At 62.7% G+C, this 133,767-nt stretch overlaps 10 protein-coding genes and 1 long non-coding RNA gene across 17 annotated transcripts in view; 6 read left to right on the top strand and 5 right to left on the bottom strand.

Annotated features, from left to right (window-relative positions):
- The window catches only part of MPP2 (MAGUK p55 scaffold protein 2), a 7,483-nt gene extending 384 nt beyond the window's left edge, over nt 1–7,099 (top strand). Inside the window, 12 exon segments of the mRNA XM_055790122.1 lie at nt 802–920; nt 1,829–1,981; nt 2,066–2,122; nt 2,124–2,216; nt 2,547–2,774; nt 3,820–3,951; nt 4,295–4,400; nt 4,753–4,821; nt 4,984–5,145; nt 5,460–5,662; nt 5,750–5,878; nt 5,957–7,099. Of these exon segments, the coding sequence (XP_055646097.1) occupies nt 802–920; nt 1,829–1,981; nt 2,066–2,122; nt 2,124–2,216; nt 2,547–2,774; nt 3,820–3,951; nt 4,295–4,400; nt 4,753–4,821; nt 4,984–5,145; nt 5,460–5,662; nt 5,750–5,878; nt 5,957–6,133 (1,628 nt within the window). The 3' untranslated portion in view covers nt 6,134–7,099.
- An 823-nt stretch (nt 7,100–7,922) lies between these two features.
- Nucleotides 7,923–13,848, top strand: LOC101915211 (all-trans-retinol 13,14-reductase-like). Its single transcript, XM_005235874.3, is given in 13 exon segments — nt 7,923–7,944; nt 8,062–8,304; nt 8,419–8,601; nt 9,485–9,714; nt 10,438–10,633; nt 11,110–11,189; nt 11,191–11,308; nt 11,410–11,535; nt 11,946–12,084; nt 12,184–12,293; nt 12,413–12,579; nt 13,236–13,395; nt 13,600–13,848. Coding segments are annotated over 13 exon segments (1,920 nt in total). The 3' UTR covers nt 13,746–13,848.
- A 17,369-nt stretch (nt 13,849–31,217) lies between these two features.
- Nucleotides 31,218–46,511, top strand: COL1A1 (collagen type I alpha 1 chain). The gene is given in 59 exon segments (XM_055789844.1): nt 31,218–31,418; nt 33,023–33,217; nt 33,403–33,437; nt 33,533–33,568; nt 33,653–33,745; nt 33,831–33,899; nt 34,293–34,337; nt 34,621–34,674; nt 34,893–34,946; nt 35,074–35,127; nt 35,310–35,363; nt 35,466–35,519; nt 35,621–35,665; nt 35,948–36,001; nt 36,115–36,159; nt 36,359–36,412; nt 36,745–36,843; nt 36,928–36,972; nt 37,052–37,126; nt 37,128–37,151; nt 37,415–37,468; nt 37,561–37,581; nt 37,583–37,669; nt 37,971–38,024; nt 38,237–38,257; nt 38,259–38,336; nt 38,554–38,592; nt 38,594–38,608; nt 38,692–38,790; nt 39,072–39,125; nt 39,483–39,536; nt 39,640–39,693; nt 39,818–39,871; nt 40,158–40,202; nt 40,303–40,401; nt 40,618–40,725; nt 41,079–41,186; nt 41,302–41,355; nt 41,464–41,517; nt 41,622–41,729; nt 41,819–41,872; nt 42,277–42,330; nt 42,523–42,597; nt 42,600–42,635; nt 42,637–42,675; nt 42,677–42,688; nt 42,835–42,916; nt 42,919–42,941; nt 43,071–43,178; nt 43,399–43,452; nt 43,542–43,649; nt 43,912–43,965; nt 44,078–44,185; nt 44,282–44,335; nt 44,498–44,605; nt 44,692–44,974; nt 45,538–45,728; nt 45,805–46,047; nt 46,127–46,511. Coding segments are annotated over 59 exon segments (4,359 nt in total). The 5' UTR covers nt 31,218–31,336; the 3' UTR covers nt 46,274–46,511.
- On the bottom strand, nt 33,048–42,292 carry LOC114011697 (uncharacterized). Its single transcript, XR_003553740.2, has 3 exons — nt 41,789–42,292; nt 37,951–39,860; nt 33,048–36,952 (listed from the first exon to the last, which is right to left on the bottom strand). It is a non-coding gene; the product is annotated as an uncharacterized LOC114011697 (long non-coding RNA).
- Nucleotides 46,512–49,460: 2,949 nt separating the features above from the next.
- SGCA (sarcoglycan alpha) lies at nt 49,461–54,036 on the bottom strand. Of its 2 annotated transcripts, none has more exons than XR_008744664.1 (10): nt 53,098–54,034; nt 52,456–52,608; nt 51,926–52,068; nt 51,766–51,838; nt 51,484–51,682; nt 51,214–51,376; nt 50,927–51,132; nt 50,728–50,754; nt 49,559–50,239; nt 49,461–49,521 (listed from the first exon to the last, which is right to left on the bottom strand). XR_008744664.1 is itself a non-coding variant. In XM_055789848.1 (10 exons), exons 1-10 carry the CDS (start codon nt 53,363–53,365, stop codon nt 49,610–49,612), a joined length of 1,428 nt encoding a protein of 475 aa, XP_055645823.1. In that variant the 5' UTR covers nt 53,366–54,036; the 3' UTR covers nt 49,559–49,609. The 2 variants fall into 2 exon arrangements, 1 of the variants encoding a protein (XP_055645823.1); XM_055789848.1 differs by lacking the exon at nt 49,461–49,521 and having other exon boundaries at nt 49,559–49,613; nt 50,048–50,239; nt 53,098–54,036.
- Nucleotides 54,037–55,035: 999 nt separating this feature from the next.
- PPP1R9B (protein phosphatase 1 regulatory subunit 9B) lies at nt 55,036–65,289 on the top strand. Of its 2 annotated transcripts, XM_055789846.1 has the most exons (10): nt 55,043–56,645; nt 59,900–60,032; nt 60,157–60,277; nt 60,458–60,562; nt 60,988–61,123; nt 61,272–61,424; nt 61,515–61,568; nt 61,865–62,094; nt 62,602–62,698; nt 64,016–65,288. In XM_055789846.1, exons 1-10 carry the CDS (start codon nt 55,356–55,358, stop codon nt 64,067–64,069), a joined length of 2,373 nt encoding a protein of 790 aa, XP_055645821.1. In that variant the 5' UTR covers nt 55,043–55,355; the 3' UTR covers nt 64,070–65,288. The 2 variants fall into 2 exon arrangements, with proteins under 2 accessions (XP_055645822.1, XP_055645821.1); XM_055789847.1 differs by lacking the exons at nt 61,865–62,094; nt 62,602–62,698 and having other exon boundaries at nt 55,036–56,645; nt 64,016–65,289.
- A 1,079-nt stretch (nt 65,290–66,368) lies between these two features.
- SAMD14 (sterile alpha motif domain containing 14) lies at nt 66,369–71,931 on the top strand. Of its 2 annotated transcripts, none has more exons than XM_055789849.1 (10): nt 66,369–66,528; nt 67,521–67,572; nt 68,752–68,909; nt 69,182–69,281; nt 69,377–69,464; nt 69,758–69,832; nt 69,908–70,064; nt 70,508–70,621; nt 70,709–70,864; nt 71,320–71,931. In XM_055789849.1, the coding sequence occupies exons 2-10, from the start codon at nt 67,533–67,535 to the stop codon at nt 71,473–71,475; spliced, it is 1,044 nt and encodes a 347-aa protein (XP_055645824.1). In that variant the 5' UTR covers nt 66,369–66,528; nt 67,521–67,532; the 3' UTR covers nt 71,476–71,931. The 2 variants fall into 2 exon arrangements, with proteins under 2 accessions (XP_055645824.1, XP_055645825.1); XM_055789850.1 differs by having other exon boundaries at nt 68,773–68,909.
- A 312-nt stretch (nt 71,932–72,243) lies between these two features.
- On the bottom strand, nt 72,244–78,644 carry PDK2 (pyruvate dehydrogenase kinase 2). Of its 3 annotated transcripts, XM_055789852.1 has the most exons (12): nt 78,454–78,569; nt 78,131–78,187; nt 76,848–76,989; nt 75,651–75,722; nt 75,178–75,362; nt 74,622–74,711; nt 74,249–74,326; nt 74,070–74,146; nt 73,892–73,990; nt 73,671–73,778; nt 73,080–73,193; nt 72,244–72,996 (listed from the first exon to the last, which is right to left on the bottom strand). In XM_055789852.1, exons 2-12 carry the CDS (start codon nt 78,144–78,146, stop codon nt 72,856–72,858), a joined length of 1,122 nt encoding a protein of 373 aa, XP_055645827.1. In that variant the 5' UTR covers nt 78,147–78,187; nt 78,454–78,569; the 3' UTR covers nt 72,244–72,855. The 3 variants fall into 3 exon arrangements, with proteins under 3 accessions (XP_055645827.1, XP_055645826.1, XP_005235934.1); XM_055789851.1 differs by lacking the exon at nt 78,131–78,187 and having other exon boundaries at nt 78,454–78,644; XM_005235877.4 differs by lacking the exon at nt 78,454–78,569 and having other exon boundaries at nt 78,078–78,187.
- A 350-nt stretch (nt 78,645–78,994) lies between these two features.
- ITGA3 (integrin subunit alpha 3) lies at nt 78,995–95,008 on the bottom strand. 2 transcript variants are annotated; one of them, XR_008744696.1, is made up of 26 exons: nt 94,680–95,007; nt 88,447–88,568; nt 88,266–88,348; nt 87,565–87,814; nt 86,426–86,509; nt 85,942–86,149; nt 85,491–85,684; nt 85,158–85,246; nt 84,876–85,012; nt 84,592–84,678; nt 84,441–84,508; nt 84,066–84,202; nt 83,588–83,734; nt 83,392–83,489; nt 83,056–83,221; nt 82,895–82,963; nt 82,728–82,807; nt 82,388–82,465; nt 82,096–82,198; nt 81,855–82,025; nt 81,625–81,738; nt 81,370–81,483; nt 81,077–81,175; nt 80,865–80,990; nt 80,162–80,325; nt 79,780–79,917 (listed from the first exon to the last, which is right to left on the bottom strand). XR_008744696.1 is itself a non-coding variant. In XM_055790030.1 (25 exons), exons 1-25 carry the CDS (start codon nt 94,847–94,849, stop codon nt 79,759–79,761), a joined length of 3,153 nt encoding a protein of 1,050 aa, XP_055646005.1. In that variant the 5' UTR covers nt 94,850–95,008; the 3' UTR covers nt 78,995–79,758. The 2 variants fall into 2 exon arrangements, 1 of the variants encoding a protein (XP_055646005.1); XM_055790030.1 differs by lacking the exon at nt 80,162–80,325 and having other exon boundaries at nt 78,995–79,917; nt 94,680–95,008.
- Nucleotides 95,009–99,011: 4,003 nt separating this feature from the next.
- DLX3 (distal-less homeobox 3) lies at nt 99,012–103,041 on the top strand. The gene is made up of 3 exons (XM_005235845.3): nt 99,012–99,411; nt 99,785–99,975; nt 101,543–103,041. The coding sequence occupies exons 1-3, from the start codon at nt 99,093–99,095 to the stop codon at nt 101,882–101,884; spliced, it is 852 nt and encodes a 283-aa protein (XP_005235902.1). The 5' UTR covers nt 99,012–99,092; the 3' UTR covers nt 101,885–103,041.
- Nucleotides 103,042–108,695: 5,654 nt separating this feature from the next.
- DLX4 (distal-less homeobox 4) lies at nt 108,696–111,726 on the bottom strand. The gene is made up of 3 exons (XM_027784422.2): nt 111,435–111,726; nt 109,860–110,053; nt 108,696–108,989 (listed from the first exon to the last, which is right to left on the bottom strand). The coding sequence occupies exons 1-3, from the start codon at nt 111,724–111,726 to the stop codon at nt 108,738–108,740; spliced, it is 738 nt and encodes a 245-aa protein (XP_027640223.2). The 3' UTR covers nt 108,696–108,737.
- Nucleotides 111,727–133,767: the final 22,041 nt, after the last annotated feature.

A 133,767-nucleotide genomic window follows, 5' to 3' on the forward strand; every position in this document is an offset into this window, starting at 1 on the left:
GTGCTCCCGCTTGCAGCACAGCCCCGGGGGCTTTGCAGCACCCCCCCACCCCCCCCATTGCCTCGCCCCCCCCACAATCACCTCCCCTCCCCCCAGCTGCACTGCACCCCACTCCCCTGCGTTGCCCCCCCAGCTGTATTGCAACAGCCGCATTTGCATTGCACACTCCCCACCCCACCCCCCGGGCTCCTGCCTGTACTGGGTGTGGCAAATGGGGAATGGGGAATGCCCTCCCTGCCCTGGGGGGCTTCTGAGGGATTCCCCCCCCTCCCCATAGTGCTGGCTTGGGGGAAAAGCTCCTCGTGGCCCCTGCTGCATGGGCCGGGGGTCCAGTGCAAATCCCTGCAGGTGGGGGGAGGTTGGGGGGACAGTGGTTCCATGTGCAGGTGAGCTCTTTCCATGCTGCTGGGGGCTCCTTGGTTGGGGAAACTGAGGCTCTGGGGGGCTGTGGTGCTGATCAGCCAGGATTAGACACCCCCCTGGAGGTGTTGGGGTGCTCCTGCCCACACAGGGGCTGCGATGCCCCCCAGCCCGGCAAGACAGGGTGGCCAGCACTGGGGGGCACATACACTTGTTTGTCCTTGCTGTAGGATGGGGAGAGGTCCCTGCTCCCGGGGACCCCCCCACTGTCCCCCTCATTCCTTGCCAGGTTCCATAACTGGGGGGCCCTGGGATGAGTGGGGCAGGATTGGGGTGCACAGCACCCCTGGCTGCATTTGACTGTCACCCATGTTGCTCTCTCCTGCTCTGCGCCCCCCCAACTCTGTGTCTGTGTGTCCCCTGCCCCCCCCCCCCCCCCAGCCATGCAGCAGGTCCTGGACAACCTGATGGGGCTCCCCGGCACCCCGGGGGCTGCCGACCTGGACCTCATCTTCCTCCGCGGCATCATGGAGAGCCCAATAGTAAGGTCCTTGGCGAAGGTACGGTGGCGCAGGGGTGGCACTGTGTCCCATCCCCCCCCCCCCGGCCCCCTGCCGCAGGTGGCAATGAGTGGGGCACGGGGGGGATGTGGGAGCCCAGGGGTGAGCACACGGGGGGCAGTGTGTGTGTATGGGTGCACGAGTGTGTGCATGCACGCACATGTGTGTGCTGTGTGAACATGGACGTGTGTATGTGGATGGACACATGCATGTACATGTGTGTGGATACATGGATGTCCGCTTGCACGTGTGTGCATACAGGGAGGTGTCTGTGCATATTTGCACATATGCATGTGTGCACGCATGGAGGGGAGCGTGCACATTTGCACACGTGTGTGCATGCCTGTGTGTGAGGCTGCAGTGTTTCAGCAGCAGGGGAGGGCGGTCGCTTGGGGGGCTGGGGTGGGTGCTGGCTATGTGCTGCCCCTTGGGGTGTGCACGTGTGTGTGTGTGCACATGCCTGTGTGTGTCACCTGCTGGCCATGCTGTTGAGGTGTGTGTGGCTGGCACCGTGTCCTGCATGTTTAACCAGTATGTGTGTATTTGCACCTGCGCACAGTCGTGCAACGATGCACGCGTGCATGCATTGGTGCAGCAATGTGTGTGCAAGGGTCTGCATGGACATGAATGTGCATGCACGCATATGTACTTGGGGATGTGCATGTGTGTGCATCCAAAAGGGTGGCTCTGCAATTGTGTGTGCATGCAGGGCACTGTGTGTGTGCAAAGGGCGTGCGTGTGCACTTGTACATGTGTGTGCTCATGTGTGTGCACAGTGGGCTGTGCCAGAGACCCCTGCTGTGCGCGGGGGGCTGCACCCCCCCGCCCCGCACTGGGAGCAGATGCCAGGGGTATTAGTGAGCGGGTGGGCGGGCGCGGGGGTCTCTAATCCCCCCCGGCCCCCCCAGGCCCATGAGCGGCTGGAAGAGACGAAGCTGGAGGCGGTGAGGGACAACAACCTGGAGCTGGTGCAGGAGATCCTGCGTGACATCGGGCACCTGGTGCGGCAGGACAGCGCGGCCGCCGAGCTGGCATGCATCCTGCGCGAGCCCCACTTCCAGGTGGGGCGTGCAAGGCCTGTGCGTGCAATGCACGTGCAAGGGTGTGTGCAACGTGGGTGTGACAGCCCTCCCTGTGCATTGCAGTCCCTGCTGGAGACCCACGACTCAGTGGCCTCCAAGAGCTACGAGACGCCCCCCGCCCAGCCCCGTCCTGGATCCAGCCTTCAACAACCAGCCTGTGCCCCCCGACGCCGTGCGCATGGTGGGCATCCGCAAGACGGCTGGCGAGAACCTGGTGAGCCTGAGCCTGGGGCGCTGAAGGGTGCTGGGGGCATTGCGGGGTGCTGGGGGCATTATGGGGTGCTGGGGGTGTTGGTGGGTGCTGGAGGACATTGCTGGGTGCTGGGGGTGTTGCTGGGAGGACATTGCTGGGTGCTGGGGGCATTGCTGGGTGCTGGGGGTGTTGCTGGGAGGACATTGCTGGGTGCTGGGGGCATTGCTGGGTGCTGGCGGGCATTGCTGTGTGCTGGGGTGTTGCAAGGGTGACTGGAGGGTGCTGGGTGGGTGCAGCGGACGCTGTGGGGGGGACACGGCGTGGGGCTGACGCGGGGCTGTGCCCACCCAGGGGGTGACGTTCCGTGTGGAGCGGGGGGAGCTGGTCATCGCCCGCATCCTGCACGGGGGGATGGTGGCGCAGCAGGGGCTGCTGCACGTGGGGGACGTCATCCGGGAGGTGAACGGGCGGGAGGTGGGCAGCGACCCGCGGGCACTGCAGGACAGCCTGCGCCACGCCAGCGGCAGCGTCATCCTCAAGATCCTGCCCAGCTACCAGGAGCCCCACCCGCCCCGGCAGGTACCGATCCCCACAGCTGCCCCCCCCATCTGCACCCAACATCTGCACCCCACACCCAGCACCCTGCCCACGGCTCCCCCATGGGCCTGTGCCTCTGTCCACATCTATCCCCATGCCACCCTGCCAACGTCCCCATGCTCATGTGTCGCACACCCCCTGCCTCATGTCACCCTGTCCCCTGTCCTCTTGCCACGTGCCTCAGCTCCCCCTGCATCCCTGAGCCCCACAGCCCCTTGTCCCCCTGTCCCTCTGCCTGTGTCCCCTGCACGCTGATCGACATCCTCCATGCCCACGTGCCCCATGGCTGGTGGGACCCCTGTGTCCCCCATGGTGCCCAGCACTGGTGAGGGCACCCAGCTGTGTGGTAGTACCTGCCCTGTCCCCATCCCTGCCCTGTCCCCATGTCCTCAGCCCTATGGCAGGACCTGGGTGGCAAAGGGTGCCCTGTGTGCCCCCCTCCCTGTGCCAGCCTGGCGCAGGCGCCTGCTGTCACCCTGGCTCCAGGGACAAAGCAGCACTGTCATTGCATCCCCTGGCACCGTGTGTCCCTGCACTCGGCTGGCCCCGTGGCACCCTGCTGCTGCCAGCACTGGGCAGGGGTCCCGTGTGCAGGCACACGCGTGTGCCCCGTGGTGTGTGTGTGCGCGGCTGCCTTTGCACGCTCCTGCACACATGTGTGCCATCGTGGGCACGGTGGTGGTGACGCTGGGCGCGTGTGTGTGCCTGTGTGTGGGTGTGGGGCTGTGCGTGGGCGCTGCCGTGGGTGCCCTGTGGGGCGCAGTGGCAGCTGCCAGTGCTGCCTGTGTGTGCGCAGGTGCTGTGCGTGCCTGGCTGTGCCGGGTGGCAAGGGGGCACCAGGGTGGGGGGGGTGCCTAGTGGGGTGCACAGGCGTGTGTGTGTGTGTGTGCGCACGCGCATGGCACAGCTCCTGCGTTTCCCACTGGCATACTGGGGAAACAGAGGCACAGGCTGGCAGCATCCAGGCGATGCAGAGCGGGGAACCCAAGTGGCTGGCGGCCTCCCCCCTGACCCCCCTGGTCCCCAGGTCTTTGTCAAGTGTCACTTCGACTACGACCCGGCCACCGACAGCCTTATCCCTTGCAAGGAGGCTGGGCTCAAGTTCACTGCCGGTGACCTGCTGCAGATCGTCAACCAGGATGACCCCAACTGGTGGCAGGTCAGGAGGGACCCTGGGGTGGGGGGACCTGGCCCTTTGTCCCCCTCCTGGTGGTATCCCCAGAAGCTGGCGTCCATGCAGGAGCAGGGGTGTCCTGGGAGCTGAGGGGTTCCCTGGGGCCTGGGGGGATGGGGGTGTGTCCCCGAAAACTGGGGGGGTCCCTGGAGCTGGGGAGAGTCCCTGGAAACTGGAGAGGTCCTTGGAGCTGGGGGGGGCTTGTGTGTCCCCGGGAGTTGTGGGGCATCCCTGTGGGGCTTGGGGGTTCCCTGGAGCTAGGGAGGGTCCCTGGGAGCTGGGGGGTCCCCATGGGGCTGGGGTCCCCACACGCAGTGCTGTCCCCCAGGCGTGCCATGTGGAGGGGGGCAGCGCGGGGCTGGTGCCCAGCCAGCTGCTGGAGGAGAAGCGCAAAGCCTTCGTCAAGCGGGACGTGGAGGTGGCCCCCACATCTGGTATGGAGTCCCACCCCAGCCCTTGGTGGGGACATGGCCCTGGGGGCACAGGGACAGGTGGTCACCTCCTGAGGGGGAGCACAGCGGGTCCCCTGCGCCCTATGGCAATGTCCCCATTGCCCCGTGGTGATGTCCCCATCCCTGTGGCGCTGTCCCTGCGGCAGGTCCCCAGTTCCCAGGGTGATGTCCCCACTGGCACTGTCCCTGCAGCAGGTCCCCAACTCCCCAGGTGATATCCCCATCCCTGTGGCACTGTCCCTGTGGCAGGTCCCAGTTCCCATGGCACTGTCCCCACGCCATGGCACTGTCCCTATGCCCGTCCCCAGCTCAGCCACCCCCTTGCCCTCGGCAGGGGCCCTGTGTGGCAGCCTCAGTGGGAAGAGGAAGAAGAGGATGATGTACCTGACGACAAAGAACGCCGGTGCGTGTCCCTGATGGCATTCCCCAGGGAAAGGGGGAACAGTGCCCAGGCTGTGCCCCTGGCAGGCTAGTGGTGGCACCTCGCAGGACGGGGTGCCCTGGGGTCCCCATGGCACCCAGCTCGAGGGTGCTACTGCAGGTGACAGCCCCATCCCTCATCCAGAGTTTGACCGCCATGAGCTGCTGATCTATGAGGAGATGGCCCGCATGCCGCCCTTCCGCCGGAAAACCCTGGTGCTGATTGGCGCCCAGGGTGTGGGGCGCCGCAGCCTCAAGAACAAGCTCATCATGTCAGACCAAGCGCGATACGGCACCACTATCCCCTGTGAGTGTTCCTGTGCACATTGCTGTCCCTGCCAGCATCACTGTCCCCTGCAAACATCATTTCCATGAGCATCCCTGTCCATGCGAGCATCCCTGTCGCCCGCCAGCATCCCTGTCCATGCGAGCATCCCTGTCCTCTGCCAGCATCCCTGTCCCCACCAGCATCAGCGTCCCTGGCACAGCCCAACCTGGCCAGCACCACCCCCCTGGGGGTGTGGGTGCAGCATCACAGCCTTGTGGCCATCCCCGCGGGCTGTGGGTGCCCCCGGGGTGAGACCCCTGGGGTGGTCACTCAGACAGGCCACCCTTGGGCAGACACATCACGGAAGCCGAAGGAGAATGAGAAGGATGGGCACGGGTACCGCTTCGTGTCACGGGGGGAGATGGAGGCGGACATCAAGGCGGGCCGGTACCTGGAGCATGGCGAGTATGAGGGCAACCTCTATGGCACCAAGATCGACTCCATCCGCACCGTGGTGGAGGCTGGCAAGATGTGTATCCTGGACGTCAACCCCCAGGTAGGGTACCCGGGGGAGGCAGCACACCAAGGGGGTGGCTGGGGCTGCCCCCGCCCTGGGGCTCAGCACCGCCCCCCTCCCACCCAGGCAGTGAAGGTGCTGAGAACAGCTGAATTTGTGCCATACGTGGTCTTCATTGAAGCCCCCGACCCTGAGACGCTGCGGGCCATGAACCGGGCAGCGCTGGAGAGTGGTGTGGCCACTAAGCAGCTCACGGTGGGTCCCAACCCCGGGGGGGTGGGGGCAGGCACACAGGGAGCGATGGGGAAACTGAGGCAGGTTTGTGCGGGGCAGGAGGCCGATGCCAAGCGGACGGTGGAGGAGAGCGACCGGATCCAGCGTGGTTACGGTCACTACTTCGACCTCAGCCTGACCAACGACGACCTGGAGCACACCTTTGGGCGGCTGCAGGAGGCCATGGAGCGCCTGCGCACCCAGCCCCAGTGGGTGCCCGTCAGCTGGGTCTACTAGTACCCCCCCGGGGGTCCCCACCACCTTTACCCCCCCTCAGCCTGACCAGGAGGGCTGCAGGGGGAGGAGGGTGGTATTGCCCCCACTGTCTCACCCAGTGTGATGAGCTTGCCGTGTTCAGCACTGGGGTTGGGGGGGGGAGGGGGGCTGGCTGGCTGCACAGTGCCCCCGCCACTCAAGCCAGGCTCCTGTCTCCCTCCTACTTAGCCCCACATTCATGGGGGGAAGAACAGGGCAGTGGGGTCCCTCTGGGGGACAGACCCCCTCCACTGTGCCCAGCACCCACACAGCTAACTCACTGCCAGAACCTCACCCCCTCCCTGTGTTACCCCCGGGGACTGTGCCCCCCCCAGCCGGAGTTGCTGCGAGCTGGGGGGCACAGGGACATTGCGGGGGTCACCACTGTTGTGTGGCTCTGGCCCCTCGTAGCCCTGTGGCTCAGTTTCCCCATGGGAAAGCACGCCCCATCCCAGGGCAGCGTGTGGGTCAGGACCCCCAGGGCAGGGGGTGGGGTGGTCACACCAGCTGAAGCCACATGAGCTGCTGTGGCCCCAAGCCGCTGCCTTGCTGCACCCCCTCCCAGCAACCCCCTTTCACCCTGACCAGGATGGGGGTCCCTTTCTGTCCCTTTTGACCCCCCCACCCCTTCCCAAGTAGCAATAACCCCCCCCAGACCACCAGCCGGTGTGGGTTCCAGCCTATAATTAATCCTTAATTAACCCTGTAGTTAACCTGGGAGGTGCTGCAGCTGGGGACTTGCTGGGGGTGCCTGGGGGGGGGGGGTCCTGCCAGGGGGTAACCCCAAGGGACCGGGACACAGAGTGCAGCACACACACATACAGGTGTGTGCCAGCGGGGTGTGTGTTCCCCTTCCATCCCCCCCCCCCCCGCCACCCCCTATCCCAGTCCCCAGGTGGCTCCTTTTTGGTACTTTGCTGTGACTTTTATTAAAGGAAAGAAAAGTGTCGGGTTTGTCCCTTGCAGCTGAATCCAGCTGGGTGCGGGGCACCCCTGGGGGGGCACATGGTGTCACCGTGTCACCACTGCCCCACCCTGGCTCTCTCCCACCTGGTGCTGATGGGGTTTGTTTCTGCAAATCAGGGGTTTGCACCAGGTTGGTGCTTGGGGGGTGTTTGTGGGGCTGGGGGCTGGGGTGCGAGTGTGTGTGCATGTGTGCATGTGTGCACATGTGTGTGTGCGCACACGTGGCTGTATTTGGGGTTTGGTGGGTGTGGGTGTTGGGGGGGTGGGTTGAGGTGTTTGGGGTCTGTGGGGGGGGTTGTGTGTGTTGAGGTGTAATTGTGTGTGCGCGTGTGCGTGTGACATTGCACACACAGGCCCTACTTGGTGCTGCCGGGAGAGGTCAGCAGAGCTGCAGGCACCGCAGCTGGGGGCGTGGGGGTGTGCACGCGGGGGGGGGAGCAAGGGGGTGTGGGTAAGGGTGTGTTTGTACAGGGGTGTGTGTATGGGTGTGCCAGTGTGTTTGCACAGACATGTAAGGTGTATGGGTGTGCATGTGTTGGAGTGTGTGTACAGTTTGCTTGCACAGGTGTGTAGGTGTGCATGTGCTTCCTTGCACAAGTGTGGCTTTGCATGCATTTGCACAGTTGCACACCTGCATGCACGTGTGTGTGTGAGCGTGCATCACCCAGCATACCAGCACACACCTCTCCACCTCATGCACGCACGTGTGCACACCCAGCAGACCCTGTTCTGTGCACCCCTCAGCTGTGAGCTGCTGTGGCCATAGGGTGTCATGGCCATAGGGTGCTGTGGCCATAACACTGTCATGGCTATAGGGTGCCGTGGCCGTAGGGTGCCATGCCTATAAGGTGCTGTGGCTATAAGCTCCTGTGGCTTTAAGCTGCGGTGGCTATAAGCTTCCGTGTCTGTAAGGTGGCGTGTCTATAATCTCCTCTGTCTATAAGCTGCTGGGGCTATAAGCTGTAAGGCACCAGGGCTATACAGTGCAGTGTCTATAAGGTGCTTTGCATGGTGGCAGCCATGTGGGCCACGCTGCTGCTGCTGCTGGCTCTGGGCACGCTGGCACTGGGGTTGGTGGCCCACCGGCTCCTGGCCCCAGCTGGCAACCCCTTCACCTGGCCCCCCCCGGGGCCCCCCCCGGCCACTGGTGACGGAGCCACGCGCCCGTGACAAGGTGCTGAAGCGGGGTGAGTGCTGGGTGTTGGGTGCTGGGTGCTGGCCATCCATCCCGCCTGTGCTGCCCACCTGTGTGCCCTCGTGTGGTGCCGGGGGGGGGGGCTCAGGCACACGCGTGTGTGCAGGGTTCAGCGCCCACCGGGTGCCGCCGGAGCTGGACGCCGTGGTCATTGGCAGCGGCATAGGCGGGCTGGCAGCAGCGGGCACGCTGGCCAAGGTGGGCAAGCGGGTGCTGGTGCTGGAGCAGCATGACCAGGCCGGCGGGTGCTGCCACACCTTCCAGGAGCAGGGCAGCGAGTTCGATGTGGGTAAGGACCCCCCGGCTGCCCCTCCTCAGCACCGGCTGCCTGTGCCTGAGCGTGCAGGCAGTGTGCATGTGCCTGGGTGTGCAGGCAGCGTGTGTGTGTGTGCCTGGGTGTGCAGGCAGCCTGTGCCTGTGCATACAGGCAGTGTGCAGGTATGTGCAGGCATGTGCAGGCAGTTTACGGGTGTTTGCAGGCACGATGGGGGTGTAGCTCAGTGTGTGCATGCAGCATGGCTGCTGCTTACCCCCCTGCTGTGTGTCTGCAGGCTGGTTGCACCACTGCATGTATCCCTGTGCAACAGGGTGGGTGTGTTTGCAGTGCGTGTGCAGTGCAGTGCATGCAGTGTGCCCTGCTTGCACATTCAGTCAGTGTGGTTGCTGGCATGTGTCGCATGCCCCATGTGCACGTGCATGCAGTGCCTGTCCCTGTTCAGTGTCCACTGAGTAGGTATGGTAGCGTGTGCATGCAGTGTCTGCAGTATTTTTGCAATGCATGCACTTTTTGCATGCAGCATGCACGCATGCACTGCTTGCAAGCAGTGTGTGCGCAGGCAGCACTTGCAGTGTTTGTGCAGTGAGCGCGCTGTTCACAGTGCGTGTTTTTGCTGTGTGCAGTGTGTGTGCATGCAGCCTGTAGTGCACGTGCAGTGCGTGCGCAGTTTGCTTGCGCATGTGCAGCTGTGCAGGCAACTCATGTGCTGTTTGCATGCAGTGCGCGTGTGCTTGCTCTGTGTGCAGTGCATGCATGCAGTGTGCGTGCTGTGCCTGCTGCCCCAGCCATGCCACCGCCCCTGGAGGTGACCTGCACCAGGAAAATGATAAACACTTAATTCCCCCGTGGGCCCCTGGTGCCCAGCCCCTGGGCTGCTGACCTCTAGGGCCCACAGGCATCCACTACGTGGGGCAGATGCACGAGGGCAGCATGCTGCGCGTGGTGCTGGACCAGCTGACAGACGGGCAGCTGTGCTGGCAGCGCCTGCCAGACCCCTACGACGAGGTGTGCCTGGGCCCCCGGCGCTACCAGCTTCGCGCCGGCAAGGCCGCCTTCGCCGCCGCCCTGGAGGAGCAGTTCCCCGCTGAGAAGGCGGCCATCAGGGAGTTCATGCGGCTCTCCAAGGTGGGTGTCCCCACAGGGACCCTCCCGTGGGTGGTGGCATGTCCCCGGCGTGCAGTGCTGGGGTGCCTCCAGCTTGGGTGTGGGGGGTGGTGGCACTGGTGGGTCTGGGTGGGGGCATGGTAGGGCCGTGTCTGATGGTGGTGGTGGGGAGGGGGCACTGGGGATATTGGGGACACAGGTTATGGTCATGGTAGTGACAAAAGGGATCATTACAGTGGGGACACTGGTGACGGGCATGGTAGGGACAAAAGTGGTGGTCATGGTGGGGACACAGATGACGGGCATGGTAGGGATAAAAGTGATAGTCATGGTGGGGACGCAGGCATTGGGTGTGGTGGGGTAAAGCAGTGGGGATGGTGGGGACGTGGGTGGTGGCCCTGGTGGGGATGGGTGGGGGTGTGGTGGGGCTTTGTGTGATGGTTGTGGTGGGGAGGGGGCACTGGGGATATTGGGGATACAGATGACGGGCATGGTGGGGATGAAAGTGATGGTCATGGTGGGGACACAAGTGATGGTCATGGTGGGGACGCAGGCATTGGGTGTGGTGGGGTAAAGCAGTGGGGATGGTGGGGACGTGGGTGGTGGCCCTGGTGAAGATGGGTGCCAGGGACAGGGGTGGCTCTGGGGTCACAGCAGTGACAGTCATGAGGATGGGGTGGTGGCAGTGGTGTGGCCATGGCCATGGGAGTGGCTGGGGGTGACACGGGGCCGGTCCCTGTGCAGATGGCCTCGCGGCACGTGGCGCTGCTGGCGGTGCTGAAGATGGTGCCGTGGTGGCTGGCTGCCTTCCTGGTCCGCACCGGCCTTGTCTACTGGATCTCGCCCGTCTTCCGCATGGCGGCCACCAGCCACAGTGAGGCCGTGGCCCGGCTGACGGCTGACCGTGATCTGCGTGCCCTGTTCAGCTACCTCTTCTACGGTCAGGGGGCCGTTGTGATAGGGAAGGGGCTGTCGCGATAGGGAAGGTGCTGCCGAGATAGGGAGGGCAGCCTGGTGATGAAGGAAGGCTGTATTGCAATAAGGGAGGTTGAGTCACAATAGGGGAGGGCCACACCGTGAGAGGGGATGGCACCGTCATGATAGAGGTGGGCTCTGTTGCAGTGGGGAGGGCTGTGTTGCAATAGGGCAGGCTGTGTCGTGATATGGGAGGGCCCTGTTGCAACAGGGGAGAGCTGTGTCATGATAGGGGAAGGCTGTGTCATGATAGCAGAGGATGTGTTGTGACGGGAGGGCAGCATTATGATAGGGGGGGCCATGTCAGGATCAGGGAGGGCTTTATCTTGATGAGGAGGGCCATGTCACGACAGGGGAGGCCAAGTCGTGATAGGGGAGGGCTGCCCCCTGTTGGGGCGGGGGCCAGCTGTGCCTGTGCCCCACCACCGTCCCTGTCCCCAGGCACGGCCCCGCAGGACTCCAGCTTCCTGGTGAACGTGCTGATGGTGCACCACTACCAGCGGGGGGCCTGGTACCCGCGGGGGGGGGGCCAGCGAGATCGCCTTCCACACCGTGCCCCTCATCGAGCGCGCGGGGGGTGCCGTGCTGGTGCGCGCCCCTGTCACCCGCATCCTCGTCTCCCCTGCTGGCACCGCCGTGGGTGAGCGCTGACTCCCACCCCAGCCCCCTGCCATCGGGGGGGACGCGGTGGGCACAGGGGGGTGGTGTCCTGTGCCCCCCTCACCCCCCCACGCCTCCCAGGGGTGGTGGTGCAGAAGGGGCCCAGTGAGGAGGAGGTGGAGATCTTCGCGCCCCTCGTCATCTCCGACGCCGGCATCTTCAACACCTTCGGCAAGCTGCTGCCCCCCCAGCTCCGCGGCCACCCAGGTACCGTGTCCCACATGCCTGCAGTCCCCATCATCCCTGCATCCCCAGCATCCCCGTGTCCCTGGTGTCCCCAGCGTCCCCGCATCCCCAGCATCCCAGTGTCCCCAGCGTCCCTGTGTCACCAGCATCCCCATGTCCCTGATGTCCCCGGTGTCCGAAGCATCCCTGGTGTCCCCAGCATCCCTGCATCCCTGGCATCACTGGTGTCCCCCTGTCCCTCATGTCCTCAGCGTCCTCAGCATCTCTGTGTCCCCAGCATCACTGGTGTCCCCCACATCCCTGTGTCCCTGGCACCACCAGTGGTCCCCAGCATCCTCATGTCCCTCATGTCCCCAGCATTGCTGTGTCCCCAGCATCCCCTCTGCAGGCATCGGGTGTCACCTCCCGCATCCCAGCCCATGTCCCCACAGGTGTCCGCTCCCGCCTGGCCATGGTGCGGCACGGCATGGGCTCCTTCCTGGTGTTCGTGGGGCTGCGGGGCAGTGCGGCGGAGCTGGCCCTGCCTGCCACCAACTTCTGGATCTACCCCCACAACGACTTGGACGCCATGTAAGGGGTCCCCAGGCACCCTGGGGTGGGCGCACGGCACGTGGTGTGGGTGCTCAGGGGTGCACATTGGGTGCATGGTGCTGCCCACTCTGCCTGCAGGATGACCCGCTACGCTGCCCTGAGCCGTGACGATGTCCCCGAAAACCTGGCCATGATGTTCATCACCTTCCCTGCTGCCAAGGACCCCACCTACGAGCAGCGGCACCCAGGTACAGGGTGGGGGGCCCCACCCCACTCTGTGCCACCACCGCATCCCGGGCTGATGTCAGCACTGGGGTCCCCTGTGACGGGATGAGGATTGTCACCAGCTGTGTCCCCTGCCTCATAGGCCGGTCGTGCATGACGATCCTGACCATGGCACGGTATGAGTGGTTCGAGGAGTGGGCCGGGACCCGCGCCAAGCACCGGGGCCCTGACTACCAGCAGTACAAGCTGGCCATTGCCCAGCGCCTCCTGGAGCGGGCACTGCAGCGCTTCCCCCACCTCCGTGACAAGGTGATGGGGGTCCCCACGGTGTCCCCTGCCACGCAGGGTGCCCAGCAGGGACGGTGTGTGGTGGGGACAGGGTGTTCTGCAGGGATGGGGGGGTTGTAGGGATGGAGTGCCTGGGTGCCCCATGGGGTTGGGGTGCCCCACCAGGAGAGATGCACAGTGGGGACCGGGTGTCCTGTGGGGTTGGGCTGCCCTGTGGGAACAGGGTCCCTTGTGTGGGTGGGATGTGTGTGTGGGATGTCCCATGGAAATAGGGTGCCCCACAGGGTTGGGGTGCCTCATGGGCATGGGTGCAGAGGGGGCATGGGGTGCAGAGTGGAGACTGGGTGCCCTATGGGGTGGAGTGCCCAGGCAGGGATGTGCTTGTTGGGGACAGGGTACCCTTTGGGGCTGGGGTGCCCAGTGGGGACAGGGTGTCCTGCAAAGCCATGGGACATCACAGCCCCCAGGACCTTTGCATGGGGTGGGCACCCACCAGAGAGACGTGGACTTGTTGTGGTGGGACCTGTTGTTTGGTGGGATGGGTCTACCTGTGTCCCTGCATGTGCCCCGTGCACCCCTGGGTGCCCCATGCACTCTGGCGTTCCCTGTGCACTCTCATGTGGCCTGTGCACCCCAACGTGCCCCGGGCCCCCCGCCCCGGGCTCCTGCTCGGGCAGGTGGAGTTTGTGGAGGCGGCGTCACCGCTCACCAACCAGCACTACCTGGCGGCCCCCCGTGGGGAGATGTACGGGACCGAGCACGAAGTCGGCCGCTTCAGCCCGGCTGTGGTGGCCGCCATGAGAGCCAAGACACCCGTGAAGAACCTCTACCTGACAGGTACGGGACCTGTGCACCCACACCCCCATGTCCCCCTGTCCCTCTGTCCCCATGCCCAGCTCCAGGCTGCAGACAGTGTTCCCAGGGGCTCCCTGAAGCAGGGGATGTCCTCCTGAAGCAGGGCAACGGTGGTGCCCGGGTCCCCCACGCTGGTGGCTGTGTCCCCCCTGGGGGTGGCTGTGTCCCACTGTGGCTCATCCCCAGGGCAGGACGTGTTCAGCTGCGGGCTGGCGGGGGCCCTGCACGGGGGGCTGCTGTGTGCCTCCACTGTCCTGGGCCGCCTGCTCTACTTGGACCTGCTGCTCCTCAAGAAGAAGATCAAGCGGTGCCGGGGCCAGCAAGCGGCGTGAGTGGCTGGGGACACCTGCCACCGGGATGGCCCCGTGCCAGGGAGTGCGCTCCCCACTCAATAAACCCCAACATCCTGCTGGCCTGAGCCCATCTCTTGGGAAGGGGAAGAGATGGGATGGGGACAGGGATGGAAATAGGATGGGATGGGGATGGGGACGGGGATGAGGATGAGCATGGGGCTGGGGCTGGAAATGGGATGGGCATCAGTTGGGATGGGAATGAGATGGAGATGAGAATGTGATGAAGATGGGGATGGGATGGGAGGGGGCAGAGATGGGGATGTGGGCAGGGATGGAAATAGGATGGGATGGGGGTGGGCATGAGATGGGGATGGGGGTAGGGATGGGGCTAAGATGGCAATGGGGATGGGGATAGGGATGGGATCAGATGGAAATGGGGATAAGGACAGGATGGAGTTAGGGACAGGGATGGAGAGAGGGATGGGAATGGGGACAAGGACGGGGACAGGAACAGGGTGTCAGGGCCCTGGCTGACACATGCTCACATGCCCACCTGGCAAAGTCCCTGCAGTGCCAGGGTGCACCCACAGCTGGGGGTGCATGGATGGTGCAGAGCCCCCCCTGAATTTTCCCTCTTCTCCCTCTGTACATCCCAAGCCTCCCCAGCCCCTAAAACCAGCATAGCAGGGAGCTCTTTTACACATTTAAAAATAATAAATAGGGAAACCCCTGCCATGCGCCAATGTCATGGTTTGGGGGGGAGGTGGACCCCGGTGTCCAGAGAGGGGCAGGACACGGACCCAGGCACCTGGATGGCACCAGGCCATTTGGATGCCTGGGTCCATGTCCCCCTCCCCAGTGCAGGCTGTCACCAGGCTGTCCTCAGGGTGGAGATGACCCCTAGAAGTTGGTCTGGATGATGAAGGGGTGCTGAGCCCCAGGGCTGCGGCTGCATTCGGGGCATGGCCCCTGCGGTGGTGGGTAGAGGAAGGGCTTTGCTGTCACCTAAGTGTGAGTGTGGGTCAGTGGGGGGGGAGACTGTGACACCCCCCCGGCTTCCCAGGGCTGACCTCAGGAGACTGGAACTGGGTTCCCCCTTTGGGACATGGCAAGGTGGGGTGCATGGGAGCAGGGGAGGGTGCTCCTGGCATGGGGTGGCACATGGGCTTGTGAACCCTCATAGTCCCCCCATGCCCTGCTGAGCCCCATAATGCCAGTGTCCATCACCCCATAGCCCCAGCACCCGCCACCCCCATGCCACCCAGCACCCCCACATCCCATAGCCTCTGCACCCACCACCCCATGCCATCAGCACCCCACATCCCATAGCCCCAGCACCCACCACCCCATGCCACCAGCACCCCACACCCCATAGCCCCAGCATCCCCCACCCCATGCCACCAGCACCCCACACCCCATAGCCCCAGCATCCCCCATCCCATGCCACCAGCACCCCACACCCCATAGCCCCAGCATCCCCCATCCCATGCCACCAGCACCCCACACCCCATAGCCCCAGCATCCCCCATCCCATGCCACCAGCACCCCACACCCCATAGCCCCAGCACCCACAGCCCACCCCTGCCCCCATGCCAGGCTCAGCCGGGTGCCCAGCACCCACTTCCGGGTGACACCCACCTCACTGTAGGGTGGGGGCTCCAGGCCCACGGGGATGGCCCCACCGGGCAGGCTGGGGAGCGCAGGTATCTGGGTGAGTGGGGGGGGCACAGAGCCGTGGGTGTCCCCATAGGGCGGGGGTGGCATGGGGTCGTGGCAGAGCTTGCGGCAGATGTGGAAGATCATGATGAGGAAGGTGACAGTTATGAAGGTGATGATGATGATGGTGAACATGATCCTGGGGACACCAAAAGGCATATGCTGGGGGCTGGCATGTCCCCCTCTCCTGCCTGCTCTCCCCCCTTGCCCTGTCCCTACATCCGCAGGGCTGACGGGGCCTCTCCCAGGCCCCTGTCCTACAGCCCCCATCCCCAGGGACCCTTCCCAGGCATGGCACCCTTTGCAGGGTGGCTCCAGACTCCATGCCCCCCCCAGTCGACCCAGGTGTCCTGGCATCCCCCAGCACTGCCGTGCCACCCTCCTCACCAGAGCCGGACTATGGCCGCGGGTGCCTGGGGCACCCCACTCCCTGCACCCAGCCCCTGGGTGCCCTTTGCACCCTGCCTGCCCCACTGCGGAATTTGCCCTGGGTGGGGGCTCATGGGAACCCCCGGAGTGGGGCAATTTGGGGTGGGTTTGGGCCACTTTGGGGGCTTCTTTAGGAGTGGCCACACACCGAGGGGTGCTGGCACCCCTGCTATGGGGTGCTGCCCCCCCAAACTGGGGGGGGGGCTGAGGCCATCCTGCTGCTGGGACAGGAATCCCCGAGGTGCAGGGGGGCTCTGGCCTGGCTTGTGTGTCTGTCCTGTGCTCGGTGCTGCAGGTGGGGGGGGCTGTGGCACCCCCGGGCAGTCCCGATGCCTGGGGTCCTGGGTGATGGGGTCCCACGCTGAGGAGGTGCAGTAGGGTCCCCAGGGACTGCGTGCTCCTGAGGTCCACCCCGGGGTGGGCTGGGGAGGGTGATGGGGGGCTCCACGCCCCCCACCCCCCGCCCCTGCTTCTCCCTTCAGCCTGGTGTCGTGTGTCCCCCCCCCCCCATCCCTCCCCCATCCCTCCCCCCTCCTCTGGGCTGTCCCTCTGCCCATCACCCTCTCCTCGCCCCCCCGCCCTCCCTCCCCCCTCCCTGGGGAGCCCGGGGGGGGGGGCCCGGCTCAGCCCGGTGTCATCCTGCCCCCCCGCGGGGGTCCCGGGGCTGGGGACACCTCGGGGCTGGCTCGGCCGCTGCCCTTCCCCAGCCCTGCGGGCGGGGTCCCCTCCCCGCTGCTGCTGATGTGGCAGCCAGCGCGGCGCCCTGTCTCCTGTCCCCAGTGTCACGGCCACCCGTGGGGCTGCGCTTCCCGTGGCTGGTCCCCACTGTGTCCCCGGTCCTGCCCCCCGGACCCTCTCCCCATCCCTCCCCACACCCGGGTCCAGCTGCCCCCCCAGCCCCCCGGGGCTGGGGGTCTTGGCAGTGGCCCTTGCTGAGCTCTGGCTTGGTGGGGAGGGGGCATGGGGTGCCTCCGTGGTGGCTTGGGCTCTGGCTGGTGGTGGGATGGGGGGGCTGCTGGGGGGGAGGGGCGGGGGGGGCACTGCTGGAGCTGGGGGCTGCCAGGGCCAGGGAGTGCCTTGTTCAGTCCCAGTGGCCAAGTGGGACATTTTGGTGATGGTGGGACATTTGGTGACAGTGGGACTTGGCATTAGAGCTGGCAGGGCAGCCCTGAGTCCCCGCTGGGGGGTGTGGGTTGATCGGCCACCTCCCTGCTGGGCAGGGAAGGATTTGGGGCCCCTGCCAGGCTGGTGTCTCCCTTTGGTGGCAGAAAGGCCACGCGTCCCCAGCCATGGGACCTGCAGCAGTGCCCAGGGGGGGTCCAGTCCCCCCCAGAAGCTCTGCTCCCCCCCGAACCTGCCCTTCTTGGGGGAGACCCAGCTGTGGCACCCCCAGGGCTGGCGGAGCAGCAGGTGGAGCCTGGGGGAAGGCAAAGGGCTGGGGAGGAGGGGGAGGCTGGGAGCAAAGGTGATGGGGTGGGACAGGAACGGGGACATGGGGACAGGTGGTGGTGGGCTCTCTCCCCTGCAGGGCCTTATCCCCTCACCTGCCCCAAGGGAGTCATGGCAGGTGGGGTGGGCGCCTGGCTCCCCTCCACCAGCACGGCCAGGGCTCTGCAGGTGCTGGTGCGGTACCCCCCGGCCCACAGCCCCTTCAGGGAGCGGCTGGGTGGGTGCTCATGGGTGGTGCGTGTGTGTGTGCGCACAGTACGTGTGTGTGCTTGTGCTCAGCAATGGGGAGTGTGTGCAATGTGGGCGTGTGTGCACCACTTGTGTCGGGTGTGCATGCGCTACATGTGTGCAACATGTGCATGTGCTCTGTGTGTGTGTGAATGCAATGGGTGTGCATGCGTGCAATGTGTGTGTGTGCAGTGTGTGTGTGCAATGTGTGTGCGTGCAATGTGTGTACGTGCAGTGTGTGCAATGAGTAGGTCTGTGCAGTGCATGCTTGGTGGGGTGTCTGTACACGTGTGTGTGCAATATATTGGGGTGTGTGCACAGCAGTGTGTGCAGTGCATACTTGGTGTGTAGGGAACGGGCACAGGGGGTGCTCGAGGTGGCACATGGGGTGCAGAGGGTGGCACCGGGCATGCTCAGGGTAGCTCACAGAGGGTACAGGGTGGCACAGAGACTGCCCAGTGTCACAGATGGGTGGCACAGGGGTCACGCAGGGTGGTACAGGGGCTGCCTAGCCTCGCACACCCTTGGTTGTGCCCTGCTGCTGTGCCGGAGCTGCGTCCCTGGGCCAACGTGAGGGTGAGGAGCTGGTGGCAAGGACGAAGGAACGGGATCATCTCGCAGGTGTGAAGAGCCACCGAGCTGCCAGCTGAGGACCATAAGCTCCCCAAAGCCGATCAGCACCCTGCAGGGGCGGCTTCGGGCAGTGCTGTGTGGGGTGTGCCTGGGGGGCTGCCCCACACCGTGCCCCTGGCACCGCGGCGGCTGGCGGCAAGCGGGTGAGTTGCCCAAGGGCAGGTGGGGAGGCAGTGGCAGAGGGGACGCCGGTGGGGACAAGGGGATGGTTTGGGACCGATCCACAGCGCTGGGGGAGGAGGGGGCTTGGAGATGTGGGGACCTGTGGGTGGTGGGGCTGTGGGGGTGCTGAGGCGCTGCCCTAAGCAGGATCATCCCCCTAAGGGGTTTATGGCTGCCCGGGGCACGGGGGTTTTGCCTCACGGGTCATGGGGAGACTCCAGCGGCATAATTGGCTCAAGGGCTTAACCAAGGGTTTGCTGCCACGCATCCTCCCGTGCCCCAGGTGGGTCCCACATTGGGGGGACATCCCCCCCTCCTCAGTCAGCCTCCTGCTGAGGCAGAGCCCCTCCAGCCAGATAAGACCCCCCCGCCATGCCCCAGCCCTCCCAGCTGCACCGAGTTTGCCAGGTCTCTGCTGCTGGCCAGGGGGCTCCTTCACCCCCTTGCAGTTCCGGCCTGTGGGCGCCTGCACCCCCTGCACCCGCCGGGGCCAGGGCGCTGGGTGTGAGCCAGCCCCAGGGGATGAGAGGGTGCCCAGGGCTTTTTTTTTGGCTCCTAATTACACGCCAGCCGCAGGCAGGGTAGAATTAAATCCAAGCTGGAGCCAGAAATAGCTGCGAAGCCAGGTGGGTGCGGGCAGCCAAACCCAGCTGGACACGCGGGCACCAAAATGGGGGGGGTGCACACGCACACACACATACATGCATACATGCACATGCCATGTACATGCATGCCCCAGCACACAGAACCCCCCCAGCCCGATCGATGTCTCCCCATGCCTGCAGGGACCAGCCCTGGGCCACTGCCAGGGCTGCCACGGTGCCACCAGCTCCGACAGGCACAGCCCTGCCCTGGCAGTGGGGGACAAGAACCATCCCCAGCCACTGTCCCCAAATGACCCCGTCTCGCCACTGCCCATTTCCTAGTCCAGGATGACAGGGGGGGGCATGGGGCAGCCAGGCACCGGTGCCACCCTGGCACAGTCACGCCAGGGTGGGACATGCCACCGTCCCTGCCAAATCCTCACTGTGCCACAAGCCGGGAGCAGTGGGGTGGACCCTGGGCTCCCTGCTCGCCTCCCGCTCTCCCCCCCGCTCGCTTTTGGTTGACTTGGCGGTGCTGGCGGCGCTCACAGACACACGGTTGCGTAAGTGGCTCTGCCGAGGGCCCCCCGAAAACGTGAGAACCAGCTCCGTCTGCAGCGGGAGCCTCCCGGTGGGGCACAGCTGAGGCCCTGCTCGCTGCAGCCTGCTGTGGGCACACCCGGAGTGCCTCAGTTTCCCTGGCAGGGTGTGGGGCTCGGGGGTGGAGATGCCACTGTGCAGACGGATGTGCCCAGCCATGTGTCCCTGTCCCCTCCCCAGGACTGCTCATTCCATCGGGCGTGCACCCACACGCTGTGCTCACTGGCCCGTGCACACAAGCGTGCACAAGCCTGCATACGCCTGAGATCCCCAAAATGGACCCAGCTGCTGCTCCCCAGGACAGGGACACTGCAGAGGGGACCCACATGTGTCTCCATCCCTATCCCTGCACCCTGTCCAGGCCACTGTCACTGCAATCCCCTCCCCCCACCCTGCTTGGCCTCATGCCCCCCTTCCCCACCGCGGCCCCTCTCCCCTCCCTCAGCCCAGCCTTTTCCCTTCCAGCTCTGCTGTTTGAAGCTATTTTTTCCACAGCTCCTGCCAAGAGCCGCTAATGAGAAACAAACGGGCTCCTCCGACCACTGCTGCTCCCAGCCCACACACCTCCAGCTGCCCGTTGGATCGGGACGGGGCACCATCCTCCTGCAGGCACTGCCGTCCTGCCCTCCTGGCACCATCCCTGGGCATCTCCACCCTTCAAATCCAGCACCATCCCAGGGTATCTCCGTCCTACCCATGTGCCACTATCCCCAGGGATCTCCATCCTGTCCATCCAGCCACCATTCCTGGGAATCTCTGTCCTGCCCATCTAGCCATCATGCCAGGCATCTCCATGCTGTCCTTGTGCTACCATCCCTGGACATCTCCATCTTCTCCATCCAGTAGCTTCCCTGGGCATCTCTGTTCTGCCCACATGCTACCATCCTAGGGCATCTTCATCCTGCCCATCTGGCACCATCCCCAGGCATATCCATTCTGTACACATGCCACCATCCCAGGGCATTTTTCATCCTGCTCATCCAGCATCGTCCCTGGGCATCTCCATCTTGCCCATCTGGCACCATCCCCAGGCATATCCATCCTGTCCACGTGACACCATTCCTGGGCATCTCCATCCCACCGCAGCACAGAGATGGGCTGGGGAAGGGTCCTACCAGCCCCCAAGCACCGAGTGTCCCCACAGCAGCCTCCTCTGTTTCTGCCATCCCCACAGGGACACTGCTGTGGCCAGGGCCAGGCGCAGGAGCGATGCAGGAGGTGGGAGGGAGCGAGGCATGAGGGAGTCCCAAGCTGTCCCCCCCCGCCGGGTCCCCCAGCCCCCCCTGGCCACCATGGGCTCAGCCAGGGCCGCAGCCAAGCCCGTGCTGTTCCAGTTGGCCCTGGCCCGGCCCTGAGTTATCTGCAGCTTCATGGCAGGTCACATTTTCCACTGAGCTGTGTTTGTGTTTGAAAGGCAGCCGGGAGGAGGGGAGGAGAGGAGGGAGCGCGGGAGAAGGGCAGAGACCCCCTCAGATTCACACCGTGGGGAGGGGGACAGGATGGGGGGAAGGCGTATTTATGGAAGTGGGCATGGGAGCAGGATTTTCACCCAGGGAGGGAGCATTGTCCAGGGGCAGGAGCAGTGACTGGAAGTAAGACCAGTAGGAGGGGATGGAATTGGTTCCGAGGATGGGAGCTGTACCCAAGGCTGGGAGTGTGGCTCAGGATGGGCACATCACCTGGAGATGGGAGTGGTACACAGGGACATTACCCAGGGATGGGAGCATGACCTGGGGGCAGTAGGACATTTTGGGTGTGGGAGCACTGCTGAGGGATAGGAGCAGCACGTGGGATGGTGCTCCCAGGGATGGGAGCAGTACCCAGGGCTGGGAGTGGTACTCAGGGATGGAGCGGTACCCAGGGGTGGAGCAGTACCTAGGGATGAGAGCATCACACAGAGATGGCACAGGTGTTGTGTGAGCTGAACCCTTCTGCTCCCTTTCATCATGGCCTTGCGGCTCCCAGGGTGGTCATGGCTGAGCCAGCTCCACAGTGGGTGGCTTTCCTTGAAGCCCCCTCCCCATCCTCAGGCTGTCCAGGCCCCAGGGGAGGCAAATGCCCCCGTTTGGGGCTCACCCCTTGGCTGGGGCTTTGGGGCCAGGGCGGTTCCTCGAGCAAGTGAGCAGCAGCCAGGCGCAGGCTCGGTTGGTGCGTGTTGTGTGCGCCGGAGGGGACGTCACTGGGGCCGGATCCTCGCCCTGCTTCCTCGAAGGAGCCATCTGCTGCCTGCCAGGGTGACGCTGGCGGCTCAAGGCTGACCTGGTTTCTCTCCTCCAGCCCTTTTTCGCTCCGGCATCCCTCTGGCCTGGCCTGGCCCCGGTGCAGAGCGAGCGCCGAGTGCGCTGACAGCTTCCTGTGGGGGTGGAGGAATTTGGCACCCAGCCGGCAGGGCTGGGAGCTGGACACCATGCACTGCCTGGCAGCATGGCCCACCCAGCACCGCCAGCCCCGAGCACCGGCCATGGGGAGATCCATCATCCCCACCAAGGATGGGCCTTGGTGTCAGGTCCCCCCCAATGGCAACGGGCATGTCAGAGGTGGGGACAGAGGTGGCAAGGGGTGGAGCATGTGGGGTTTGCTCTGTGTGCATCCTCGAGTGTGGCTGGCTGGTGCTGCCTGACACATGCCTGTGCATAAGCAGCGGGTTGCACACTCAGCAGTTGCGCACGCAGGGGTTGTGCACACAGAGATTTCGTGCACAGCGCTTGCACATGCAGGGGTTCTGGGTGCATGAGTTGCACACACGAGTTTGCACATGCAGGGCTTGCGCGCACACACACACACACACACACCAGCCCACCTCCATTCCTTTCCCCCAGCCCCTGGGGTGGCTGGGAGCAAAATGCCCTGCTCAACTGGGGGTCACAGATGTGGTCACCCCTGCTCCCAGACTTGCATCCCTTTGGGATGCCTCCGTGTCACTGGCAGAGCGTACTGAGGGACTGAGGTCCTTGCTGTGACCCCATGGTAATGAGCATCCCAGGTTGAGGGGTTGGGGACCCTTGTCCCACCCTGCTGCCCTGGGGACCCCCAGAGAAGCCCCAGGGCTTTGGGAGGAAGCCATATCCTCTGCTTTCAGCTTGGCTGATCCCGACACAACCCTGAGAGCAGGGAGGGGACAGTGTGGCGTGGGCCCTGGCAGTGGCATACCCAAGGACCAGGCATCTCTGCCAGGCTCGAGACAGCCTATGACGGCAGAGAAAGGCAGCAATGTCCTGCCACATACCATGACCTGCCATGGTCCCCAAGGACATCCTGGACATGGCAGAGGCTCCAGCTGGCCCCAGGCTCTGGCTGGGAAGCACTTGGGAGCAGAAACACTGAGTTTCCCAATCAGGCATGCTCCGTGGCCCACAGGAGACCGGGTTTGGGGCCAGAGGGCTGGGTGGTGGTAGGTGCTCAAGACCCTCTTAGACATCAGAGAATCGCCACTGAAGCAGCTGCTTGTCAGTGAGGGCTGAGAAGCTGAGCTGGCAGGACCTGACTGTCCTTGGCCCTGTCCCCACCCAGTTCCCTCCGACCTGGCCAGGCAGCAGGGGAGGAATGCTCGGGGAGCTCAGCCTGGGTGAGCACACAGCCGGCTCCTGGCAGCTCCCTGGGGATGGGAGCCGGCAGCTGCTCCAGCTGGAAGCACCCCAGGGTGCTGCCGTGGGCAGGGTGCCGGGGCCCTGGAGGATGTGTGGATGGGGAGCTGGCTGTGGTGAGAGCGGGACGGAGGGGACGGATGGGATGGGACGGCTGGTGGAGGCACCGACGGAGGAGAGGGGACGGATGGAGCAGAGAGAGGGAGGAGGTTGAATGCGTGGGCATGGGAAGGGAGGGAGGGAGGAAAGGATGGAGGGGTGGAGGGATGGAAGGATAAATAAATAATGTAAAGCAGTAGGATGGATGGATGGATGGGAGAAGGGACAGATGGTGGAGGACAGATGGGTGGCTAGAGCGAGGGATGGCTGCATCATGACCAAGGGGGACATTTAACAGTGTGGCACTGTCAGACCCTAAAAGCAAAAAGCCACTCTTGGTTTCACCACAAACCCCTTTTATTCCCTTTCTGCCCCCAAAGCCCACCCCTTCTGCAGGGCAGCACTAACTCCCACCCCGGCCTCAGGGATGTGCCCATGGGTGCTGCAGGCAGTGGTGATGTCCCACTGGCTCTCCGGACAGCATCCAGTGTGTCCCCGCAGTGGGGCCACATGTGCCTGGGCTCGCAGGGGCTGGCATCCCAGGCCAGCACCCATGGGACGCACTTGCTCCCCACTGTGCCCACGGGTGGGGAGGGGGACACACCTTAATCTTGCCCTGACCTACATGGGGGGGCCAAGCAGCACCTGAGGAGTCAGGACCGCTGCCATGGCATGTCCTGCCCCGTGGCCAGACTGGCACAGCCCGGGCAGATGGAGCAGGGAAGTGGGCTCTGATCATGGCACAGCTGGGGGTACAGCCCTGATGCTGCCCATGCTATAGCCAAAACACTGCTCGTGGTATGGCCCCAATGCTGCCCATGCTATAGCCACAACACTGCTCATGGTATGGCACTGGTGCTGCCCATGGCATGGCTCCAGTGCTGCCGATGCTGTGTCCCCAAGCCCTGCCTGTGGCACAGCATGGCACATCCCCAGGCCTGGCCAGGCTCCTGCTGGCACCTCAGGGCGATGCCCAGGAGGGTGGGCCCTGGGCTGCACCCCCCCCGGGGATGAGCAGGGTAGGGACCGGCCCGGTACAGGGTGGGGGGCCCTTGCCAGCACCCCCAGCTCCCGGCACAGCCCCGGGCCCCCCCTCCGGCTGCCGACGTGGAGGCTGTGCTGGAGACGTGTCAGCAGTGGGGTGGGAGCCAAGGGCATCGCCTGCGCCTGCCCCCAGTTTCGGGGGGGCAAAGGCCGTCAGCAGCCACCCCGCCAAGGGAGGAGGCACCGGCCAACGGGGGCCAGAGGAATGTGCCGGGCACCGCAGCCGCTCGCCGGATCCCCGCCGGCCGGAGTCCATCATCCCTGTCCCCCTGTGGGGATGCGGCTGCTTCCAATTAGGGTCCATAGTGCCGGGGGGACTGGGGGGGCTGGGGTCAGGGGACACCCCCTGCACCCCACTGCTGCCTGTCCTGGGGGTCTTCGTGGGCACCAAGCGGGGGGGTCCTGGTACTGGGCACAGACTATGACATTGGGGACACTGTGGGCTCCGGCACAGTCCCCCTGGCGCTGCTGTGCCTCAGTTCCCCTCCCAGGCGGGTGCACACGTGTGCATGGGCAGGGACGGCAGGATGCTGGCGGTAGGGTTTTTTTGGGGGGAGGACTTTTAAAACTTTTTTTAGCTTTGCCCCAGTTTCATCCCTTTGAAATCCTTTTGTTGAATGTCCCCGCCCACCCCGCACAGGCCACGCCCAAACAGACCGGCCACGCCCTGTCCCCATCCCCCCCCAGTTCCCGCCCCCCCCCCCCCCCGCATTTCCACGGTGCCCGATCCTGCTGCCAAAGAGCAGGGACCGGCCCCGGCGGCTGTGGACGGGACGTGGCGGGGGTGGGGGGGGACCCCGTGGAATGGGGGGGGACTCTGTGGGATGGGAGGGACCCTGTTGGATGGGGGGACCCTGTGGGGTGGGGGGGACTCCGTGGGATGGGAGGGACCCTGTGGGATGGGGGGACCCTGTGGAATGGGGAATGGGGGGGGACTCTGTGGGATGGGGGGACCCTCTGGGGTGGGGGGGGACTCCGTGGGATTGGGGGGACCCTGTGGGATGGGGGGACCCCATAGGGTGGGGGGGACTCCGTGGGATGGGAGGGACCCTGTGGGATGGGGGGGGACCCTGTGGGGGTGGGGGGGGACTCCGTGGGATGGGAGGGACCCTGTGGGATGGGGGGGACCCTGTGGGGTGGGGGGGGACTCCGTGGGATGGGAGGGGATCCCGTGGGATGTGAGGGGACCCCCTGGGAATGAGGTACACCATAGGGGTGGTGGGACCCCGTGGGATGGGGGACACTGTGAGGAGGGGGAGGACCCCGTGGAGAGCAGCCAGCTGAGAGGGAAGAGTTAACCCCTCCTCGTCCATGCTGGTCCCCCAGGTAGGGAACTGGGATGAACTGGGGGGAGCAGAGGGGAGGGCTGGGAGGAAGGTGCTGACGTGGGGCTGGGAAGTGGCCGGGGAGGAGGAGGAGGAAGAGCTGGGGCTGGGCTGGAGCATCGCTGCTGCCTGGGCCGAGCTCCAGCTGGAGGGACCCCTTGCCGGGGGTGGTGGAGCTGAAGGGGCCGGGCTGGGGGGCTGGGCTGGGGACACGGTCCTGGCTCCCCCTGCCAGGCCCCAGCTGAGCCCTGCCTTCCTCTGGGGTGAATAGATCCTGCCCCACAGTGGGGCCTGGCCTCCCACCCCCCTGAAACTCCCAGTCCCACAAAGCCTGGGACCCCCAGCTTTGGGGAACCCTTCTCCCCAGGGACACGGAGCTCCCAGAACCTCCCTGGAGTAGGGGGTGCCTGTGGCTGGGGGACCCCCTGGGCTGTGGGACCAGAGAGCACTGGTGTCCTCGCATCTCCCAGGGGACATCCACCACCCTGCCTGCCTGGCTGCAGCTGTCCGTCTGTCCTGCCATCCATCCACCTGCGCCACCTCCCACCTGTACGTCTGGAGGATCCCAGCCCCTGGATCCAAACTGAATCACTCCTGATGAGATAAACCCCCAAACCATATGCCCACCAGCCCACCCCCCAGTCCAACATTCATCAATGTCAACCTCAACCCAAGAGCCCCAGCCACCAACCCAACAACCCCAGAACCCCAACCAACAACCACCACCCCAGAACCCCAATCACCAACCCAACAGCCCCAACCCCAGAATCCCAATCACCAGCCATCATCCCCAGAACCCCAATCACCAACCCAACAGCCCCCAGAGCCCCAACCACCAGCCTCAGAACCCCAACGACCAACCCAACAGCCCCAACCCCAGAACCCCAGCCATCAACCACCAGCCCCAGAACCCCAATCACCAACCAACAGCCCCAACCCAAGAACCCCAACGACCAACCCACCACCCCCAGAACCCCAACCACCAACCAACAGCCCCAACCCAAGAACCCCCACCACCAAGCCAACAACCCCAACCAGAAACCCAACAGCCCCAACCACCAAGCCAACAACCTCAACCCAAGAACCTCATCTGCCAACACAAATACCCCAACCACTAACCCAACAGACCCAACCAACAACCCAATAGCCCCAACCACCAACCCAACAGCCCCAATCACCAACCCAATAGCCCCAACCACCAACCCAAATACCCCAACCACCAACCCAACAGTCCCAAACCACGCCGGACTCCCCACTGGGACTCATATCGCCCCTCCCCAACCAGCAGTGGTGGGGACTGCTGCCAGATGTGCCCAATGTCCCTTGGGAACCAGGGACCTGCCCACCCCTCTTGCTGGCAGGGGAGACCCCACAGCTCTGCCCCCCAAAAGCCATCAAACCTTCAGCACTGTGAGTGCCGGGGCTCCCTCCATCCCTCCTGGGGGCCTCTTGGGGTTTGCACACCCCCCTCTCCCCAAGAGTTTGGGGTACAGCAGCCTCCAGGATGCCCCCCCGCACCCCAGGGTCCTGTCGGCAGGGGTGACGGAGGGTGTGAGGCAGGTGCCGGCAGCCCCACGCCCCGGCCACGTGGCACCAGAGCCACTGTCCAGCCAGGCCACGGGCGCTCGCCCAGCCCACGGTGGATGAGGTCACTCCGAGGATCCGCGCCGGAGAAATCCCAGCCAGGCTCCGGTGCCGACCGGCAGTGCGGAGAGCCCTCACATCCCCTTCCCTGTCCCCATCCTAGTCCTGGTCCCCATTCCCAGCCCTGGGGATATGAATCTGGCAGCTCCTGGGATGCTTTTCTGGGGGGCTGAAGTGATGAGAGGGGTGGGGACCCCCTCCAAAGGGACCTGGGGGCTGTGGGGGGTTGGGGTCCTGAGGGTATCCATGCACCCCTCCCAGCCCCATGGTCCAGCTGGGATGGGGCTGAGGAGCATCACCCCCTCCCCAGGCTGCTCCAAGGGTGCGGGGGGCACTGGTAGGAGCAGCAAATTCTTCAATGAAACTGAAAAAGACAAAAAAAAAGGGGGGGGGGGGCGAAGGAAAAAAAAAAGGAAAAGAGAGCAAGCAGGGAAGCAAACTGGGAACGGAAAATGTTTGGCGTGGAGCTCGGCCCTCAGAGTTTCCATCCCGACTCCACGAGCCCAGACGGCGAGGGCCCGGGCTGGGCTGCTGCTCCCCCACGCGGGGGGTTCCCCCCTCTCAAAGCCCCTCTGCCCCCAGAAGCCCCACTGGCCCCAGGGGTTTGCCTCCCTCCTTCCCCAGCTCTGCTCTGGACCCCAGCCCCAGAATACAGGGGTGCAGAGGGGGTGGGACGAGCCCCCCCAGGAGGGACCCAGGCCTGGGAGGGGGCAAAGCCTAACCCCGATCCTGCTGGACCCCTCCCAAGCAGAGGGACCTCCGTGCTGCTGAGTGGGGCGAGGCTGTCACCTGCCCGTCCCTCCCTCCAGCTGGGGGTCCCCAGGCCACCCCGGGGGGGACACGGGGAGCCGCTGCGGGACCCTCGGGCAGCCGGTGCCCCCGCCACGGAGCAGCGTGGCGCTGGCAGCCCAGAGGCTAATTAAGCAATTTGCCCGGCTTGCTTTGAGCCGCTGGAAATAGCCGGGGAGCCGGGCCGTGATTACGGGGTTTGCCCTGCCTGCCGCAATTGAGGGTGCCGAGGGCCGGCCGGCCACCAGGAATAGCTGGGGTGGTGCCGGGCTGCGGGCTGCGCCCGGGCTGGGGAAACTGAGGCACCGAGTCCCCACCACGTCCCCACGGCAGATGTAAAATGAGGGTGGAAGTGTTTTGGGTTCAAGCGGGGTGGGATGTTGGGAAAATATCCCTCCCCCCCCCTTGCCCCCCTCCCAGGCTTCTCAGTGCTGGCGTGGTGGGACATAGCTGGGTTTGGGGACGCCTGGGTCCCTTGGGAGTCGGGGGGGGTCCTGCAGTGGGGACCTCAGTGGGGTCAAGTCCTGCCGTGGTGTCAAACACCTGCGTGGCACTGCCTCGTGGGACACCCACTCCCCATCCTTGCCTGGACCACCCCTCCAGGCAAAGCCGCAGAGCCGGGGGGACCCAGGCATCCCCGGTGGGGACTGATGGGTCCCAGGGCTGGGTGCGGGATGGGGAGTGGGGTGACTGGGGGGCCTGGTGTGGGGCTGGCTCCCAGGGCTGCAGAGTGGGGAATGGGGCAGGGGAAGGGGGAGAAAAAAGGGAGTTAATCCGATCCATGTGTCTGCACTGTCGAGGGGAGTTAACTCACACCAGATGCTGATGTCTGCTCCAGCTCTTCTCGGCACAGGCAAACAAACCCCAGCCCCCGGCCCCACCAGCTCTGGGTTTCAGTAGGTCCCAACCAAAGGGGATGGGGGCAGCGGGGCAAGCTGCCCTCCCCCTCCATCCATGGGGCAACCCCTGCCCTGGATGCGGTCACCAACTTTCTGGGGCATCTGCCTGAGTTTTTGGCTTGACTACTGAGTTTTTCAGATGACCACCAAGTTTTGGGGGTCACCACTGTGTTTTTGGGGCAGTCAACTCCATTCCCACACCCCCAGCTGCAGATCCATTTTGCACCAGTGAAACCAGTCTGGGCTGTGCGGGACAGGCTCCCAGATTGCCCAAAGGATGGGGCTGACGGGAGGTGGCTGTGGGGGACAACCCTTCGTCCCAGTGCCCCCAGGAGCAGGAGGTCCCAGGTGGGCATCACCACCCTGGGCAGGACCCAGCACCCGGGGCATCCCCCAGCCCGCACCCGCAGCAGTCGGCCCAGGCCTATGCTTGGCGTCTCTCATTCCGCTTCCTAGGATCCTAATGACTTTTCCAGGCTTTTTAAATTTTTTTTTTTTTTTTTTTTTTTTTAAAGCAGGATTTCTTCCCTTTCCCTTCCCAGCCCCCAAACCCCTGCACCGAACCCTCCTGCATTCCTGGGGCAGTCGGCCGGGGGCTGATGAGGTGGCATCGTCCCGTTCCCCGTTCCCCCCCCCCTCCTTTTTTTTCCTCCCTCTCCATGCATATATTTAAAAAAAAAAAAAAAAAAAAAAAAAGATGACATTCTTTTCTTTTCTGTCATGCTGCAAAAATTAAGACACATCTTCAGGCTGGAGCCTGGCCAGGGGTTTTCGAGTTGCCGAGGCATGATTGGAGGAGTCTTCTCCTGCAACGTGTCTCGGATGCATAGATACAGGGCTTGAAAGCTGGCCAGCTGCTCCTTGCGCGCGCACGCGTGTCCCCGTGTGCATGCGTGTGTGTGCGTGTGTGCAACCCGCACAGATAACTCCTCCTGGGCTGTTTTTTTTCTTTGCATTTAATTGCAGGCTGGAAAAAAAGACCTCGAGAGGTCACTGGTGTGAGGGTGGGTCGTTGGGTTTTTTTTTTTCTCTTTCGACGTGTCTCTTCCCCACCCCCCGGCCCCGTTATTTCATTGTTAAATTGCATTGATTTATTTTTTTCCTGAAAAAAAAAAGTAACTTGGTGGGACCTCCCGCTCAGACGTGGTTTCCCTCTGCAGGGAGCCCTGTGCTGCTCCCAGTGCTCCCAGTGTGCTGAAGAGCCTGCAAGCCCTCAGTGTGGTGGGGGGGCAAGCAGAGGTGTGAGGGCTGGACCCAGGACTTTGCTCCCCCCCTACAGGAAAGACCCTACCCCCATTTGCCACCCCTTTCCCTAAAAATCACCCCTTAAAAGAGGGGGTGACCTCCCCCGGGTGCCGCATTGCCTTTGCAGGGTTCCTTCCCCACTCCATCCCTGAGCTCCAGGCAGCCACCCCAGCCCTGGTAAATACGTATATTTTTTTGGCGTGTAATTACACCCTCCCCAAATTGCACAGTAGATTGTGGATTATTGTCAACGAGCTTTTGCTTTTTCCAACCAACGTGGCTCCTTCAAATGTGGAAACGGCCATGGAGGCGTGCCAGGAGGGGAGAGGGGAGAGGGAGCCGGATGGCTAGCAGGGAAAGGAGTGAGGAAAAGAAAGGAAAGAGATGGAAAGAAAGGAAAAAAAAAAAACCTAAGCGAGTGTTTCTTGGTGGTGGGTTGGGTGTGTCTGTGAGTTGGGGTCCCGTACGGGGCTCCTCACCCAAGGGATGCTCTGGGTGCCTGTTGCTCATGCCCTTGGCCTTTGTGCTGGGCTGGGGGGTTTGGTCCTGCTGCATGAGGGTCTTCATGGGGACAGGTGGGTAGGTGGGTGCCGGCGCACCCTGGATGTGGGGATGGGTGGCAGGGGTGGGGGGTCGCAGGCAGGAGCAGGCGTTTGCCGTGCCCCGGCTCCCCTGGTGCAGCGCCCAGCGTCGTGTAGCACCAGGGTCCCCAAAGCGCCACGTGCCACATTGCCTGTCCCCACCCCACCCAGCCACATCCAGTCCCCCAGACACCTCAGGGTGCAAAACCCCCACCCCCAAAACAACCCCCCCCCATGCCCCCCACCTCCCACCCCAGCATCCCCTTCCCATCCACCCCACAACCACCGCTCCCAGCCCCAGTGCGGGATGACATGCATGTGCATGTCTGTGTATGCGTGTGCATGGACAGACAGACGGAGGGGGGGGTGCAAGGGGTGCCCCCCGACTCGCTGGGTGCTGCTGATTGGCCGAGGGGCCGTCCAAAATTCCCCGGTTGCGATGGGTCCCACCTCTCCCCGCTGGCGCATCGTATATAAGAGGAGGCGAAGGAGTGGGCAAGGGCAGTAGGAAGTTTCTGCTGGGGTCTGGATTTGGAGCTCCAGAGTTGGATCGGCCCCGTATGACCCCAACCTAAGAACAAAAGAGACCCCAAAGAGTCTACATGTCTAATATTTAGACATGTTCAGCTTTGTGGATTCTCGGTTACTGCTGTTGATAGCAGCGACTGTACTACTCACCCGCGGGCAAGGAGAAGAAGACAGTAAGTAGTCGGCGCCGGTGATGGTCCTCACTGCTGGTGGGATGCGGGGTGGCGGGTGGGGACAGGGTCGGGCAGCATCTTCGACACTTGGTCCTGCTGCCATGGGTTGGGGAAGCATAAAGGGGCAGCTGGCATCTGGAGCGGAAAAAAAAAACCTGGACAAATTAGGTGGCGGGGGCAGGAGGGGGGGAAGGAGGTGGGGGGATTTGGGGTTGGGGGGTGAAGGGGTTTTAGGGGGTCTGTGCTAGAGTGGAGAGTCAGGGCGCCCTGCCAAGAGCAGTGAGGGAGGGAAGGGTGGAGAGGAGCCGGCGGGAAGGAGGGAGCTGGGGAAGAAGGGGAGGAGGAGGCAGGGAAGGGGAAAGGGGGGAAAGAGCGCGGGAGAGAGTGGCGAGGGGGGAGAGGAGGGGAGAGGGGGGCCTGGCCCCAGGATCTGCAAAAGCCATCAGGAAAGAATTAGAAAAGTCTCGGATGATTCATAAGCAAAATGTTTCGGCAGCCTGTGGAGCTGGGACTGGCCAGCCCGCTCGGCCACCCCGGGCCAGGGATGCCCACCCCACAGCCTCCCTGTGGGGCTGCACCGGGGCTTGGGGGGCTGGGGGCATGGCTGGGGTCACCAACCCCCACTGCCAGGGTCCCCCTGTGCCCTGGTGGGCTGCCTGCGCCTGCCACCTGCAGGCGTGGGGACACGGGGGACCCTGGACGGAGCCAGGCCAGCAGCACCCTTTGCATTTTGCCAGTTTTGTCATTTGGGGTGGATTTTTCGGTACCTTTTTTGGTTTGTTTTTTTTTTTTTTTTTTTGCATTTGACAATATGCATTCTGCATTTTACCTTTTGCAATAGGTATTTTGCCTTTTGCATTCTGAATTTTGCCACAGGCATTTTGTATTTTGCCTTTTGCATCTTTCCTTTTGCAATAGGCATTTTGCATTCTGCATTTGGCCTTTTGCAATAGGTGGGTTTTTTTCATTTTGCTTTTTTTGCCCTTGCTGAGCGGGGGGCTGCAGGCCGGGAGAACTTCGTGCCCTCTCTCCAGGACCCCTTCCCACTGTGGGGCCAGCCCTGGGCCCTGGCGCGCTGCCCTGCCCTCCCCACGCCAGCCCCCCCCCCCCCCCCCCGCGCCCCCCCCCCCGCCTCCAGTCCTGGACTCTTATTCCCCAACCCATCTGGCCTGATCCAGCCTTATCCCGAAGCCGCCTGGATCTAATTTCAGCCCAGACGTTGGGGCCAACCCCCCCCTTCCCCGATCCCACCCATCCCATTCCTATCCCATCCCCATCCCATTCCTGTCCCCGTCCCCCGTGGCCAGCGGGGACCCCCCATGCCAACCCCCTGCCCGCCGCGGGGGTATTTGCCTTGGCCCCATCCGCTGCGGGACGTAGCAACTGGCTGGAGGTTTTTGTTTAAATTCCAGCGTATGTGGGAAGAGTTTATTGTGGTGCTTTTCCTGTGTCACCGCGACGGCCTGATGAGAAACAGATGAAAGGGAGAAACGCTGCAGGAGCAAGGGGGGGATGAAAGGGGCAAGAGCAAGAGCAGGGCCGTGCAGGGGGCCGCCGCCATGCCCCTGCCCTCACGCTTCCCCGTGCCCTGCCCTCTCTCCCAGTTCATACTGGAAGCTGCATACAGGATGGGCTAACATACAACGACAAGGATGTGTGGAAACCCGAACCCTGCCAGATCTGCGTCTGCGACAGTGGCAACATCCTCTGCGATGAGGTGATCTGCGAGGACACCTCCGACTGCCCCAATGCTGAGATCCCCTTCGGAGAGTGCTGCCCCATCTGTCCCGACACCGACGGTACTGTGCCACCTCCGTGTCCCCCTGGCCCCAGCCCCACGCAGGCTCGTTGTCCCCAGGGAGCCAGACCCTGTGCTGGCTCAGCATCCCTCCCCCTGGGTGCCCAGACTGCGGGATGGGGGTGGGTTTGGGTGGGGGGATGGGGCATGCTGGGCTCCTCTCAATGCCCGTCCTTCCTCCCGCAGCCTCCCCTGTCTACCCAGAAAGCGCTGGAGTAGAGGTAAGGGCTCCCTTGTGCCCCCAAACCCTGTGGCAGCCCCCACCTGTTTTTGGAGACCCCCTTTTCTAACGACCCATTTCATCTCTCCCTGACAGGGCCCTAAGGGAGACACCGGCCCCAAAGGAGACAGGGTGGGTATTGCCGCTGCAGGACCCTCCCAGCTCAGCCAGGTCCCCCGTCCTGCTGGAGCTCACCCTCCTCTTCTCTCCCCACAGGGACTCCCCGGCCCCCCTGGCAGAGATGGCATCCCTGGACAGCCTGGCCTCCCGGGACCCCCAGGCCCTCCAGGTCCTCCAGGCCTTGGCGGAGTGAGTATGGGGGGGTCCCCGGTGCACAGACCCCCACGGGGGTGCCTGTGCCCTGCTCACCCCCTGCTCTCCCTCCTGCCTGCAGAACTTCGCTCCTCAAATGTCTTATGGCTACGATGAGAAAGCCGGTGGCATGGCCGTGCCTGGCCCCATGGTGAGCACCGGGGTGGCACTGGTCCCCTGGGGACACACACAGGGGACAGGGGGAGGTGTGAAGCCAGGTGAGGCACCAGGAGCACTTCCCATGCTGCAGTGCTGAGGATGCTGCCAAGCGGTAGGAGGTGGGAGGGATGGGGAGGGACATTGGTCCTGGAGGTGATGGGGACAGGGATGGGATAGTGATTTGGGACAGGGATGGGGTGGCAATGTGGACAGGGAATGGGTGCTGATGGGTACAGGGATGGGGTGGTGATGGGGTGGTAGTGGTGTAGCAGTGTGGACAGGGATGGGGTGGCAACGGAGACAGGGAATGGCTGGTGATGGGGACAGGGATGGGGACAGAGTAACATGGCAGCCACTCATCACCACTTTCTGTTATCCTTCCCAGGGTCCAGCTGGTCCCCGCGGTCTCCCCGGTCCTCCTGGTGCTCCTGTGAGTATCTCCTCCTCCCCTCGTTAGGGGGACAGCAGCCCCATGGGCCCCTTTGGGTGGTGGGAGGCCAGGTGGGATGGGATGGGGGTGAGGGCAGGATGGGGTGTCCCACTCTTCCCAGTGGCTACAGGAATACATGGGGATGCATGTCCTTGTGCCACCGTATGGGAGGCAGGGGGACTGCCATTGCCACTGGGGTGTTCAGGCCAAACCTTCTAATTTTCTAACCCATTCCTCCCCTTCCCCCCTTTTCTTTTATCTTTTTTTCCCTACCAACCCACAGGGTCCTCAAGGTTTCCAAGGTCCCCCTGGTGAACCCGGAGAGCCTGGTGCATCTGTGAGTCCTGCCACCTCCCTCTCCAGCCTGATATCCTGCAGGGATGGGGACAAGGCTGCCTGTTCCCAGCCCTGGCCATGGCTATGCTGTCCCTGCTCCAGGACATCTCATCTGGGATCATGGGAATGGGGCTGCCAGAGCCTGGCACTGTCCAGCCCAGGTGACAGGGGACAGCTGTCACCCACAGCATCCTCACCCCTGCCCTGCATCTCTCCTAGGGTCCCATGGGTCCCCGTGGTCCTGCTGGCCCCCCTGGCAAGAATGGAGATGACGTAAGCGACCTGTGGATAGGGTCTTCTCCCCTTTCCATTTGGGGCCTGGTGGCCCTGCCAGCCCCCCAGGGGAGCAGAAGCTGCTTGCCTTGGGGACATGCCACCAACACAGTGTCCTTCTCCTTAGGGTGAAGCTGGAAAGCCCGGCCGTCCCGGAGAGCGCGGTCCACCCGGCCCCCAGGTGATCTGCTCTTGGCCAGGGTGCCCCCCCCAGGGGGCACAGGAGGGGCACCCCCACTGTGGCCTGCCTGGTGGCAAAGCAAGGATGTAACACCAGCTACCTGTCCCCACTGGGGACAGGGGTAGTGGGATGTGGGGACAGCCCACCCGAGCACCTCCATCACCACTTCCCTTTTCTCCTAGGGCGCACGTGGTCTCCCAGGAACAGCCGGTCTGCCAGGCATGAAGGGTCACAGAGTGAGTCCCTCCTCCCACACTTGCAAGATTTAGGGGAAGGGGGAGCCTGATCTCACTGGGGCGTCCCCTCCTGACCCCCCTCTTCTCTCTCCTGCTCCCCAGGGCTTCAGTGGTCTGGATGGTGCCAAGGGTGAGCCTGGTCCTGCTGGCCCCAAGGTGAGGAGCAGTGGCAGTGTCACCCCTGTCCTCCCAGGAAAGTCATCGCTGCTCCCTCCTTCCCTCCGGCGCAGCTCCCTCAATGTTGTCTTTTCTCCTAGGGTGAGCCCGGCAGCCCCGGGGAGAACGGTGCTCCTGGGCAGATGGTGAGTGCTGGAGCCTCCAGGGACCATGGCAGTGATCTGGCCTCGGCCAGCAAAAGGGGACAGGGATGGGGATGGGGGGCAAGACCTGATGGGGGAACAGCTCGTCCTTGGGGATGCTTCCCAGGGATGCCCCAGCGAATGGGGTGGGAGGGGGTTTAACCTCTTGGAAATGTCACTGTGGGCAGGAGCAGGGGGGGAACGAGGTGGGCACAGGGATGGGAGAAGGCCTGGAAAGGGGAAAGTGTCTCTTCTGGTGACTCAGATGTGTCCTCCCTTCCCCAGGGTCCTCGTGGGCTTCCCGGCGAGAGAGGCCGTCCTGGTCCTTCTGGCCCTGCTGTAAGTACCTGGTTTGGGTAGGGCTGAGCATCCCCTGCCCTGGGGTGCAGGGGGGACTGGGGGCCACCTCTCCTGCTGGTGGGCATCACTAATGGGTGCCTCCTCTCCCACAGGGTGCTCGTGGTAACGATGGTGCTCCTGGTGCTGCCGGTCCTCCCGTAAGTAACCCCCAAAACCATCCACCCTTTGCCAGCACCTGGCATCAGCTCCAGCTTCTCCGGAGGGAGATTCCATCCCAGCTCTACCATGTCTGGGATACCTGGCTGGGGGTCAGAGCTCTGCTGCCCAGAAAACCCACCAGCACCAGATGTGTGAGGTGGGATCCCTCCTCTGATATGTGCCCTCTCTCCTGTCTAGGGTCCAACTGGCCCCGCTGGTCCCCCTGGCTTCCCTGGTGCTGCTGGTGCTAAGGTAGGACCTGCCTGGCCATCTCCTCCCAGGTGGCATCTCCTGGGCTGGGAGAAACTGGTGGAAACTGGAGCATGGGGTGGGGGGAAAAGGACGGGGCATCAAATGGATTACCCATGTGGCCAAGAAATTAAAAAGCCCAAAGTGCCATGGGCTTGCTGCTGCCTGGAACAGTGAGGCAGATGGGGTCATCTCCAGCCAAGTCCCATCAGCATCTCTCCAGGCTTTACCTCCACGGGAAGGGAGCTGCAGATGGAGGGAGCAACCAGCCATGTCAGAGGTTTCAGGGGCAGCCTCTGTGCTCACAGCTCTTCCTTCCTCCTTTTCCTCCCCAGGGTGAAACCGGTCCCCAGGGAGCTCGTGGCAGTGAAGGTCCGCAGGGTGCCCGTGGTGAGCCCGGTCCCCCTGGCCCTGCTGGCGCTGCTGGTCCTGCTGTAAGTGGCATCTGATGGCTCCTTGTCCTTTGGCCTTATGTCCTGACAGCCCTGGCATAACCTTCCTCCTCTTTCTCTCCGCAGGGGAACCCCGGTGCTGATGGTCAACCTGGTGCCAAGGGTGCAACTGTGAGTGTCCCTTGCCCTGCACCTGGCTCTGGGATGAGGGGCTGTGCTGCTTCCTCACCACCTCGTCTGCCTCTCCTAGGGTGCTCCTGGCATTGCTGGTGCTCCTGGCTTCCCCGGTGCCCGCGGTCCCTCCGGACCCCAGGGTCCCAGCGGTGCCCCCGGGTCCCAAGGGTAACAGCGTGAGTATCCCTGGACACCTCCACCCGCCTCCTCCCGGAGTCAGATTCCTTCTGCTCCAGCAAGCTGCTGGTCCTCCCTGGAGATGTCTCCCCTGGCATTCCCTGTTCCCTCCAGCCCTGCAAGTGGCAGGATGGTGCTGGGGGCTGACAGATGCTGAGCATTCCCTCTCCTGCTGAGCGGCTGGGCAGGATGCAGCTCAGGGCTCCCTTTGTTTATCCATCTGGTGTTAAACTGCTTTTCTCTTCTTTCCTTCCACTTCCAGGGTGAACCCGGTGCTCCAGGCAACAAGGGAGACACTGGTGCCAAAGGCGAACCTGTAAGTGACCCCCACCACGTCTCCTCGGCGGCTCAGCCCCTCCTGACTCCCATGCACCCTGTGGGTGCTCATCCCTTTGTCTCCTTCCCCAGGGTCCTGCTGGTGTCCAAGGTCCCCCCCGGCCCAGCCGGTGAGGAAGGCAAGAGAGGAGCTCGTGGTGAGCCTGGCCCTGCTGGACTTCCTGGCCCCGCTGGCGAACGTGTGAGTAGGAGCTGTCCCTGTCCCCATCCCTGCCATGTCCCTGTCCCCATCCCTGTCCTCCTTCCATCTCCTGATATCAGTGGCTGAGCCTCACAGGTGTGCAGGGCCAGGCACCCACTGTGGTGACATCCCCAGCCCTTTCCAATGCCCCACCGAGGTCTCCAGTGGAGGTTCTCAGCAGGGACACCAGGCTGCTCTCACTGGTGGCCAGGTCCCACAGTGGCACATCCCTCCCCTGGACCCCCAAACCCCCTGAGGTTACCCCGTGTCTCCGCACTGACCCCTCTCATGTCCCGCGCAGGGTGCTCCTGGCAGCCGCGGCTTCCCTGGTGCTGATGGCATTGCTGGTCCCAAGGTAGGTGCCCACACCTCCCTCCTGCCTGTCTGGGCGAGAAAGCCGTGTCCTCCAGGGCGGTGGGGACACCGGACACTTGTCACCTGTCCCCACTTGGTGGTGAGACTCATTCTGCGCCACTGACAGCTCTGGTGACACTGCTCCGGTCCTCATCCCCGGGTGCTGTCCTGCAGCTGGGGTAACCTCTGTCCTCTCTCCCACCCTCCCCACAGGGTCCCCCCGGCGAGCGTGGCTCCCCCTGGCCCTGCCGGCCCCAAAGGATCTCCTGGTGAAGCTGGACGCCCTGGGGAACCTGGCCTCCCTGGTGCTAAGGTGAGCATGGCAGGGTGGTGGGCACGATGGCACAGTGGCTACAAGGAGCAGCAAGCCACATCAGCATGGCCACCACACTGGTGGCTCTGCTCCAGGGTTGGATGCTGGCTGCTGTGCTCTCCATGCTGGTGACGAAGCTGCTTTCCAGGATGCTCACATTCACTGGAGCATCTCTTGGGAGACCTGAGCTCCTAACCCACCTCGTGCTCCCTTGCAGGGTCTGACTGGAAGCCCTGGGAGCCCTGGTCCTGACGGCCAAGACTGGCCCCCCCGTAAGTTGTACCCACCAATGCCCTGCTCCTCCCTCAGCTCGCCATGGCGTCTGCTAACCGGGTGCTCACTCCCCCCATAACAGGGTCCCGCTGGTCAAGATGGTCGCCCCGGCCCCCCCGGCCCCCCTGGTGCCAGAGGTCAAGCTGGTGTGATGGGTTTCCCTGGTCCCAAAGGTGCTGCGGTGAGTGTGACCGGGCGCTGCCTCCCCTGGGGGGCTGCTGGAGGTGCTGCTGCCTAGAGTCCTGGTCCATGAGGGACTCCTGCCCACCGGCCACCGCCACCACCAGGACAGTGGCTGCGGGTGGGCGTGTGGCTCCCATGGGGCAGGTGCTCAGGGAGGGGTGGCTCAGGGGACACATGTCCCCCAGGGAGGGCTGCGCTGGTGCATCCTCCAGCCTGTAGGTTCCTGCCTGTGGGTATCGCGGTACCGTCATGGGTCTCATCCTGCTCTCTTGCTTTCAGGGTGAGCCTGGCAAGCCCGGCGAGAGAGGTGCTCCCGGTCCCCCCGGCGCCGTTGTAAGTATTCACCAGAGCCCAGCCAGGCTGGGGCTTGGCAGGGAGCTTCACCCCGGCGTGAGGCGGCAGGGACGGGGCGTGGGGCAGCTGAGCTGGGGAAGGCTCCAAGGATGAGGACGGTGGTGGGCTGAGGTGGCTGGGACTCCAGCCCGGTGGCTGCCAGCAGCTCTGGAGTGGAGACAGCAGGGGGGTGACGTGGCTGCGGGCAGCTCGCTGCGGCTTCTCCTGTTCTTCGAAGGATGCTACGGCTGCATCCAGCCCCTCACCTCGTTCGGGGGGGTGCAGAGTCCCACGGGGACATCGCTGGGCTGTGGGTTGGGGCTGTGCTCTGAGCACCCTCTTCTCCCTCTTCCACAGGGTGCTGCTGGTAAAGATGGTGAAGCTGGTGCCCAAGGTCCTCCCGGCCCCACCGTGAGTATTAGTGAGCCCTTGGCCACCTGTGGCTGCGCTTGGCCACCAGAGAAGGGGCTCAGGAGCCAGCTTGCCCCCCCCCAACTTGTTCCATCTCCCTCAGGGTCCTGCTGGAGAAAGAGGTGAACAAGGTCCTGCTGGTGCTCCTGGCTTCCAGGTGAGGGGTGTCCCCTTCCCCTGTGAGGGGACAAGCCATGCAGGGTGGGGGTGACACTTCTTTCCTCATCCCCTTTGGTCACCCATCTCTGTGGGGTCTCATCACTCCTCTTCTTCCTCCGCAGGGTCTGCCGGGCCCTGCTGGCCCCCCCGGCGAGGCTGGCAAGCCTGGTGAACAGGTGAGTGTGGGTGAGCATGGCCGTAGCGTGGCACCACCCCTGGCCCCTCCCCATGGCCCCTCTCCCAGCCTGAGGACTGGGATGGGGGACCCCCAGTGCAACCCCAGGCAGTGTGCTCCTCGTAGCCTCTCCCAGGAGCGGCAGGGACCCCAGCCCTGCCCTGTCCTCCCAGGACTGCGGGACTCCCCTCCCTCCCCAGCACTGGGGGCACCCTGGGGACCCCTCCACCTGTCCCCAAGGCCACCCCTTCCTGCCCTGACTCTGCACCCTCTCCCCTCCTGCACAGGGTGTCCCCGGAGATGCTGGTGCCCCCGGTCCCGCTGGTGCCAGGGTAAGTTGAACCCCACTTGCTCCTCAGCTGCCTCTTGGCACCCCCCTGTGCCCACCACCCCCCTGACAGCCTTGGCCCCTCTCCTGCCTCCCCTCTCCAGGGTGAGAGAGGTTTCCCCGGTGAACGTGGTGTCCAAGGCCCTCCCGGTCCCCAAGGTCCTCGTGGTGCTAACGGTGCTCCCGGTAACGATGGTGCTAAGGTAGGTGCAAGGTCTCAGCTCCTCTGCCACATCGTGTTGGGACTGTCTGGGTGATGGGTGGCCATCCCCAGCTCTTGGGGTGCAGGTGTAAAGGCGAGGAGGGGGATTTGGCTTCACGCCCTTTTTCTGGGGCTGGGGCTGAAGCCGGGATGGAATTTGCAGTGCTGAGGAAGCGTTGGGTTCTTGCTAACACCCATTTCTGTCTCTCCTGCCCAGGGTGATGCTGGTGCTCCCGGTGCCCCCGGGAACCAAGGGCCCCCCGGTCTGCAGGGTATGCCCGGAGAGCGTGGTGCTGCTGGCCTGCCAGGTGCCAAGGGTGACAGGGTATGTGTCCCCCAAAATCCTGACATCCCCCCTTGGTCCTCTGCTCCCAGTAATCCCTGTGTCCTCCTCATTGTCCCCTTGGGGCTGGATACATTCCCTAAGCCAAGGCCAGTCAGCAGCAGCTGCATGGGGAGGGGATGCTCAGTGCCACCTCTGTCCCCCTCCGAGTGTGGCCCTCAGGGACAGTCCCTTCCTGGACCCCAGGAGGAGGAGGATGGTCCCAGCCTCTCCTAGGGAGGATGAAGAGCCAGGGGTGCCTCAGTGCCACCTTGCAAAGAGGAGAGGAAGAGGAGCGGGGCTGAACCTCCAGCAGGGACCTCCCCACGTAACCTGCCATCATCTTCCTCTCCCAGGGTGACCCCGGTCCCAAAGGTGCTGACGGTGCTCCTGGCAAAGACGGTCTCCGAGGTCTGACTGGTCCCATCGGCCCCCCTGGCCCTGCTGGTGCTCCCGGTGACAAGGTAGGGCTGCCCCCCAGCCAGACACTGCACTGGGGATGGATGTGTCCTGGCATCCGCCACCATCTCCTTACCACAGCCTTGACCTTTTTTTTTTTGTTTTCCTCCCCTTTTCCAGGGTGAAGCTGGTCCCCCGGGTCCTGCTGGTCCCACTGGTGCCCGTGGTGCTCCTGTAAGTGTCCCTCCACCCTGGTCAATGGCCCTGCCATGGGTGACCATCCCTTGGGGCAGTCAGTGGCCGTCCCCTGCTTGGTGTCATACCACTCTTGCTATCTCCTAGGGTGACCGTGGCGAGCCCGGCCCTCCTGGTCCTGCTGGATTTGCTGGCCCCCCCCGTAAGTGCAACGGTCTCACGCCTCCCTGCTCCAGGGGCCTGATCCTGCCCTGCTGAGGTGATGCTGAGCCCCATCCGCCTCACCCCACTCCATTCTCCCACAGGGTGCCGATGGCCAGCCTGGTGCTAAAGGTGAAACTGGTGATGCTGGAGCCAAGGGTGATGCCGGTCCCCCCGGCCCTGCCGGCCCCACTGGTGCTCCTGGCCCTGCTGTAAGTTGCACCCCCCAACCCCACATCCACTTGGGGTCCAGCTCCACGGTGCAGCTCACCTCTCTCCTCCTCCTCTTCTTCCTCCACAGGGTGCTGTTGGTGCTCCTGGTCCCAAAGGTGCTCGTGGTAGTGCTGGACCCCCTGTAAGTACCAGTCTCATGGTGGTGGAGGGTTTGGGACCCCAGGGGACTCCCCTGGGCACAAACATCCCCGAGGTGGCTTAGCTGTGTCTCGCTCCATTGCTCCAACACTGTGGGGCAGAAGGGAGCTGTGGTACTTCCAGCCCTGCACCCCCCAAAACCATCTGGGGGATGGCATCATCCCAGGGAGGATGAAGTAGAGGGAAAAGGGGGATTTGCCTTTATCCCCCCCCACCCCCAAATCAGCCCCAGCTCCTCCCCGGATGGATGCTTTCCTCCTGGCCACTGGCCCCAGGGCTCCCTGTGGTGGCCTTCAGCCAGGGGACTATCCCCTGGAACTACTCCACTGCAGGGGCAGGTGGTGCCTCGATCCAGCCCCTGGTGACTCCAGCTTTTCTCCCTTCCAGGGTGCTACTGGTTTCCCTGGTGCTGCTGGAAGAGTTGGTCCCCCTGGCCCCTCTGTGAGTACCCCGGCGGGGTGAGAGGTGGGGGGCTGGGAGGGGGGCAAGAAAGTGCTTGATGGTTGCTGCTGGTGATGGGGGGACACAGTTGGCACAGTTCCAGTTGGCACAGGGACACCCCTGGCCACCCTTCAGCTGGCAGCTGGGGCTTCCCGGGGCTGCTGCCTGACAGCATCGCTTCCCCCCACCCAGGGAAACATCGGCCTCCCTGGCCCCCCTGGCCCCAGCGGGAAGGAAGGTGGCAAAGGACCCCGTGGTGAAACCGGCCCCCGCTGGGGCGCCCTGGTGAACCTGGCCCCGCTGGCCCCCCCTGGCCCCCCTGGTGAGAAGGGCTCTCCTGGTGCCAGATGGCCCCATTGTAAGTCACCTCCCGTCGGACCCCCTCCACAGCGCCAGGGCTGCTGGGCAGCATCATGCTCCCCCTGCATCCTTTGGCCATCCCCTTCCACTGGAACAGTGGCCCCCGCTGCTGCCACCACCCTGAGGTGCCATTTGTCACCGCAGGGAGCTCCTGGCACCCCCGGACCCCAAGGTATCGCCGGCCAGCGTGGTGTTGTCGGTCTCCCTGGACAGAGAGGAGAAAGAGGCTTCCTGGGCTGCCTGGCCCCTCTGTGAGTACCTGGGGGCTCCCCAGGAAAACGATGCTGGGACCCCCCCTGGTGTCCAGCTCACCTGTGTGGCCCCAGGGGGAGGATGCCTCGCCGGTGCCTGACACCCCCCTGTCCCTCTCCCATCCACAGGGTGAACCCGGCAAGCAAGGTCCCTCTGGTTCCCCTGGCGAGCGCGGTCCTCCCGGCCCCATGGGCCCCCCCGGCCTGGCGGGACCCCCCGGTGAAGCTGGACGTGAGGTGAGCAGCTGTGGGCAACTGGTGGGGTTGTTGGGGGGCACAGACCCCTACACATCAGCGCTGGGCTCACTGTGCTGAGGACTTGCCGGCTCATGGCACTCATGAACGCTGCTGCAGCCGGAGCATGGCAGGGCCCATGGCGGGCTGAACAGAGATGGTGCCATCGAGGGCCTCGTTAGCCCCTACCTGCCCTAACAAGGGGGTCTTGGCTTCTCCATAGGGTGCTCCTGGTGCTGAAGGTGCCCCTGGTCGTGATGGTGCTGCTGGTCCCAAGGTGAGTGGGCTGGTGAGGGGGCTGCGGGAGGGGGCAATGGGGCTGTGCTGGCCCACACTGACCTCTCCTCTTCCTCCTCCTCCCCACAGGGTGATCGTGGTGAGACTGGCCCCGCTGGCCCCCCTGGTGCTCCCGGTGCCCCTGGTGCCCCCGGCCCCGTTGGTCCTGCTGGCAAGAATGGAGATCGCGGTGAGACCGTAAGTGATGCTCTGCCCAGAGTGACCCCCCTTGCCCCCCTCCCCAGCCTAGGGGTCGCCCCAGGCTCGACCCTATTACCGAGCAAGGACTGATCGTGCAAACCTATGGCGGGTTGGGGTCTGGCCCCCGGCTCGGCTCTCCCTGAAGAGATCTACTCTGGGAAGCTGTGCATCCCACCACCCCTCAGGGTGATGCTGTTGTGAGCTGGTGGCAGCAGAAGGTGGAGGATGCTCTAACCTGTCCTCTCTTCTCCTGTCCCAGGGTCCCCAAGGTCCCGCTGGCCCCCCTGGTCCTGCTGGTGCTCGTGGTCCTGCTGTAAGTTGATGTTCTCCTCCATCCTCTTCGGTGCTTCTGCATCCTCATGAGTGCAGGGGCAGTTGCTGGTCTGGACCCTGCTCAACACATCTTCCTCCTTCTCCTCCTCCAGGGTCCACAAGGTCCCCGTGGTGACAAAGGTGAAACTGGTGAACAGGGTGACAGAGGCATGAAAGGTCACAGAGGCTTCTCCGGTCTCCAGGGACCACCTGGTCCTCCTGTAAGTCCCACGGGGTGATGGTGGCCTTGGCTGCTGCCCCACGGCCTGGAAGCAGAGCGAGATGCTGATGCTCTTCTCCTTCCTTGCTTTGCACAGGGCTCTCCTGGTGAACAAGGTCCTTCTGGTGCTTCTGGTCCCGCCGGTCCAAGAGTAAGTGCACAGCTGAGCCATGGCCTCCAGCCAGGGCTGGAGCATCCTGGGGGAAGTGGGTCCCCGCTGCCATCGGGCTCCTCATGGATATGTGGGTCAGGGCTGGAGGGGACAACTCTGCCCAGGCAGGATGGCCACGCTCACCTCTTCTCCTCTCCACAGGGTCCTCCTGGCTCTGCTGGTGCTGCCGGCAAAGATGGTCTTAACGGGCTGCCCGGCCCCATCGGCCCCCCCGGCCCCCGCGGTCGCACCGGTGATGTTGGCCCTGTCGTACGTATCCTGCCCTCTACTGCTACCTGCCCAGAGCCGCCTGCTTTCATCTCCTGTTCACCATCCTCCTCCTTCTCCTCCAACAGGGTCCCCCTGGCCCCCCTGGCCCCCCTGGTCCTCCCGGCCCCCCCAGCGGTGGCTTCGACTTCAGCTTCCTGCCCCAGCCACCCCAGGAGAAGGCCCACGATGGTGGACGCTACTACCGAGCTGATGATGCCAACGTAATGCGCGACCGGGACCTGGAAGTTGACACCACCCTCAAGAGCCTGAGCCAACAGATCGAGAACATCCGCAGCCCCGAGGGCACCCGTAAAAACCCTGCCCGTACCTGCCGCGACCTGAAGATGTGCCATGGCGATTGGAAGAGCGGTCAGTGTCCCCGCTGGTCCTCGTGTCCCTCACTTCCATCCCTCTGTCCCCTCTACCTGCTCCTCGCTTCCATCCTTCTTCCACCCTTCCAGTTGATCCTCACCTTCATTCCTCCATCCTGTCTCTCAAGGCTGCTCTCAGTGCCACCATCCTCTGCCTCTTGCGGCTGTTCCTCACCTCCAACCCTCTTACCTGCTCCTCACATCCATCCTTTCATCCTCCATTTGTCACAGCTGCTCCTCACCTCCTTCCTTTGTTCCTCATGGCTGCTGCTCAGCTCCATGCTCCACCCCGAGATCCCTCCTACCTGTTCCTCACCTCCCTCCTCCATCTCTCTTGGCTGGTCCTCACTCCACCCACCATCCCTCCATCCTCCTTCTCTCACAGCTACCCCTCACCTATCCCTCCATCCTCTGTTCCTCCCACTTGTCCCTCACCTCCGCCATCCTCCATGGCTACTCCTCACCTCTGCCCCTCCATCCCACATGGCTGCTCCTCACCTCCATCCTTCCATTCACCTGGCTCCTGCCCCACACCCTGACCACCCTCCCTCTGCCCCACAGGCGAATACTGGATCGACCCCAACCAAGGCTGCAACCTGGATGCCATCAAGGTCTACTGTAACATGGAGACAGGCGAGACATGCGTCTACCCCACCCAGGCCACCATTGCCCAGAAGAACTGGTACCTCAGTAAGAATCCCAAGGAGAAGAAGCACATTTGGTTTGGCGAGACGATGAGTGACGGCTTCCAGGTGAGTAAGGGGACAATGAGCGGGGACAACCGGGATGGACCAAGCTCTGCAGTGCCTAACGCCTCTTCCCTGGCAGTTCGAGTATGGTGGTGAGGGCTCCAACCCTGCTGACGTCGCCATCCAGCTAACCTTCCTCCGCCTCATGTCCACTGAGGCCACCCAGAACATCACCTACCACTGCAAGAACAGCGTCGCCTACATGGACCACGACACTGGCAACCTGAAGAAGGCCCTTCTCCTCCAAGGAGCCAACGAGATCGAGATCAGGGCTGAAGGCAATAGCCGCTTCACCTACGGTGTCACCGAGGACGGCTGCACGGTGAGTGGTCTGGGGGTGGTCATGGTGGCAGCGGTGGGGGCGCATTATGGGGACGTGGCTGATCCCGACCTCCCCGCAGAGTCACACCGGTGCTTGGGGCAAGACAGTCATCGAGTACAAGACGACGAAGACCTCCCGCCTGCCCATCATAGATTTGGCTCCCATGGACGTTGGTGCTCCAGACCAGGAATTCGGCATTGACATCGGCCCCGTCTGCTTCTTGTAAACCGGACGCCCCACGCGTAACAGGAGAGAGTAATAATAATGATAATAATAATAATAATAAAAAAAAAAAACAGCCAAAAAAAAAAAGAGAAAATTTCACATGGACTTGAATTTGTGTCGGTTTCTATCCAGCGTCTCTAAAACTATTTGCGTTTCCATAAAAGAAAAACCTAAAAAAAAACCCAAAAAAGCATTCAACTAAAAAAAAATAAAAATAAATGACTTTTCAAACAAAATCACCAGGAAGTGGGTTCGCTTGCTTGCCCTCCTCTCCTCCTCCTCGGGGTCAGGCACTCCTCAGCCCTGAAGACGGCATGGCTCAGCTCACCGAAAGCGCCACTGCGGCCGTGCCGAGCCTCCCCTGCAGTGCCGAGCCCCCAGCCCGGAGCGCCGGAACCGGCCGACCCCCCCCCTCCAGCCGACCTCTCCCCACTGGCCTCTTTGCTTCTTGCATCTCATTAGGATATTAATTTTTTTGCTGGAAGGAAGATGTTTAACTTTTGGTTATAAATTGCTTTTTTTTGTTGTTTCCCCTCTCTCTACCCACTCCCTTGTTTTTGGTTCCCGCCCCCCCCCCCCCCCCCCCCTTATTTTATTTTATTCAGGCAGCAAAATCAATTCATTCCAAGCACATCAGGGAGCAGCCGCTGCCCCGCCGCTGAGCAGACCCGATCCTTCGCTGCGTACTCTCCTTTTCTGGAAGGCTACCTCACTGCTGTGCTTTGGTGTTATTTTTTTTTTTTAATTTTGGGGTTAATTTTGTTTCATTTTCAAGTAGTTTTAGCTTCATTTGGGGTTTTTCAGCTGTGCCGGGACTTTCCTGCCAGGTTCAGAGCAAAGGTGCTAATTTTTCTCTAATATTTACCCTCCTCCTGTTTTGTTGCTCTATTGATCTTTTATTTTTATTTTCTTCCATTCAAGGTCCCTCGGGAGTTGCTGAGGTTTCTTACCCCTAGGATTTTTATCCTTTTTTTTTAATTATTATTCTCTTATTTTGGTCCTGCAACACCCGAGCCTGGGACCGCCTGGTGCTACACCCTCCAAAGACGTGACTTAGCTTCATTTGTTTTAATTTCCCTCTATTTTATTTCCACCACCGCCACCTCCTTTGCTGTCCAGCTCAACTTGTGAATTTTCTAAAGGTGCTATTTCCCCCCCCTTCACCCATCCCATGAGCAAATCATGGAGCAAATGCAAGGGAGAGCCAAAAAAATTGAAAGCCTCGAAAGGGAAAAAGGACAACCCCGCTTTCCAGGTTAAGCAGGTGGATCTTCAGCTCCGCTCTCATCTTCCAGCAGCTTTTCCTCCATCCATCCATCCATCCATCCATCCATCCATCCATCCATCCCACCCTCCCTCCATACCTCCCCGGGCACGGAGGGGCATGAACCCACCCCGCTTGCTGGCCCATCTCCTGGCGGATGCTCCGGGCTCTCCTGGAGTCTGTACCTAGTTTGTATATGTATAAAAATTTGAAAATTGTTTTGGTTTTTTTTTTTTTTAATTATTTTTTTTTTGACTGCTGAAATAAAGCATGTGAAATGATCCAACAAACCTGGGGTGCTCTTCACCAGCGGCTCTTGCTCTCGTGGGTCAGGGTGGGGGTCCTGGGTGAGTGGGTGGGGTGCGGTGGGGTCGGGAGCCCCTCATCTCTGCTCCTGCTCTCATCCCGGCTGCTCCCGCTCTGCTCCCGCCGCGCTTCTGCACTCCCGTCCTGCCCGTCCTCCCACCCCAGCGCGGCCCCCGCCCGCCCCCGCCAGCCCCCCAGCCCTCCTCCCCCTCGCTCAGCCCCCCCGCTGCCCTGCGGGGGGAGAGGAAGGAAAGGGGGAGCCACCCCCCAGTAGGACGGGTGGGGCTGGGATCTGGGGGGCAGAGCTGCTGTGCACCCACGGTGAAGGGGACCTTGGTGTGTGTCCATCCCCCAAGTGTGGGGAGAACTGGGGATGCGTGGGGGGCAGCAAGGGGAGGAAGGGGGGCTGGGGGACAGCCTATGCCAGGCTGGGGGCACCCAGCACAGGGTGCCCCCCCAAAAATTAAGAGGAGGGGGGTGGCACGGACATTGCAGCTGGGCGCGGGAGGGCACAGGGAGATGTGCTGAAACTGGGGCAGGGGGCTGTGCTTGCCCAGGGCTGCAAGAGGCGTGTGGGTGCCACGGTGCAAGCCCCCCACACCCCTGCGGGTGCCCCCCAGATGCCAGCCCCATCCAGCTCCTGCTGGTGCAAAGGGAACCGGGCGGCCACCAGCAGCACACGCGCGTGCCGGGGTGGCAGTGCCCACCATGTGCCACACTCACCGCTCCGAAGGCCCCTTTGCAGTGGGCAGGAGCGAGACCCCAGCAGCACCGTGGGGGCTGTGCAGGCAGGATGGGGCCTCAGTGCCGCCTTTCTCCTCGCCTGCCCCAGCCGTCAATGGCTCCCCTTGTTCCTCGCCAAGCCCCTGTGTTTTCCTAACCCCCACCCTGGCGCCTGCCCCACACGAGGCGGGGGGGGGGATGCTGTGAAAGAGGCTCTTTCTTTGGAGGCAAGGGGCTGAGGCTGGGCTGCGGGGACCCCCTGGGGGGACCGGGGAGGGGTTATGGGGGTGCTGAGCGGGATACCCAGGTCTGCGCGGTGGAAGGGGCGAGCGGCTGGAGCAGCTGGGGGCTGCAGGCGGAATCCTGCCAGACGTGGGCACCCAGGTGAGCTGGGGGCTGTTGGGATGCCCCAGGGTGCCATCGCGGGTCCCTGGGACTGTGTCCATCCCCCGCACTGTCCCTGGCCCCTTTCCCTCTGCAGGGCTGGGGCGGGAAGCAGGGTGGCAAGGTTAGTCCAAGCCTTTGGAGGGGGTTGTGCAAGTCTTTCGGGGGGCCATGGGTGGAGCAGGGTGGGAGCAAGGGCAAGCAGGGCACCCAGATAGAGCAAAGCAGCTGAAGAGGGGGGTGGAGGGGAGCAGGACCCTCCCTGCAACAGGAGGAACAGACCAGGACCTCCGCCCCCCCCAGTGCTCAGCATCCCCCCAGCCTCAGGGCACATCCAGGGATGGGGCAGAGAACTGGCAAACTCAATATACTGCGTCCAGGAGCCCAGCAGCAGGTTGCGCCCCAAAACCTCCCTCAAACCCCGTCCTCACCCTGGGACCACCCCAGCCACCAGGGCCAGGCTGGGCTGCTTGCAATGGGCCAAAAATAAAGCAGAAAAGCCACATCTCATCACTAAACAGCCACTTTATCAGCCAAAACCCACCCCACAGCCCCCATCCCACAGCAGGGACCTTGGGGGGTGGTGTCACCCCTGGGAAGACAAGGGACCTTGGGGGGTGGTGTCACCCCTGGGAAGACAAAACCAACACAGCCTCCCCCTCACCTGGAAAACAGAAAGAAAACAGTGTACTCCCTCCTCCCCCAGCCAAAAAGCAGAAGAGCTCTAGTGCTTCTACAGCTCTTATTTAAGGATTTCATCAGGCCAAGCGGGGCAGGGGAGGCTGGAGAGGAAGGGGCTGGGATGCATGTGTTCTGTGTTGTCCCACTGATGCAGGGTGGATCCTGATGACCCCCCCAGGTGCTGATAATCCCCCCAAAATGCTCCAGGCAATAACTGGGTGGCAGGCAGGGCCCTGCTGGGCAGGCAGATCCTTGACTCGGCTGGGTTCTGCCTGCTGCTGGGCTTTTGACCCCTGCAAAGTGCCCCCAAAAGCATCATGACACCCCTTTGCTCATACCCACCCCTGGGATTGCCCTCCCACCCTGCCATCATCCTGGTGTCACCCACCACCCTGCCATCATCCTGGTGTCACCCACCAGCCTGGCTCACTGCGGAGGAGGGGGACACAGGCACCATCCGGGGGACCAGGCATGGGGTTGATGCGTTGACCTGTGCGGATGTTGAACATGGGAAGGGTGGAAAGGGGCCGTGGGACATCCCGGCTGCGAGCCATGTGCCTCAGCTCCTCCGTGTCACCGTGGATGGTGGTGTGGTGGACCAGCTGGATGCTGAGGGGCAAGAGGACAATTGGGTGCTGTGCCCGCGTTCCCACATGCTTCCCTGGTGGGGGGTGCGGCTCAAGGGGGTCTCTGTCTCCCCATTATTAGGGTTTGTCCCACATCACTGGGGTCTGCTCCCCATCACTGGGGTTGGTCCTCCATCACTGGGATCTGCACCCCACCACTGGGGTCCTCCTTGCTGGTGTTGAGTCCAGCAAGGCTATTGCAAAAGCAAAACAGCTCTTGTGCTCCAGCTGTGCCTGTGGGGGGTTACAGGGGGGGCGAGGCATGGGGAGAGGAGGAGGGGGGCTGGGGGGGACCCTCTGGGATGGGGGAGACCTTTAGGCTCCACCACCTCCATAACATTCCCCAGACAGGCAGCTGCTTGCTGTCCCCCATCCCTGTCCCCAATGGCCCTCCCCCCTCTCAGCCACAACAAAGCCCCCAGGAGCAGCCCCCCAGCACCCGCCCGGCTCAGCCTGGGTGCAGGGACTTACTCAGACGTCTCCAAGTCCCGTTTTTGCCTACAAACAGAGGAAAAAGGGGAATAAAAAAATAAAGATGGTGAGAAGGGCTCTCACCACTCCCAGGTTGTCCTGGGGCTAGGACGGCCAGAGAAAGGGCACCCGGCTTGGGGTGCCCATGCCCTGGCTGGGGTGGGGGGACCCCCACCCTGAGTATGCTCCCCCGACTCACACTCCCTCCCTGCGGCAGCACATGAGGTGGCCCAGGAGCAGGCAGAGCAGTGCGGCCACCGCCAGCGGCACCAGCAGCGTCACCAGGTACCCAGGCAGCAGGTCCTGGGGGGGCACCTCGGTGGGGGGCTGGAAATCCCCACCCTCCTCCAGCACCCCAGAACCCCACACGGGCCCCAGCGCTGTTGGGCTGGGCCAGACCTGCAGCTGCAATGGGGTGATGGTTAGGGGAGGTGGGGGGTCCCCACGGGGGTCATTGCAAGGGGGTGGGGGGGGCGGGGGTCTCACCAAGGTGAGGTTGCACCAGCGGATGGTGAAGTGGGGGGCGAAGGTGTCGTAGCAGGAGGCGAGGGGCTGCTGGCCCAGGCTGCAGCGGAACCGGCTCTGTGGTGAGGTGGCCGCTGCCAGGCACGATGAGAAGGCACCATGGGAGCCCACCTTCACGTACACCCTGCCAGGGTGGGGGGCACTGGCTGCAGGTGGCCCCCCCCAGACCCCCACACGGAGGCTGGGGGTCTGCCCAGGAGCAACCCCAGCACCCCCCAGGTCTGCCTGTACCCCTCCTTGCGCCCCTCGATGGGCAGGGGCACGCGGCCACCCCGGTCCAGCGTGGAGGTGACATTGATGACATGGAGGTCATCCCGCTCCCAGACGCCGGCCGTGGCCTGGAGGAAGATGTCCCGCATGGCCACTGGCAGCAGCTCCTCCACGTTCCTGTTCCCCACCAGGAACTCGCCCTGGTACGGCGGCTCCCCACCTGTGGGGAAATGTGACACTGATGGGGACACCTGGGGGGGCTTCAGGGCAGCCCAGTGTGGTTTTGGGGTGCATGGCCCTTACCTGGAGCAGGAAAGATGGTGATGACGAGGTGCTGTGCCGCTGTCTCGTAGGTGTGCCGGTTGTATGCCAGCACCTGCGAGCAGAGGAGAGACCCCCGAAGATGCCAGCCCCCAGCTCCCCATGTCACCCTCTGGCACGGGGCCGTGAGGTGGGCACCTACCTCGATGGTGTGGGTGCCCACCTCCGTGGCCATGGGACAGCCATAGAGGTAGCCCGGCTGGTGGGGGTCGCGCTGGATGTACCGCAGCCACCGCGGCAGGTCAGGGTGGTCCTGGAGGTGGGCTTGGAAGGTGATGGGGGCAGCTGTGGGACACACAGACAGGTGGGGATGGACACAGACATGGGGACACGCATGCCATCAGGCTGTGCTGCGAGTGGACCCCTGCCCTGCAAGCAGGACCCCTGCCGCAGGGGTGGGGGATGAAGGGATGCTGCTCCCGGGTGGGCTTAACAGCCTGATGGGACGGTGGGGTAGATGGAGGGATGGAGGGATGGAAGTGTAGGTAGATAGAGGGAGGGAGGGAGGGATGGAAGCGTACCATCCTGAAGGGAGGGAGAGGGACAGATGGCCCAGCTGGGGTCATGCCTGGTGGGGAGCAGGCATTAGCTGGTGCCCCCCATTAACAGTCCCAGCCCCCTCACAACTGCAGGACCCCCCCTTGTCCCCACTCCCCTTGGCCTGGCCCTCACCGCCATCATCCTCGTGCCCAGTGAGGAAGGCATCCTGGAACAGCTCCCGCTCCAGCTCATGGACGAAGATGGCTCCGGTCTCGGAGGAGACGCGGTGGTTGGGGAGGACGTGGTGGTTGGGGAGGGTGGCCTGGGACTCCCCCAGGGCCATGACTGTGGCAGGCACAGGGCTAGAGCCGGGGCTGGGGAACATGGCTCCTTCCCTGCCTCAGTTTCCTCCTTGCCCAGAGACCCCAGGGAGACCCACAGGTGCCCGCAGACCCCCCTGGGGACACCGGGCTGGGGCAGAAATGTGTCCCTGCAGTGCCAGGCATCCCGAGATAGCAGGGTGGGCGATATTTAGGAGCTGGGGGGCGACAGGGGCAGGGACGGGGATGGGGACAGCACCCTCCCTTGCCCTGGACCCATCACGGCGAGCTTCCACTTGGTGTGTCCCCCCCGCCATCCCACACCCAGCTGGCACCAGGGACAGGACGGCTTTATTTAGCTCTGTCACGTTCAGCCCTGTCCCCGTCCTGTCCCCCCACCACCGGCAGCCCCCATCCCCACCCTCCTCTGGGGGTCCCCCCATCCCCTCCCCGCAGGGGGTCCTCCCCAGCCTGGCCGTGTCCCCCCCCGGGGGCAGACAGGGCTGCCACTCGCCTGCCAGCACCCAGGCGCGGAGCAGCTTGGGGGCCTCCATCTTCGCCACCTCCGGGAGCGGGGCCAGTGCTGATTGACGGAGGCAGCGGGGCTGGCCTGGTAGGGGTGTTACAGGGGGGTCCGCCTGGGGGGGGTCCCACGCGAGGCACCCCACCGGGGCCACCTCCTGCCACCAAGGCCCTGTGGCACCCAGCCCCCTGAGCACACGGGGAGCACTGGGGCTGCCCAGAGCAAGGGGTCCGGTGGGGTGTCCCCTGGGTGGGCTCATCCTGGTGCCCCTCCAGCATACGGGGAGCACTGGGGCTGCCCGGAGGGGGGGTCCGGTGGGGTGTCCCCTGGGTTGGTGGGTTGGTCCTGGTGCCCCTCCAGCACATGGGGAGCACTGGGGCTGCCCGGAGAGGGGGTCCGGTGGGGCGTCCCCTGGGTGGGCTGGTCCTGGTGTCCCAGCTCACGGGCAGTGGGATGGCAGCGGGGGCTGGGGCACAGCGGGGGTGGGGGGATACCTGGGGACAGCTGAGACCCCCGCACATGCGTGGCAGGCAGCCTGCCAGCATCGCTGCACTGCACACGCGTGTGAGACCGGGACAGGAGCACGCGTGTCGTATGCGTGTGCGCCCGCACGGGGCTCCTTGGCAGGACGGACCGGAGGGTGCCGGGACACCGGGGGGGCTGGCGGTGGCGGGGGGCCGGACCCTCTGGCGGGGCTCGGGGGGCATGGCTGGTGGTGGCGGAAGGGGAAGGGGGTGGCCGTGTGGGGAGACGTCGCACCGCAGCGCGTCACGCCTCGTCACGCCGCGTCACGGACAAAGGGCCGCGAGGCTGCGTGTGGCGGCGCGGGGCATCCGCAGGGTCCTGGTGCCTGCGCGCTCGCTGGCCTGGGGGAGCAGGGCAGCCCCCCACCGTGTCCCCCAGCCCCGGGGTGCTGTCCCGCAGCAGGGACCCCCAGCTGTCGGCTCTGCCCCCCCCCCCGCCCGGTGCCCAGTGGGAAGGCAGCAAACCCACCAATAACCGCCCCCAAATATCCCCCGGGTGGTGCAGGAAGGCAGGGGAGCCCACTGCGCCCCCCGCCCCCGGGTACCCCTGCCTCAGTTTCCCCTCTGGGTGGAGCCGTCGGGGGGGGGGGGGGGACGGCGGACGGGGACGTGCTGCACCCCGGAGATGGATTTATGAGGACAGAAAGTAAATAGGGGTCCCGTGGGGACACCTCGAGATGGAGGGGTGTTGGGCACGGGTGTGGGGATCCCGAGGGATGGGAGCAGGGGGACACAAGGACAAGGCTGAGGGGACCAGGGAGGAGGTGCAGGGGGATGTGGGGACAGAGCCGGGAGGGGTGCAGGGACAGGACTGGGGGATGTGGGTACAAACTGGGGGTTAAGGGGATGAGATGGGGGGATGTGGGTACAAACTCGGGGGGGATAAGGGGATGAGATGGGGGGATGTGGGTACAAACTCAGGGGGGATATGGGGACAGGAGGGGGAAACACGGGGACAGGAGGGGGGGGGCATGGGTACACACCCGGGGGGCTATGGGGATGGGACGGTGGGGCATGGGTACAAAAACAGGGGATGTGGGGACAGCACGGAGCATGGAGGGAGGAGGGGGTAGGGGCAGATCCAGGGGGTATGGGTCGCAGACGGGGGTGGGGGTGGGGGTACGGGACCGAGGGGCCATCGGGACCAGCCCGCGGGCCACGGGGACAGACCGGGGGGCCCAGGGGCAGAAGCAGGCGCGGTGGGAGGCAGAGCCGGAGGGGGACACGGGGACAGACCAGGGGGGCAGGGACAGAAGCAGGCGCGGTGGGAGGCAGAGCCGGAGGGGGACACAGGGACAGACCGGGGGGTGGCACCACCCGCGGGCCGGGGGAGGGGGCCAGGCGGCGCGGCACGGCGCGGGGGAGCGCGGGCCGGGGGGCGGCGAGCGGGGCCGGGGTCCCGGCGGTGGCGGCGGCGGCGCCGCTAAGACCCAGAGGGCGCTGCGGGCAGCGGGGCGGGCGGATCGCAGCCGCCGCGGCTCCATCGCCGCCACAGAGAAAGGGGAAGCGGAGGGGAAGGGAGGAGGGAGGCAGGGCCGGGGCGGAGGGCCCCCCCGGGATGGACATGGCCTGACCGGGCTCCGCAGCCCCCCGCGGGCCGGTGCAGGTGTGCGGCGGCCCCCCGCGGCGCCCCCTCCCCACGCCGCGGCAGGCGGCGAGGGGCCGCGGCGGGCGGGGGGAGCGGCGCTGGCGGCGGCGGGCGATGCGGCGCGGCCCGGGGCCGGCATGCTGAGGACGGAGGCAGGCGGCGGGGCGGCCGCCGGCGGGGGGGCTCCCTCCGGCGGGGCAGCGGGCGGCGGGGGGCTGCGGAGCGCGTCCCCCCACCGCAATGCCTACGAGGCCACCATCCAGGCCCTGGCGCCCACAAAGGAGGCTGACGGAGAAGACGGCAAGAAGAGCCGGGGTAAGAAGTATGGCTCCAACGTCCATCGCATCAAGAACATGTTCCTGCAGATGGGGACGGCGCCCGGCCCCGAGGGCGCCTGCGACCTGGCCAAGGCCAAGGAGAAGCCCGTCCGCCTCTCCTTGCCCCGCGCCGGCAGCCTCAGCGAGAGCATGGACCAGGGCAGCCTTCTCAAGCTGGGCACCAGTGTCTCGGAGAGGGTCAGCCGCTTCGACTCCAAGCCCGACAAGCCCTTCTCCAAGCTGCAGGAGACCCGCAAGATCTTTGAGAGGAGCCCGCAGGAGAAGGCCACCACCACCAAGCTCTTGCTGCGCAAGGAACGAGCTGGCTTCCAGGACCGTAAGCTGGACGTGGTGGTGAGGTTCAACGGCAGCACCGAGTCCTTGGACAAGCTAGACACCGAAGCCGTCTCGCCCACCGTCAGCCAGCTCAGCGCTGTCTTCGAGAAGGCCGACCTCCGAAACAACCTGCACAAGGCGCCCGGACGAGCAGGAGGACCGCTCAATGCCAAGGTGGTGGGCAAGCGACCCCGCGTCTTCTTGCCAAGCCCCGAGGCTGGGCGGCTGGGTGATGGCCACGCTGCCCTGGCCCGCAGCCGGCCGCCGGAGGAGGAGAAGGCAGTGGGGAAGAGCGGCCGGCCGGCGGAGAAGGAGACGGCTGCCCCACGGGTGCAGGAGGTCTGCAAGATCAAGCCGGTAGAGGTGGAGGAGAGCGGCGAGGCTGAGGAGGAGGAGGAGGAGGCGACGGTGGCAGGCGAACCAGTGCCTGCACCCCAGCCGGCTAAGGGGGCCGAGGGTCAGGTGCCCACCGCTCCCCGGCTGGAAGGGGGCTTGGGGGCAGCTGCAGGCGAGGAGGGCGTCAAGGGCGAGCGGGCGGAGGAGGGCGATACCTACGAGGAGGCCAAGAAGGAGGACTTCTCTGAGGCGGACCTGGTGGACATAAGTGCCTACAGTGGGCTCGGGGAGGACTCGGGGGGCAGTGGGCTGGAGGAGGAAGAGGAGGCTGAAGGGCTGTACGAGCCCGAGTCAGGCTGTGTGGAGATCCCTGGGCTGTCTGAGGAAGAGGAGCCTGTCCCCAACCGCAAGATCCAGTTCAGCACAGCCCCCATCCAGGTGAGACTGCCTGGGGATGGAGGGGCAGCTGCGGAGGGGGGGCAGCCTGGGGTGGGCGGCAGCTGGGGATGGGGGGTACCCCAGGGTGGGTGGATGACCCCTGGAGGGGACTGGTGCCAGGGACAGGGATGTGGGGTGGGGGTCTGTGCTCCCCCCCCAGCCACAGGGCCTGGCATCCTGCTTGGCCATACTCTTGTGCTGGGGGAATGAGGGCGGCCACCCAGGCCTGACGAGCTGGCTAATGAAGGCCCCTGCCCTGGCATGGCACAGCACCCCCACCAGCGAGGGGTCCCCCTGGGGCCGGTGTGATGGGGAGGGGTGGTGCTGGCACTCACTGGAGTGGGCCATGCGCAGCACCCGGTGCCAACCCACTGCCATGCCTGGGACGGGCCAAGACCCACCCCATATTTTGGGTGGGGATGCCCGAAATGTCTGGGTGCAGGGTGCTGGGTGCCGTGGCTGCACCGCCACCCTCTGCCCATGGTCCCCTGTGGTCCCTCGGTGCTGGGGATCCTCCCAGACTGCGGGTCCCCGGGGATGAGGTGGCAGTGGAGGGGCTTTTGCCCCTGCCCATGGGCCCAGCCCAGCGCCCAGGACTGTTTCGGGAAGTGGAGGAAGGGGAAGTGTCTTGGCGGCATGGCCGGGCGGGGGGCAGCATCGCCCGTCTCCCCCGTTCCCTGGCTGGTTTTGGGGTCCCCATCTGGGATGCTCCCGTGGCGATGGGGTGGGAAGGGGCCGTGCAGCTATTTCGGGGTGTTCTCTCCTGCTTGTATCCCCCCAACCGGAGAAGCAGCGATTGCTTTGTGCCGGAGCTGAGTTATTTTTAGAGCTCGGCCTATATTCTGGCTCTGAGTCAGAGCGGGTGGGTGGCCCCACCTGGGATGGGGGGACGGGGACCACCGTGGCCCGGGCAGGGGACAGCAGTGGCAGTGTGCTGGGTGGCTGCATGCTGGGGGGGGACTTGGTCCTGTGGGAGCCTGCCAGGCCAGCCCTGGGAAGGGTGTCCCCTCCATGGATGGGCAGCTGGGCTTTTTGGGGTGCTCTGTTTGCCCCAGCACAGCCTTTAGCCTCTTGCTTTTGCCCACATTCCGCTTCAGGGTGATGGTTGGGGTCCCACATGAGACGGTGGGGAGGGAACCTGAGCGTGTGAGCACTCCAGCTTCCCCCTTGGGTGCACGGGTGATGCTGAGCCCCGCAAACCTGCTGTAGCGGTTAGGGCCAGAAGCACTGGGGACCCCCACCCAGCCCCAGCGCGGGCCCCAAGGTGGGTGCCCTGCACCCTGAGATGGGGCACACATGCTGCCCCTTTCCCTGGGCTTGTGCTGGCTCCGGCTGCTTCTCCCTTGGAACCTCCTGCAGGCCCCTGGCACATCCCACCCCACCCCCAGACCTGGAGACAGGGGTGGGGGGCACAGCAGGATGAGCCAGGATGTGTGCCTGCAGCTGTGGGCTCAGGTGCCTGCGGCACCCTGGGGACTGTGTGTGGACGGGGTACGAAGGCATGTCCCCTGCCCTGCTCACCCCCAGCACTCCTGGGAGCCACCCGGGTGGATCCTGCCCATCTGTGAATGTCACCGGGCTTTGTGCGATGGCCCTTGACACTCATCCCTTGTACCCTTTGTTGCGAGGCTTTCACGCTGTGGTCTTGTCCCTAATCCACTCGCCCGGCAGCATCACCAAGCTGGGGCCCCTCTGGAGACATCTGCCAGGCTCTGTGCCCGGCCAGCCTGTCCCCATCTGGAGGGCTGCTGGCAACCCCCCAGGGTGTGGGGAAAAGGCAGCCCCCCAGGGTGCGGGGACAAGGCACCCCACTCCTGGCTCTGGGCTGGGGCCATTGTCCGACCTCAGTGCCTGGCACAAGGGCACCCAGCCCAAGGGTGAGTGTGGGGTTGCCCCCAGCCCCTCCTGAGCTGCTAGCTCCTATGGACCAGGTGTGGGAGGGTTTAGGGGTGCCCCATGATGGGGGTCAGTGTCCCCTGGGATTTAACACATTAGAGGACCATACGTGTGTGGTCCTGACTTCCTTTGCCTTCCATCGCCCCGCTCTGGCTCGATGCCCCATGCTGGGTTCCGTCCCTGGCCTCGGATGGGGCTGCCACAAGGCCTCGGCAGTCCCAGGCGTCCCCATCCCTGCTCCCTTGGGACTGAAGGTGGCTGGGGACCTCAATGTCCCCAGACCCAGAGGACAGGGGCAGCCCCAGCCCCAAGGCTGACCCCTCCTCAGTGCCCAAGCACCCTGCAAGTGAAGCCTGATGGGGAACAGTGGGCCTGGGAGGGACAGAGACCTGGGCACAGGGGTGGCCCATGGACCCCCGAGGCCTGCAGAGTCCCTGGTGCTCCCTGTGCCCAGGCATCCCTCCAGGCGAGCACAGGGAGGTGGAAGCTGAACCTGCTAGGTGGAAAATGAGGGGAATAAACCAACCCCCTCCAACCCCCACACCTAGGGTGGGATTTACCTCTCCCAGGGACAATGGTGGGTTGGGGTCCCTGGGCTTCAGGCTGGCAGCTCAGGCTTGGATGGAGGTATCCAGGCAGGGGTAAGGTGCAGGGAAGGGCAGAGGTGAGGCTGCCCTGAGAGCAGGGCCCTTCCTTGCTCCCGTGGGGCCGTTTGGACCATGAGAAGGTGGTGGGCTGAGAGCTGAGAAGCCCCTGACTAGGGAAGGAGAGGGGAGGAGCAGGGGAACAAGCCAGTTCTGCTCACACCAAACTGTGTCACAGAGCAGCCAGTGCTTGCACACACCATCCATCCATCCATCCATCCATCCATCCATCCATCCATCCATCCATCCATCCATCCATCCATCCTTCGATTCATCCATCCATCCATCCTTCGATTCATCCATCCATCCATCCTTCCATCCATCCATCCTTCCATCCATCCAGCTATCCATCTATCCGTCCATCCAGCCATTCATCCCTCAGTCCATCTGTTCATCCCTCAGTCCATCCATTCATCCATCCATCCATATATCCATCATCCACCTATCCTTTCAACAGTGGGCAGGGCATGGCACCATCACTGCTGCCAGGGCAACCCCCAAACCATCTGAGTTTCCTCACACTCCCCCTCACTCTTGGGGGGGGGGATTCTCCAGTATCTCACAGGCTCAGTAATGCCCCCCATGCCCCTTCCCAGGGCTCCCCCTACCCCGGGATGCCCCCTCAGCCACAGGTGCTGCCGGTGCTGTGGGTGGCTGCGGTGCTTGTCTGCCCCATCCCGGTGCCTCGCTGAGCAGCTCCCTCCGCCCCGGCAGGTCTTCAGCACTTACTCCAACGAAGACTACGACCGCCGCAACGAAGATGTCGACCCCATGGCCGCGTCGGCCGAGTACGAGCTGGAGAAGAGAGTGGAGCGGCTTGACCTCTTCCCTGTGGAGCTGGAGAAAGGTGGGTCCTCACTCTGTCCCGCACCCCAGCGCCCCTGTGGCACCTTGGGGATGGGTTGGAGGTGACTCCATTGATGTTGGGTGGCTGCTGCACCCTGCCAGGACACAGCTGTCTGTCTCTGCAGACTCCGAAGGGCTGGGGATCAGTATCATTGGCATGGGCGCAGGGGCCGACATGGGCCTGGAGAAGCTGGGCATCTTCGTCAAGACGGTGACAGAGGGTGGGGCGGCCCACCGGGATGGCAGGTAAGGGCTGCCTGGCCCCAAACACCCACCACGGTCCCCACTGCCACATGCCTGTGGGCTTGGCTGGTGATGGAGAAGCTGGTGTGGGAGCAGGCAGATGTGCCAGATGTTCCCTGGGGTGGGAGATGTTGGGGAGGTGGGCAAGGGGTGGGCCCGTTGCGATGGTCTCCTTGTCCCCAGGATCCAGGTGAACGATCTCATTGTGGAGGTGGACGGCACCAGCCTGGTAGGGGTGACGCAGAGCTTCGCCGCCTCCGTCCTCAGGAACACCAAGGGCCGTGTCCGGTAGGGCCCAGGGCTGGGGTGTTTGGGGGGCCGGGGGACCCCCCTGTGCACCCTGCCCCATGGCCTGTCCCCAGAGCACCCCAGCTCCCAGGCTGGGCTGTCCCCCTGCCCCAAAATACCTCTGTCCCTCCAGTCCCCATGCCCGCTGTCTGCCCTGTGCCACCCTAGTGCTCTCTGCCCCCCCACATCATCCCAGCATCCCTTCAGCGCCCCAACTCATCCAGAGGCCTCATAATTCCCCCCCTGGAATTTCCCCCCAGGAACACTGCCTGTCCCAGCAGGGATGTCCCCTGGTTGTGCCACCTGGGCGTCCCCTGGCTGAGCCTTCCCACTGTCTCCTGGATGTGCCACCTGGGTGTCCCTGATTTGGGCCCCCCCCATGGTCAGAGCCCCCCACCCCCGGCTGAGCCCTGCTGTCCCCACAGGTTCCTCATTGGGCGGGAGAAGCCAGGGGAGCAGAGTGAGGTGGCGCAGCTGATCCAGCAGACGCTGGAGCAGGAGCGGTGGCAGCGGGAGATGATCGAGCAGCGCTACACCCAGTACACTGAGGATGACGAGGAGGTGAGTGGGACAGCACCCACCCAGGAGGGTACAGATGTGGTTCCCCCTCCCCATATGGGGCTGGTGATTCAGTTTCCTCAGGTGGGATGGGTTTGGGGTGTCAGGCTGGGGGCCACCATGTGCCAGCGCTAGTCCATGTCCTCTGCAGACGGGCGAGTACGCTACAGATGAGGAGGAGGAGATGAGCCCCATGTTCCCCAGTGGGGAGATGGCCATTGAGGTGTTTGAGCTGGCCGAGAACGAGGACACACTCTCCCCTGTGGAGATGGACCCTGAAAAGCTGGTGCACAAGTTCAAGGAGGTGAGGAGGGGATGGGGGCTGCCAGGGGAGCGTGTCCACACATGGCAGAGTGTCCACGTGCCCCATTTGAACACCTGGCTTCTCTTGCAGCTCCAGATCAAGCATGCCGTCACCGAGGCCGAGATCCAGCAGCTGAAGAGGAAGGTGAGTGGGTGCCCTGGCTCCCTGCGGGCAGACGGGACCCCCTTCCATCTCCCTGGCCCCCCCTGGGTCTCCATCTCCCCGATCCCCTCTTACCTCCCCACATCTTCCCCAGCCCTCTCACCGTGCTGCGCTGTGCTATGCCATGTCATGCCTGCTCCCAGGCCATGCCGTGCCGTGCTGTGCTATGCCGTGTCATGCCTGGCCATGCCGTGCCGTGCCATGCCGTGCTGTGCTATGCCATGTCATGCCTGCTCCCTGGCCATGCCATGCCATGCCCTGACCCTGCTGTCCCCCAGCTGCACTGCCTGGAGCAGGAGAAGGCGCGCTGGCGGGCTGAGAAGGCCCAGCTGGAGCAGAGCGTGGAGGAGAACAAGGAGCGGATGGAGAAGCTGGAGGGGTACTGGATGGAGGCACAGAACCTCTGCCAGGCTGTGGATGAGCACCTCAAGGAGACCCAGGCCCAGTACCAGACCCTGGAGCGCAAGTACAGCAAGGCCAAGAGGCTCATCAAGGAGTACCAGCAAAAGTGAGGGCAGCACTGGGCCCTGGGCACTGATCCTCCCTGGGCACAGAGCATCCCCCTGGGCATGGACCCTTCCCTGGGCACTGACCATGCCCTTGCATGGACCCACTCGTGGGGCACTGACCCCTTCATGGGTGCCCTTTGCCCTTGAGCATGGCCCATCCCTTGGGCATGAACTGTTCCCCAGGCACAGACCATCCTCTGGGCAGAAACCCATCCCTGAAAGCACCAAATCCTCCCTGGGCACCCTCTGTCCCGTGGGCAGGGATCTTCCCGTTGACATGGACCCATCCCTGGGGCACCAACTCCTTCATCCCTGGGCATCCCTCATCCGTGGGCATGGACCATCCCCTGGGCAGGGACCGTCCCCTGGGAGATCCCCGGGCACCACCACCCCACTGAGCACGGTCCCTCCCTGTCACCCGGGGTCCCCCCTGACCTGCCCCACCTCCCGAGGGTCTCCCCGGTGCTGGGTGTGGGTGACGTGCACCCATGTGCTGGCCCCCACAGGGAGATAGAGTTCCTGAAGAAGGAGACGGCGCAGCGGCGGGTGCTGGAGGAGTCGGAGCTGGCGCACAAGGAGGAGATGGAGAAGCTGCAGGAGAAGGTGGGCACTGGGCGCCGGGACGCGGGCTGCCCCTGAGCCCCCCGGGCACGGCCGGCCCCAGCCTCGGCCCCGCCACCCAGCCCGCTCCACCAGCTGCTCCTGCCACGCCGCCGTCGCGGCCCATGGGCTCCTGTCGCCGCTGGATCCCAGGATGGATCACAGCAGATCTGCTCAGGCACCGGCTCCTGCCAGCCACTGGATCCCACGCCGGGTGGTAGCGGAGTTGCATGGGGCGCTGGCTCCCCTCCGGACTGAGCTCCGGCTGCTGGATCCCATGCCGGATTGCGGTGGATCTGCTTTGGGTGCCGGCTCCCACCGGATTGTGCTCCTGCCACTGTGCCCTGCACTGGATCGCAGTGGATCTGATCGGGTGCTGGCGAACGCCCGATCCTCCTCCTGGCACTGGATCCCACACTGGATTGCAGTGGATCTGCCTAGGGTTTGGGTTGCAGTGGATCCTGCTTTAGGGTCTGACATCCCATAATGGATCAAAAGAGATCTTGGGCACTGGATCCCAGGCTGCTTGTGCGGGATCATGCAGTGGTTCCTGGTAGATCTGCGCAAGGCACGGTCACACTTGATCCTCTGGATCCCATGCTGGTCATGTTGGATCCCACAACAGATCGCACTGGATTCCATGCTAGCTACACTGGATCCCCCCCAGCGTGTGGGACCAGAGCTGTGCTGGGTCATAGCAGATCCTCTGCGGGGTTGGTGGATCCCCCAGGATCCCGCAGCACCTGCCGTGAGGGGCAGCGGGGGGCCAGCACCTGCCCAGCTGGGGGGCACCAGGGTGCAGGCGGGCAGCGGGGAGGTCCCCTGGCCCCCAGCAGAGCCCCCCAGTTTGCCCACCCCTGTGCCCTCCTCCTGTCACCCCCAAAGCATCCCCTGATGTCCCACAGAGACTCACCCCCAGTCTGCCAACAGCCCCCCTGCCCGCCCCTGTGCCCCCAGCCCTGTGCCCCCCCAGCCCCTCCCCGGCCCTCCAGCACCCTGTCTGTGCTGGCCCCCTGCCTGTCATCCCCCCTTTATCCCCCCAGCCCTTCGTCTCTGCCCCCCCCCAGTTCCCCTGTGTCCTGACCCCCTTGTCCTGTGCGCCCTCCAAGTCCAGTGGCCCCTCCGTGTGTCCCCCCATGTCCCCATCCCTGTGCCCTCATCCTGTCCCCCCCCAGCCACATGTTCATGCCCATGTCTCTGCCCACACCCGTGTCTCTGTGTCCCCGTGTCTGTTTCCCCTTCCCCTCCACCCCGGCCCTGTGCCGCCCCCCGCCCCCCTGTCCCCCCGCTGAGACCTCTCTCCCCTTTGCTGTTTTTCAGATCTCCGAACTGGAGGCCAAGCTGCAGACTTTGAAAAATTCCAACCCGACTTAAACCACCCTCAAACCACAGCGATTTGGGGGGGGCTTCTCTCCCCCAGCCCTGTCCCCGTTCCCTCCCCCCCTTCCCACCAGGGAGGAGCCAAGACCCCCGCCAAAGCCCCCTGGTGCCCCCCACTCCCCCCTGGGGGCACAGACAGCAAAGGGGGGAGCAGGGCACGTCTTGGGGGGGGTGGTGGTGGTGTCCGGGGGGTGGTGGGGTGGTGCGGACACCCCGCGTTCGTGTCTGTGTCCAGTGTGAGTCTCGTGGTGACGTGATGGACCAATTGGGGTGGGGGGCATGCCCCCCCTCCCCGGCCTCCCCCTTCCCTTCAACTTGACCCCCTCTTCCCCCCGGACACAGAGCTGGCACCCCAGAGAGCTGGCACCCCGGTTGGACGCTGTTGGGGGGGGGAGGGCAGACAGAACTGCCCCCCCAACATGTGAGCCATACTGGGCAGCGAAGCGGGGGTATGCTGGAAGCGCACCCCCCGTCCCCCCCTGCTGTCCCCAGCTCTTCCTCTTGGGACTCACCTGGAGCACCGGCTGGGAAGGGGCTGGTTGCCTTTGCCCCCCCGCCCCTGCGGACTTACCCCGGTCCCACAGCGAGGTGCCCCCCTCGGGTTCTGTGCCTGGGACACCACGGACCTTCGCCATGGAGGGGGGGACCCAAAGTGCCCCCCCACCCCCACCCCACCCGTGCCACCACCACCGGGCCAGAAGGATCCCCTCAGCCTTTGCCAACCTCTGCAGTGGGCATGGGGGTGACACCAGCCCCTCCGCAACCCCCCCGGGGATCTGGGGGCTTCCTGGTACCCCACTGCAGGGGCACGGCTGGGGGGGTTGCCCCCAGGGCCCCCTAGCACCTGCCACCACCCTCCCCAAGCCCAGGGCTTTCGCCTTCCCTGGGGGTGGGGGGAATAATGCACAGGGGTCCTCCTCCAGGGTGGGGGCGATGCTCTTACCCCCCCAACTGTAAATACCTCCCCCCCCCAATAAATCACAGTATTTCTCTGGGGCTGGGACGAACCCCCCCACTGGCCAACCCCAGCTGGGTAGGGGGGTCCCAGCCCCTCGGCCCAGGGGGAATCCCTTTATTTTCGTTTCTATTTTGCCCCCTCGCCCCTCCCCCCCAAAGTACCGAGTCTCCGACAGTAACTGGATGTGGGGGCAACTGGGAGCCAGAGCTGGTTATACTGGGAGGGGGAGGAGGAGGGCACGGGCACGTGGGAGGGATGGGGTAGGGGTGGGTGTCCGACTGGATTGGAGCCACTTGGGGTGGGGGGGGGGGGAAGTATTTAAGTGGGGGGGCGGGGAGCAAGAGCCCCGGGGGGGTGCTGGGGTTATTTAATCTCACACGTATACCTGTGGGTGTATATACTATATATATATGTACGTATGTATGTACTGGTCCTCGTTTTGTAATGCAGCGTCCATGCATCCCGCCAGCCCCATAAATGGCCTCAGCGTCGCCCACGCCTCCTTGTCCCAGGCGGGGGCAAACTGGAGGGCACTGGGGGGACTGGAAGGGGTTGGGGGCACTGGGAAGGGTTGGAGGCACTGGGAAGGGTTGGGGGCACAGGGAGGACTGGGGGGTACGGGGAAGGATGGGGGGCACTGAGAAGACTGGGAGGGACTAGGGGGCACAGGGAAGGATGGGGAGGACTGGGGGCTACTGGGAAGGATTGGGGGCACTAGGAAGGATTGTGAGGCACTGGGAGGACAGGGAAGGACTAGGGGGCATAGGGAAGGATGGGGGGCACTGGGAGGACTGGGAAGAACTAAGGGGGCATGGGGAAGGATGGGGGGCACTGGAAGGACTGGGAAGGACTAAGGGACATGGGGAAGGATGGGGGCCACTGAGAGGACTGGGAAGGACTAGAGGGAACAGGGAAGGATGGGGAGGACTGGGGGTACTGGGAAGCATTGGGGTTCACCGGGAAGGATTGGGGGGCACTGGGAGGACGGGGAAGGACTAAGGAGCATGGGGAAGGATGGGGGGCACTGGGAGGACTGGGAAGGACTAGGGGACACGGGGAAGGATGGGGGCACTGGGAGGACTGGGAGGCACTGGGAAGGATGGGGGGTACTGGGGGGCACTGGGAGGCCAGTGTATCCATGGTGGCAGGGGAGGGCCGGGGGAGGCGGAGTGCGTGTGTGTCCCCATGCCCGTGCCCTGGCCCCGCCCGCAGGCGCTGTCCCTTCAGCACTGCCGCCCGCGCCGCACACCGGGGCCGAGCCGGGCCGGGCCGGGCCGGGCGGGGCGGGGCGGCTGATCCCGGCCCCCCCCCCCCCCGCTCCCGGCCGCTTCCGGGTTCCTGTCCCCCCCCCCCCCTGCGGCCCCCGGCCCGGCGGGGCGGCCCGGCTCCGCAGCGCCCTCCGCTCGGCTCGGCTCGGCCCGGCTGCCCGGCGCTTCCCCGGCGCCCTCGGCCCGGCCCGGCGGCGGGAGGTGCCCAGGATGCCCGAGGAGCGCGGGTGAGTGGGGGAGGGGGACGGGGGACCTGGGCGTAACCCCCGGTACAGCCCCATCCACCGGACAGCGACCCCGGTACAGCCCCACCCCCGGTACATCATCCCCGGTACAGTCCTACCCCCGGTGCAGTCCCATCCCCCGGTACAGCATCCCCGGTACAGCCCCATCGCCAGTACAGCATCCCCGGTACAGCCCCATCCCCGGGTACAGCATCCCCGGTACGGCCCCACCCCCGGTGCAGCATCCCAGTACGGCCCCACCCGCGGTACAGCATCCCCGGTACGGCCCCAGCCCCGGTGCGGCCCCAGCCCCGATACAGCATCCCGGTAGCGCCCCAGCCCCGGTACAGCAGCCCCGGTACGGCCCCATCTCCGGTACAGCATCCCGGTACACCACCACCCCGCGACGGTACTGTCCCCTGCCGGTAACGTACCTGCTCCCGGCACTGCCCCCAGCCCCCCCCTCCCCCCCAGCCCAGACCCCTTTCCCAGCCCCACACGACAGCGCTGGCCCGGCTCCCTGGGGGGAGGGAGGGGCTGGGGGGGAGCTGGGCTCGGATCTGCCCCCCCTCACCCTGCCAGCCCCCACCAGACTGCCAAGGCATGAGGTCCCCCCCCCACACACACCGGAGAGACCCCCGAACACCAGGGATTTGGGGGGAAGGGAGAGAGATTTAACCCCTTCCCAGCTGCCCTGCAAAGAGCATCCCCATACCCACCGCCCCCAGCCTGCTCTTGCCCCACATGCCCCCGGGGGGGGCTGCCCTCCACGAGCGGGGGAAGGTGTGTGCTGCGTCCTGCTCCCTCCCCAGTCCCTGCCCCCCGGCGCTGTGACGCTGTGCGAATGGGGACACTAGGAGGGGGACACCCCCTTCCCACCCCTACGCACAGAGGGTCTGAGTGCACAGGGGTCTTAGTTCCCTCCTCGACTCCCCCTCACCCCCCTCCCCTTGGCATGGGGTGCCCCCCTCCCTGACTGTCCCCTCTGTCCCCAGCTCTGTCCCACCATGTCTGTCTCCAAACTGCAGGATGTGGATGAGGTTTTCGGTGAGTCCCCAGGGGCCCGTGGGGTGCAGAATCACCCATGGGTGCTGCCCCCACGGGTCCCCACCCACCCCCAGTGTCCTTCTGCCTGCCACTGCGAGGGAGGGGGACCCCAGAGCTAGGCCTGAGGACAACATGTACTTGGAGACAGGCATGGGGCATGCAGTCACCTGCAGAGGGACATGTGTGGGGCAGGGGACACACATGGGGCACAGATACACACGTGTGGGCTTAGGGACGTGCATGGGGCAGGGGGACATGGGGACACAGGGACACATGGGGCACACAAGGATGTGGGTGTGGGCACAGTGATGTGCACAGGGTGACACAGACATGGGGAGACAGCAGGGGACACTGCCCAGAGCTGCTCCTCGGGCTGGCGTTAGGGTGCAGGAGGCTGTGACAGGGCAGGAACATCAGGGACATCCCAGTGAGACTCTGGACAAAGCTTTCTTCCTCCCGGGTGCCAGGGACACTCTGTCCTTGGGGACACCCCACTGCTCCTCTCCCTGTGCCAGGGCATCTCTTTGAACACTTCTCTCTGTCCCTCTGTCCTATGTCCCCTGTCCCACCCCACCGGGGTGCCCCATCCATCCATCCACATCCCCCACTGCCTCCACTGGGATCCCCCACCCATCCTTTGATTCTCCTACCTTGTCCCTGTGCCCTGCTGTCCCTCTGTCCCCTCTCTGCCGGGCTGGCCTTCTCTGACTGTCTGTCCACGTCTCCCTGCAATGCTCTCCCATCCCCTTCTCCCTGCCCCTACCTGGCCATCTGTCCTTCCATCCCTGTCTTCACTCATCCATGTCCCTCCATCTCTGGCCTTATCCCTCCCTCCCTGTCCCTGTCCATCCATCTGCCCTTTTCCTTACCTGTCTGTTCATTCATCCATCCACCATCTTCCCTCTCCCTACCTCTCCACCTGTCCATCCCTCCATCCCCACCTCCTCATCCCTACCCATCTGTCTGTCCATCACCTTTTCCTAACCTGTCCATCTGTCCACCCATCCTTCCAACTGTCCTTCCCTTGTAACTCCTTGTCCCTACCTCTCCATTTGTCTGTCCTCCTCCTTCTCCCTATCACCATCCCTCCCTCCCTCCATCCACCTCTTCCCTCCCCCCCGTCCGTCTGTCTCTCTCTCTCTTTCTCTCTCTCTGCCCCGGTCTCTCTTTCACCCCCAGATTTTACCGCTGTGGTTCCAGAGACGCCGCGCTTGGACAGCAGCCTGCAGAAGGCCCGCGCGCGGCTCCTGGCCAAGGGCCGCCGGCACCGGCCATCCCGCTCCCGCCTGCGAGACAGTGCCAGCTCCACTGAGGGCGACGAGGGGCCCGAGGCAGCGGTGAGCCCAGGGGGCACCAAGGACCCAAGGGCAGGGTTGTGGGGGGATGCCTTGGCTGGGAGTAGGGAGGGGATGGGGGACATCCCCCCTCCCCCAATGCCGTGTGCCCCCCAGGGAGCCAAGGGCGATGGCAGCCCCCGGCCCCCTTGCCCTTCTCCCATGGTGCTGACTTCTCCTTCGAGGTGGGGGCAGTGTGGTGGGTGCTGGGGGACCCCCCAGCCTCCTCGCCCCCCCTCAGCTGCTACCAGCCCCTCACCAATGCCTTGTCCCAGGAGGGGCTGGCGGGCACCCCCTTGCCCCAGCCCTGCCACAGCTCCGACAGCTCGCCCGGCTTCGCCCGCCGCGACGCCCGGCCCCAGCGGCACAGTGAAGGTGAGTTCCCCAGACCCTCCCCAGCTGGGGGGCATGTGGGGACCCTGGCACCCATGTGGGAGGCAGTGGGTGATGCTCCCGTCCTCCTCCTGCAGACGACAGTCGGGACATGAGCCCCCCTGAGCCGGCCAGCCCCATTGTGGGGCTCGATAAGAAAACGCGGAGGAAGTTCTTGGATTTGGGGTGAGACCTGGCCCTGGGCGGATGGAGAGAGGGAGGGACACAAGAAAGGATGGAGAAGGGATAGAGATGCAGGGCTGGAGAAGGGATGGAAAGATGCAGGAATAGATGGAGAGATGCCTGGAAGGACATGGATGCCTGGAAGGAAAGATGGAGGGGTGCACAGAGGGAGGAGGATCCTCTGAAGGTGATGGAATGGTCTCCGAGGATGCATGGGGGTGGGGACTTGGGAGCCGTGGGGGCAGCACAGCCATTGGGCACCTCACTCCCTGCCAACCTGGCTCTCTCCCACCCAGGGTGACCCTGCGCCGGGCATCCTCCAGCAAAAGCCGAAAGGAGAAGGGCAGCAACCGCCTGTCCATGGGCAGCAGGTGAGAGCCCCCTCTCCGGGGCAGGGGGTGCTTCCTGGGGACGGCCCCGGTGCCCTAACACAGCTCTGTCCCCAGGGAGGTGGTGGAGGGTCCCAGCCGCCCCTCAGGGTCACCCTTCCTGCCCTTCTCCTGGTTCTCGGACAGTGCGAGGGGCTCAGCCTCCCCCGGCTCCGCATCACCCACCGGCTCCCCCCAGCATGAGGGGCTCAGCCCTGCCAAATCTGCCTCCCAGGTCAGTGCCCAGGAATGGGGGGCTCCTGGCCCTGTAGGGTGGGTGGGTATAGGGGAGGGTATGGGAGCCCTATAGGGCCAGGGAGCTGTAGAGAAGGAGGTTGGTGCTCCTGTGAGTTAGGAGCTATAGGAGAAGAGGTTACAGTCAGCTATAGGAACTGGGGACAAAGCCCCATAGGGTCAAGATAGCTATAGGGGAAAGGTATCAAAGCTTTATGGTCACGATAGCTACGAGGGGAGCTCAAAGCCCCATAGGAACCCTCTCCCCATAGGGAGAGGGTTCAAAGACCACTAGGATCAAGATGGCTTTAGGGGGGATCAAAGCCCCACGCAGTCTGGGAGCCCTATAGGGAGCCAGAGCCCTTTGCGGGGGGGTGCTGGGGGGCTGCAGACTGCTCTGGGGCAGCAGGGCCAGCCCTGCCCTCGCCCCTCCTGCTGCCCCAGGACTCGACGCTGAGTGAGGACTCCCCACCGCCCAGTGCCAGCCCACGCCTGCCTGGCCCCCCCCCCACCAAGTGCTCCTACCCCTACCACACCCTGTCACAGTCCTCGGACGAGGTGAGCGTGCGCTGGGGGTGTGAGGCCGGGGTCCCTCCCCACAGGTGCCATGGGGATCCCCCGGTAACACCCAGCCCCTGTGCCCAGTTCCTGGATGAGCCCCCTGGTGCGGCCGCAGGCTGGACGTGCCAGCAGGTGGGACAGTGGCTGGAGAGCCTCAACCTGGAGCAGTATGTGGAGGAGTTCTCGGCCCATGGTGTTGATGGTCCACGGCTCCTGCACCTTGATGGTGCCAAGCTCAAGGTATGGGGCTGGGGGAGCCTCTTCTGCTGGGGTGCAGGGGGTTCCAGGTACCCCAGCAACCTGAATTATGGGGTAAGAAGTTTAAGGTATCCCCATGGGGTGCTCCAGTGGGCAGGAGGTCTGTCTGGGATTCTAGGCAGAGCTCTAGATACCCCAACGGGCTCATCACAGGGTACCTAAAATCTCTTGTCCTAACTGGCTGCTCCGCGGGGCAGGAGGTGGGGGGAGGTTCCAGGTATCCCAACAGACAAGTCAAGGAGTCAGGACGTTCTAGGTACCCCAAGGGGCTGGTGCACAGGGGACATAAGGTACCTCAGCAGGATGATCCTGAGGACAGGCAATGCGGGGGGCTCCAGGTACCCCAAGGGGCTGGTCCGTAGGGCAGGGGGGTGTTGGCACCCCATGGCCACGGGGGAGGTCATGTCGCCCCACTGCCAGCGCCACTGTGCCGGCAGGCGCTGGGCGTGGGCAGCTCGCAGGACCGTGCAGTGCTGAAGCGGAAGCTCAAGGAGCTGAGCCTAGCTGTGGAGAAGGAGCGCAAGGCCCAAGAGAAGGCGGAGAAGCAGCGGGAGAAGCAGAAGAAGAGGGACCAGGAGCAACGGTGGAGCTAAGGGGGGACCAGGAGCACCCCTGCACCCCATCCCCACCCACAGCCCCCAGGATGCCCTGGGGACACCCAGCTCCGGCACAGCCGCTGTGGCCACACGGCCGCTGTGGCCGAGGGACAGCGATGCCAGGCTGAGACAGGCACGACTGCCCTCTCTGCACCCCATGGGCACAGTCCGGGCCCCTCACAGGCCCCTTTTCTGGATGCAAAAGGCACATTGGACCCCCCTCCCTCCCTGTCCCATCACCCCCAACCCGAGGGGTCCGGAGGGGTCACAGCCACCCCTCTCACCCCGGCCCCCAGCATGGTGTGGCACCAGCTGAGGACAGTGCATGGCCTGACCCCCTCCAGATGTGCACACCCTCCAGGTTGGGGTGTGGGAAGTGAATGCAGAAACCCACCCACCCCACCCGCGAATATGGCACCCCGGAGGACACCCCAGGAAATAAAAGGGTACTGAGGGCCAGTGCAAACCAGTGCGACCAGTGCGAGCCTGACTGGGATGGGGCTAGGGAACAAGATGGGGTGGGGGGATCTCAGTGCCAGGCTGGGGGGGACAGAGCACGGCTCCTCCCCAGGACCAGTGTCCCCAAGTGCCACCCTGTGACTGTGCCCAGGGGGGTGCAACACAACAGCCTCCTCACCAGCCTGGGTGGCCCCAGGGTGGGTAAACTGAGGCATGCGGGGGGGCAGTGACCCAGTTGCGGGGGGTGTGTGCAAAGGAGGGGTGGTTCCTGGGACCTCAAAACACCACACCAGGAGCTCAGTCAACATCCAATTTACTGACAGCGGGGGCGGGGGGAAGGGTATCTGGGGGGGGCAGGGGGAAGCTCCCGAGCAGGTCAGAGCGTGTGTGGGGAACCCACCCCAAGGAGAGCACAGGGGTGTGGAGTGGCGGCGCACACAGATGAGAACAGCTCAGTAGTGCAATACCAGGGACGGCACAGGGAGCTGGGGAGGAGGGGCTCAAGCCTGGTCCCCCAACCCTGTCAGGGCTGGAGGGGCAGAGAAGTGCTGCTGGTCATACTGGGGAAGGACCAGTCCCTCGCTGTTCCTGCGGTACCCCTAGTGTGCACCTCCCGGGGTCGGTGCCAAGGTGGCGGGGGAGGGGGGGGGGGGGCAACAGGGGCTCTACCCTCTCCATGCTGCTTCAATGCCACCCCCAGCTACATACCTAAGTGCCACCAAGGCAGGGGGGTGCTGGGACCCCCCATCCCACTGGAACCCCACCCCACGTTTCACATGCTTCCCAACAAGTCCTAACAACCGCGGTGGAGGCGGGAGGCAGAACCAGGATGCTAAAACACCACCCCTGGGTGATGGGGAACGCCTGGGGTGAGGGCTATCTACAGCCTGAGCGGGCAGCGAGCCCCCAGGGGGGACCCTAGGGGACACGGTAAGTGGAGGTGTTCTTGGGCTCGGTGCTGGGGATGCACCAGTCCCCTGCCTCCTGGCTGGCCTGGTAGTGCCGCCACGCTGACTTGTTGTAAACCGGCAATCGCTCCACCGAGTCCGTGGACAGGGCCTGCGGGAGACACAGGGGGCTGGGGAGGGCCCTGTCCCCCTGGGCAGAGGCTGCAGACCCCGGGTGCCGGGGGAAACACCCACCTTTAGGTAGATGACAGCGTCGGTGCCGAAGCCCTCCATGGAGAAGAGCTGCAGGTCCCCCTGGAAGTACTTGGCGTAGAGGCGAGAGATGGGCAAGCCATAGCCAAATCCGGCCTGGCAGGGAGGAGGAGGTGGTGTACGGGGGTCCCTGGTGCTGGGGTCAGTACCCCCAGGGGACCCCAAGCCTCCCTATGTCACCCCAAGCAGCACCAGTGCACCCATGAGTGTCCATGTGCCACCTCCAGGCACCCTCAGTGGTCACCACGCCACTTTCAAACCACCCCATGCACACACCCAAATGTCCCCCTGCCACCCCAAAGTGTCCCCAGGTCACACCCAAGCACACCAAAGTGTCCCCATGCCACTTCAAAACATCCCCATGCCACCCCCAGGCACCCCAAAATGTCCCCAAGCCAAGCCCAAACACCCCCATGACACCGCAGGCACCCCAAGCCACCCTGATGGCTACTGTGCCACCCTCCAGCACTCCTAATGTCCCCACAGCGCAGACATCCCCACACCACCCCTAGCCACAGACCTGCACCCCATTCCCTGTCCCCCAGGGCCATGCAGGGCCCCCATGGCACCTACCAGGGGGGCCCCCCCAGTGCCCAGCTGTGGGGTGGGAGCGGTGGAGTACATGTAGCTGAAGAGGCGCTCGATCTTCCGCAGGGGGACACCCATGCCCCGGTCACTCATCTGCAAGACATGCTGGGGGGGTCACAACCCCACTCCTGGCTCCCCCCACAACTAAGTGTTCCCCGGACCGGGCTCGGGACCCTCTGGGATGGAGCCGGTGGCCCCTTATGCACCTTGATGGAGAGGTCCTCCTGGCCCAGGGCCACCATCACCTTGATGGCCGGCAGCCGAGGGCTGTTCTCATGGCTCTCCACGGTGGCTCGCATGGCATTCTGCGGGCACAGGGTCAGCTGTGGTTCAGGGGACGCCCCACAACCTCCCTCCTACCCCCCTTGATGGGGCTGGGGTTACCTTAAAGAGCTCAAAGAGCATGTGGTAGAGATGCGAGGGGACGTAGACGATGTTGATGGGCTGCTGGGCATTGCTCGCTGCAGGGAGGAGAGCAGCTGTCAGCATCATTGTCCTCCCCAGCCCCAAATGAGCCACCCGAGAATCCCCTGCAGCAGGGACATCCCCCAGCCCGGCCTCACCATTCACCTCCTCGATCTCCAGGTCAGGCGAGGACATGTAGTACTTGTCACACAGGAGCTTAGCCATGTTGTAGGCATCTGGGAGGGGGAGGCAGAGAGGTCAGCACACCCAGCATGAAGGCAGGAGAAGTGTTTGGGGCCCTCTCCCTCCCAAATATTTTCCATCCCTACAGAACCAGGAAGTTTTTGGGGTCTTCTGGGGTAACCCCAAAGCACAGGGGACTGTTGACACCTTGGCTGAGGTCCACCCAAACTTGTGACACAAATGGCTTCCAAACAGGTGGATCCCAGGGCAAGGGGAAGATCAGGGGGACCCTCAACTCCCCCAGTTCATGCCCCCCGTGGGAGTGGGAGCCCCCTGGTCCCCACAGACCTCTCACCACGTTGGCCACGCTGCAATGGGGGTCAATGCTCCCAATGTGCTTGGGGTGCGCAGGGTTGGTGCTGCCATCGAAGAGCAGAGCTGGAGAGGGGACAAGGAGAACAGCAGGCAGTGGGGACCCTGTCTCAGCTCCAGAGACACCTGGGGCCACCCCACAGCCCAGGATGTGCCCAGCCACCCCTGAGGAGTGAAGGGGACATATGGGGATGGGTGGGGACATGGGGGACAGGGACACGTGTAGAGCAGAACGGGGAACATCTCAGGGTAGGGAGGTGCCTGGGAGAGGCAGGGCAGAGGGAAAGCCTAAGGCTGGGGGGGATACACAGGGCTAGTATGTCTTGGGGCGGGGGGAGCACAGGGCTGGGACAAGCCACGGGGTTGGGGGCTGGGGGACACTCAGGGCAGGGGCAGGATCCCTGGGGCTGGGGGGTATGCCCGGGACTAACAGGGGTGCTCAGGTTGGGACACTTGGAGGAGGGGGATGCCTGGGGCAGTGAGGGATCCCCGGGGGACCCCCAGGGCAGTCGGGGACCCCTGGGCCGCTCACTGTGCTGGTTGATGAGCATGCGGATGGAGATGCGGCTCAGGTAGAAGCGGTCGAGGAAGTACTGGATGTTCTGGTTGGAGACGGGGTCATCTCCATAGGCCTCCTTGTACTCGATGACCCCCTGAGCCATGGTGGGCACCACGTCGTTGTGCCGGTTGCGGATGGTGACCAGGGCATCTGTGAACCTGGTAAGGGGAATGGGATGGAGCTGGGGGACACCTGGTCCGGGCAGAGCCTCGATCCAGTCCAGCTCTCCCCAGGAGCTGGTGGCACTGGGGAAACCCAGAGCAGTCTGCTGATACCTTGCTCAGGGCTTGGTATAGTGGGGGCAGTTTGGGGACCGTATAGATAGGGTGCAGGGTGCCAAGGCCCCTCGGTGACGCCAGCTCTCGCTGCTGTGGGTCTGGGAGGAGGGGACACCCCAGGACCGGAGACAAGAGGGGTCAAAGACACGCTGTCACCTGCCAACTTACTGTCCCAGGGTGGCCTGGTCCTCAGGGTCCCTGTCGAGGAACGCCATGATGTCCAGCAGGCTCTGGACGTACCTGGGGAAGGAGCTGGTTACTCCCCACCCAGTGCCCCTAAAGCCAAAGAACACCCCAGGCACCCCACAGCAGGGGGGCACAGGGTGCCCTGGGGTGCTGCTCCATGCAGGGAGAGGGGCTCAGCACCCCCTCAACCAGGACCACCCCCCAAAAGCTGCTGCCCCATGAAACCACCCCGTGCTTGGCAGGGGGTCCAAGCTTATCCTGCCCCCATGGTGGCCTCTGGGGACACTTGGAGATGCAGGCCCTCCGATGGGGTGAGAGGCATGAGGGTCCCTGCAAGCCGGAGTCCCTGCAGGAGGCCTGCAGGAGCATGGCACGGCTGCATTCTGCTGCCAGGCAGTGCTGGCAGGGACTGAGGACACTGCACAAACAACTCGTCACGTGGTGGCACTAGGAGAAGGTTCACGATGCCAGAGCTGGCAGGGGGACACGGTACTTAATGGGACACCCAGACACCACCCACCCCCAAGGACATGGACCCCCCCAGCCATTGGAGCTGGCTCAGCCCTTTCAGGCTGGGGCAGGACATAAGGCGGCACCAGTGACCGCAATGGCTGGGTCCCCCCATACCCCACTGGTATGGGGGTGTCACCAAAGGGCCTGCAGCCTTTGTCACCCAAGGGCATGGCATGGCACCAGCTGCCAGCCACCTGTCCCTGTCCCTCTTCCAGACCAGCTGGGGAGGACAGTCGGTGGCAGCAGCGGGACGTGCAGTGGTGGTGGGACCTGTGGTGGCAGTGGGATCCCCTGCCATGACAGCAGTGGCAGTTGTGATAGTAATGGGAGCCATACAGGTGACAGCGGTGGGACCCACGGTGGCACTCAGGCAGGTGACAGTGGTGGGACCCCTCTGGGTGACAATGGTGGGACCTGGGGCAGTGGGACCCCTGGCAGCAGGACTTGCACAAGCGCCAGCAGTGGCACCCCCGTGAGCAACAACAGTGGGACCTGTGGTGGCAGCGGAATCCACGCAAGTACCAGTGGGGGGGACCCCCAGCAGCAGGACCCGTGGTGGCAGCAGGACCTATACAGATGGTGGTGGCGGCACCTCCACACCCGACATGGTGTGGGGCTGGGTGGTCCCGGAGGCAGCAGTGGCCCCCCCAGGCCCCCCCATCTCACCAGCTCTGCACCAGCTGGACGGAGGGAGTGCGCAGGACGCGGTCTGGCAGCAGGTTGATCTCCTTCATGATGTTGGAGAGGCGGACGGGCAGCTCCTGCCGCAGGAAGGCAAAGGAGGTCTTCTCACAGGCATTGCTGGAGCCTGGGGGGGACACACACGGGCTGAGCCCCAGCTCAACACCCCCAGCCCCAGGGCTGGCTGCACTGCTGCTTCTCTTGGGGAGGGGACGGCTGGCAGGGCAGGAGCAGAGGAGGCAGAAGCAGGTCCCTGCCCCTGGCTGGAGGAGGACCCCAAGGGGCACAGCGCGGCCTGCTGGGGAGGGTGACCTAGGTGGCCAGTACAGCCCAGTACAGCTCAGACTGGGGCTGGAAAGCCCCCCTGCGGGTGATTCTGAGCAGAGAAGTACTCGGGCCACCATCAGTGCTGGGGACACCCAAACCAGCCTGGTGGCACCAGGCTGCTGAGAGCCTCTGCCACGGGGACACGCCGAAGTGTCCCAAAGATATGGGTGTCCCCAACCAGGGGCTGGCGCCCAGCGAGGCTGCGGGGGGGCGGGGGGGAGCAAAACCGTCCCCAAGGCCCTAGAGGGGCACAACCCCAGGGACAAGGGACACTGGCGGAGCTGTACATGAGGAGGACTTGAGGAGGGATCCCAGCGCTGGTGGGATGGGGCAGAAGCTGGGGGGGACCGGGCAGGGGCCAAGGACCCCCGGGTGCAGCCGCCAGCCTTGGCTGGGACAAGCACAGAGGGGGACGCAGGTAGACATAGTGCTGACATTGAAACTCCCGGGGAAGGGGGGGCAGGAGGAGCCCAGGACCGGTGACAGCGGTGGGCGGGGGCAGCTCCACCTCCCTGGGGTATTTCCTCGAGGCCTTTGCTTAGTGGGGGGCCTGTGTCACCCACCTGGAGGTGCTGGGGGGCCAAGCAGGTATTTACCAAGGCGGGAGGGGGATGACTGGGGGTGTGCAAGGAACACCTGGCCAGGGGTCCCACACACAGGGTTATTTAGCTGGTGGGGTCAGGAGTCACCCCATATGGGGGTATTTACCGGGGACTCACCTGGAGGGGCACGGCAAGGGGGGGGGGACACCCACCCAGCCATCCCCCAGGGGGGTGGCTTCCCAGGTTGTTACTTGCCCGCCGGGGGTAGCACCCCGGGGGTCGTTACGGGGGACCTCCTGCTCCGGCAGGTGCCCACCAGGAGACCAGTTCCCAGCCCGTTATTTACCCGGTAGCGGATGTTCCCTGGCCAGGGCAGGGGCGGCGAGGAGAAATATTTACCCGGGCTGGGGGGCATCTGGGGGGTAACATCGCCCCCGAAACACGATCACCGGGTACCTGGGGGGGGAGGGGGGGGGGGGGTTACAGCCACCCAGGCCCAGACACCCACCGGGGCGGGTCCCTCCCCAGGGGCAGCGCCCGCAGCCCCCCTCCCCCTCCGAGTATTTCTCTCCCTGCGGGGGTGCACGGCGGCCCCTCCCGGAGCACCGCCCCCAGCCCGGCCGTGCCCCGCGGGGCGGGGGTATTTACTCGGGCCAGGTGGACGTCAGGGGGTGTCTCCCTCCCGGAGACACCCACCGGCGGGGGGGTGTGTGGGTATTTACCGAAGTCCAGGAACTGCTTCATGGAGAGCGGCGATGGCGAGAACTTGCTGAAGTGCTCGATGTAGGTGGGCACGCCGGCCAGCGCCGCGCGCTTCCCCAGCCACCGCAGCAGCCGCATGGCGACCCCGGCCCGGCCCCGGCCCCGGCGCGCCGCGCGCAAACAACCCGCCCCGCTGCCAATCACCGCCCGCTAGCTCCGCCCCCGCTCGGCCACGCCCCCAGCTGTAACCCCGCCTGGCCCGGAGCTACCCCCCCCCCCGCTTGACTCCTCGCTGCCCGGGGGAGCTGCGAGGTCTGCTGAGCCCAGCCCGGCCCCCTATCACCCCACCGTAAGCCCCCTCTCCTTGACCCATCCCCCCCCCCCCCATCCCCCTCACCCGGAGCACTGCCCCCCCCTCCCCTTCCTGCCCAGGGCACCCCCCGGTAAAACACAACCCTCTTCCCCACCCCTACCCCCCTGTCAGCCGTGACACGGAGACAAGGGGTTACAAATCCCGGAGCGAGGCTTTATTGGGCCCCGCAATGGGGGCAACGGGGGGGGGGGGGGGGGGGTAGGTAAGCGGGGTCCGGGGGTCCTGGGCCCCCCCCCCCCCAGTACCGACCGTGCTCCGGGGCTCAACACCCAAATGCCGACAGGAGACACGGCATAACTTAACCCCTGGGGCAGCGCCCACGGGAGATAAGGCTGCGGGGGACCCACACCCGGCCTCATACATGCACCCCCCAAGTCAAAGCTGTGTCCAGTACAGACTGGAGGGCGCTGGACATGCAGGACCAGGCCCCTGCGCTGTGCTGGGGAGGGCTTGGCAGGGGAGGAAGGAATGCAATCTCACCACCCCCATCCCCACGACAACACGGAGCCTGGGGGCAAGCAGAGGGGGGGGGGTCCCACACCCAGTGAATGGGGATGCAGGGGGGTGGGGAGCAAGCATGTCCCAGCGTGGTGCAAGGACATGTCCCAGCATGTAAGGACACATGTGGGACACTGTGAGGAGTGTCTGCACAGGGTGGGGGGGGGGGAAGGCACTCGGTGAGACCAGCAGCAGTCCTGTCAGGGAACTGGGGGGGGGGGGGGCATCTTTGGGGCTCACCCCCACGAACGTGCAAGACACGAGCGTGCAAGAGTGGGGCTGCGTGCCGCTAGCCCAGGGAGGCAGATGGGAGCTGCGGAAGCCAGCACTGGGATGTGGCCGCATCCCAGGGGGAGGCAGGTGGAGGGGCTGGGGAGGGGGGGAATGCACTTGTGCAAAATCAAACACGGGCCCTCGTGCTCCCCTCACATGGGCCAGGGGGTGGGCGGGGGTCTCAGTAGTACTTCTCTGGCTCCTGCCACTTGGTCACCCAGTGTTTCTTGCATCGGCGGGGCAGGAGGCCGCCGGGCTGGTAGCGCTGCTCCTGCCGGATCCTCACCGCGTGGTACTTGGGCATGATCCGGTAGTAGCGGGTCCGCTGGAAGAAGTCGCACTGGGGGGAGGAGGGAGAGGGTCAGTGTGAGGCTGGGGCGCGACACTGGCGGGTGAGGGAGAGACCCCAGAGCTGGTGGAGAGCAGAGGCAAAGGGAGCAGCAGTCCTGGAGCCACCGGGAGAGACCCCACAGAGCCCCCCGTCACCTATAGGGACCCTATAGGAGAGATGAGGCAGTGAGGAAGAGGAGAGAAGGCTGAAGAGGAGGAGGATGCCGCTGCAGCTGGCCCCCACGGGGCATTACCAAGCGGGTGGCGTGGGCGCCTGGGGGGGGGGGCAGTGGGGCTGCCCCCCCCCTTAGTAGTCATCTGTCAGCCGCTCGGTTTCTGATGGCTGGATCCTCATCTCTGCCTTCTGCCCCTTGGCTTCATACATGGCCCGCGTGTTGGCCCGCCGGAAGAAACCGCACTGTGAGGAAGGAGGTGACAGGGGTCATGGGGGGACAGGATAGGGACCAGGGGGTGTGGTCCTGTGGGGTGGGGGGGAGCAGGGCGGAAAGCTGCCCTATTGCACCCTCACCCCGGTGCTCACTCCTGGGGATGCTACAGGGTGGGTGGCCTGGCAGATCTACCTAACCTCCTGTCAGGGGGTCCCCCAGGGGGCTGGGGGTCCCCAGAAGGCTGGACCCCACCCAATCCCTACAGCACAGGGGGAGGTGGGAGGCATTGGGGGTGAGGAGGTGCCATCGTTGAACCCTGCTTTGGCTGGGTTTTATTATTTGCAACTCCCAAAACGTTTTGCACCAGCTGACAAGTCGGGATGCTCTCTGCTCCTCTTTCTCATCACTCTGCAGGTGAGCACCTCCAACCTGGGGGGGCACCTTCCACCCACCACTCTGAGCATCCTTGCCAGGTGGGGAGGATGGCAGCTACCAGTGACACGAGCCTGTCAGCTCTCAGCACGGCTCCTGCACCCCTCCCTGGGAGGGGAACCGGGCACCCCCTCACCTTCCAGAGCAGGAGGATGATGAGCCCCAGCAGCAGCAGCCCAGCTGCCACCGCCACCAGCACCAGCCACAGCGCGATCTCGGCCGGCTGCTCCTCTATCAGCTCTGAGTCCACGTCCACAGAGAACTGGAAGGGCCAAGAAGAGCCCCATCAGGGGAAGAGCTCCCAGTGGCTCCCAGCCTGTCCCAATAAGAGGCTCTGGCATCACTCACCCGCACCGTATGGTTCCTCATGTTGATGGTGGGGATGTGGGTCCGAAGGAAGAGCGTCGCGGTGCCGTCCACCTTCACCCGGTCGAAATCACTGTACTCCTGCAGGGATGTGGGTGGTGGGGGAACACAGGGACAGGGCGGGGCATGGCAGGAACACACAGATGATGGGGGGCAAGCGACAGGTGTTAGCTTCTGAGGCAAGACCTGGGGAGCTCGGTGCCCTGTTTCAGCACTGTCCCCAAGGGAGCAGCCCAGCCTTGACCCCATCACCCCCCACGGGGTCCCGCACTGACCTCGATGAAGGTGCTGTTCCACACGCGGGCACGGATGCTGAAGGTGGTGGGGTGCTGGGTGTGGAGGAGGGCGCACTCAAACCAGATGCAGCGAGCAGTGCCCTTGGAGCAGCTCTGGGAGGTAAGAGGGGCATTGGGGGGGGGAAATTAGAGCCCACAATGCACTGCACTGGGGCCAAGAAGCAGCGTGCACAGTGGTCCCAGTACAGGGCACGTGCTGCTGGCCCCCCTCCACCTCCTACAGCCCCCACTCACCAGCACCACCTCTGACCTGGCCTTCTTGGCGGTGGCCAGGGTGATGGGGGGCTCTGCTGGCTCGGGGGGCTCCAGCTCCCGCCTCTGTCGGGCCGATGCCTGGTCCTCCAGCAGCTGCAGGGGGGGACAAGCCCCATCAGAGCCCAGGCAGCTCTGCCCACACTGGGCTGATGGGGTGGCAATGGGGCAGGGACACATCCCTGCAAAGCAGCAGGGACAAGGTCACTCACAGTGAGGTTGAGAGGGTTAATGACCCCCCCGGGGGGCTGGCAGGTTTCATTGCTGTTGACGAGGATCTCCGTGGGGTAGAGGAGCCATTTGCCGTTGGGGATCTCATAGGGCCACTCGAAGCCCAGCAGGATGGTGCCCAGGGTGCCCAGTGACTCGCCCTTGGTGGTCACCTGCAAAGCAGAGCAGGAGATTGAGACCGGCGCTCCCGACCCCCCCGGCAGTAGCCACCCCCCAGCTCACCTGGAAGTCGAAGCTGAGGGGGCTGCCCACGTCCTGCTCTCTCTGCATGGCCGACTCGCCCACCACCATCCCACTGAAGTGTGACTGGGCATGGGAGGAGGCTCTGGGGACAGGACGGGGTGGGGGACAGGCATGGTCAGTGGGGCAGAGGGGCAGGGAGCATCTCTGGGGCATCTGTCTGCCCCATTCCTGGGACACAGGGGGCCGTGCCCACTCCCCATGCAGCCAAATTCAGGAGGGGCGGGTGGAGGGGATGCAGAGGGACAGGGTGGCACAGCTTCGCTGCACTCACATGGTCAGCGAGGACTGGATGCTATAGTCCACCAGCAGCTTGGCCAACACGGGCTGCAGATCCTCCTGGGTGCTCTGCCTACCAAGGCACAGGGGTCAGCGTCTCCCAGCCGCTAACAGCCCCCCGGATGGTGTGGGGCAGCCTCCACCCTCCCAGCAGAAGCAGCAGGGTCCCTGCCCTGCCCGCCCAGGAGCCCTGCCTGCTTTCCTGTCCTTCCCAGACCAGCAATGCCACCAGATACGATCCCAATCCACCACCGCGTTTCCACCAAGCAAAAGGGGCTGGCATCACTCCAGGCACCCTCTTCCCAGCCCATTTCCACCCACTCAGGGTCACTCACGTGGACAGATCCAGCCACACCAAGATCTCCCGTGTGTCCAACATGATCCCAATGGCCTCGAAGGTGATGATCAACTCTGCCTGCAGCACAGAGGGACCGTGGAGCAGCTCAGCTGGACCCCACCTTCCTGCCAAGCCTCCAAAAAGGGCTGGGGGGGGAGCACTCACCCTCTGGTTCCTCTTAAAAGGGTTGCCCAGTTCACACAGCACCGTCTCTGCAAAGGTACAGGCTCCACTCTGGGGAGGGGGAGAGGGTGAGTACCATCCTGGCAAAGCCCACCCTCGTCCTTGTGCCTTCTGCAGCCAGGGAGGGGGACACCATCACCTACCGGGCGGACAGAGGAGGGCAGCAGGCTGGCCGGCACCGTGACGTTGAGCAGTGCCTCATGGGCATCCTCGCCGTTGGAAGGGGTGGTGGGCACATTGGTGATGTTGATGCTCAGGTAGAGCTTGCGCACGTCCCGGCTGTACTGCAGCACCTGGGTACCGTTCAGCCTGTGCAGAGACCATCCTCACTCAGTACACAGGTGGCCCACCCCAGGGGGATGGAAAGACCCCACCACCACCCAACACAGCCCAGGAGGGGCTGAGGGGTGACCTGTGGCCGAGGAGATGGCACAGCAGGGGACAGAGGTGTATGGGGACCCAGAGGGGCCCGCTGTCACCTGTGCAGGGGCTGGTTCTGGTCGGTGACAAAGCTGCTCTGGAGCTGGAGGTTGCTGTAGCACTTGTTGTCAGAGCCACACTCCTTCTGGAACTCGATCTGGAGGGACAGGGACATCCCCGTGAGCCTCCTCCCACCCCTCAGGCCAGGCTCGCTGCGGGGCCCACAGCCCAGCATCTCCATTATCCCCCTGGCACCTTGGTCTCGTTCTCATGGGACTGGTCCTGGTTGAGGACGGGGAAGGCGTCGAGGGAGTGGGGACCCAGCTGGAAGGTCCTGGGCTTCTCCACCAGTGAGTAGTTCATGGAGAGCACGATGGGGTGCAGCTTGTCTCGGATGTTGTCCTGCAGGGTGGGAGAAATCAGTGAAGCCCCAGCTCCCTCTCCAGCCCCCCTCTAGCTCCAGCCACAGCCAGGCAGCCCCTGGCACATCTGGGGTACCAGCCCCTGCCCACACCCTGCTCAGAGACCCAACAAACTCATCACAGGATGGTTGGATGGATTTCCACCTCTTTTCCTGACTCTGCTGTTCCTCCACACCCCACCATCCCCCTTCTCTATCTCCCAGGAGCCCGTCTCTCAGCTCCAGCACCACATGTAAAGCAACCTGCAGCGCACACAAACACATGTGCACTCCTGCATGCATATACACACATGTGCACTCGCACATGCTCACCAGCAGCAGCAGCTCCTTGGACTCACAGCGGGTCTCGGGCATGGGGAAGATGCCATGGTAGGTGGCAGAGTGAGTCCCCAAAAACCTGACTCTGGGGGGGTGTCGGTCCTTGTCAGCCTCCAGGATGTACTCCAGGGCTGCAGGGAGAGCAGAGTGCCATGGGTGTTGCACACACACGTGCCTCCAACACCCTCCCATGTGCACACACACACGCCCACTGACCCGTGTGCATGTCCACCCTTAAACATGTGCTCCCCCTGCACGCACACATGCACATACCTATGTGTGCATGCACCCTTGCACGAGTGCTGGTGGGCACCCCACAGCACACCCCCACATGCACGTGCACCCACACCTGCACCCCTGGGCACTCACTGATCTTCTCCTTGTAGTTGGGGTCTCCAGCACTCTGGTTGTAGGAGAAGCAGATGGTCACTGTGATACTGGGGGGGAAGGGGCCATGAGCGGGGCGCTGGCACCGCAGTGCCACGAGCAGGACTGGGGGCAGCAGAGCAAGGGGGCTCACCAGGAGTCAGGTGTGCACCGGGCAGGGTCCACCTTGCTGGGGCTCACCGTGAAGGTCTTGTTCAGGATGTTGATCACAGGCCGAGACCTAGGCAGAGATGGGGGTCGGCTGAGCTCCCCCCGGCAGCGCACAGCCCCTCCTTGCCTGGTGCCAGCTCCTGGAGCCAGGCACATTGCCCCATGCCCACCGCGCTGCCCTGCGGTGCGGGCAGGGGCAGGAGCCGTCCCTGCGAGGTGGGGGGGGGGCAGAGGGCTGCAAGACCTCCACCGCCCCCACTCCCTCACCTGAGAAGGACAATTCTCTCTGCCAAGCTGCCTACCAGGAGGTCGGGGTAGGAGTTACCGTCCACGTCCAGCCCCCCACTCAGTGAGTACCCAAAGGTCCACATGTGGTCAGGGTCCAGATCTGACCCACTGATCACCTGGAGTTGGGTTGGTGGGGGGGTGTCAGTCACTGCTCACCAGCCCCATGGATTTACCTGTTGCATACCACCCTGCAGCATAGGATGCTCGGAGGGGATCTGGAGCCCTGATGCCCCAGTGAGGGGCTCCCCATGAGGCCGTTACCTGCCGGGGTTTGTCCAGCAGCCCTTCTGCACTGCTGTGGTAGATGTAGACCTTGCCATGCCCCTCAAAAGGAGCCCCTACAGCAATATCTGTGGGGAGAAGAGCAGGGTCAGCCCCACAGCTCCCCCAAACACCCCCCAACCCCTCTTCAACTCCCCCAGCCCTGCTCCTCCTTGAACAACCCCCCCAACATGTCCCCCATCTCCTTCTTTTCACCCCAAACCTCCCCACAGCCCCTCAAGTGGGATCCTTTCTTACCTGGACACCCCCATCCAAAGGCAGCCCCGCTGCACCCCCCCATGGCTTCCCCTATGGCGCTCCCCAGCCCCTCACCCTGGAAGCCGTCCTGGTTGATGTCGCCGATGCTGGCCACAGCGAAGCCAAAAGCAGAGTTGCTGGGGCCAGTGAGGACCAGGCTGGGGTGGGTCTGGAAGTCCCCCACCTCATTCATGTAGACATACACCGCACCCCCCACCTCCTGTTTCCGCTGGAAGTAGTAGGGGGCTCCCACCACCAGGTCCTGCCACCTGCGGGGCCGAGGGGTGGTTGGGCCTGGGGGCTGCCACATAGCCCCACCCCGCCACACCAGAAGTGGTGGAGACACCCCTCACCCCGCCCCCCCCTCCCCCAAGAGCCATAAAATATGAGCCCCCCAAAAAAACCTCCCCACCCCCAGAGCTGTGTCCCCCCATGCTACAACCCACAGGGACCCCACTTGAGCAGCAGGATGCCCCAGGTGAGAGCCCACCCCGGGAGCTGGGGGGTCCCAGCCCCCCGCCCTCACCCATCGTTGTTGAGGTCTGCCAGGGCCACGGCGCTGCCGAAGTATGAGCCGACCTGGTGGCCGGGGAGCAGGAGGCTCCTCTGCAGCGTCTGCTGGGGGCTGCGGCTCAGCAGGTACACGGCACCCCTGTGCTTGTACCGGGGCGCACCCGTCACCACCGTCACTGCGTCCTTCTGCAGCACGGCCCTGCCCACCTCCGTGGTGTATCCTGCCACCAAACCCCACCAGTGAGATGGGGGCCAGCACGGAAACCCCCTGATGTGCCCACACCCACATCCCCCACCACCCCATGACCTCCTCCAGCACCCTAAACACCCTGGCATCAGCTGTTGGCACCACTCCTGGGGGTTCCCCAAGCCCCCCTAACCCCCTTTAACACCCACCCCCAAGATTCCTCCTAAATCCACATTCCCCAAACCTCCTCCTCGCCCCAAATCTACCAAGCCCCCCCCAGGGGGAAGCTCCCTGTGCTGCTGTCCCCCACCTATATAGGTGTTGCCGTTCCTCTTGTTGGGGTAGGAGAACTCATGCAGTTCCCACATCTCCCGCTGCAGCATGTAGTTGGTACCTGCAACAATGGGGGGGGGGGTTAACCCGGCTCAGCACCTAGTGCCTTTGCACGCTTGCAGTGCATGTGGGCACACGCAAGATCACACAACCACACACAGTGGGGCTGGGAGGGGAGCTCCGGGGGTCGCCCGGCCCAGCCCCTGCTAGAGCAGGCTCTCCCCCAGCAGGCTGCACGGAGCCGCCCGGCGGGTCTGGGTGTCCCCAGAGACGGGGACCCCGCAGCCGCTCTGGGCAGCCTGTCCCAGCGCCCCCTCACCCTCAGGGCAGACAAGGTCTCCCTCATGTTCAGGTGGAACTTCCCGCGCTGCAGCTGGTGCCCGTGGCCCCTTGTCCTGGCGCCGGGCACCGCTGAGAAGAGCCTGGCCCCGTCCTCCTGACACCCACCCTCCAGATATCTGTAGGCATCGTAAGATCCCCCCTCCGCCTGCTCCAGGCTGAACAGCCCCAGCTCTCTCAGCCCTTCCTCTAAGGAAGATGCTCCAGCCCCTGCTGGATCCTCTCCAGTAGCTCCCAGTCTCTCTGGAACTGGGGAGCCCAGCACTACAGACGTGGCCTCACCAGAACAGAGCAGAGGGGTACGATCCCCTTCCTCAACCTGCTGGCCACACTCCGCCTCATGCCCCGCAGGGTCCTGCTGGCCCATGGGCAACCTGCTGCCCACCAGCACTCCCAGTGCCTTCCCTGCAGAGCTGCCTCCCAGCAGGTCAGCCACAGCCCTTACCGGTGCGTGGGACTGTCCCTCCCCAGGGGCAGGACCTGACATGTGCCTTTGCCCAAGTCTCCAGCCTGTCCAGGTCACACACTGAGATGCACACACACAATACTTGCAGGGCACACTCAGCTACATCCTCATGCACAAAAACACATCCACACGCTCCAGCGTGTGTGTGCATTCCCCATGTGCATATGGGCACATAAGCACACACATCCTCTAGTGTGCACACAAACACAGATGCCCCTGCATGCACAAGGGGATGCCCAGAGGGGGCACGTGCAGCAGGCACCCCCCGGGAAGGGGGTCGTCCAGCCCTACTCCTCCCCAAGTACACGCACCTTGCCAGTTATAGGCACCAGGCGCCCCAAAATAGATGATGTTGGCGGTGAAGCCGGCACTGGTGCCCATCTGGCACATGCCGCTCTCGTCGGTGTCTGTGTTGGAGTTGCACATCTCGTTGTGGTAGGTCTGCCACTCGTCACTGATGTTGAGGCGCAGGTCATTGCCCCGCACGTAGCACTTCCCCACCATGCGCCGCTGGTCCTCGCTGCCCGACCACAGCACCTTGGTGTAGCGGTGAGCACAGGCCTGCCAGGACACCCTGGCAATCACCTCAGTGCCTGTGGCACCCCCAAAAATGAGGGACCACCACCCCACCCCCCTTGTGCCGCCTCTGCCCTGATCCCAGTGTCAGGCCATATAGACAGAAGTTGCCCTGCCATTAATGCAGCCCATATGCCACAGCGTTATCCCGGCTACAACGGTCTATAGGGTATGAGGGTGTCCCACCATCCGAGAGCTCCAGTCCATCCCACACCAGCATGCACCAGAAGTGGGGTCCAAGCACCCTGTCACCCCACAGCTCCCTGCCCCAGGGGCCCTCCTGCAGTGCCTCTGCCTCGTGCCACCACACTGGGGACACGTGCAAGACCCACATGAAAGCACCAACAGCTCCCTGGTGCCCTTGTGCAGTCACGCAAGGCAGCAGCTCAGCACTGGCACACACGCGTGCCAAGAACTGGGGTGCACGTGCACTCACCAGCACCCTCCCTGCTGGCTGCCGCTGGCTGGCCACTGTCACTCCCAGCCACATGTCATCGATGATGGCCTTGTCCGGCTCACCTGGATGAGGAAGACAGCGTGACAGCAGGGACCCCCACCACCCCCAGAGCCCCCCCACATCGGTGGGTATTTTGGGGTGCCCTTGAGGACTCACGTACTCTTCAACTCAATGTCGAGCCGCTGGCAGTCACTGGTGGAGGCAGTGAGGGGGCAGGCATAGACAGCGCCCGTCCGCGTGCTGTTGGTCGGCTCCACATCTTGGGGGGCCCCCACCAGCAGCCTGGGGGGCAGAGAGGGGATGGGGGGTATTGGGGGGGGGGGGGGGGGCAGCAGGTCCACCCATCCCAATGCCCTCTGCCTCATTTTGGGGGGAGGGGCAAAGCCAGGCAAGCTGCCCTGCGGGAAGAGGACGGTGGGGCAAGATGGTGGCCAGGAGGCACTCTGAAGGAATGGGAACTGCTTCCCTGGAGCACATCATGCCTTGCCACCCCCAAATAATGGGCGGCAGCGGACCCCCAGCCCCATCTCCAGAGCAGGAAGGGGGGTGTGTCCCCTCAGATGGGCATGCACAGGGCTGGCAGCCACCAGCCTCTCACCCCTAGCACGCTGAAAGAGCTCACAGGACGGGGCAGGGGACAGTGACAGACACACTCCTCACAGGACCTGATCCCAGCCTGGGCACACGGCTGAGCCCCCCATCCCAGTGCACAGTGTGGGGGTGCAGGAACAGGGCATCAGGCTGATGTCTGCAAACCGTGCCGGCATGGAGATGCAAAGTGGGGGGAAGCTGCTCAGCACAACCAGCACCAGGGCCCCCACACTTGTGTAAACAGCCACAGCCCTTCCCGGCCAACCTTTGAGCTGCCTCTGCGGCACAGCTGCGACATGTCCGGCAGACAGGCTCACCCTCTCCCGCCGCAAGAACCGGGTGTCCCGGCAAGACAAAGGGGGGACCCTCCCAGGAGTAGGGAGGGTGAACTGGGACCAGCTCCAGAAGGGGCACACGTGTATCCCTCTTCCCAGATGGGGGGTGGTCCAGGCTTGCCTCCCCCTCTCTGGGCAGCACTGGGGGTCTCAGGGGAGGCAGCACCCTTCCGGGGTGACTCAGGCCACCCGGACAGAGACATCCCAGCTGAGTCACGGCGGTGCCATGCAGGTGGGAGGACATTGGCATCCCTGGAGGGGTGTCCAGCCTGGAGATTGGCAATGCAACACCCGCAGCCCAGCTCCACATGCACTCATCCCCAAGAGGCTTTAGGGTGATGCTGAAGGGACCCCCGATGCACCTGAGCCCCCCACACCCCAAGGGATGAGGCTGGGGACCCCAGGTAGCAGCAGGGCACAGGATCCACAGCCCTGCCATGGGGCTGGGGGCTGGCAGGAGGACCCGGCCTGCCCGGTGGGCTCCGGAAAGGCCAGCCTTTCCGCCGGGAAGTCCTTTGGGATTGCGAGGACAATGGCGTGGAGGAGGCACGGCCACCCTGTGCCAGCAGAGGAAGCGTGTCCCTCCTCGCAGGCAGGATGGAGGCAGGCTGCCGGAGGGGACAGGGCACCCAGGTAGCTGCCGCTGCCCCCAGACCCTATCACAGGGCACGGGGTAACGAGCTGGCCGGCCCCCAGCACGGCCCCCAGCCAGGACAGGGGCAAGCCCAGCTGTCCCCATCCCAGCGCCACCGGGAAGGGAGCAGCGAGGCTGCGGCGGGCAGGAGGCCGGGAGCCGGGCACGTCGGGGCGGCTGACTCAAAGCCCAGGCACCGGAGGAATGTGGGGCCCCAGGCAGCCCCCGCCCCGGCACGCCCCCCCCCCCCCCCCCCCCGGGGACGGGCACCGCCAGCGGCACCGCTCCGGCTGAGTCAGCCAGATGCTGCAGGTGGGGGGGCTGCGTCGCTCAGCTGCAGGAAAGAGCCCCCGCAAAGGAGTGCAATGGCGGGGGGAACACGGGGCTGGGGATGCCCGTGGCATTCACATCCCTCTGGGAAAGTGGGACCCACCGGGTGCGAAGGCAAGGGTGGGCATGGGGTGGATGGGGGTGTGATTCCTCCTGACGTTTTCCAGCTCGGCACAAAGGAATCTGCCCCCCCCCAATTCCTGCCCCTCCCCCAGACTTGAGGGACGGGGACACACGCACACAAGGGGCACCATTGTCCCCACTTACCTGGGGGGGTGGGGGGGTGGGAGAAGTGACTCAGTGCAGCCACTGTGACTCAGGGATGGAGGAAGAAGCCGGGGGCAAGCCCTTCCCCCCCACCCCAAGCCCCAGCAGGACCCACAGCCCTCGGGTGCTGCCCCACCATCGGCGCAGCTCCTGGGGGCACAGACACACGGTATAGCCCCTTGCTGGGGGCTGCCACAGCCGAGACCTGCCCCCAGACTCCCCAGGTGGTCCTGGCTCAGCCAGACCCCCAGCTCTCCCCATAGCCATGCCCCACGGCTCCTGGGGGGTGGGAGCTGGCCCAAGTCAAGCAGCTCCGACGCCTTGCCGCTTCCAGCCAAGATTTCCCAGCACGGCTGCCCACCCACGGGCTCTGCTCCTGGGGGGCAGGTCACAGGATGCTGGGAGCTTCTGAGCCCCACCAGAGCCGGGGGCAGGGGACTTGGCCAGACACATGCACAGGCATTCCCCACCTGTGTGCGCTCCAAGTGCCATGCAGAGCCCAGATACCTCAAGATACAGGAAAACCAGAAGCTGGGTGCTGGGGCTCCCATCTTGGGGAGGACAGGACCAGTTTGTGGCACTGGCTCCAGCCGGATGGGGGCTGAGGAGACAGGCTCAGCCCAGGGACAGCAAAGCCAGCGATGGTCAAACAGCAGCAAGAGGGGGAGGCTGGGAAGGGAGGGAGGCAGGAATGCGAGAGGCCATGCCCCGTCCTAATCTGCCCTGGTAGAACCGGGGGATGGCGGCAGGGGGGGTCCCAGCGGCGCTGGCTGGGCTGGGTGGCTGCGGGATGATCTTAGCACCAGGGCACCGACCGGCCCCAAAAATGCAGCTGACCCCAGGCTGGAAGAGGTCTGATGGGGACGGCAAAGGACATCCAGCCCCAACACCACAGCAAGGGGAGCAGAGACTGTGCAGGGTGGGCTGGCCTGAGCCCCGAGGGGCTCTGCAATGGGGGGCTGTGCTCCCCCCCAAGCCCCCCCAGCAGGGAGCAGCTGGGCAGTGAGTGCAGTGCGTGCCTCATCCATCTCCCGACATACTGGAGGGATGACAAGCGCCAAGAGGGGGAGAGCAGGCAGGAGGGCAGGGGCTGCAGCGCAGTACCCTATCCTGCTCCACCATCCCATCCCTGGCCACAGGCAGTGATGGTGCAGTGGGGCACGGGGACCCTCCCCAAACCTCCCACCTCAAACCTCACCCTACACTGGGGCTGTAAGATGCTCCAGCTTTGAGAGATCAGCTCCACAACTGGGCTGCAGGGCCCCCCCAGACTCCCAAAGGCAGGCAGCCAAGGGGCATCCCTGACACAGCCCACCCCCGCCAGGCTCCGCTCCAGACTCGAACCACCACCACCCTGACGCACCCCCAGCTTGCAATGGGAGGGGAGGCCCTGCGATGATCAATCACCCCCAGGGAGCCCTGAGCGGGCAAATCTGCTGATGCCCACACCAGCAAGGAGGTGGGAGAGGGGGAGATGGCCCCCTGAAGCAGCAAGGGATGGATGGACAGATGCCGGCCCCGCTGTGATGAATCCATCCCCCCTCTGCCTGCCAAGGAGCCGCAGCCCCACAGGACCCCAGCAGTTTTCACGGCCCCTGGCCAAGGCAGGAGGAGCTCAGCCAGGCCGGCTCTGGCAATCAGCACAAAATCAGGCGAGGGGGAGGGAAAGCTGGGAATTCAGCTGGCCCCACTGCCAGCCAGGATCAGACAGACCCCCAAGCACCAGGCAGAGCCCCTGCTTCCCCACACACACAGGAGGGAAACTGAGGCACCCAGCAGATGTGGGTGCTGCCTCCCACCTACACACACAGGGCCCCCAGCCTCGCCAGCACAGATGCACTGTGCCTCAGTTTCCCCAAACGCACATGGGTCAGAGTCTCCTGGGTCCTGCCAGCACAACCACGAGCCATGCCAGCCCCGAGCCTGTGGGAGCAGCCAGACGCCAGTGCAGCACCAGCAGCCGAAGCAGTCTCTTAATCTCGGGGAGGCAGATAAGGCAGATAACACCGCTGCTTCCACCTTGCCTTCACCTGGCCCCGGGAGGAGCGAGCAAACAAACCTTTGCATGGGCACAGCTCCAGGACATGAAAAACACCACCGGGGTGGGGGGGACTCTGGCATCGCTCGGGCCACACCAGCCTGGCCCCCTGCCAGCACCCAGCTGGGAAGTGGCTCTCCCCCACCCCACCGGGAGGCCAGGAATGCCAGCTGTGCACCCGACCAACCTTGCCCCACTGCCATCCCAACACGTGCAGCAGCCACATCACAGCGCGGCCAGGCACCGGAGCCCCCCCAGAAGCACCTGACAGCTCCCCTCCCCCACACCCCCCCATCAGGAAGCGTCCCTTTCCTGTCCCCACCCCGGCTGCACCTGTGTGGGCCTGCCCGGTGAGCCAAGGGCAGGGAATGCTCCGTGCAGCACCGGGGCTGAAGGAGGGGAGCGGGTGCACCCCCACGGTGCTGCAGCCCATCTCAGGGCCCCCACCCCCATCCCCGCTGGCAGCCGGGCTCCGGGGAGGAAGCCGAGGGCTGGCCACCATGGGATGGGGGAGCCGAGGGGCATGCCTGCACCCGCCAGCCCCATCTCACCGCATCCACTCCAAACGGCTCCGACGCCCTAGGTTGGGGGCCACAGACACCCCCACGGAGGGAGCAGACCCTGCGGCTCTTCCAGGCCTCTGCCATGCTCCCACCTGTACAGACCACCCAGCTCTACTGCCCACCCACAAGGCCCAGTGGGGAAGCAGCGAGGCACCTGGCACCCCACAGCCCCTCTGCGCTCACAAGGGTCCTGTCCCCCGCAACGGGGACGGGCAGTGGAGGGCTCCCACGGGCAGGGGGTGTGAATCCCCTGGGGCTTTCGTGCTCCAAAGCCTTTCCCCCCACAGAACGCCAGGCCTCCACACCTCACCAGCATCATGCTCAGACACGCATGGGCCACGTGGCCCATGCTGGGGGATCACAGGCCCCTGCCAGGTGGGGCTAAAACCCCCCGAACCCCCCCAAGACTGAGCAACAGCAACTGCCAACATCTCAGGGAGATGGATGAATCAATCTGTCCCAGTGCCAGCCAAGACCCCGACCTCGATGCCTGCCCACCAGCTGCTCTGATGCCACTGGAGCTGGGGAAACCCAGCCATGGAAGGGAGCCAGTGTGTCCCCATGGGGACAGGGGGTCCCCAGGGTGCTGGGCCGGCTCCCGCACCCCCACAGCTGCTCCACAGGGAACAGCTTCACTCCCTCCAGGACTCCTGGACAAGCGCAACAACAAGACGTCCCATGGCAGGACAAGCGGCCAAAATGCATCTCTGGAATGCGGAGCAGCAGATGCCTCTGTCCGGCAGCTGCCACCAATCCCTCTGTCAGAGGCACGGTGGAAAAAAGGGAGCCCTCCGGGTGTCCGCAGGGCCCGCCCCCCCCCCCCCCCAGGAGCTCCCTAGGAGGGTGAGCCAGCAAAACCTGTGCCCCCAAGCAAGAAAAACCCAACCTAGCCCAGCCCCAGCGCCTTCGCCCGTACATGCACCTCCACACCGACCGTGCACCTCCGGCCACGAGGGAGCTGGGGATGCTGCCGGGGGCCCGGCCGAGCGGGGGGACAGCAGGGGACACGGCGGGGACAGCAGTGGGATCGCACGGAGAATGCTCCGGCTGAAAAGGGCTTTTGTGGGGGCTTTGCTGGGCAGCAGGAGTCACAGTTCAGCAGGTTCCCCAGGGCGGCGCAGATCGGGGCCAAGGGGGGGACGCGATGGGCTTCACAGCCACCCGGTGAGGGTCGGCGGGGCCGGGCCAGGCCCCCGCAGGTGGGGGGGGCTCCCCCCGGGGGGCTGCCGGGCTCCCTGCCCGCACTGCTGCCTCGGCACCACACCGGGGTCCTGCGTGGGGACCCTGCGGCGGGTGCTCAGCACCCCGAGAACGGGGCGAGGGGCGACGCGGGGTCAGGCTGCGACCCTCCCCCCCCCCCCCCCCCCCCAGAAACGGGGGCTGCAACGCACAGCCACGAGCGGGGGGAACCCTCAACGCGCCCCTTCGTGGCACGCGACTCCCCCTCACCCCACGCTCGGGGCTGGGGGCCGCCTCCTCCCACGGGACCCCCCGCTCCCACCCAGCGCCTCGACCCCCGGGACGGCCCCCGACCCGCGGGACGGCCCCCGGCAGTGCCTCCGGGCCCTTTGCCGTACCCCCGGGACCCCCCCCGGGGAGCCCCCGCCCGCGGCCCCGCTCCCGCCCCGCACTCACAGGCACCGCTCCCGCCGCTCGGTCTGCCGGTGCAGCGCTACAGAGAAGCCGAAGAAGCCACCGGGGGTCGCGCCCTCCTTGAGCACCGGGAAGACGCGGTCCAGGTTGAAGGCGGCGGCGGCGCCCAGTAACGCGCCCAGCAGCGGCAGCAGCCCCGGCCGCCCCGCCATGGCCCGCACCGGCTCCCGCAGCCGCCGCCGACCGCGCCCCACCGGGGCCGGTGCGCTGCGGGCGGGGCCGGGCCGGGCAGGGCGCGCGCCCTTCCGGGCACTCCCCTTAAAGGGGCCGCGCACCCCCCCCGCTCCCACCGGGCACCTGCGGGGAGGGAGGGGCGGCCCCGCGCCTGCGCGCGGGGGGGGCGGGGCCGGGCCGTACCTGCGCGTGCACGGCAGGCGCTGGGAGCATGCGCGGTGGTACCCGCCGCGGCCACGCAAGGTCGTGGTCACCCACGCGGGACAGTCGCGCACAGACACACATGGACACACAGAGACACAGAGACACAGACACACACAGACACAGACACGTACACCCACTCACAGACACAGACACACACGTACACACAGAGACGCACACAGAGGCACAGACACACATGTACACACATGCACAGACACACGGACATATGGACACAGACACAGACGCACAGACACACACATGTACTCACACAGACACGTACACCCACACACACAGGTACACATATATGCACACAGACACAGAGACACACATGTATCACACAGACACACAGAGACACACAAGCGCCCAGCCCTGCAGTGGACTGGGGGCAGCAACCGCCAGACCCCCCCAAAAAAACACCCAACCCAGCTGGGTGGGGAGCCACGTCCAGCAGGACCCCCCCTCCTGGGACCTCTGTGGGTGACACTCCCCCGGACCCCTGCTGCAGACCCTTTGGGATGAGACTCCAGGATGGACTGGGGGGCAGCTGCCCCCCGCGGGGACAGGGGACACAGGGGTGGGGACACCATGCTTTCCCCCCTGCGGAGGTGGTGGCACCGGCTGCCTCAGTCCCCAACCTGGGCAAAGGTCACCAGGAGCCACCACAAAGCTCCCACCCGTGCCAGGAAACACGTGGGTGGGTGGCAGTGGCAGGGAAATCCCGCCCCGGGTGAGCGGGCTGCAGGATGTCCTGTGTCCCCCTCCCCGATGTCCCTGTGCCCTGGTACAGCTCCCACGCTGCACCATGTCACTGGAAAGAGTGATGGCACAGGAGACAGTCCCGAGGGCAGCGCGCTGGCAGCTGGCACATGGCTGTGGCACAGGGCCCTGTCCCTTGTCCCTCATTCCCCATCCCCTGTCCCCCACCCTGTCCCCTGTCCCTTGTCCCCCATCCCCTGTCCCCCATCCTGTCCCCTGTCCCTTGTTCCCTGTCCCTTGTTCCCTGTCCCTTGTCCCCTGTCCCCCATCTCCTGTCCCCCATCCCGTCCCCTGTCCTTTGTTCCTTGTCCCCCATTCCCTGTCCCTCGTCCCACATCCCCTGTCCCTTGTCTCCAGTCCCTGTCCCAGGGTCCCCCGTGGGGATCGCCACGCTCCCGGCTCGGAGCACCCTGAACACCCACCACCTCCCTGGGGACAGGCGGATTTTCTCTGGTGGGTGACACAGTCCTCGGCATGGGGACAAAGAGCCCCGGCTGGGTGGCCAGGCCCCCTCCCGGCTTGGGGACATTTTGGGGTGCGATGGGACTGTCCCTGCCCACTGGACTGTCCGGTGTTTCAGGGTCTCACCCCAGAGGGTGCTGGCGCCCAGTGAGGGGTGTCTACGCCTAAGGAGCATGTTGACATCCGGTGGGGAGGGGTCTGCACCCGGGGGGGTATTAGCCCCCAGGGAGGGGCATTTCCTGCCGGGGGGGGGGAGGGTATTAGCTCCCAAAGAGGGGGGTGGTCTCACCCACGAGGGATATGAACACCCAAGGGTGCCAGCCAGCAGAGGGTCGTTACTCCAAAAGGACACTAGGTGGCGCTGTCCGCCCAAGGATGCGGGGGCTCTCAGTCCGCGCCCCCCCGCCGTTGTGGCGGGGAGGGGGCACAAGGGGACTCCGGTGGGCACTGCCGGGCTGCGGGGGCATTTCCAACCGGGGCATCTGGGGGAGAACCCCTCCAGCCTGGTGGGGGCACGGGGGAGAGACCCCTCCAGCCTCGTGGGGGACACACGGGGGCGCAGCCCCTTCAGCCTTTGTGGGGGGGCACGGGGGCCCTGCAGTCAGCTCTGCCAGCCCCTGCCCTACGCACCCCCCCGCAGAGCCCCCTCCGGGTGCCCCAGTACAGCGAATTCTGCCATCCCCCACTGTCCTAGTTCACTCAGACTGGACCCCCGCCCCGCCCCCCGCCCCCCGCCCCCTCCCCCCCCCCCCGCGAGCTCCAGCTCCCGGATTTCGGGATCCCGGATTTGGGGCTTCAGCAAGCACCAGCCTGGCCGAGGAGCCTCCGGCAGCCGGAGGCACCAGTGTCTCCTAGTCCCAAACTGGTTCAGGATTGCACAGACCTGCTCCCCGTTTGCACCCCGCTCCCCAGCCGCCTTCCCCGGCCCGCAGCTCTCCAACCGGCTTTTCCTGCTGGAGAACCCCCCTCCCAGAAGGAACCAGCCCTGGTGACAGTCCGGCTGGAGGGACAGCCGGGCCGGGGACCTGGGGATGCCCCAGCGGCTCCTCCGGGACCTTGGGAAACCTCCCCGGGGAGGGCCCCGCGGGGCTGCGGCCAGGACGGGCAGCGGGGCTGGGCTTGTCCCAGACGGTTCTGTCCCCCCTGGATTAATTCCCACATCTCAAATTATGTTTCCCATGCAGGGAGGTAAGCCCGTGCCATCACACACAGCTTCTGGATCAGGCTTCTGCCTCCTGCCTCATCCTGGCTGCTTCCCTACGGAAATGATCTCCAGTTCTATTTATTTATATTTTTATTTTCACATTTATTTTCATTTCTGTTCTTATTTCTATTTCTGTTTTTCTATTTTCCTAATTCTATTTCTGTATTTCTGTTTTTATTATGTTATTTCTATTTCTCCTCTTCCTCTTCCTCTTCCTATTCCATGCTTTCAATTTCCATTCTGTTCACATTTTTGATAATTTTCCTGCTTCACCGGTGCCTCCGGTGCTGGCGGCAGGACCGGGCCTCGAACCCTCGATCCCAGCGGCGGCGCAGCTCCCCGCTACAGCCATCAGGTGGCACCATTTCACCGCGCGGCACGGCTCGGGGCCCGAGGGCCGGGGGCGAGGGGGGGGCCAGGCCCCGGGGGGACACACAGAGGGGCAGGAGGGGAGAAACCCCGCTCAGGCTTAAGGAAAAGCCCCCAGACTCCGTTGCAGCCCCCCAGCCCATCTCAGGGGTAAAGACCTGCCAGCAGAGGCAGAGACCCCACACCAAAATAAACGTCCCCTCCCCAAAGCCCCCCCCCCCCCCCCCCCCCCCCCCCGGCCCCTGCCCCGCCGGTGCTGGGTGGAGGAGGTGCCTGGGGACAGCCCTGCGAGTGGCCGGGGTGGCAGGGGCTGGCTTGGGGCCCGGGGCTGGGTGACATGCTGGGGGCTCTTAGGGCAGCGGGGGGGGCCGAGCCTGGGCTGGGGGTGGGAGAGTGGCACAGAGCCCCTGGGCAGGAGGTGGGTGTCCCGGGAATCAGGGCTTGTCACTGCCCCAAGGGCCCCACAGGGCAGGCAGCGGATGGCAAGTTTTGGGGTACGTGAGGGTCCCCCCACTTCATGAGGCTGGGGGGACTCTGCCTTGGGGATGGCACTGAACTGGGAGACGCTGGTAAGTGCTGGGAGAAGGTGGAAGCCGTGTGTGTGTGTCTAAAACATACCCTTGTAGCCACCCAGCCCCAAGCCTGGATCCATCCTACTCCCTAACGCTAACCCTTCCTCACCCCTACCTCCAGCAAACACCCCCCACCCTGCACCCTCTCCAGATCCCCCCTCAGCACCAAGAGTCCCTGGGGGCCCACCAATCCCCTTGCCAAAAGCCTCCCCTGAATTGCCCCACATCGTCCCCAGAGGCCCCGCCAGCCGCCCCCTCCTGCCCTGGCTCCTGCAGACAGGAGCCTGCGATCTTTATTTATTCCTTCTCCCTCCTTCACCCACTCTTTGTTGTTTCTTGAGAGAGGGAAAGAAGGAAAAAAAAAAAAAAAAGAGAAAAAAACACACACACAGAGGAGGCAGGAGCCTATTTTGCCTCCCAGGCAATATTTCTGGAGCCAATCGGAATGCGCACCCACCCTGCCCTGCTCCCTAATTAAAGGCTTTAAGCAGGCGGCCGGGGCTGGAGGTTTGGGCACAGTCTCTTGGTTGCTCCTTGCCAGAGCCGTGTGGAGGAGCCGGCCCTGGGCACGCCAGGCCTGACGCGCGGGCAGCTGGAGCCGCCGGCCTGGGGGGTCCCCAGCCAGGCGGGCAGCTCCCCCCCACCCCAGGTCCAGCGATGAGCGGGTCTTTCGACAAGAAGCTCTCCAGCATCCTCACCGACCTCTCGGGCTCACTGAGCTGCCATGCTGCCTCCAAGGACTCTCCCACCTTACCCGAGTCCTCCGTCACCGATCTGGGCTACTACACCAGCCAGCACGACTACTACCCGGGCCAGTCCTACAGCCAGCCCGTGAGCCACTACCCCTACCACCAGTTCAACCTCAACGGCATCGGTGCCGCCGGCACCTACTCGCCCAAATCCGACTATTCCTACAGCCCTTCCTACCGCCAGTACAGCCACTACAGGGACCAGCAGCTCCCAGCCCAAGAAGCAGGTAGGATGTTCGGGAGAGAGGGGCCGTATCCATCCTGCTAGTCCTCTGGGATTGCAGCAGGAACGTCACAAAGTTGCACTCCTTTCACTGTCCCTGCGTTGGGGATGGGGTGGCTGCAGGGCTGGGGAAGGGTCCCTTGTCCCTGCTGAAGGATGGGGTGGATGCTGGGGCAGGGCTCAGCCCCCTCCGGTGTTCCCGGTGCGGTCCGGGAGATGCAGCAGGATGGAGCTGTGCTGGACACAGCCACCCGGGGGACACTCTGGGGGATGGGGCAGTGCCACCGCACAAAGCAGGATGACCTTGAGCTGGGGGGGGATGTCTGTGCTGGGAGCCCTTCACCGGCACCAGCCTCACACCTCCACTCTCTGCCCAGTGTCGGTGAAGGAGGAGCCGGAGCCAGAGGTGCGGATGGTCAATGGGAAACCCAAGAAGATCCGCAAGCCCCGCACCATCTACTCCAGCTATCAACTGGCGGCTCTGCAACGCCGCTTCCAGAAAGCCCAGTACCTGGCCCTGCCCGAGCGGGCTGAACTGGCCGCCCAGCTGGGGCTCACCCAGACCCAGGTAAGGGCTGTGCCCCTCCCCGACACCCCCTGACACCCCCGGTTCCCAGCCACAGGCAGGCAGGATCAGCAGGACTGGGAGGCGAGCTGCTCCCCTCCTTGCAAAACCTGAATCGACAGGGGTTTGGGAGGGGGCTCTGTTCACAGCTGGATGGTGGGAGCCGGGAGGGGCTCTGGGAGTCCCCAGGGGTGGATGCTGCCTGCTTGCTCCTGGGTGCAGGGCTTCCTGCCACCAGGTTTCCCTGTGCAGAGCAGATCTGCATTGCCAAGGAAAAGGTGGAGAGGAGGGAAGGACCCCATCCGTGCCCTGCTCCCCAGGTCCCAGACCTCACTCTGCCCAGGCAGCTGGCAGGGTCTGAGGCTGAATCCTGCACTGGTGCCTGGGAGGGTCCCAGGTCAACAGTGCACCCAGCGTCCCAGGAATGGGGAACACCACATCCCAGGTGGGACGGGACCCTTGGGACAGGATGCTTGGGACAGGGTACTCAGGATGGGGCGCTCAGGATGGGGAGCTTGGGACAGGGTACTTGGGACACCCCTTCCCAGCAGCAGGTCCAGGCCCTGAGTCCAGCCAGAACATGAGGACCCGGAGGCTGGACCCAGCTCCTGGCCAGACTCGTCAAGGCTCTCCTTGTGCCCATCCCCCCGGTGCTCCGGCTCCCCCATCCCACTTGGTCCAGGCAGAGAGAAGGGATTTTGGGACAGGATCCACATCCCCCAGCAAGGACCCTGGGCTGGGGTGCCAGCTTAGGCTCGACTGGAAGAGCAGGGATGGGTGTGATGGGCTGCCCCTCCCCATAAGCCACCCAGATTTGGGGCTAAACCCTCGCTTTTGGGGTTCACCTGATGTGGGCACAGATCGTCCCCACCAATCTGCTGGTGTGAGGGCAAGTGGGTTGTCACCGCCGTCACCGCAGCGCACGACTCCCCCGCACCCCATCCCATCCCCGACACCCTCCCTGCCTGCGGGCTGGCGCCGGCGCCCTTGTGCCGCCCTTGGCGTGGCGCTCCCCAGCGCCCGGCCTTCCTCCTCCTCCCTTGGGCGGTGAAGCAATCGGGGACACTCGGCAAAGGGCTGACGGAGCGCGTCACCCACTCCCAGAGGGACATCCTGTTTGGGTGACAACCACCGCCCCCCCCCCCTCCTTCCCCAGGGGCCAAGGGCGTCCAGTGCCACCGCCTCACCCAGCACTGGCGACGCTCCTGACGCCCAGCGTGCCGGGCTGGTGTCCTGTGAGGCATGGTGTGACGAGCTTCCCATGACGCCCATGTCGCCAGGAGGGCTTCCCACCATGCACCATGTCTCTGGGGCCCCCCAGTGCCCATGTTATGGGTGCCTTCCCACTGCTCATGGTGTGTCTGGGGTCCCCATGACACCCATGTCCTGGGTGCATCCTGTGGTGCCCAGTGTCCAAGCTCCCCATGACACCTGTGTCCCTTGTCCCTTCCCAAACCGCACCTGTGTCTGGGGTCCCTTCCCACACCGCATCGTGTCCCAGGTGCCTTCCCTGTTCAAGCCGGGTGTCTGGTTTTGGTGGCGGGGCGCTGACCCCTCTCCCTCCTGCCAGGTGAAGATCTGGTTCCAGAACCGTCGCTCCAAGTTCAAGAAGCTGTACAAGAACGGCGAGGTGCCGCTGGAGCACAGCCCCAACAACAGCGACTCCATGGCCTGCAACTCTCCCCCCTCCCCGGCCGTCTGGGACAGTAACTCGCACGGCAGCACACCGGGCCGGACCCCGCTCCCGCAGCCGCTTCCCTACAGCTCTTCCCCGGGCTTTTTGGAGGAGCACAACCCCTGGTATCACCCCCAGACCCTCAGTGGACCCCATGGACCCCACCAGCCGCCACCAGCCACCACGATGCATCACACCTCCCCGGGGCCTCCCCCCAGCACCGGTGCCGTCTACTAACAGCCCGGAGCCAGACAAGGAACAAGAGACAGTGGCAGAACTCCTTTGCCTCCTTTCCCCCCCCCGTACATTTTTTGGTTTTTCTTTTTTCTTTTTCTTTTTTTTTTTTTTTAAAAGGTCACCTGTGTACACGCACCCCTAGATATACACTTATATATCCTATCCTCTCCCAGCTCATCTCAGGAACAAGAGGACTGCAAAGGGTTAAACTTGTTAGCTCCCAGCCCAGGGCGGTCAAGGAAAAGGTGGTGAATTCTTCTTATGCATTTTTTTTCTTTTTCCATCACCCCCTAATAAAAACGGCCCCCGAGGAGCCACAATCCACTGGGAGCTCCTCGCAGGAGCTTTGCTTCTTGGGGCCACCCTGGTGAGCTGCCCTGGGGGGGCTGCCCCCGCTGCCACCCCCCAGCGCCCCCACCCCACGCAAGCACCAGTGGGCACCCAGGAGGGGCACCCGGAGCACCCACACCCCAGCCAGGATGGAGCCTGTGGGGAGGAGGACGCGGCGTCGCAGCGCGTGGGTGCCCATTGCCGACGCCAAAGGAGCGGGATGCGCTTAGCCCTCATGGCACCCGACATCTGGGGACCCGGAGCAATTCAGGGGGGTCACGGACACCCTGCAGGAGCAAACCAGGACCCCCAGCCTGGCCTCTTCTGTGGCAGCTTTGTGGGAATCGCCCGGGACGATGCTCAGACAATAAGGTGGTTATTTAAAAATAAATAAAAAGTGTGTGGGGAGAAAATATTTTAATATTTAAACAGTTCAGGAATGGCTTAAGTTATTTTTTAAAGAGAAAAATCATGCTAATGTCCGTTTTCTAACAGCGCTTCCGTCTGTGTCAGTTAAGCTAATGGCGAAGCAGAATGCCTATTTTTTAAATAAGTTGACAACACATTTTAAAGAAAAAAAAAACTTCTTTACTATTTTTTAAGAGAATGATGCTATTTTTTTAGAAGCAGAAAGTGCAGTTTTAAGAAGTGTTCATATGTGTTGTACAGTCCCGAGGATCTTATTTATGTTGCCTTATATAAATAGGGATGTATGGGGGAATAAAAGAGTGTGTACATAAGGTTCGTTTGTATAAAGTTGATCCAAACCAAACTGGTTTCGGTCTGGTTTTTTGTTCACTTCTTTTTAAAGGAAAAAAATAATAATACCCTGGTTGATAGGAGTCCTGTCTAAAGACAGGGGCTTCCTCGAGTGTCCTTTGCTGCTTTCCAAGTGAACAAAAGCTGATCTATTAGTGTTAATAAAAGTACTTTGAATTTCAAGGCTCTAAACACCATTTTTTGGGAGGTTTTTGGTGAGCATTGAGGAGCTCAGGAGTTTTCTGGCTTGGGAAATGCAGAGTTAAACACTGTCTCCCCTGTGCTGCATTTTGGGGGGGCAGCTGGGGAGTTGGGGAGTGGGGCTGGCACCGGGCGGTGGGCACAGCTGCTGCCAGCTCTCCCTGGCTCCTGCTTTGTCCCACTGAGAGGGAATTTGGGGGTGGCAGATTTTACTCCTGGTTTGCAGTCTTCCCCAAACCACTGCAGAGCCCTGTCACCTCCCTCCCACTCCTCTTACTGGGACCAGTAGGCTCCCAGCCATGCAGACTGGGAGGGCAGCTGGGGTACCCCAGTGTCCCTTTTGGGGACACCCCATGAGTGGGAGCTGGTGGGGGACAGGCACTTGACCCTGTGGGACCCACACTCGCTGCCCCTGCGGAGGAGGTGCCTTTCCCCATTGGCGTTACGGGGTTAGGAAGGCTTGAGTGACCCAAAGACCCCCCAAGACATGGGGCCTCAGGACAGTGACAGGGACAGTCCCTGCGGCTGAAACCACGCTCGTCACCCTGCCCTGCTGCCACCAGTGTCATTTCATGGGTGGGAGCAAAGCCCCATTGCCCATACCAGCGCTGTCCCCACTGAGCCATGCTGGTGACAGGGGACCTAGTCCCCAGCATCAGATCCCCGATGTCTGTGGAGGGCCCCCCCAGCCCCCCTCAGCCCCAAGCCCTCTGTGGGGTGGCTCTGGGGATGGTCCCTCTGCACTGGCTGGGGACATCCCCAGCACCGTAGGGTGCTGGCACACCGGGCACAGCCTGGATGAACCAGCTTTCGGCATCCCCAGAGGTGTCCCCACACCCCCCTTCCCATGGCCAGCTCCATGTGGGGCCAACCTCGCACCTTGCACCCATTGGTGTTTCCCCAAATCCCGCCACGGGCTGCACCTGCCGCCTCCCCATCCCCATCCCATGCCCCTGGCATGCCAGCAGCGGGTGCAGCCGGACCCCCAGGCACCCTGGTATGGGGCCTGCATGACTGGGCTGGTTGCAAAGGATTGAGGGGTGCTGCCAGCCCCCCGTCCCCCAGTGCTTGGGGTTGGGGTTGGAGGCTGCGTGCAAACCGCCCCGGAGCCGGCAGGCGGGCAGACACGCTGGAGACACGGGGGTTATTAGGGGGAGGCTGGCAGCAGGAGCAAGGAGGCGGCAGGCTGGGAGAGGAGGAAACTGAGCGGCATTGCCTGGAGTGAGAAGCACGGCATGAGCTGGCGCTGGCTTAGTGGGGTTTTTGTTGGTTAGTTGGTGTTTTTTTTTTTTTTTAATTTGGGGGGGAGGGAAAAAAGAAAGAAAGAAAGAAAGAAAGACAGAAGATTACATATCCGCAGATTATATAAATGCTGGGCTCATCACTGCCTGCGGACAGGCACTAATCCTGCTCCTCTCCAACACTGCCTGCGAGTCGGGCTCTGCTGGCAGCCTGTGCCACCAGTCCTGACGCTGTGGGGATGGGCACTGGGGAAGACATTGTGCTCATGTAGCCTCCTGCCCCACTCTTCTGTCCCAGCCATGGAGCATGTCCTGGAGACTGCGTGGGGCTGGGGGTGCCCAGGGGCTGCAGCACCCACAGCCTGCGGGGTAGGCTGGGTGCCGGAGAGCCACAGCCAGTGCAGAAGCCCTTTGCACCTGCCCGAGGAGCTGCAGCAGAGCCAGGCAGGGCTGTGCACTGCCTTCCCCCTGTTCCTCTTCCCTCAGCCCCATCTCTAACAGCCTGGGGCAGGGGGTTTACCACCAGCATCACCTGCAGCTCTTCCAGCCCAGAGCTGGCCAAGACCCTTAGAGCTCCCCAAAAGGGGCTGCAGGACCCGGCCATCCCTCCCCAGGGTCGATCCTCCTGCCAGTGGCTGATGACCCAGCATGCTCCTGACACAGCAGAATGGGGTCTGAGAGCCAGATGCAGGACACCCCCCCAGGGTGGGGACATCACCCCATATCGCATAGCATCCTTTGCCCAGCCTTGCACAGGAACAAAATAGTCATCCTTCATCATCCCAGTTATCCCCTGCCGGCACCGGGGATGGAGGATAGCACAGGACAGTACTGAGACAGGGATGCTGGGGACACCCAGCCCCTCAGAGGGGATTTGGCTGGTGTTTACAGGCACGATGAGGGCTCAGATGTGGTTTCCAGTCCCTGTGGGCCCCAGGCATAGGGCAGCAGCACCAGGCATCCCACTGGAGTCCCCGCACAGCTCTGCCCCGCACGCACAAGCCCCGGCGCGCAGCCCTCCCAGTGTGGCACACGTCTCCTGCCCCGTTGCAACACGCTGTTTCCAGCCACTTGCGTCATGCTGCTGCCAGCACAAAGCACGGGGGCAGCTCCTGCCCACGGCCCAGCCTAGCATCCAGCATGTCCTCATCCCCTCGCCAGCTCTTGGCTAACCCGGCATGCGGCAGCTGGAGCCAAGGAGCAATGCCGGGCGGCCACAGCATTGCCACCAGCCGAGGCTCCGTCACTGTTGTCAGTGCCAGAAAATAAGACAAAGTGGCCTCAGGGACTTCTCTGCTCCCTGTGTGACCCGGTCCTCTTCCCATCCGAGCTGGGTGTGGGAAGGGGACACAAAGTCCCCTCCACTGCCCAAACCTGCCCTGGCAGTTTGAGGGGGGCTGGTTGGATTTCCAGCCTGTGCAGTTGGAGGGAAGGGGGACCCATACAAGGCCAGGGACATCCCCATCGCCCAGTGGGATTTCTCCCATCCAGTGGGTTAAAACCCTACCAGACCAGGATGTCTGGGGGCTCTTGGCCTTTTTCTGAGTGTCCCCAGCCTGGGATGCTCTTGGCTGATGGCAAAGAGCCAAGACCAGCTTCAGTGATGCTGTGAGGCAGTGCCGCCCCTCTCCTGGGGCACAGAGGGAAGTGGGCTCACCACCCAGTTCAGCTGCAGAGGGAAGAGCAGAACAGCCCCCAACCCCCCTCCTCAGGGCACATGATCTTGTCCCTGTCCCCAGCCCCATCCCACAGGAGCATCCCAAGCAGGACCCGAGTGCAGGTGGGTGGCAGTGGGAGCCAGGCTCCCCTGGGTGCCTGAGAGATGGGCTGGAGCAGGAATTTCCCTGCACCCAAAGGTGCCTTAACTGGGATCTGCTCCCAGGTGTCAGGGCAGGAGGGTCGGCCATGGCTCTCCCATGCAAGCGGCTGGGTGCAGAGGGCAGTCAGGGGCGAAGGCAGCTCCCCTGCGGGCTTCAGGCCCCAGCCACCATCCTGGCCGCACTGCGAGTGCTGGGTGGGCCGGATCCCGGCCCCAGGAGCCGAGGGCTGCTGCCTCCCTCCTGCTGCAAGATGGGACCTGTGGACGGCTCTGGCTGCAGGTCCTTGGCAGCACATCTGTCGGGAAAGCTGAGCTGGTGCCATGGCCTCTGCCTCCTGCTTCCCTCATCCCATCAGATCCTTTCCTTCCCAGGCCCACCACAGAACCGAGCCCCCTCCAACCCCTCTGCCAGCTCTGCAGGATGTCACCCCAAACGCACAGGGCTGGGATGGTGCTCAGCACCCAGCTCCTTGATGGCAGCACCCCAAGCCATCCAAGAGCCCTTTGCATCTGGGACCACACCATGTTTCAGCCCCTTCCCATGACTGGAGAGTAATTCTTGGAGGAAAGCTGCCTCTTCCAGCCCAAAGCCCCTGTCCAGGGTAAATCCCACCCATGAGGAGCTGGGCTTTCCCCAGTCTCTGGATGAGAAATTCTCCTTTCCTCTGACATCGTTTCAAAGCAAACCCATCCACCTCCCTAAAGGCTTGGTGGGGAGGATGGGCTCCATCACCTGGGGAAAATAAAGCCAGCCTTGCCCTACACACACCCCTGCTTCTGCTGGACTTGCCCCACTTGGGACATCATCCACCCATGCAGGGGACACCATGCACCATGTCTTGGCCCTGGACTGCAGCCAGTCCCGGCCAGTGTCCCCTGGGATGCTGAGCCAGCCCGTGGGCTCCACATCCTTCATGTGCCATTGCTGCAATGTGCCTGTGGTCATTGTGGGACACAGCCGGGGACAACCATGTCTGCATCCCGGTGGCATAGCCGCCAGCACCCCAGTCCTCTCAGCTGAGGGAATCACACCCGCTACCGGCTGGCAGGGTGGCAGGGGCTCATGTCCAGCCTTGCGGCTGCCGGCAGAAACCTGGGGCGCCCCACACACTCCAGCCCTGGGGCATGCCATTCCCACACCCGGTGCCAGAGCTCCAGCCCTGCCCATCTCCCACCTATGGATCGCTTGCTCAAACACCCAACTCCACAGGTGGGAGCCAAGTGCTCAGAAAAACTGTCCTCGTGTGCTGCCAAAGGTGCAAAGCAGAGCTGCACACAGCATCATTGGCATCATGGCATTGCTCCCTTGCGGGCTGGGGTGGGAAATGTGGTCCCCGGGGCAGGAAGAGACCCTTGGAATGGGGGAAATTTAAGGTGGGAATATCTGGAGTGGACATCATGGCATGTTTGTGCAATGGAGCAAACCTTGGTACGGACTGTTGCACCAGCAAATCTCTGCTGGAGAGAGCCCCAGCGTGGGTGACAAACACTGAGTAGTATTGGGAAAAGTGGGAAATAACAGTAATGTATTTTCTATCTGGGTTCTGGCCTCTGAAAAGCACAAAGGGAAAGGTTACCCACTGTCAAAACCTGCAGCAGAAAAACATCCCCTGCTCCCCGAATACCCTCTCTCCCTGGGCCAGGTATTCACAGGGGCTGCTGGAGACACGGTGCTTGACTCACTCTGGGTTCCTCAGCCTGCCCTGCACCCTCTGCCCTCTCTCTCCTGCCCCTATTAATGGAGACATCTTCAACAGCTCCAAATTGCCCATAATTACCCTGAGGAGGCGGCGAGAAGCCCCTCACCAAGGGGCCCGGGTCCACAATTACCATAATTGTACCTCCATTTCAGGGGAGCGATCATATGTCTGTGAACAGCAGCAGGTCCCACACAGATGTTTTGCGGGGCGGGGGGACGACGACACAGCCCCAGCCCCCTGCTCCAGTGCCCCCATCCCTGCAGGGCTCTTTTACTATGGGCTTTTGGAGATGGGAGCCTCCAAGGACTGGGACTGAAGCATCTCCACCAAACCGGGCCAGACACCCACAAAGGGAGCCGCAGGCATGAAGAAGCAGTCTTTACAAGTATACAGCCTATTTATAAAGGGGGGGGGGGGCACATAAAATAACGGACGGTATTTATAAATAAAGCCAGGCCAGGGGGTTCTGGGGACTCTCCAGCCCCCCAGCCCCTCTTGGGGCCCCTCCTTGCCCAGTGTCCATGAACAGACGGACCCGGGGCTGTGGCTGCAGGCCAAGTCCTGTCCTGCTGGGATGGGCACACCAGGGCATTGTGCCAGAGCTGTCTCACTTCGGATCATGATGGAGCAGGTGATCCCCAGGTTCCTGAAGACTGTGGTCGCCTTCCTCCTCTTCCTCCTTCTCCATTTGCTGGGGTCCCCCAGGGCTTCGCTGGGCTCCCCAGTCCCTTGGGGGGCAGCGGCAGAGCATCCCCCCTTCACTGGCCCTCCTGGAGCTGGCAGGTGCTGGAGCCATGGCAGCATCACATCATGGGGGCCCGGGGGACGGCGTCCTGCGGGTGCGGCTGGTACCAGGCTCCAAAGCTGTTGATGTAGCTGCTGGAGGCCAGGGGGGCCCCTTTGCCTGGCACGGGGATGTCCCAGAGTGGGGGGATGTTGGGGGAGCGGGGAGAGAGGGAGGTGGCGGTGTGGAGGTGCTCCCCATCAGGCACGCTCGAGCCCTGCTTCATGATCTTCTTGTACTTGGAGCGCTTGTTCTGGAACCAGATCTTGACCTGTGAGAGAGAGAGGGGTGAGTGGGGAGGATGGGGCCAATGCCCCCCCTAAACATGCAGCATCAATAATTACAGGCCCCTCTGGGGTCCCCATCTCCCCCATCTACACCTGCCCTCTCCAGGGGGCACAGTTGATTCGCCGTGGGGGTCTATGAGATAAGCTGGGCTCTGAGCCAACCCCCTTACAAGCCAGCAGAGACTCCACTAAGGGCAGCTTGAGGAGAAAGTGGGAAGAGGCAGAGAGAGTCCAGACAAATGTGCAGTAAAGGGAGAGCAAGCCAGAAGTCCCCAGCTGTGCACATCCCCACGTGTCCCCATGTCCCCCCCCTCGCCCAGGGCCGCGGCCCCCCCAGCCCAGCCGGGGGCCAGGGTGTGGCACTGGGGCCGCCGCAGCACTGAGGTGGTGGCCCCGCTCATTCCTCCCCGTGGTCCCCCCCGCGCTGCAGGCAGGTTCCCACTTGTCTCCTCTTCCCCGGCTTTATGAGCTCGCTTCGCCCCTGGCTCTGGGCTGCACCGCTGCCGCCTGCCTGTCTCTCCCCATCGCCTTCAAAAACCCACTCGCCCCATCCCGCGGCCCAGGGCCGCCCAGCGCCGGGCACGGCCGGGCCGGCAGCCAGGCTCCAGGGCTGGGAAAGTCCCGGTGCCGCTGGGAGGTGCGAGCAGGGGCGCCCCAAACCCGAGCCCCGGGGGCCCACCGGCGCCAGCTCCCCTGCTGCGGCACGGCACGGCTCGGCACAGTTCCAGTTGCACCCTGGCATCGTGACGCAGCCTGAATCCAGAGTCACTCCTGGAGCAGCGATGGGCATGAGCCCCCGCCATGGCGCATCGCCAGGGCCGTGACCGGCCCCTCGCCCCTCCCCAGGGCCATACCTGGGTCTGGGTGAGCCCCAGCTGGGCCGCCAGCTCAGCCCGTTCCGGCAGCGCCAGGTACTGGGTCTGCTGGAAGCGCTGGTTGAGGGCTTGCAGCTGCAGGCTGGAGTAGATGGTGCGTGGCTTGCGCAGCTTCTTCCCCTTGCTGTTGATGCGCAGCTCCCCGTTGGCGATGGCCAGGGGCTTCTCATGCTCTTGGGGTGGGAGAGGAACAGAGAGTTAAACCAAAATGCTGGGAGGTTAAAAACCAAAGCAACAAACCCAAAGCATCCCACCCTGCCCCTGAGGGCTGCAGCGGGTTTTGCTTTTTGGAGATTAGGTTGGGAGGGGAGGGGGAATAAGTAGTGGGGGACCTGCTTGTGCTTTGCTGGTTCGTTTAAGCCTCAGGTAAAGCAAAGGGGAAACAGGAGGAGGGAGGGAGGGAGGGATGGGATTGTTCATTCAAAATCACTATTCAAGTCCAAAACCAGGCAGGCCACAGGCCCCTCCGCTGTGCACCCAACTGAGGGGGCCAGGCAGGGCCCCACAGGGCAATGGAGGGTACAATGGGACAGACTCCTCTGCCCCTGCGCAGCCACTTGCTGTGAAGTGTGTGCCCCCATCCTGGACCACCTCCTCCCTACTCCGTGCCTTTGAGCATCCCTGGGTCCTTCTGGGAACATGTGGCTTGTGTGGGGCAGAAAACTGCCGGGGCTCAGAGATGCCAAGGTGGTCCCAGCTCAGGGGCACACGGCTGATGTGGGCAAGTGCAGGACACGGTGGCAGATGTGCCTGCGCACCCACGTACAGGGTCTGCTCTGGCCACAGCCATGGCTCTCCAGAGCTGATGAGGGAGCCGAAAGGGCCCGGCAGCTCAGCCAGGTTCGGGACCCCTCTATGGGGCAGCCTGGGGGCTGCTTCTCTCTGGGGTAGCTCAGACTGTGGTTCCTGCATCAGCTTTTGGGGAAAACAGTGGGGAAAGGGGATGGAATGGGGCAGGTAGCTGAGATCAGAGCATATTGGCAGTGGGGCAGAGGGAAGAGTCTGCCTGGCCCAGGGAGGGCGCAGGGGGCAGGATGTGGGCAGGTGGGGGTCCCGCGGGGCAGGACATGAGGCAACTGGGGGTCTCACGGGGCAGGACATTGGGCAGCTGGGGGCAGGTGGGGGTCCCGCGGGGCAGGACATGGGCAGGTGGGGGCAGCCGAGGGTCCTGCAGGGCAGGACATGGGCAGGTGGGGGTCCCGCGGGGTGGGACGTGGGTACCCGGGGTAGGCGGGGGTCCCGCAGGGCAGGACACGGGTAGCAGGGGGTCTGATGCTCCCCATCCTCGGGGTTTCTTGCAGCCACGCAGCCACCCATCTGCAGAGGGTCCGGCGGCTCCGGGCGCTCTGGGAGCGGGGGCACATCGCCCCCGACCCCGCGGGTCCCCTCGGGGACCTCCCTACCGGCCGAGACCTGCACCGCCGCTTCCCCTGACGGGGCGGCGCAGCCCCAAAGTGCTTCCGATGGCTCCGTCCCGATAAATCCCGGTCGCTTCCCACTGGGTGGGTGCCCAGGGATGGGTGTGCAGCGCCGAGCACCCTGTGCCCCCCTTACCTGCGTCCTGCAGCCTGGCGCCGTGGGCCAGCCCGGCCGGGGGATGCTGGGCGCCGGGGGGCGGGTAGGGCAGGTAGGGACCGCCGTGGGGCGGCGGGGGGGCACCGCTGGTGTAGGGGTAGGGCCCTGGCCGGCCGTAGGAGGCGAAGGGCGGCGGGTCGTGCTGGGGGTGGCTGGCAGGGTGGAGGCCGTGCAGCGGGTAGTGCGGCGGCGAGGGGTGGCTGAGCTCGAGGAAAGCGGCTTTGGAGGGGTCGGGCCCCAGCAGACTCTCGGCCACGGAGCTCATGGTCATGGTGGGCCGGGCCGGGCCGGGGCGGGCAGCCCCCGCAGCCCGCAGTGCCGCGCCGAGCCCCGCCGCCCCCCGACGGGCTCCGAGCTGCGGCTCCGCGGCCCCGCGCCCCGGGCATCCCCTGCCCGCCCCGCCCCGCCCCGCCGAGTCCCGCCCGCGGTGACGTCACGCCCCGGGGCACCCCCCACCCCCCCCCCGATTGCCCCCCCCACCCCCGGGGCAGCCCCCCCTGTGTGCGTGTGCCCCTCATCCCGGAGTTACACCCCCCCGCCTCCCCGTGTGTGTGTCCCTGCCTGGCGCAATGCACCCACTCCCCGGGGGGGCACCGTGACCTCTGTGTCCCGGCTGAGTGCTGCCGGCAGTGGGGCCGGACCCACCTGCCCGTGCGGGGTCACCTGTGTTGGGGGGTAACCCCCTCTCAGGGCCCCCTCCATCATGGGCACGGGGGGGTCTGTGATCCCCTATGCACAAGGCCCTGGGGATGCATGCCCTTGGGGGGGCCACGGGGCAGCCCTGGGTGCCCAGGGGACAGACCCGGGGCAGGGGGAGCTGATCCCGTTCACACTCAGCTCCCCTGTGCGGGGCCGGGGGGCGCATCAGGGGTGGGAGAAGGATGGACATGGGAGGGCATGCGGGGCGTCGAGGCATCCCCCATCCCTGTGCTCATGGTGCCGGGGGGGCACCCAGGGTGCCGGCGGGGTGGGAGCCCCACAGCCACCCTGCCGGCGCCCGCCCCAGCAGACGGGAGGCCCCTTCCCCGGCGTCGGCAGCACCCGGTCCCCATGGGGCCCCACTCCCGGCAGCAGGCGCCAACCTGCCCGGCCGCTCCCTCCCGCTGCCCCGGGGAGCCCTGACCCCGGAGGGGTGCGTGGGGCCTGCAGGAGCCCCGTAGCCTCCACCCCAGCCGCCAGCCAAGTCAAAACCAGGGGCAAACGCCCCCACCGTGGCCGGGGGATGCTGTCACCACGTTTGGGGACAGCCAGCCGCGGGCCCGGATGGCGCTGGCAGGGTGGCTTTGCACCTCCTGCAAGCCCAGGTCTCACACCGAGCCCTGGACGGGGTTCCTGGCCCCAGCTGCACCGTGGTGATGGCTCTGGGGACACTGGCGTGATGGAGCAGGGAAAGGAGCCGGGTGGCCCATGCTGACTTCCACCCTTTGTGGGGTTTGCCCGGGAGAAGCAGCCCTGAGGGAGCAGTGACAGGCGGCTGGGGATGCTGGCAGGGAGGGTCCCCTGTCCCCACCCTCCCATTAGACCATCTTCAAAACATGTTTCCATCTGGCCATCATGCTGGGTCTGAGTCACTCTGGGCTGGGGCCAGGAGCTCTGATATAAATAGCCAAGCTCCTGGCTAACCCCAGGACACACTGGGACCTTGTCCTGCCCCAGACTCCTGATACAACAACCCTTCCTCTGACTCGCCTCCAACCCTCCGTAGCTGATGGCTTCTGCCCTCTCTCCCCATTCCAACCTCCCTAAACCTTTGCTCATGACACTGTAGGGATCATTCCTGGCACAGCCAGACTCACAGACTGGTTCCTTGGTGCTGGGCGCAGGCTCTGGGGTCCCCACATCCCTCCATCCCAGTGTGGAGCTGGGCAAAACACCAGTGTCCCTGGGACTGTCTTCAGGGATGACATGGGCTCAAAATCCCATGTGAGCCCAAAATCTGGGTGTGGGGAGAAGCTGTCCTGCCACCTCTGCCCGGGCCACCAAACTCCAGGGGCTAATGTGGAAAATCCCCCAACCCCATCCAGGCAAACGCGGGGGCGAAGCAGCAAATAAAAAGAGGCACAATTTAAAAATCCAGATGTTCTCCAGCCCTGCGCGGGCTGGCCAAGGAGTCCCCAGGGAGCCCGGCTTTGCCAGCACCAAGGGCAAAGCATGGCCGCTGTGAGTATCAAAGGAAACTTCCACTGATCTGCTTTTATCCCGGCTCCTCACTTTCCCTGCCGGGGTGACTCAGCTCTCACCGGCTCGGGGGACGGGTGCTGGCTTGCCAGGATGAGCTACTGGTGGCTCCGCTCCCTCTGGTGCTTCTTGCCCCAGCACTGAGGGTGGGAGGGAGATGCTGAGGCTGGGGGCTGCATCTTCCCTACCACAGAGGTTGCCTGTGGTGGCAGGAGGGGCTCCCAGGGCTGGATCGAGGGGGTTCCAATGCTGAGGGGACCTGGAAACCCTTCCTAGCCCCCTGTGCTCTCCCACTTCTCTGCCATGTGGTGGACATAGTAAATACCCATAGTTAAATATAAGTACCCCAAAGTGTCCACCATGTAGCAGAGGAGCCAGAGTCCCTGTGCCAGCTACTGGTGGAAGGACAGTGTCTCCATGGGTGTTTGGGGGCAGTATTTGGCTTCTGGCAGGAGGAGGAGGATCCTCATGGTCAAATCCCCTCCTGGGATGAGGTGTGGCACAGCTCTGTTTCATTGGTAATGCCAAGGAGGGATTCCACCCACTGTGCCTGGGGGCTGGAGAGTGGATCCCCTCACTTAGGGATCTCCAAAGAGGTTCCACACTATGGGATAGCCCAAAGCAAGCAACAAGGCAGAAGTGATACCAGAGGAGAGGCAGCCCATCTCCTCTTCCCCCTCCTCCTCCTCCTTCTCCTTCTCCTTCTCCTCCTCCTCCTCTTCCTCCTCCTCCTCCTTCCTGACTCCATACCAGCCTCACACAGGTGGAGTTTTGGGTTAGGGGTCTGAAGGTGTCAATCTCAGCATCCTTGAGCCCCATCCTGTGCCAAGGGGATGTCCCATCTCCGAGCCCACCGGGGCATGCGCAGGGACAGCTCTACCTGCTCCGCGTTCCCTTGGGAGATGGGGTAAGAGACTGGCACCAGACCTCCAGGCTGTAAAGAACTCCCAGCTCCCAGCCACGGCTGCCCTGGGGCTGGTTCCCAGCCTTGAGCTTTGGCAGCTCAAGGGCAGGAGCTGTGCCACCCAGGCACCTGCTTGGGGATGAGCACAGGGTGCACGCCCGGGGTCAGGTCCCAGCCCTCCTCTTTGTGTCGGCTGGGCTGGCAGGGACAGGACATGCTCTTTTAGCAGGGTTTGGGGTTTGAGGGGTAACCCGCTGCCAAAATAAATACATCAAGTCAACTTGTATTAAATTAAAAAAATAAATCAAGGCCATGCTTAGAGCCAATTTGAAGTCTTGGTCTTGGGGCTGGAAGGTGCTGACACATGCCGAGACCCACGCGGTGGCAGGGAGTGTGCCGGGCGCTGCCAGCTGGGACGTGCGGGAGCCACACTGCTGCTGTTCACCTGCCCGGTGATGCTCGTGCGGTGGCAGTGGGCACTCGGGATGCAAAGCCAAGGTGATGGAGGCTCCAGTTTTTTAACTGCCAGCTTGCCAGCACCAGCTGCCGAGGCTGATGAAAGCAGGAAGGATTAAAGGGGTGCAGGGAAGGGTGTGGGGGGCAGGAAAGCATGTGCCAGGTAACAAACCTACAAGATCCTCCGAGATAAAGGGAGATCCCAACAGCTGTAATTACACGCTGGAGATAGAGCGGCGCGGGGAAAGCCTGAAGCCAAGTACAGGAATTCTGGGTTAATGGCAGCCCAAGGAGAAGTTAATAACAAGCCGAACAAAGTGGGAGCAGACAGCCTGGCGTCTGCCCTCCCACACGCCACCGCTGCCACACTAACGAACAACCGCCCTATCTCCAGCCTGTCAGTAATCCCGGGGGAGCACGGGGAGAAGGGGTGCCAGCATGAGCTGGGCTCCTCTGCACCACGAGCTGTGGTGCTGGCTCCTCTGGATTTTTGGGCTGGTGGGCAGGAGTGAAAGCCATCCTGGGGGAAGCGAGGAGATGGGGGGCTGCTTGGGAGCAGGCTCTAGGAGGGGGCTAGAGATCCCCCTAGGAAAATAATAGTTCAGGGGAAAGGCTATGCTCCGTGATGCCCTCCTTTCCCAGGGCCCGATCCTGCTTCATAGGGGAGCACCAATACAAGTGGGAGCAGGATTTATCCCCTGGACGGTGTCAGACACCCCCGAAGCATCCAGGACCTGTTCTCCCATGCAATGAATCACAGAATGAGCGAGGTGAGATGGGAGCTACTGATGGGAAGGTGACCTGAAGGCACAGAGGTGGCCCAGAGGACACATGCACCCAGCAGGTGACAGTGACGTGGCCGTCACCAGAGGGTCTGAGACCTGGCTTTGACAGGGGGGTTTCAGAGGGACACAAGGGAACAGAAAATTCACATTATTATTTTTTTCCCTCTTTACCTTTGCAGAGCTCCAGCATCTTCAGAGGGATTTGAAAGGGGTTTTCTGCAAAAAGATACTCACAAAAGGCTTGCCCCAGATGTGCAGCCTCAGCACCCAGCTGGGCTGGGTGAGACCCAGCTCCCTGGCCTGGGCTCAGGGGAGTTTCTTGATTTCCAGCACCCAGAGGCTCTGCAGGGCTGTGGGTCAGCCTGGTGCCATCAAAGGCACTGGCCCAGGTCGTGTAAATCAGCATTTGCCAGCAACACGGCTGCGGTCAAAGCCACTGCATCAGCCAGGATTTGTGCCCTGCTTCATCGACAGTTTGAGTTGAGATGAAACCATAGAGATGTCAAAAATTGTTAAAACAAGTAATCGTCCCCCCTCACCCCCTGCTTCATCCCCCCCTCAATAAAGCAAATATTTTGGTTTAGGACTTCTGGTCTGGGTTTGATTTTCTTTGGGACTGTCGGCTGGAAATCAAAGGAATAAAAGGACCCTGATATAAATCAGCAGCGATCCACGGGGGGGGGGCATATAGTCCCACTGATTTACATCACTTCAGCTGTTGGCCCCTACTGAGAAAGATGAACAAGGGAGCAAAGGTGGGGGGCAAGTTCCCCTGCGTGGCATGTTGTTTGGAGAGCAGCAAAACCAGCACTGGCTTTGCTACCCCCTAAATGCACAGAGGCTCAACATTTACACCAGCATCACCAGCTACTCCTGACCGGCACCACTGATGGCCAAACCCAAGAGGGTCTCTCCCCATACCTGCTGTTCTTTGGTGAGTTCATTAAGTGCCTGGGATTAATTGCAGGAACAATTTTCTGCTGTCTAAATTCCCCATGTCACTGTTCCTCCCCTTGTGCCCTGGCGTGTGAAGCCAGTTTGGGGGATAATTATGCCCCATCTGGAAACCTTTGGGGAAGGTGTGAACCTGCTAGGCAGAAATATGACATATTTAATCAATTATTCCATTCATTAGCCTCAGCCTCAATGCCTTGCCCTGCCAATTTGACAAGAGCACCAGTTAAAGAGGCTTTTTAACCCTCATTCGCTTCCCATCACCCTTAACTCAGAGAGATGGAGAGCACCAAACTGGGAACGGGCTGAACCTCGTCCTGCTGGGATGGTGACACGCCACAGCCCAGAGCCCTTTGCCTTCCCCTCAGCCATCACTAGTGAAGCTTTGCCCCAGCCAGCGAGGAGGCTGACTCTGCAAAAGCATCTCTGCTGATGCAAACACAGAAAGTCCTTTGGGGTGCTCCAAAAAGTCTTAAAAAACAGTTACATTTCCCTTCTGTCCCTTCACATGAAACTCTCTCGCCAGGACTACGGTTGTGGATTGGTACCAGGATCAAATTCCACTTGTCCTTTGCTGCAGTGGTGCAGAATTGCCTCTTTCTGGGTGGAGCAGATAAAAAGGATAACTTGAATTTATTGTGTTGTAAGCAGAGCAGTTAAATAATGGGAAATACTGGTTTGGATTTATTTATATTTTTTTTTTAGATAACTTGAATTTATTGGGCATTTAAATACGAACAATATTGGTTCTGATTTTTTTTTTTTTAGGTAACTGTTTGGAGGTTGATTTTCCCCTAAGGGCGAGGTTTACAATGCGCTCAATTAAGGTCTGTCCCAGGTTTTCTACATGGTTTCCAGGGGACTCTTCCTTGCACAAATGGTCTTTTCCTTTTCCATTGTAGGCTCTTCATTTGAGAAGCTGTTATTTTCCTTTTAGTGAGACCCATTAAGGTTTTGTAACTTTAACAACATAACAAGGCAGTTAGTAATGGCTAGATGCAGCATTTAAACAAAGAGATCATCAAGTGCTGGCCTTTCAGTGGAGAATTTGACCCAATAAACCTGATTAATTTGTTTTGAAACAATCTCTTGCAGGCACACATCTCTAAAGGAGAAACCTTATAAACTTTGGGATTAGGGCTGAAATGTGCAGCACCTATTTTACCACCTTAATAGCTGCCACGCTGGCAAGCCAAGGCAGGGAGGGGAGGTGTAACATGGTGTTTTCAAAGAGGTGAGGCACCCAGCATGGTACCCTGGTGCCGGCACAGCTTCCTCTTGCTTCTAGCCACGACCGGTGCCCACGATGGTGTTTCCTGCCCCTCATCCTCCTCCATCCCAGGTGCCTGCAGGGGTCTGCATGCTTGGAGCACCCACACTCAGGATGGTCCTTGTGCACATTGGCAGCCCTGGAGTGATGCTCTGCCACATAGCCCAGAGTCCCGCCGGGGCTAGCTCCACTCCCATCTCTGCCGATCGGGTGGGAAGAATTCAAACCCATGTTTCCCCCCAGCATCCTGCTCCCACCCGCTGGCTGCAGTGCCTGTTGACATATTTCTCTGGAAAGGGGCTTGGTCAGGGATGGAATTTAAACCCCACAGATTTTCTTGGTGGTTGATTTTGGGTTTTTTGGTTTGTTATTCGTTTTCTTTTTTGTTTTGTTTTTTAATGTCCTACCTGGAAAGTTGAAAGCTGTGTCTGAGACACTCCTTGGGCTGTGCTGTGCTCCATCCCTGCCATTGTCAGCTGCTCAGTGACCCCACCAAAGCACACCTCCCTCACCCACTGGATCCAGGGGCAGGGAGGGAGGGGTGCAATTCTGCTGATGCTGGGGTGCTCTGAGGGTATATGGGAGGCAAAACCTGAGAGGTGAACTGGTATGGCTGGGAGGAAGAGCTGAACTCCTGGGAAGAAGAGCCTCTTCTGTCACTTGTTGCAATGGAAAGATGTAATTTTTTGCTGCAAAATCAAGCCACTTTTTTTAACAAGCAAAACCGTGTTTACATTTCAGTAAGTGGAACAAAATGGTTCTGTTTTCTCAAAGCAAAACATTTTAATGGGTTGGAAGTGTTGCGGGTGTGTGGGTCTCACCATTTGTAGGATGCTTGGATTCTGTTTTTGTAAAGGATCAGGAAGAAATAGCAGGGTTTCCTCTGAAATCTGAGCCCTGCCCAGGCCACTCCGCAGCACTACAAAAACCTGGGGAAAGCCCTGTGTCTCAGGGTCAGGGACTCCGCTGACCGGACTGGTGGAACGAAGACTCACAGAGGAATCACTGTTCTTGGGTTTTGGTACAGAGAAATGGCACAAAATGATCTGCTCTCAAGTTAGAGCAAGCAGGGAGACTTGGGGGATCTTCACTTTGGGGGCACACATTGGGGATGCTCCAGCTGTGGCAGCACTGGCACCACTGGCCCGGAGAAAATGCTGGCTGGGCAGTGTTTCCACATCCAGATGTCATAGGGTGACACCTGGTTCCCCCATTTAGGAGCGCCTGGGACACTCCCCCCGCCTCTCCCAAGCACTGGAAGTGGCATTGGCAGGTGGACATATGCATGGGAAGGGGAAAGCACGGACGACCCCATATCTACGGCATCCGATGCATGGTGCCTGTCTTGTGCTGCGGGACCTGTCGGGGCTCGCAGGTTGAGGGAAGAATGTGTGGAGCGTTTAAAGAGCCGACAGGAAGGGCTTGAGCTTGCAGCTGACTGCACGTTCAGTCCTCGTTTGTGAGCACTTTGCATCACTGATGACAGAAAATTGCTTTGCTGCCCAGGTTGTGGGGATTGAGTGATGGGAAATCTGCGGCACTCGCTCGAATTGGCAAAGAGGGCTCCTCAGCAGCGGGGGAGGCCCAGCCCTCCCCTGCACCTAGTCTCTCTGCCGAAAATAGATGAGCGATTTAATCATCCCCTCCTCCCTGGATCTGTATTAATCAGAAAGGCTTTTAGTGAAGCCCTGTGTCAGACTGAGCTTGAGACTAGGGGGGATGCTCGTAGGTGAGCCAAGTGTGGCTCACAGGGAACCACATCGGAGTCCCACAGCAAAAGCCCACGAGCAGGTGAACAGAAGAAGGGGGGGGTGTGTGTGTGAGAGAGAAATCACTGTGACATTTTACTGATGGAACAGAAACTTTTCAACAACTACTTGGAGAGAAAAATATATATTCTGTTGACATTTCCCATATTTGGCAAAACCCCAAGCCTTCCACCAAACCCTCAAACACACGCACCAAGTCCCTCAAAGCTTTAACAAAAAGCAGCATCCCAAAGCGTCCTTTTCTTTTTGGTGGTTAAGACTCTGAGAAAAAATTATTTCAGGAATTTTTAAGAGGGAAAGGAGCAATAAATTGGAAAAGCTTCAACATCTCTGGAGAAATGGGTGTTTTTCGACCCACCCCAGTGACTTGCTCCTGTGGGTTTGCTGCTGGAAGGTGCCAAGGATGGTGGCTGCATCTGTCCTCGGGGGAATGAAGATGCCCAGATCATCCCTCAATCCAGGCACAGTGTTAGGGGAGTGGGAAAAAACTCCTCGGGTTAGACCCACCACATTCTTTATATTCCAGCTCTGTATTTTAGCACTGATGAAAACTGCCGGGTTAGCAGCTCTGGCTCCTTTCTCCTCCTTTGCAGCCAATGATGAGCTTCAGAAGGAGCAGACTCAGGTCAAGCCTTGGAAAAAAATGTCATCTCAGAGTCCTCGATTTACCCATAGAAGAGGTAACAGCAGGGCAGCTACCAGAGTCCAGCCTCACGCACCCACGGAGGCTTCCCAGGCAAGATCTCCTCCTGTCCCCCGTGATGCTGCCAGGGGACCTGGGGAGGCTCAATGCCGTGTGGTCACTTGCTGTCCCCAGCCAGGACGTGTGGGTTTGGAGAGATGTTAGGAGTATTATAATCAGTGACCCCACATTTTTGTTAATTAACACAGACAAAATTAGTGGTAAAGGAAATTGTTCCTCTTATATTGCTGTTTCTGGTTTGCTTGGTTTTTTGGCTTGGATTTATTTTTTTTTTTGTTCTCTGCATGTACCATGTAGAAAGAATTATTTAAGCCTCGAGGGCCACATTCCCAGGCTCAACTTAAGCAAAATCCTCAGTGTGAGTTTTTGCCTGAATAAAGGAGTCAGGGTCTTGCCCAGCAGCGGGAAAGGGCAAAAGCCAACCCTCCGCTCTAAAGCAGGCTGAGCCCCTGGTACCTGCTCACATGGTGGAGCAGTGCCAGGCAATGCTCGACTCAGGAGACTCACCCCCCTGCAAAGAAGGATTCTGCCCCTGCCAGATCATGCACATCTCTGCAAAGGGCTTCAAGGAAAAGCCAGGCAGCTTTGAAAAGCAACCTGTCGGTGCTGTGGGCATCAGACACCATCTGAGGCAGGTGGGATCGCTCTGGCAGGGATGTCATAAGGGTGGACACTGGCAGAGCTGGCGGCGTGACATCTGGAGCTCGGACCCCCCAGGGCAGAGGTGTCTGGTGGCCACCTCCATCTGATGGCTGGCTAGTGCCTAGGGCTAGCAGCCACCTGGTAGCATCATCCTGCTGCACAGAGTGAGCACAGGGACAACCCTGTATTCTGGTCCCCTTGCAAGACCTGAGCCCTCCTCTCTTGGCCCACGACAGCCGTCTCTCCAACTCCCAGAGCCACCGTCCTTTCCTGCAAAGCTGGAGGCACAGCCACCCACCCTGGGGCCCTGGGGCACCCCTGTCAAGCCAGGGAGCCACTTCCAAGCTGGTCAGGGCAGTGTCACCTAGCATGTCCCCACACCGCCATCCTCCCTCCCCAGCATGCTTGCAGGTGGTCATTAGTGGAGCTGACAGTCCCCGCAGCACGCGCCAGGTATTTACATCTCTGGGGAAGCTGAACCTAGGAGGGAGAGAGAGAGGGAGAAGAAAAATGGTGATGGTACATGTATAATTAAAGTCCTATTAAGAGGCGCCTAGGAGTCTCCTGGGGAGCAGGGTGTACGAGGTCGCTGCCTCCCCAACAGCTCTCGGGCACAAGTCTCCCCAGGCACAGCCAGGAGGCCCCAGGGGGACCTGCCCTGGGGGATGTGGCGTCATCGGGGTCCCTGTAGCACTGGGACATCCCTCCCAAGGCCAGGCTGTGGTGTGGGAGGACTGTCCCATCCAATCCTGTCCTCCGCAGCCTTGTTCTGATTTTGGAGATGCTGGGAACAGGCACCCATCCTGTTGCTGCCTCCCCTGGCAGCTGCATGTCCCCAGGCAGCTCAAACTGGTGGGCTGGGTGCCCAGCTCAGGTCCAGTCAGACTGGGCTGGAGCGAGGAGCCACCAGCCTCAGACAAGCAGAGATGCCAGCCTGCATCCTGGGCTTGGCAGGGTGATGTCTGGCTGGAGCCATGTGGCTCAGCGGAGCTGTTGGAGGAGGCAGGTGTTTTAATAGGCAAAAAGAGGGAGTTGCTATCACCTGATCTGTTTTAGCACTGTCATGGACTCGGGGTTTCACCACCTCCTATGCCCTGGCTACTCCCTCTCCACCCCTCAGCCCTTTCAGTGTATCAGGTCCTCACCCCTCACTGGGAGGTCCACATCACCCTCAGACCCGCACGCACCCCATCACACTCCCCAGCACCGTGCTGCTCCGGCTCCCCTCATTCAGGCCCTCGCAGGCTCTGTGCCCACCTCCAGCCATGCCCGGGATGTAGCCTGGCTCTGCCCCAGGTCAGCAACCCACCTGCACTGGGCAATTATCGTTCCTCTCCCTGGAAGCACCCCCATTACAGAGGTGATACATGAACCTCCCCTGCCACCCCCGCCACCTTTGCCCAGGCTCTCCCTGGCTGTCCTTATTCAAAGCCAAAAAAGCAGGTTGTGGCCAGGTTTGATGGGAAATCACACCATTTCCACACCGCCTGCCAGATTCCAGCAGCCCAGCTCACATCGCCCTCCCTTGCGGGTGCCTTTCCCATTCAATGCCTCCCGTCTTGCCTGCCCCTGCTCTTTGCAGCTCCCATATTAGTTGTGGTTCACTGGGCACTGAATGGGGACTGGAATTCCTTAATCCACCTGCGACCTGCGACCTGCGGAGGAGCTTTCCCAGCCCCAGCCCCGTAACCCAATCCTGCTCGGCACAAAGCGGAGAAGGCATCGCCGGCGTTAACCTCCGTCTGAATCTCACCTCCTGGTCCCGGGAGGGCGGGCGGCACCGCGGGCACTGCTCCCTTTGAACGTCCCCTGACAGAGCTTTGCCAGCGTGGAGGTCAGCCAAGCTTTTGTCTTACTGTCAGTTTGGAAAATTCCACCTGGTTGTGGTCGGGTTTTCCAGGGGTCCCATTTCATCCAGTTCATCGCCCCAAATGTGCCCGTGGGTTTAAGTCCAGCTGCCACCTCACCCTGAGCTGAGCACTGAGCAGTAAAAGTGACTGAGGCAGGGTTTGGAAGTTGTTTTGTTTGTTTTGTTTTGTTTTGTTTTTAACAGGAAAATGTTGATTCATTGGAAATAATTTTTGCCAGGAACATATCTGCTCGCTTTGACCTGGGCAGAATTTCTCATCAAAATATTGCAGAGGTGTATGTGTCCATCCCATAATAACTAGCAGTTTGGGCACTCGTGTAGAACAGAGGACCCCCATGACTCCCCAGCTCCCCTCCAACCAGCTGGATTTGCCCCCACTTTGAGACCTGGAAAGCAGTGAGGATCCATGTCTTGCACCCTCTCAGAGTCACAGTCAACCCAAATCCTTCACATCAAAAGATTTTTCTTTAAAGAGGTATTTTCTATAAAAATACATCAATGCCTTCTGCACAGCCTTGCTGAGCTCTCCAGTCTCTGGTCCTTCCTGCCCCATCGATGGATGTCCTCATGGAAACTCAGCTTAGGCAGGAAAATCTGGCTTTTGGCAAAGGAAACATTTTGAATACTAACGTTAGTAAATTTGAGTGCTCCAAAAGGCCTTTGAGGTGGGAAGTGAGTCTTTCCCCAGCCCACAGAAGCTAGATTGTGAAATCATTTGAAACTGTGGCAACACGACCTGCAGATTCACTTGTACGGTCCAGACATCATGCCAGAAAACCTTGCTGTTGGGAAACATGGATAACCGTCCTGATTTTGGAAGGCTTGGGGTGGCTGGTCAGCATTATGGGCTGTGGGTGGGTTTGGTTTCAAGGAAGCTTTATACCACCAGAGCCAGAGAAGGGCTCAGGGCACCGGGGGCCCCGGGGGTGGAAGGAAGGTTTTCAGGGAACCTCCAGCCCAGCTAGGGCACATTTTCCTTCACCTTACTTTTGGGTTTACTTTTGTCATAAGGTGAGCCTGCAAAGCACTAGCCTCTCCGTGGCAGAGGGATGACTGGGGGTGTTGAGGGGCAATCCCAGGGCATGGGGTGAAGACGTCTTATAGATACCTCTGAAGACATCTATAAGACTGAGCCTTAGTCAGTTCCCAGTGCAAACAGCAGGAGAAGATTTATCTCAGGTTTATCTCAGGTTTATCTCAGGTTGTATCTCTAATTCAGACTCCTGTTTTCCAGCTCCTGTACCCCATCTCCCTCCACTTTGCAGCCACTGTCCCCCCAGGGAGGCAGCTGAGCTGCTGAAGCCATGTGCACCTCTCCTGGGGGGCAGAGCACCCCCCCACTGGGTTCCAGCCACCCAGGGGGTGCTGAATATGGGTGTCCCATCGCAGCTCCACATGGACCCACATAAGGCAGTTGTGCACACGTGTGCGTGCGTGAACAGACTGGTGCATTTCTCTGGCACATGTGCATGTCTGTACACACGGGGACCCGGTGGCTGCGTGCTCACTCTCGCCTCGTGTCCCCCAGCAGCCTGACGGAGAGGCACAGCCAAGCACCGTGTCCCCTCGCCAGCTGCCTGCCACCCGTGGCCTCGCGCCGGGGCGTCTGGCTGAGCTCAGCTCCAGCTGCGGCAATGGGAAGACAAGGTCAGAGGCAAGTGCCCACTTTCCATTTACTCTGACTTTCCGCCCCTGCATCCCCCCACATCATCCCCATGAGTAATAGGGAGCGGCCGTTCCCGTCTGGGCCAACGGGAGACGGGGCCATCCAGGGCCACCCCTTGGCCCAGGACGGCAGCTAGCAGGCAGCGAGGAGGAGGAGGGTGATGAGGAAGCAGACTCTGGGCTTTCCTGTTCCTCTTGGCTCCCTGGGGTTGACTGGGGTCCTGGACTGACACCCCTGGGGGCCAGCCAACTCTGTTAGTCACACAGGCAGGCATGGAGGCTGGAAAGACCTGCAACCCTGCCAGGGCGGTGGAGAGGGAAGAGCGGGCAGGACTTCATGGATGAGCACCATTGCTCTCTGCTGCAAAGAAGCCATGAGGAGGCACCTGGGACTTGAGACCTTCTGGCCTCCGCTCCTTCCCCTCAGCCCAAATCTCACCTTGCCTGCGCTGTGGTGGCAGCATCTCTTCTGGGACCAGCTCGGCACGTGGTGTCCCACCCTCAGGGCTTTTCTTGGAGGCTTCAGCTCTGGGGGCACACGGGGTGGAGGTTTGTAGCTGAAAGAATGCGGGAGATCTTGTGACAAAGGCTGGTTTCCAAACTTGCAGCTTTCAGAGCTCAAAGGGCAGCGAGTAGATACTAAGGAGGGACAATAGCCTTGAAAAAGGGAAGAAAAACAATACAGAACACCTGGAAGCATTGCGCCAGACACCGGAGGACCTCAGGAGCGAGGGCTCCTGCAGGGCAGTGCTCCTGCCTCCCTCTCCATCCCTGTCCACCATGGTCCGTCTCCAGGCTCTGCAACCTCACGGGGAACACGCAGTGATGCCTCTTGCTCCCTTGCATGCACTATCCTCTGGTGTTTATTATATTACCCGTTGTAGTACTATAAGCTTTGACTCAGGACTCCCATAAATCTTTCCCTGGGTGAACAGCACATCCCTTTTCTGTTCAGGGTTGCTCCTCCATACCACGCTGTAGTTTCATTTCCTCATGCACCGTGGCCCCAATCTGATGGATGGTTAATTAGCGCTCCCATTCAGGCCAGCTTGTTGCCTTGGAGAAGTGTGCCACCATGCTCCTCCATCCTCTTCCTCTTCCTTGTTTTAGGGGAAGCAGGGAAGGACCATCATGTGTGGAAACTGAGGCACACAAAGGTGCAGGCTTGAGGTCAGTAGCTTCTTTGCTTGCAGGAACTTGCCAGCCAGTTGGACGCGGCCCAGCAGAGATGGACACCATGCCTGAAGCACTGCCAGGCTCTCTGAAGCCTTTCCCTTGCCTTTCCAAGGGAACAAGCCCAGGGTAACACTAGATGGCTTTTCACACCAGCCCTACCCACCCGATCCGGTCTAAAGCCCTTCATGCAACAGGGCTCGACTGACATAACACAGGCTGCAACGATAACTGAAAGGAGCAGGGGAAGGCACGGGGGGGTGTTTCCCAGCAGGTTACATGCTGCCATGCATTCCTGCACTGCCTGGTCCAAAGCCGGCTTGAGTCGGTCATACCCAAAAGCCCTCGCCACCAGCAAAATCAGCGCTGCCAGCAGCAGCAGTGGCACCAACTCACAGAAACGGCAGCGAGCGCTGCGGGTCTGCTGGTCACCACGGGCTGGATATGGTCTCTGCTGGTCACCAAGGTCTGGACGCGGTCTCTGCTGGTCACCAAAGGCTGGACATGGTCTCTGCTGGTCACCATGGGCTGGACTCGCTGTGTGGACCAAACCGTTCGTCAGTGTCAAACCCAGCCACGTTTGGAACAGTTTGGGAATTGCCTGAGAAATTCTGCAGGTAAACAGTCTCTAGTGTATACACAACATATATGCATATGGGTACGTGTGCCTTGGTGCTGTCACCCCTCTGCCTGGTGGCACGACTGCTGCAGCCAGTTTGCTGTTAAAGTTGAACCCAATGACCTAGAATTGAAGTGATTTTCAGGTAACTCGTTTTCTTCACGCAGGCTGCTGAGTTGCAGCGAAGAGGTGACCCACCAGCCTGCCCCCGGGCCCGGCTCCCCGCCCCCGGACCCCGCAGTGCCGGGGCAGCGAGGCCGGGGTCCCTGCGGCCACCCCAGGGGGTATCCCTGACCCGCTCCATCCCCAGGAGAGGCGGCCAGACTGCAGGTAACGTTGCCATCTAGTGGCTTCCACACCCCGAGCCGAGGGAAGGAAGCCACTTTCGGGATTATTTGGGAAGAGGATGGGGGGGATGAAGCAGCACAGGAGCACCGGTACCCGAGTGGTACCCGGTGACACCCCAGTGGTACCCACGCCCGGGGGCACAGGGAGCAGCAACGGCTTGGCTCATCCGAGGATGCGATGGCCGAGCTTTGGCCTCTCTGCACGGGCAGCAGCATCCCATCCTCTTCCTCAGCTGCTTGAACCGTGCAGCAGCTCCTACCCCCAGCTGGGACCTGGCAGCAGGGCAGCGTCTGCACAGCCAGACCCAGGGCTGAGGGCATCGGGGGTCGGGGGGTCGGTGACAGTTCCTCCAACCCGTGACAACGCTTGAAAGCAGCTAAGACCCCTGAACTCCCCAGACAGAGGAGCAGGGAGCCCTGAGCTTTTGCACAGAACAGAAAGGAGCCAGCCTCCAGCCTGAGGGCAGAAGGTGGGGACTTGGTTTAAACCTGGCAACACCTCAGCTCCTGGAGCTGTCAGGGCTTGGTCACAGCTGTGACATTGCAGCTGTCTATGGATGGTACTTGATGGGCAAGATTCCTGCCAAAGCATCTTTCTTGACAGAGCATAAGATCAAAGGCTGATGGGGCTGAGTACATGTGCGGCTCGTCTCCGCGCTGGGCTGCATCTAGGCCAAATTCAGAATGGCCTCATCAGGTCCCCAGCTGGGAATTGAGCACAGGGGCATGAACAGAGGTGTAAATACATAACACAGGACATGACAAACTGCTCACTTCTGATAAACACAGGAAAGCTTTCCCAGTCTCCTCAGCTATCCCTGGAGGCCAGAGGCAGGGTGAAGGATCCTTCTCCCCATTTTTCTGGCAGGAGCAGAGGTGCAGGGTCCTGCTGAAGCCACCACCTGACATGCCTTGGGGAGCCTGCCCTCCGCTGCCTCTTGCTCCCCATCACCTCTCCTGTGCTGGCAGCACCCACTGCTCTGCTCATCTCTCCATGCCACCTGCCTCCCAAACCATCAGGGGGGAGAAGCAGGGCTTGTTTGATGCCCGGAGAGGAAAGCTGCAACTCCAAAGCTCCTGTTTGGGAGGAACAGGGTCATTGCCAGCCAGCCTCACGCTCCTGGTTCTGCAGATGGGGGGCACACTGGTTTTTTGGCCTGGTTTTCAGAGAAAAGGAATCTCATGTGTTCACTCTGCGTTTGCTGGCCTATTCCCTCACAAGACTTGCAGGCTTGTAAGCCAGTCTCACTCCCAGCTGGCATAGGCAGGCATCCTGACAAGAAACTCCTTACAGGTTCTGCACAAATGTCTTTTTTTTCCAACCCCAGAGGAGACTGTGCTTTGCCATGTTGGTACCAAGACCTGTTTCATCTTAGAGAAGCAAATGGACGGATCCCTGCCTATCCAGGGGAGTAAATCCAATATTACCACAGAAAAACCTCATAAAGGAGGAGAATACTCCAGCATGAGACTTGGGATTCCTCTGGTTCCTCCTCTGGGAGCCCTAAAGGAAGTCGTTTAGGGATTACCTGCCCCAGAATAAGCTCCTGCCTGTCCATTCATCTTCTGCACTGCCATTTATGTGCTCAAGCACAAGGATTTTTGTACCCAACCCCTTTATCTTTTTACAACTTATTATTTTAAAGCTCTCACTGTTCTGGCTGTCTTCATACTTCTCTAAAAGCTTTATTAGCCCTGCTAAGCTATTGTTAACAATTGTGTCTTGTGGCAACAAGTGTTGCACTGCTTTCATGTTATTTCATTCTGGATGGAGATGCTGAGACTGACCCTTCCTCTTGCCTTTCAGAGGCCAGTGTCATGGCTGTGCTGGTGAAAGCATTTTGCAGCCACCCTCTATCTCCTCTCTGCATCTCACACATGCACCGAGCCTGTTCCTGCATTCCTCACAACGTAGTCACCTTGTTTGGCTGGTGTCTGATCCATCTTGGTTTCTCTCCTGCTCTGGAAAACACACCCACAGGAAGGCAGCCACCTCCTCTTTCCCCCTGTCATGTCCCTGTTCCTCATGGCACATGTGGGGAGAGGCACCACTCTGTGTCTGGTCTGATTGTGGAAGAGGACGCAACGGCAGGGTGTTCACTCTTGCGTGCCCAGGATCTTTATCTTGTCAAGGGAGAGAGGAAGTGCAGAGGATTTGAACTGGGAGCTGGAAATTAGCTAGGGAACAAGATCATCCCGTACAGCCTTCCAGTGGCTGTAGGTATCACTTCATCTGCCGTAAGCCTCCCCCGGCCTGCATCCTGCAGGAACTCTCCTGGCCTTGCCCAGAGGTTCCCACGCATCCTCCTGGGGACGCTGCAGGCAGCTCAGACTGTGCTGGTCCAAAGCCACGTCCCCCTAAGAGATCCAGGTGTCTCTTCCCCAGCATGGCTGCAGTGCACCCGAATCCTGGGGCTCAGGGAGCGTGTGCCACGCACCCCTCAGGCTTTGCAAACTGACTGCTCCAGCTCTCCACCATGGCAGGCATGTTGGGAATGACCAACTCTGCCCCATCCCTGCTAACGGCTACAGACAGGTCCTCCAGCTGCCAAGGGCTTCTCCATCCTCAGCCTGCCTGGAGAAGGTGGAGATCTTCACATCTGCTCAGGCTCACATCCATGGCGCCTCCTTCCCTACTGCAGGCTACCTCCCTCGCAGCCTGGGGCCCCGGTGTTCCCGTTCCCCCGTGCAGAAGCAGCACAGGTCAGCACTGGGCGCTCAGCAGCCAGGAGGGACTGGACCCCGTGTGTAGGCTGCGGACAGGGCTGCCGGGAGCATGCTGCAATCCCAGCCCTGCTCTGTTGTGTTTACTTCCCCTCCCAGCTTTTTTGCAAGCTCCTTGGGGCAGTGCCTGTTTCTCAATACAGTGCTCTGCTCTCTCTTGGGACTTCTTTCTGCAACTGTGAGCTAATGCTTTTGCCAGAGATGATGCCCAAGATTAAAAAAGAACCAGGCTATAATCCCACCTAAACCAGGATCCTAATGCTACTCTCCATGAGCATTTCTGCATGTGCCGGGTCAATCTCCAGGAAAACCCTGACCAAATTGCATGTTCTGGGTGAAGTCCAGATTCCTCCACCCTGCAGCATCGCTGCTACCACAGGCAACTACAGAAAAGGCCACTCAGTACAGGAGGGAAGGCAGTGCAGCCCAAGCAAACCGGAGCAGCCTCCCTGGGTCCCTCCCAGAGGTCAGCACAATGCCAGCCCATACCCAGGCAGCAGCTGAAGTTAATGAAAGGATCCTTGCTCCCATCCAGCTGCAGTTTTGGCTGCCAGTTCTCATCCTCCAAGGGTACAAACACAGCCCATGCGAATCTCTGGCAGTGCAGGGCTGTCACCAGCACACAGGCAACTCCCAGGCATCATCTCCAGGGGCCAGTCCTGTCTGCAGAGGTTTCACTCTTCTCCAAGTGCTGCTTTAAGCCTTCTCGTGGTGGCCAGCCAGCCTCTGAAGCTGGCAGCTCCTGTTCTGGGAGTGGACAGAGACACCAATCGTGCAACCAGCATTATTTTCCCATGGTTTCTTCAGGCTCCCTAGGAGGTGTCCACTCGTTTTCCTCACTTTCTGCTAGGCTTCAGAGCTCTAGGGGCAGAAATCGCTTCTTGTTGCTTGCACTGCACCTAGCCTGGCAGGACACTGGTTTGTATCAGGGACTCCTGGCTGCTACAGCAATCCAAACAAATCAGGGATGTTCATTAACTATATGTAACGGCATCTTCTGCTATGCTTGCATGGCACCTACAGCCAACCTTGGCTGTGGCTGGTAACCCAAAGAAATACAAATGGAAATGGCATGCTCATAAAAGGCCACCAGCCAAGTCAGTTTTGTTGTAAGATAACCAGAAGAGCACCTGTCCCAGACAAACAAGTGTGACACGGTCACGCTTTTCACGCAGGCTCGAGTGTGATTAATCCCTGAAGCCTGCCAGGGAAGCGCGCAGCTAAGCAAACGCAGCCTTTGATGTGCAGCTTGGGGATTGATGAAACTGAAGCACATTTAGCGCAGCATAGCTCTAGGGTGGCCGGAGGAGAGGAGGGGGAAGGGAGGAGTAGTGGGCAGATAGTTAACCTGCCCATTCTGTGTGTTATACAACTCACCCCGATGGACTCAGAGCGATGCCTAAGGTACATAATAATAATAACAAAAAAAAGATGCTACAGAAATTTAATTTCATTTAATTAAAAAAAAAAAGAAAATAAAAAGGCCGATGAGAAGAAAGGATTGTCCCAGGAAACTTCCCCTTCCCCAAGGGAGGTAGCGTGGCCCTGTGGGTGGCAAACCAGCCTAGGGGTTTGGGATCTGCTCCAATCAAGGCTACTAGCCCCTGTGTGGTCTTGGTCAAGTTCCCTTACCCTGTCCCACTGCTTTGGTGAAGCATCTCTCTGGCTGGATGTCAGCCTGCAGTGAATTTGCCTGGAGATCTGCTCTCCGCAAAGGGAGACCGTGCTGTATCAGGTGGGCTTTCATCCTTGTGGACCTGAGGTTTCTAGCAGGCAAGATGAACACCCTTGCATTGCCTCACTGTGTGGGGCAGCGGTCAGGAGCGCAGCTCCACTGAGCAGAGGAAAGGTAGCAAACGGATGGAGCTGGGCAGGGGGAATGTAAGAGGTCTCTGCTTATCGTGTACCCTGAAGTAGGGACAACTCTGCCTTTGTCAGCCCTGACAGGTCCATTTCCAAACCCTCTCAGACTGCCAGCAGTGGAGACTTGACGCTTGCTACAAAATGGACCTGAGTTCCCAGCAGAAGTCAAATGCAGAGCTCTGACTTTTCTAAACACGGGTCTCAAGGGAGAAAGGTGAGATGTGGAAACCATTTCTGAAGCAACATAAAACCACAGATCTGGACATTTTCCACCCTCACTGGCTTGTCACGCTTGAGGGGCAAGACAGAGGTCAACCCCCCCAGTGCTCTCTCCCTTGCCTCCAGCTCAAATCCTGCTGCTGAGCCCAGTTTGCATCTTCCTGGGTTTAGCAAGGTGCAGGCACAGGATCAGAACCAAGCGCAGAGGATGGATGACCTGACCTGGGGATTTCCTTTGACTTAACCTCATGGAAGGAATTGCAGCAACTCCATGATTAAGGCTTAGAAAAGATAAAACAGGGAAAGTAAACTATACCTGTGCTTTGTAGGGAGATAATGCTAAATCCCAGCTTGGCTCCATGGTTTTGATTCTTTCCTCTATGTGTCCCAGCACACTTTAGCTGGCTGTGTAATCTTCTCTGGTGTGATGCTATTTAACCTTAAAAAAAAAAAAAAAAAAATGATCATGAGGATTCATGCCCCAGACAAAATACGTCAAAACCAGATGTTTGCTCCTTCACGACCTCCAAACTAAATTCAGAGGTGCAGCATGCACTGGGTGGAATAAAAAGGGTATGTCTGGATGGCTATTGGACACAATTCACCGCTGGTGGTGGCATCAAGGCTTGCTTGGCTCTTAGTTTGCCTTTTCCCAGCCCAAAGCTGCTTTCTTATGCTCCAGTCCCCAGTCGGGACAACGGCAGAGAAGGATCCTCTGAGGACTTTGGAGACCAAGGGGTGATCTGAGCTGAAAGGTTTTCCTATTGGCTGTTTTTTTCTGTGGTTTGATTTAATTTGATTACAAATGTCTGTCACAACAAAAACAATCCCAGGAAGATGCAGACAAACTTCAACTTGTGTTGGAGAAAACTCCCACATGTTCTCTCACATAAAGAGTCTGATGAAACCATTTTCAAATGTCCTCCTCTTCCCCAGGGTGAAATGTTTCCATATAGTCCCCTCCCCACAATCACACACATACACAATTTTCCAACCAGTTCTGCCCATGGCCCATGCCCAGTACCCTCTGCTAAATGAGATTGACAAACCTTCCCTGGAAAAACCAGCTTGTGTGAGTGCAGCAGAGGACATCTTCTCCACAGCAATGTTATTCCATCCCCACACCCACCTCTGCCCCTCTGTGGGCTCCCCCATCGCACAAGGCTGCTCCATCCGAGTCTCCTGAAGCATCACCCCAGGATTGCTCCCATCGCACTACAGGACCATGACTCATTTCTCCATAACTCTTTTCGGGGCAAGACACACTTATTAGCCAGGATAGCACAAGCTGGTTCAAGAAAACAAACTTACTCCCCCCTTAACAACACTCGGAGCCTGTGCCTACTTCCAAAACAGAGCTTTTGAGGTTCCTACAAAGGATAGATGTCCTCTTAATTTCAAACGTTCTTCCAGTTTTCTTCCAGGACCAACAGGAAATGTGCTGAAACACCGTGAGAAAGCTTGTTCTTGTGGTTATGTCTGGCCCTAACCAGAAACAGAAGCGCCAGGAGGTGGGATGAGAGTGCTTGAAATCTCTCCAACTTCCCGTTACAAACGCTAAAGGTCTGCATGCTTCAGATGAACTTTTGGATGCTTCCATTGAGCTTTTGATGTCTGCCCTTCCCTACTTGCAAGGCGCTGAGAACAGCAAAGTATCAGCAAGTGAAAGAGTCTGGAGTAGCAGCCTCCAAGGGGACTGTGGAAGACCCTTGTCCTTGTGTGTGCTGCAGACCCCATCAGTCCCCAGAAACAGCTGTGGGTGGTTTGGCTCAGCTTCTGCTGCTAGCTCTGATGGCCCCAACTCAATTCCCTGTACGCTGGCCCAAGAGGCAATCTGTTGGAAGAGCTCCTAGGATTACTGCGTCTTGTCTCAACCTGAGTGTTTTCAGCACCTATGCATGTCTGAGGGTATCTCATCATGCTCCAGCAGGGATGATATTCAAAATACCACTTGTCTTTCCAACTCCTGGGGTCTAGAATATCTCCTCTCCTTAGACTCAAGCCCTCTGAGAGATTCAGTCAAGACTTCATCTCTTGATCTGATGAGGAAAAGGAAAGAAACCTAAACAGAGGAGGGAACCCCAGAGAGGGCGGTCTGCACAGGTGTGGAATGGCATCTCTTTAATGCCTTCGGTTACCTTACCTAACCCTCTGCACCAGCATCATGAGAT

The sequence above is a fragment of the Falco peregrinus genome, chromosome 18 (genome assembly GCF_023634155.1).
Source record: "Falco peregrinus isolate bFalPer1 chromosome 18, bFalPer1.pri, whole genome shotgun sequence".
Lineage (NCBI taxonomy): Eukaryota > Metazoa > Chordata > Aves > Falconiformes > Falconidae > Falco > Falco peregrinus.

Coding starts and splice junctions, on each gene's coding strand:
- PPP1R9B (XM_055789846.1), top strand. CDS start 55,356: ATGCTGAGGACGGAGGCAGGCGGCGGGGCGGCCGCCGGCGGGGGGGCT. Junction 60,278..60,457: donor GCGGCCCACCGGGATGGCAG/GTAAGGGCTGCC, acceptor CCTTGTCCCCAG/GATCCAGGTGAACGATCTCA. Junction 61,124..61,271: donor ACACTGAGGATGACGAGGAG/GTGAGTGGGACA, acceptor TGTCCTCTGCAG/ACGGGCGAGTACGCTACAGA.
- ITGA3 (XM_055790030.1), bottom strand. CDS start 94,849: ATGGCGGGGCGGCCGGGGCTGCTGCCGCTGCTGGGCGCGTTACTGGGC. Junction 81,739..81,854: donor TTAACCCTCTCAACCTCACT/GTGAGTGACCTT, acceptor CCCCCCCTGCAG/CTGCTGGAGGACCAGGCATC. Junction 79,918..80,864: donor TCATCCTCCTGCTCTGGAAG/GTGAGGGGGTGC, acceptor TCCTCCCCCCAG/TGCGACTTCTTCCAGCGGAC.
- SAMD14 (XM_055789849.1), top strand. CDS start 67,533: ATGTCTGTCTCCAAACTGCAGGATGTGGATGAGGTTTTCG. Junction 70,622..70,708: donor TGTCACAGTCCTCGGACGAG/GTGAGCGTGCGC, acceptor CCCTGTGCCCAG/TTCCTGGATGAGCCCCCTGG. Junction 70,865..71,319: donor TTGATGGTGCCAAGCTCAAG/GTATGGGGCTGG, acceptor CTGTGCCGGCAG/GCGCTGGGCGTGGGCAGCTC.
- PDK2 (XM_055789851.1), bottom strand. CDS start 78,571: ATGCGGCTGCTGCGGTGGCTGGGGAAGCGCGCGGCGCTGGCCGGCGTG. Junction 76,990..78,453: donor GAAGCAGTTCCTGGACTTCG/GTAAATACCCAC, acceptor TGTCCCCCCCAG/GCTCCAGCAATGCCTGTGAG. Junction 72,997..73,079: donor ACGCTGTCATCTACCTAAAG/GTGGGTGTTTCC, acceptor TGTCTCCCGCAG/GCCCTGTCCACGGACTCGGT.
- DLX3 (XM_005235845.3), top strand. CDS start 99,093: ATGAGCGGGTCTTTCGACAAGAAGCTCTCCAGCATCCTCACCGACCTC. Junction 99,412..99,784: donor GCTCCCAGCCCAAGAAGCAG/GTAGGATGTTCG, acceptor CTCTCTGCCCAG/TGTCGGTGAAGGAGGAGCCG. Junction 99,976..101,542: donor TGGGGCTCACCCAGACCCAG/GTAAGGGCTGTG, acceptor CCCTCCTGCCAG/GTGAAGATCTGGTTCCAGAA.
- DLX4 (XM_027784422.2), bottom strand. CDS start 111,726: ATGACCATGAGCTCCGTGGCCGAGAGTCTGCTGGGGCCCGACCCCTCC. Junction 110,054..111,434: donor CGCCAGGCTGCAGGACGCAG/GTAAGGGGGGCA, acceptor TCCCACCCCAAG/AGCATGAGAAGCCCCTGGCC. Junction 108,990..109,859: donor TGGGGCTCACCCAGACCCAG/GTATGGCCCTGG, acceptor TCTCTCTCACAG/GTCAAGATCTGGTTCCAGAA.
- SGCA (XM_055789848.1), bottom strand. CDS start 53,365: ATGAGCCCACCCAGGGGACACCCCACCGGACCCCTTGCTCTGGGCAGC. Junction 50,755..50,926: donor TGCTGCCGCAGGGAGGGAGT/GTGAGTCGGGGG, acceptor CTCTGTTTGTAG/GCAAAAACGGGACTTGGAGA. Junction 50,240..50,727: donor CGGGACTTGGAGACGTCTGA/GTAAGTCCCTGC, acceptor CTTGCCCCTCAG/CATCCAGCTGGTCCACCACA.